General features: G+C 39.7%; 4 protein-coding genes across 16 annotated transcripts; 1 reads left to right on the top strand and 3 right to left on the bottom strand.

Annotated features, from left to right (window-relative positions):
* Positions 1-20,997: 20,997 nt before the first annotated feature.
* LOC133559210 (androgen-dependent TFPI-regulating protein) lies at positions 20,998-23,058 on the bottom strand. The gene is made up of 5 exons (XM_061910753.1): positions 22,464-23,058; positions 22,261-22,386; positions 22,085-22,186; positions 21,896-22,011; positions 20,998-21,541 (listed from the first exon to the last, which is right to left on the bottom strand). Exons 1-5 carry the CDS (start codon positions 22,614-22,616, stop codon positions 21,367-21,369), a joined length of 672 nt encoding a protein of 223 aa, XP_061766737.1. The 5' UTR covers positions 22,617-23,058; the 3' UTR covers positions 20,998-21,366.
* A 143-nt stretch (positions 23,059-23,201) lies between these two features.
* fam83ha (family with sequence similarity 83 member Ha) lies at positions 23,202-56,049 on the bottom strand. The gene is made up of 7 exons (XM_061910752.1): positions 55,931-56,049; positions 38,944-39,077; positions 35,805-36,252; positions 35,559-35,723; positions 28,848-28,972; positions 25,030-28,765; positions 23,202-24,933 (listed from the first exon to the last, which is right to left on the bottom strand). The coding sequence occupies exons 3-7, from the start codon at positions 36,246-36,248 to the stop codon at positions 24,922-24,924; spliced, it is 4,482 nt and encodes a 1,493-aa protein (XP_061766736.1). The 5' UTR covers positions 36,249-36,252; positions 38,944-39,077; positions 55,931-56,049; the 3' UTR covers positions 23,202-24,921.
* A 5,904-nt stretch (positions 56,050-61,953) lies between these two features.
* On the top strand, positions 61,954-83,228 carry mlh1 (mutL homolog 1, colon cancer, nonpolyposis type 2 (E. coli)). 2 transcript variants are annotated; one of them, XM_061910751.1, is made up of 19 exons: positions 61,954-62,389; positions 62,466-62,556; positions 65,634-65,732; positions 65,816-65,889; positions 65,952-66,024; positions 69,837-69,928; positions 71,294-71,336; positions 71,404-71,492; positions 71,550-71,662; positions 71,737-71,830; positions 74,527-74,680; positions 76,651-76,979; positions 80,828-80,988; positions 81,062-81,170; positions 81,258-81,321; positions 81,394-81,558; positions 81,621-81,713; positions 82,596-82,706; positions 82,777-83,228. In XM_061910751.1, exons 1-19 carry the CDS (start codon positions 62,283-62,285, stop codon positions 82,930-82,932), a joined length of 2,217 nt encoding a protein of 738 aa, XP_061766735.1. In that variant the 5' UTR covers positions 61,954-62,282; the 3' UTR covers positions 82,933-83,228. The 2 variants fall into 2 exon arrangements, with proteins under 2 accessions (XP_061766735.1, XP_061766734.1); XM_061910750.1 differs by having other exon boundaries at positions 71,722-71,830.
* On the bottom strand, positions 83,217-128,110 carry lrrfip2 (leucine rich repeat (in FLII) interacting protein 2). 12 transcript variants are annotated; one of them, XM_061910736.1, is made up of 27 exons: positions 127,906-128,110; positions 126,832-126,994; positions 108,690-108,776; positions 99,577-99,633; positions 98,867-98,923; positions 98,726-98,764; positions 96,880-96,951; positions 96,680-96,727; positions 96,534-96,602; positions 96,087-96,176; positions 95,637-95,696; positions 94,957-95,010; positions 94,785-94,841; positions 94,365-94,436; positions 94,089-94,202; positions 93,717-93,758; positions 93,301-93,432; positions 92,884-92,955; positions 92,196-92,366; positions 92,003-92,095; positions 91,639-91,731; positions 89,837-89,938; positions 89,401-89,533; positions 85,348-85,518; positions 85,196-85,275; positions 85,013-85,117; positions 83,217-83,885 (listed from the first exon to the last, which is right to left on the bottom strand). In XM_061910736.1, exons 2-27 carry the CDS (start codon positions 126,919-126,921, stop codon positions 83,775-83,777), a joined length of 2,271 nt encoding a protein of 756 aa, XP_061766720.1. In that variant the 5' UTR covers positions 126,922-126,994; positions 127,906-128,110; the 3' UTR covers positions 83,217-83,774. The 12 variants fall into 12 exon arrangements, with proteins under 12 accessions (XP_061766720.1, XP_061766721.1, XP_061766723.1 ...); XM_061910737.1 differs by lacking the exon at positions 92,884-92,955 and having other exon boundaries at positions 127,906-128,109; XM_061910739.1 differs by lacking the exons at positions 89,837-89,938; positions 91,639-91,731 and having other exon boundaries at positions 127,906-128,107.
* Between the last annotated feature and the right edge of the window lie 1,722 nt (positions 128,111-129,832).

Here is a 129,832-nt window from a genome sequence, read left to right as displayed (position 1 = left end):
AAAACACTTAAGGCTCTCCAGGTACCACTATTATGACCAACATTAAAATACAGCAGCGTAAAAAAAAAAAAAAAAATAATAATAATAATATATATATATATATATATATATATATATATATATATATATATAGATATATATGGATATATATGTATTCTAACCCACATTAAAATACAGTAGCGTAAAAAATAAAATATATACATATATATATACGTTATTTATACATATATATGTATATATATATACATAAATATATATGTGTGTGTATATATATATATATATGTATATATATATATATATACACACACATGTATATGTATTTTATTTTTTACGCTACTGCATTTTAATGTTGGTCATTATAGTGGTACACACACACACATATTATATATATATATATATATATATATATTTATATATTTATATACAGTGGGTCAAAAAACTATTTAGTCAGCCACCGATTGTGCAACTTCTCCCACTTAAAATGATGACAGAGGTCTGTAATTTTCATCATAGGTACACTTCAACTGTGAGAGACAATGTGAAAAAAAAAAACGAAAAAAAAATCCGATAATTCACATTGTAGGATTTTAAACATTTGTAAATTATGGTGGAAAATAAGTATTTGGTCAACCATTCAAAGCTCTCACTGATGGAAGGAGGTTTTGGCTCAAAATCTCACGATACATGGCCCCATTAATTTTTTCCTTAACACGAATCAATCGTCCTGTCCCCTTAGCAGAAAAACAGCCCCAAAGCATGATGTTTCCACCCCCATGCTTCATAGTAGGTATGGTGTTCTTGGATGCAACTCAGTATTCTTCTTCCTCCAAACACGACAAGTTGGGTTTATACCAAAATGGATACATGGATGATACAGCAGAGGATTGGGAGAATGTCATGTGGTCAGATTAAACCAAAATATAACTTTTTGGTATAAACTCAACTCGTTGTGTTTGGAGGAAGAAGAATACTGAGTTGCGTCCTAAGAACACCATAACTACTGTGAAGCATGGGGGTGGAAACATCATGCTTTGGGGCTGTTTTTCTGCTAAGGAGACAGGACGATTGATCCGTGTTAAGGAAAGAATGAATGGGGCCATGTATTGTGAGATTTTGAGCCAAAACCTCCTTACATCAGTGAGAGCTTTGAATGGTTGACCAAATACTTATTTTCCACCATAATTTACAGATAAATTATTTAAAAATCGTACAATGTGAATTCCTGGATTTTTTTTTTAGATTCTGTCTCTCACAGTTGAAATGTACCTATGATGAAAATTACAGACCTCTGTCATCATTTTAAGTGGGACAACTTGCACAATCCGTGGCTGACTAAATACTTTTTTGCCCCACTGTGTATATAGTAGCGTGGTAGGCCTTTTATTTAACAAGTATATGTATACGAAGGTCCTGCAGTCCTGGGTTCAATCCCAGGCTCGGGATCTTTCTGTGTGGAGTTTGCATGCTCAACCCATGAATGTGTGGGTTCCCTCGGGGTACTCCGGCTTCCTCCCACTTCCAAAGACATGCACCTGGGGATAGGTTGATTGGCAACATTAAATTGGCCCTAGTCTGTGAATGTTGTCTGTGTTGGCCCTGTGGCGACTTGTCCAGGGTGTACCCCGCCTTCCGCCCGATTGTAGCTGAGATAGGATCCAGCGCCCCCCGCGAACCCAAAAGGGAATAAGCGGTAGAAAATGGATGGATGTATTATTTTTGCCTCAGTGTTTGTCGATATAGCACTGCTGGACAAAATTTCCCCATTGTGAGATCAATAAGTCTACTCTATCTTATTCTAACATTACACACAGTATGAACAGTAACATTGTGTGAAAGTCTTTAATTAAGTGATTATTTGGTTCACCACTAGATAGAGCCAGGGATTGTCAAATCACAGTTTGAGAATCACTGATGCAGGGGATGAGTTCTTAAACATCCATATTACAATTTGGCACATCGTGGCCTTCGATGGGGAGATATAAGAAGTGGGACAATAAGCCACTTGTCGTAATTGCTTGTATTCCTTTACAAGACTTCTTCCTAGTAGTGAAAAAAAGCGATGTCGAACTAAGGTAAGATTGCTGTTGTACAGCAAGCAGCACGGAAACTATTTGAGTACACAAGGGGCCTAGGTCTTCCTGCAAAAAGCAGTCGCATCCATGTAAACAAACTGCTACGACTAGCACACAACAGCTGACATCTGTGACTGCATATCCATTTAACAAACTAACAACTACTGAATAATCAACAAATTATTTTTTTGTCCTGTTGTCATTGTTGTGATTTTGGACTCTTCCGTTCCTTAGTTTGAGCACTTCCTGTTTATCTGGTCTCCATGGTTTCACATTGGTTCCACCTGCCCTTGTTTCGACACACACCTGTTTTTCATTGATTGCTTTAGTATTTAGTCCTGCCTGCTACCCCAGTTCCTTCTGGTTGGTTTGTTTGCTCCACGCAACATACACGTTGGTATTTCCTTGTTAACTTCTTACCATGAATTGATTAACGTGGACCCCGACTTAAACAAGTTGAAAAACTTATTGGGGTGTTACCATTTAGTGGTCAATTGTACGGAATATGTACTGAACTGTGCAATTTACTAATAAAAGTATCAATCAAATTCTTCTATTGCTAAAGTTTCACCTTAGCTTGCCGTGCGTTCTGCACTTCTGTTTTTGACTCAGCTCTCATTGCTAAGTGTTAGCCTAGCTCTCCGTGCGCTTGGCACGCCTTTTGTCGTTTTGTAGCAGTGTTCTTTTATGTTTTGTATTAAATCAACTCTTACCTGCAACTCCTGCCTGTCTTGGTCCTCTTTCATCCCTGGGGTGACAACACGCATCCACCATGCGTCGCCATCGTGTCAGTCATATGTACTCAGATACATTTGTGTACAAATTAAACAAAAGGGGAGATGTAGAGGTACCTTTCCTGACAAAAAGTTTCATTGACCCTTATTTTGTGGTTTCTTTTTGTTAAAAATAAAATACAAACATTAACAAGATATCCATCCATCCATCCATTTTCTACCGCTTATTCCCTTTCGGGGTCGCGGGGGGCGCTGGCGCCTATCTCAGCTACAATCGTTATGTCAATGTAAAATACTAAATGAGTAAAGTGCATTAAAATATATCAAACATACCTTTAACGAAGTGGTCACATGCAGCAAACTTGTGCATTCTTGGACTCTGCTCCTTTTGACTGTAGTGCGTGCCACTTTACTTGTCGCCTTTCGTAAAATCTCACACTCCATTGTGCTTAAATTGCCACTCAAGGAACTTCAAAGAAATGTTAATCCTTTTTGCAATTTGAACCATTCACACAGCCGAAGACAATGCAAGCATAGGGCATTTTTCTTCACAAAAGGCTAAATGGCAAACAGTCGCTGACTTGACCACCATCAGAGGTGGGTAGAGTAGCCAGAAATTGTACTCAAGAGTACTGTTACTTTAGAGATTTATTACTCAAGTAAAAGTAAGGAGTAGCCACTCAAATATTTACTTGAGTAAAAGTAAAAAGTATGTTGTGAAAAAACTACTCAAGTACTGAGTAACTGATGAGTAACCTGATTACGGCAACAAATGCACAAAAACAAAAATAGCAATGAGCAAATTCAGAGCCAGGAATATCTCTTAAGCAACTAAAACAATATCTATTAAATAGTACATTAAAATAAAAAACGCACATTGAGCCACAATAACTTAACAGCACCATAGGCTCAGTAGGCATTGATTGATTGAAACTTGTATTAGTAGATTGCACAGTACATATTCCGTACAATTGACCACTAAATGGTAACACCCCAATAAGTTTTTCAACGTTTATCAATTACTTAATAAATGACCAAGTCGAGGTGATGTACCTCATGTATACACACAAATATCATATCTATATATATATATATATATATATATCATATCTATATATATATATCATATCTATCTATCTATCTATCTATATATATATATATAAGCCGTTTTGTTGACATGTTAAAGGTGTTTTAATGAATATACATGCATGTTTAACACATTGTCAAGTTCTTCAGGTTTTTTTGCAGCTGTGCCCAAACTTGAAAGGGCCAGTGGGACTCAAAAAGGACACAAAGGGACAACTCAATCTTCTTTCCTTGTGCTTTATTAATATTTGATTTGAAGCAATCATATAAACTGGGTTATCGGCGCAAATTAATGGATGAAATGAATGAATTGTCGAGTAGTCGGTAGTTAAATAGTAGAATAGTTGATTAGTGGTGGGTTGATTAGCTGAATTGTAGAATAGCCGATTAGTGGGATAGTTGGATAGGCGATTAGGGCGTTTAGGTTGATAACCTAAATCAAACAGAAAATAAAAGAACACATTAGTGTTTCATAAACATACATCAAAATAAATGCTTTGCTTTCTTTTTAAATCAATCCAAACACAATTCATTTCCACTGTTGGGGACTAGGTTTAAGAATAAACTTAAACATTTCCAATAATATGAATGAAATTAAATTCAAACAATCCAAAAATAAACTTAAACATCACTGATAACTTTTAAATTTACTTTCAGTCAACTTAAACAATGTGTAAACATCAGTGAAATTATCTCCTTTAAACATTTTCCCCAGTGAAATTATTTTCTTTAAACATTCCCCTCAGTCCAAACAAACATTTATTTCCTTTGGTTTTCTCACCAGTTGCGTCTTCTGAGTCCACACAAGAGCTGTCTTCCTTCCTCTCAGCAGCATGTCAAAAGGGCTGACTGACTGAAGCTCAAACATTTTAAGCATTTGCTCTGAGCAGGTGAACTCAAGCCAATCTGGTGGAAGCAGGTGGAGATGTTCAGCCCTCAGCTCTCACTGTTGCCCCTTCAGGCCTGGAGTGTGCTCTGCAAATCAGTGGTGTTTTTTCTGCTCTGTCTTTTGACTTGACACCTCCCACTTGACCTCTTGGTTTTTTAAACCCAAGGAGGTCACACCATCATCTGTTCAGGCAAGTTTACCTTCAGTTTGCTGATGTTCCTGTTCTTCAACTGGTATTAAAACAATGATCCGTCTGACGTCTCTGTGAGGAATGGTGGCCGGGATTTGACTTGAGCGCTGCTTTCCCTTCTTTGCAGCAGGTTTTGTAGAGGAGACTGTAGCTGGGAAAAGTCCTGATGTGCACATCTCTCACGATGCCCTTGCTGTCAGCGTTTACTTTGGTCACTCTGCCGAGCCGGTATTGTGCCCTTAGGGCGTTCTGGTCAGCCGTCCAGACAACATCTCCAACAGCCACATTTCTCTGGGCAGTGTGCCACTTGGATCTCACAAAGATGTTAGGTCCAGCAAGCTGACTCCACTTCTTCCAGAATCGGTCAATTTCTGTTTGTATGGCCTTCAGTCTCTTGTAAGGGTAGCCTTCAAACTCAAAGCCAGCTGGATCTCCTTTGGGTCCAGCCCGTCCAAGCAGAGGTGAATTTGGACTGATGTATTCCACACAGTCTTCCCGGCTCTGGGTCCTGATGTCAATGGGTCTCTCATTGGCAAGGTTGGAGGCTAAATACAAAAAAGTTTGGAACTCACTCCATGTGAAGACACCTTCACCTCCCAGATTGTGCAGGGCCCGCTTCACAGTGCGCACCGCCGCCTCAGCAGCTCCATTCCTGTGAGGTGAGTCTGCAGGGGGGATTTTCCAGTTCCATTCTGTGCCATTCCTGGAGGCTTCACTCTCAACATTTGACTTTTCCAGCTGGTCAAGGAACAAATAGAGCTTTTTAAGGGCAGGTTTTGCACACAAAGTTTTTCCCAGGATCTGACCACAGCTTTTTTGGGTGCCCTCTCAGTGCTGTGAAGCGCTGGTAGGCCAGTAGGAAGCCTTCAGCTGACTGGTCACTGACAACATCAGTGTGTATGGCTCTGGAAGCCGTGCAGCAGAAGACTATTCCCTAGACTGAGTTTCACTTTCTTTCTCACCTCATCCTTCACTTCATAAGGTCCAAAGAGGTCCACTGTTGTGTACTGAAAGGGATTAGCTGGTGTTATACGCTCAGGTGGAAGGTCACTCATGATTTGCTGGCATCTTTTCGCTCTGGCTTTTCTGCATGCAACACAGTTCACAATCTTTTGAGCCACTTTACGACCTTTTACCACCCATGCTATTTTCCTCATCCGAAGGAGTGTTCCTGCAATCTCTTCATGGTTGGCATTGAAGTGGGGCGGCATAGCTCGGTTGGTAGAGTGGCCGTGCCAGCAACTTGAGGGTTGCAGGTTCGATTCCCGCTTGTGCCATCCTAGTTACTGCCGTTGTGTCCTTGGGCAAGACACTTTACCCACCTGCTCCCAGTGCCACCCACACTGGTTTAAATGTAACTTAGATATTGGGTGTCACTATGTAAAGCGCTTTGAGTCACTTGAGAAAAGCGCTATATAAATATAATTCACACTTCACATTGTGTGCTTCTTGGGCAAGGAGAGTGGATCCCCACGCATCATACGGTATGATTGGCAATGCTGATTTTTCTTCATTAAAAATCTGACATCTTCCTCCACAGAGCAGAAGTCCAGTCTGTTCCTCTCTGCACACAGCAAGTCTATTCAATGTGGTGTCCTGAAAGGTTATGCCTTCTTGGGCTGCAAGAAAAAGATCCCTGAGCACATCTTCACACTCGATGGCAGTGAGTACTGCTTGCTTGCACATTTGTGGTAATGTTTGCTGACATTTTAGCTTACTTGAGGCTGAGCGTTTGATCAGAGCTCGCCACTTCCTGACTGCTCTCCATGCCCAGGCAATGACTCGGATCAGCTTGGTTAGGCTGCTGAATTCCTTTATGTCCAGGATTCTTTGCACAGCAGAACCAGCAGGTGGTCTTTGGACTTGGATCTTGGACTCTTGTTCACAAGAACTGTGGTAATTTCTAACATGAGTAGGTCTTGGAGTTTTTTCTGCAATAGATGGGACATCACTGTAGTTTCTCTTTGCCTGTGCTCTGGTTACCACTGCTGTGAAAGACTTCCTTTGAAGCTTGTCAATGCTCGCTTTGGCATTCGCAGCAACCTCTTTGGCTGACTTTGTCGGCCACTTATCCACAGGGTGTTTTAGAAACTCTGGTCCCTCCTGCCACACAGAATCCTTTTTTAGGTCCTCTGGTGATGCTCCTCTTGTTATGAAATCAGCGATATTCAGGTCGCCTGGAATCCATCTCCAATCTTCACTAGACGTGGACTTCTGGATCTCTCCAATTCTGTTTGCGAAGAATGTCTGATATCCATAGCTCTCTCTTTGGATTGCTCCCAGAACAGTTTGACTGTCCAGCAGATGGAGCCAACATTCAATTTCCATCCGACTGTTTTTAAATATACCTTCTGAGCCGTGTAGCAAAGACAGCACCACAGATTTCAGCTTTCACTGCCTCTCCTTTCTGGTCAATAGGTGTGAGCTTGGCTTTGGACTGTCAGTCTGACTTGAATGCCTTCTTCAGCCTCCCATCTGAGGTACACCACAGCTCCATAGCTTCTGTCACTTCCTTCAGAGAAGGTTATTCCCCAGGGTTTTCCAATCCGATTGGCTGGTGTGAGGCTTCTGTGGAAGGTTATTTGGCTGAGGCGCGTGTATTCCTCAAACAGTGAGATAGCTTCTTCTCTCAACTTTCCAGACAAAGGTTTGTCCCAGGTGTCTCTGGTCAGAGCTTTGCTCCCAGCTGCTTCTTGAAAAGCTTTCCTGACAAGAATGGCACCTTTCTGCTTAGCAGGTGTGACAAGACCTATTGGGTCGTACAGGCTAGCTACCTGGCTAAGCAGTTGTCTTCTTGTCAGTGGATCTGGAGTTTTTCCTCTCACCTCTTCCACCAGGAGATTTTGGCCCATTCTCATCTTCCTTCTTGAGAAATTGATGGAGGTCATGAGGTAGGGTGTCATTTCCAACAAAGTATCCAATACCAAGGGCTTTGTTTTCATCTTCACTCATCTGATTTGGGAGAATGAGGATCCTGTCTGATGAGGATTTAGTCTCTCTTGCTTCAGATTCCCGCCTCCCACTTTGGCCTGATCGGACCAAAGGCTTGAGAAAGAACCCGTCTGACTTTATGATTTCCTTCTGCTGTTCTAGGTCATTATGGGATGTAAACAGATCATCAACATATGCATCCTCTTCCATGATCCTACATTCCTCTTTCAGGTGAGCAAACTTTGGCAGCGAGGTTGGATCTTCAATCCAGGGATATTTCGTGTCCCAATGTGGTTCGTCACTATGTGCATCTGCTTTGACATTAGTGAGGCCTTTCCTTATGATTTCCAGCTCTTTTTCCTCTTTTAGAGTCATTTATTTTCCTCCTGGTTGACAGTTACCGCACCGGCATCCCCCACACTTGGGTTCGCAGGCGGCTCCAATGCTGTCCCATTTCCACCAGTCTAAGAACTCTCTGCCAGATGTCATCTTGGTTTCAGCAATTTCCTGATATTTCACTGCTGTAGTTCTCATTGACCGGGCAAAGTGTGTTTTGGACCTATGCATAGCCACATTAACTTCAAAGAGGTTTGGATGTGCTCCTTCAACAGTCATTCCTAATGGACTTTCCCAAAGGACCAGGTCCCCAATTACCTTTAATCTTTGTGGAGCGAGTCTTCCTTCACGGTGGCTGATGAGAAGCTCAATATGCTTTGGTCTCTTCAGATCCTCTAGGTTGATGTCTGGGAAGAACTTCCTGATTTGGTGAGGTTTGATTTCACTGTGCACTTTGGCAATTTCATCCAAGCCATAGCATACAAGCTCGTGAGCTCTCTCTGTTCCTGTGGGAGTCTTCACTCTCACCTTGAATAAATATCTTCTGGTCTTTACCTTCATGGTCATTCCTCCAACTCCTTGGACAACTAGGGTGACCTTTTCATTTCGCAGGTCGAGTCTTCTGGCAGCTCTGTGGGTTATGTAGTTGGTGTCCGATGCCAGGTCAATGAGAGTTCCAATTTTCTATCCTGCATTGCTAGTTACTTCCAACAGCATCAGAATTACTGGTAACTCATGTGTATTTGCATCCATCACTCCAGGTTGGATCTTTCCAGCACAGTAGGTCTTCACGGCCACATTGGTGAATGCCTTCCTGAACTTTTCAGCGATCTCTGGGGTGAGCTCAGACATCAGCTCTTCTTGCTCCTCGGTGAGCACTTGTCTTCTGACGTTGAGTCTTCCTCCTTTTCCAGGTTCTTTTCTTTTGGGGTTTCCCTTTAGGCAAAGAAAGAAGTGATGGCTTGAGGAATTCCTGCAGTCCCTGTTCCTGCACAGGTAAGTATCCGTACACTCCTCTTCATGACAATTTAGGCACTTTTTGCATGCTCCTAGCTTTTCCACAGCTTTCACTTTGTCGCCAGGCTTCAGTTCTTTGAACCGCTTGCAAAAGAAGAGCTTGTCCTGGTGCCTTTCATCTCCACAGACAACGCATCCGGCTTTTCCTGTGAATCTGGTCAAGGTAAACTTCTTTTCCATGTAAGTAGGTTTTTCCTCAGACCTTTCACTTACACCAAGCTGCTCTAGCCTCTCCAGGATTTCTTCTTGGGTCTTCAGGAATTTGAGGAGGCTGTCGAAGTGATTGTCTGCCGTCAGTTTGCTTCTTGGGTTGACCATTAACGTGAGCCAGTCCCCCTTAATGTTATCCGGCAGCTTACTCTCTATTGACTTGATCACAAGAGGGTTGTTGATGGCGCCGATGTTTCCCAGGACTGTCAGGTCATCCAGGGCCTTTTCCACCTTTTGAATCAAGTCAATCACTTTCCTTGGCTGGTTTGACTTTAAAGCAGGAATCTTCTCCAGTTCTTCAACTATTTCTAAGGAAATTGTGGTTTTATTGCCATACCTGTTTTCAAGCACTCTGAACATGTCTTCTGCAACTTTGTATGTTGACAGGCGTAGTTCTCTGCTTATCCGCTCAACACTGTCCAGGAGCTGAAACTTCTTCACTTCAATGGAGCCGGTCAGTTCTCCGTCTTTGCAGTTTCTCCCGGTCGCTACGCCATTGATGGAAGTTCCTTTTGCATTCATGGAACCTGGGTAGACTGGTGGGTTTGATTCTCAGCACTGGCTGTGGAGTTGGTTGGAGCTGGGGTTCACTTCCTCTTCTTCCTTCCTCTGCACTTTGTGCTGTTAGGAATTCGGCCCTTCTGGCCTCGAGGACATTGCTGAGCGCCCTCAGGTCCTTAACTCTGCCTTCCAGCCTTGGCCTTTGGTCATCTGGGATCCACCTTTCCCACTCAGTCATGCTTGTGATTGCATCTTTGACCAATGATTTTACTCCAATCCACTGCAGCTCATATCCGTCTCTGTTGATTGCAGTCACAGGCATTCCCCGGAGATCTTCACTGGCAGTCCCTGCCTCATTTATTGCAGAGTTGACTTCGTTCTCACCATATCTCGACCAAAGGTTGTGCTGAACTTTTTTCCGGACTTCATCCAGTCTTGCTTCACACATCTGTGATTTTTTGTATGTCTTCTTGCTGCTGAATATCCAGTTTCATTTCTTCATTTTCATCAGACTTCACCTCGATGTCCACCAGTAGGCCGGTCTCGTAGTCCTCGTTTGCTTCACCAACATCCCTCGCCAGATTGGAAAGTTTGCAGAACTCTTCTTGTAGTTCTTTATCAAGCTACTTGCAGCCCTGCTGAGGTAGTTGGCTTGCTTGGTGAAGACACTTTTGGCTACGGTCCTCTTGCTTCAGTTTCTTGACTGTTTTCCCAAGAGCTTCACTTGCCATGGTGCAGTTTTAAGTTGAACCTCCCTTTGCGACAGCAGTTTCTTTGACTCCAGGCCGTTAATCCCCGTCTTCACTGCCACGCAGGTTGGTTATCAACTGTCAAGTTCTTCAGGTTTTTTGCAGCTGTGCCCAAACTTGAAAGGGCCAGTGGGACTCAAAGGACAAAGGGACAACTCAATCTTTCCTTGTGCTTTATTGGTATTTGATTTGAAGCAATCAAATAAACTGGGTTATCGGCGTAAATTAATGGATGAAATGAATGAATTGTCAAATAGTCGGTAGTTAAATAGAATAGTTGATTAGTGGTGGGTTGATTAGCTGAATTGTAGAATAGCCGATTAGTGGGATAGTAGGACAGGCGATTAGGGCGTTTAGGTTTATAACCTAAATCAAACAGAAAATAAAAGAACACATTAGTGTTTCATAAACATACATCAAAATAAATGCTTTGCTTTCTTTTTAAATCAATCCAAACACAATTCATTTCCACTGTTAGGGACTAGGTTTAAGAATAAACTTAAACTTTCCAATAATATGAATTAAATTAAATTCAAACAATCCAAAAATAAACTTAAACATCACTGATTACTTTTAAATTGACTTTCAGTCAACTTAATGTGTAAACATCAGTAAAATTATCTCCTTTAAACATTTTCCCCAGTGAAATTATTTTCTTTAAACATTCCCCTCAGTCCAAACAAACATTTCTTTCCTTTGGTTTTCTCACCAGTTGCGTCTTCTGAGTCCACACAAGAGCTATCTTCCTTCCTCTCAGCAGCATGTCAAAAGGGCTGACTGACTGAAGCTCAAACATTTTAAGCATTTGCTCTGAGCAGGTGAACAGGTGAACTCAATCAAGCCAATCTGGTGGAAGCAGGTGGAGATGTTCAGCCCTCAGCTATCACTGTTGCCCCTTCAGGCCTGGAGTGTGCTCTGCAAATCAGTGGTGTTTTTCTGCTCTGTCTTTTGACTTGACACACATAGATTCCCATTTTTCATGAAGACAAGAATATAAATTGGTGTATTACCTGATTCTGATGACTTGCATTGATTGAAATCAGACGTCCATGTTTTCAAATGGAGGAGAAAAAAAGTTCCTCTTTTCTGTCCAATACCACATGAAAGTCTTTTTTTTTTTTTGGCATTTTATTTGTCCAGCTTCCATATTCGTTTTTATACACTTTACAAGAAATACATTGGCGGCAGGCTTCACGGTGGCAGAGGGGTTAGTGCGTCTGCCTCACAATACGAAGTTCCTGCAGTCCTGGGTTCAAATCCAGGCTCGGGATCTTTCTGTGTGGAGTTTGCATGTTCTCCCCGTGAATGCGTGGGTTCCCTCCGGGTACTCCGGCTTCCTCCCGCCTCCAAAAACATGCACCTGGGGATAGGTTCATTGGTAACACTAAATTGGCCCTAGTGTTTGAATGTGAGTGTGAATGTTGTCTGTCTATTTGTGTTAGCCCTGCGATGAGGTGGCGACTTGTCCAGGGTGTACCCCGCCTTCAGCCCGATTGTAGCTGAGATAGGCGCCAGCGCCCCCCGCGACCCCAAAGGGAATAAGCGGTAGAATATGGATGAAAATGGACATTGGCGGCAAACTCCGTAGCTTGCTCACTTGTTTGCGCTGGCTTTCGGAGACTCTTATTTTGTTAGCGCAGGCGGAATGGAGGGGCACTTTTATTGTGAAGATAGGAACTGTGAGATCAGTCTTTAGGCTTTTGACGGGAAGTACGGTTGAAATAAAAAGTGTCTTTTTTCCTTTACTCTTTTGATTGATTGATTGAAACTTTTATTAGTAGATTGCACAGTACAGTACATATTCCGTACAATTGACCACTAAATGTAACACCCGAATAAGTTTTTCATCTTGTTTAAGTCGGGTCATGTGACTGCCTGGCTCTGTTTGATTGGTCAAACGTCACCAGTGACTGCATGTGATTGGTGAAACGCAGGCATGCGTAGATCCTACTTTGAAGCTCTGTCATAAACCAAAACAAACATTAACAGATCGATAAACAAAAGTAGCGAGTAGCGAGCCGAATGTAGTAAAAAAATGGAACGGAGTAAAAGTAGCGTTTCTTCTCTAGAAATATACTCAAGTAAAAGTAAAAGTATGTTGCATAAAAACTACTCGTAGAAGTACAATTTATCCCAAAAGTTACTCAAGTAAATGTAACAGGGTAAATGTAGCGCGTTACAATCCACCTCTGACCACCATGCATAGTTAATGAGCCGTGACGTCATGTAAATCCAAGCAATGGCCTGTTATACTAAATAAAATTGCTTAGTTTGATCAATAGGCCTACTCACTACATAGATGTAATGTTAAACCGTAAAGCACTCGAGCATATTTGGGCACCTCTCTGTAAAATATACAACTAATGACATTGTTTTGTATTTCGTGTTAATAACCTCTATATACATCTAAAAGTGTCTATATACATACATATTGTTGTGTAACAGTTATTTTATACAAGTGCATTTAAAATTAAAGTAGTATAACTGTAAATAAATTTAGTGGTTATGTGATTTATTGTACCTTACATGCAGAATATACTGTATGTATACTGCACATATACATTTGCTTGCACTTTTAAATGTCACTTTTTAAAAGTTTGTTCGGTTATTTTATTTATTGCAGTGACTTGTGCTATTCAGTTTAAAATCACGCTTAGTTTTGTGAACAAAGCCAAAACCACACACTACGAAGAAAGCACTATAGTGTAGAGAAAAGTACTGCCTTTTATGGTGTATCTATTAAAACACCTGCTCAGAGCAATCCTGAAGTATGTGGCACATAAAATAAATTATATTGCGTCTAGTAATGTATGTTGTAACGATTAAATAAGGTATGGCCTACCCATTTCTATATCCTAGGGGTTCTCAAACTTCAGTACGTGTACAACTAGTAGTACACGGGCTCCATCTAGCAGTGGTTCTCAACCTTTTTTCAGTGATGTACCCCCTGTGAATTTTTGGTAATTCAAGTACCTCCTAATCAGAGCAAAGCATTTTTGGTGAAAAAAAGAGAGGAAGAAGTAAAATACAGCACTATGTCATCAGTTTCTGATACATTAAATTGTATAACAGTGCAAAATATTGCTCATTTGTAGTGGTCTTTCTCAAACTATTTGGAAAAAAAGATATAAAAATAACTAAAAACTTGTTGAAACATAAACAAGTGATTCAATTATAAATAAGGATTTCTACACATAGAAGTAATCATCAATTTAAAGTGCCCTCTTTGGGGATTGTAATAGAGATCCATCTGGATTCATGAACTTAATTCTAAACATTTATTCACAAAAAAAGAAATTTTTCACATCAATATTTATGGAACATGTCCACAAAAAATCTAGCTGTCAACGCTGAATATTGCATTGTTGCATTTCTTTTCAGTTTATGAAGTGACATTCATATTTTGTTGAAGTATTATTCAACAAATATATTTATAAATGTCTTTTGAATTGTTGCTATTTTTCAATAAATATATTTATAAAGGATTTTTGAATTGTTGCTATTTTTAGAATATTTAAAAAAAATCCCATGTACCCCTTGGCATACCTTCAAGTACCCCCAGGTGTACGCGTACCCCCATTTGAGAACCACTGTAGTAGTACACCAAAGAATATATTGATTAAAGTGCAGTGTTTTATGTCCTATTTTCAAACACAAAGTCACTGTTCAAACTGTGTAATGTTAGAGTGGTCAAAAATATTAAATATTCTTGTTCAATAAAACCGCTGCCTTGTTTTTTATGAACACTTAAGCCTACTTACTATATATGTTTCATACTATTTTTTAGATGGCGGTAATTTTAGCTATTCTCCAGTGTGGACGCCTCAAAGATGGCGTTTTTCCTCAATTCCTTAGTGCCATGCCATGTTTTGTTTTTGTTATTGTCAACAGTGCTGTGTGTGTCTGCGTGTTCTTCTCTTCTTTTTTGTGTACAGCACTTTGGGTGTGCCACTTGCCTATGTATGAAACGGGCTATACAAATAACATTTGATTTGACACTACGCTACTGTAATTAAATGTCAGTCTTTATGGTGTTACTTGCAGAGCCAAGTGTTTTCATGGGTGATACTTGGTAAAAAAAAAAAAACGTTTGTGAACCACTGCTTTATCCTATTTCCTCCGCTAAACAGGTAAAAGCACAATGCTCAAATACTTTAATAAAAGCAATGACACGTGACCAGCATCTCCCTCAACCATAGCCGACACACCCAGTCACATGCTCTCCAAACCCCAATTATGTCTTCTGTAAGAAAAGTAGTTAAGACGTGCCTTCTTTTTTACACATAAAAATTGAAAACAATGTACACACTGCATACTCAAAAAGTAAGTAAGTACATTTTATTTATATAGCTCTTCTGTAGAAAAGAGCTCGCAGAGTGCTTTACAAGGTTAAAATACAAACAGTACAATCAAAGTAAGCATATACAGTATATGATGCAACAATGGATTCCCATATACATTTGTATTATTAGAAGGATGGCACATATTTCATAATGAACTGGATAAAGATGCAGATTCATTGTACAATGGCATCATTTCCAAAGTCAATTATAATGGCAGCACCCTCTCCTACAAACCCCGTTTCCATATGAGTTGGGAAATTGTGTTAGATGTAAATACAAACGGAATACAATGATTTGCAAATCCTTTTCAACCCATATTCAGTTGAATGCACTACAAAGACAATATAGTTGATGTTCAAACTCATAAACTTTATTTTTTTTTTGCAAATAATAATTAACTTAGAATTTCATGGCTGCAACACGTGCCAAAGTAGTTGGGAAAGGGCATGTTCACCACTGTGTTACATCAACTTTTCTTTTAACAACACTCAATAAACGTTTGGGAACTGTGGAAACTAATTGTTGAAGCTTTGAAAGAGGAATTCTTTACCATTCTTGCTTGATGTACAGCTTAAGTTGTTCAACAGTCCGGGGTCTCCCCTGTCGTATTTTAGGCTTCATAATGCGCCACACATTTTCGATGGGAGACATGTTTGGACTGCAGGGGGGACAGGATAGTACCCGCACTCTTTAACTATGAAGCCACGCTGTTGTAACACGTGGCTTGGCATTGTTTTGCTGAAATAAGTAGGGGCGTCCATGATAACGTTGCTTGGATGACAACATATGTTGCTCTAAAACCTGTATGGACCATTCAGCACTAATGGTGCCTTCACAGATGTGTAAGTTACCCAGGCCTGGGGCACTAATACACCCCCATACAATCACAGATGCTGGCTTTTGAACTTTGTGCCTCTAACAATCCGGATGGTTATTTTCCTCTTTGTTCCGGAGGACACCACGTCCACAGTTTCCAAATATAATTTGAAATGTAGACTCGTCAGACCACAGAACACTTTTCCACTTTGCATCAGTCCATCTTAAATGAGCTCGGGCCCAGCGAAGCCAGCGGCGTTCCTGGGTATTGTTGATAAATGGCTTTCGCTTTGCATAGTAGAGTTTTAACTTGCACTTACAGATGTAGCGACCAACTATAGTTACTGACAGTGGTTTTATGAAGTGTTCCTGAGCCCATGTGGTGATATCCTTTACGCACTGTTGTCGGTTTTTGACGCAGTACCACCTGAGGGTTCAAAGGTTCGTAATATCATCGCTTACGTGTAGTGATTTCTCCAGATTCTCTGAACCTTTTGAGGATTTTTACGGACCGTAGATGGTAAAATCCCCAAATTCCTTGCAATAGCTCGTTGAGAAATGTTGTTCTAAAACTGTTCGACAATTTGCTTACAAATTGGTGACCTTCGCCCCATCCTTGTTTGTGAATTACTTAGCATTTCATGGAAGCTGCTTTTATACCCAATCATAGCCCGCATCTGTTCCCAATTAGCCTGCACACCTGTGGGATGTTCCAAATAAGTGTTTGATGTGCATTCCTCAACTTAATCAGTATTTATTGCCACCTTTCCCAACTTCTTTGTCATGTGTTGCTGGCATCAAATTCTAAAGTTAATGATTATTTGCAAAAAAAAATGTTTAGTGGCGCAGTGGAAGAGTGGCCATGCGCAACCCGAGTGTCCCTGGTTCAATTCCCACCTAGTACCAACCTCGTCACGTCCGTTGTGTCCTGAGCAAGACACTTCACCCTTGCTCCTGATGGGTGCTGGTTGGCGCCTTGCATGGCAGCTCCCTCCATCAGTGTGTGAATGTGTGTGTGAATGCGTAGTGTGAATGCGTAGTGTCAAAGCGCTTTGAGTACCTTGAAGGTAGAAAAGCGCTATACAAGTACAACCCATCCATCCATCCATCCATCAGTTTTAACATCAAATATGTTTTCTTTGTAGCATATTCAACTGAATAGGGGTTGAAAATGATTTGCAAATCATTGTATTCCGTTTATATTTACATGTAACACAATTTCCCAACTCATATGGAAATGGGGTTTGTATTTGAACGAGGAAATAGACTGTTAACAAAGCCAACACAAAGTGATGCAAAACAAGAGAGTTCCATTGCATCAAACTGAGGCGTGTGGCGAAATATGAGAAACACCCATGGGATAGGTTGCAGATGCACCCTGATGCAATATTGTTTTATTTCCTTCAATAAATCAATTCAAATTCAACATACAATCTTCAGCTTTGAATGAAAAGGACCTGAAATTAGATATACTGTACATAACGTGTGTTTCCCCTCAGATACTATTTCCTTAAAGAATAGTTATTTAAACACTCATTAAAACATTTTTTATGTTAACTGATGTCGATGTTTGTATATTTTATCTCATGTTCTCCTAAATCTCTCTCAACTACTAAAGAAAATATTATATTTGTCGTGAAATTTGTTCAGCCTGGTTACAAATAATTTTTCTAAATTTTTTTTTGAAACTTGTGGCAGCAAAGATATAGTAGTCTATAACGGCAAATATATATTTTTGTCGCCATTTTCATATAGGGAAATTAATTTGTATGTAAAAACTAATAAAAATGATAATTTTCACATAATTCAAAAGGCTTAATAACTAGTTAGCGCTGTCAGATATAAATCTCCATATATAATCCGTTGTCACGTTTTTTTTGTTGTTTGTTTTTTGCAATGACCATATTTTTTCCTTTCTTCCAAACAAACTTCCTGTTTGTTTCGAACAAAACTATCAGTGAGTGCCAAGATTTGGCGATAGGGCAAAGACAAAAAAAAAACTGCTTCTTACTACTCCTTTTGAGCGTATTGATTTGTGCAAGGGTGATCATGTAATGTTTCTCAATGTAACCTATTGCACATGTTTGAAACAAATAAACCGAAAGCATTGTAAGAAATTAAGTATCTACAGTAATTACTTGAAGTGAATACACAATGACGAAGACAACGATAGATAAAAATATTATTTGTAAAATGTTGCCAATGTCTCAGAAGTGATGAATATTTAAAGATCAGGATGGCTACATATTAAATGATCCCAGGCAGAATGTTTACATTAATTAAAAAAACAAAGGGTATTTGTCATTTTCTGATATAAGTTAATTTGATGAATGTGAACGTCAATGCACACTACACATCGACGTTTGCGTTCATGAAACCCTGAAATTATAGTTTGGTTCTTCTGCCTCTTGAATGGAATTGATGGCAACAATTAAGGCAAACAAAAGTGTCCTGAAAACAAGTAACACCCATTTGACGTAGGCAACTGCGTAAAATCCCTTTGGTCACGTGCGGTCGCAGGCTTTGAAAATGCAGTTCATCTTGTTGGGCAGGTTCTTTCTTGTTTGGTACAAGCGTTATAGTCTGAAAAGCAAGGCACTCCTCTGTTGTTACTCGACAATTCAGCACACAGCCAAGGGAAACAGAGATGTTGCATTTTATCGGGGTAAGTACGAATATTTTTTGTACATTTATTAATAAATATAATAATGTAAGCAATAGTCAGTATGGGTTTTGTCCCAATTACTCAACTGCAATAGCAATAATTGATCTGGCAGAAGAAATTTCAACTGCAATGGATACAAAAAAAACAATTCTTAGTAAGTATTTTTGTAGACCTTCAAAAAGTGTTCGATACGCTTCATTATGAAATATTATTGGACAAATTGAATAAATATGGAATGAGTTAGTAAGAGTGGCTGATGAGTGGGTCAAAAGTTACCTGAAGGACAGAAAACAGTTTTTGGAAGTTTACAATTGGAAGTCTGCCTTACATATCAGTTGTGGAGTACCACAAGGATCGGTCCTTGGACCAATGGTTTCCAAACTGTTTAAGTGTATTTTATGTGCGGACGACACAACCCTATTCAATTAAGGACAAAACTTAAAGTATGTGTTAGAAGTGGTTGAAAACACATTTATTTAAAACTAAAATATGGTTTGATGTAAACATAATAATCATTGAATACTAGCAAAACGGAATGTATGATTTTTTTGCAGAAGTGAGAAAAGTGTGGATGGCTCATTAAATGTCGAAGGAGTTGAGATTTAAAGAACAAATGAGATCATGTTTTTGGGTGTTAAGATTGATAATTGAAAATCACATATTAATGATAAAAAAGGCTAAAGTGTCTAAAACTATTTGTATTTTACACAAAGTGAATGATTGTTTAAATCAAAAAGCACAGCATATTCTGTATAATTCACTGATTGTTCCATATCTAACATACTGTATTGAAGTGCGAAGTAGTGTCTGTAAAACATATTTAAGTCTAATATTTCTTCTGCAGAAAAGAGCTGTAAGAATCATTACTGGAAATGCATACAGGGAACCCACAAACCCAATATTCAAACGGTTAAACGTATTGAAATTTCATGAATTGGTAGAGTACAATATCCTAGAAATCATGTACACAGCACATATACACAAATTATTCCAAACAACATTCAAAACAGATTTTTTAAAAGAGAAAGTAGTTTTAATTTAAAAAGAACTGATATCTTTATTACATCGAGATTTAGAACAGGGATAACGCACAGAAGTGTTTCAATTAAAGGTATTAGTTTGTTGAACAATCTTGACAGAGAAATAAAACAATCTAAATCTCCTACTGCATTCAATCAATCAATGTTTATTTATGTAGCTCTAAATCACAAATGTCTCAAAGGACTGTACAAACCACTACAACTACGACATCCTCGGAAGAACCCACATTAAAAACAATTAAAAATCATGATGATGAAAATATATGCCTTGGAGTAAATTATTGCTTCCATGTTTAGTTATTTTATTGGATGTTATGAAAAAAAAAAAAAATATATATATATATATATATATATATGTATATATATATATATATATATATATATATATATAGAGAGAGAGAGAGAGAGCTAGTCATCTGAGTTTAACAACAACTGTTGTAACTGTATGAATAAGGGGCAGGTATACGTTTTACTTCTTACTGCTCTTTTTCGTTCATTGTTTATTTTAGATGTTTTGTTGATTGATTTTTAAATCAATGAAATATAACAAAACAAATAATTAATCATTACATTTTTTTCCACACATACAGACTGTTGTTGGCCTTCTCATCATCATCATGTGTTTCTCCAAAGGACTTAAAGAGGCAAGTAAACTTTCATAATAGAATATTAGGTTTATTATGTCTTCACATGTTCAGTTTGTTATGTTCAGAAATGTTTTAGGTGTTATAAATGGCGTTTTTACCTTGACATGTTTTGACTGACATCTGCGGTCTTCCTTAAAAGTGAGGAAACTTCAAGCAAAATATGTCAAGGTAAAACAAACAAAAACATATCATCGATACCAAAAATGTGTCTGAATATGGCAAGCTGTATAAATAAACCTTAATTGTGTTCAAATTTGACTAAACAGTGTTATGTAAATGGTGGAATTCAGTTTGGTTGACACTATAATCGTACTACAAGAGAATGAAACCAAAGCTGGAGCCATTTGAGGAGGTTTTGAATCTGAATTTTTGTCTTTTAACAGGGAAAAAGACCTCAAAATTCACAGCTTCCTGAATCCTACGCCAACAACAACAAGAGGGTCAGCACTAATCATCACGCTCATGATAAATGCTATAAGAGCCTGTATCACAACAAAGAGAGAATGAAGAATTGCGTTTTTATGCTTCAACAGAAGGACCTGAGTGAGGGAGATCTGCATTTATTGGCCAAGATCCTTTCCGTCGGACTGGTTGATGCAGATCCAGACTACCTCCACCATCTAAAAGGCTACAGGGACTTGAGAGGTGTATGACCTGGACATGAACAAAAGGACTATTGTTTGAGGAGCTATCGACTGAATGGTGAAGACACCAGACTATTCATGGTGCAAACCTCCAAAAATGCTCATCCACAACTTTTCCTGCACTGAGGTTGAGCATGCAAAGCACATCGCATCAGTGGTCATGTGTGAAATGCATTTTGACTGTTATGATGCCACAATTGAAATGCACCACAGCATGGATAAAAAAAGTTGTGTAGCAAAGTAAAGAGCCAACACAGGATGTCGCTGTCACTTGATTTAATAGGATATTAGAGCAGCACACGTCATTGTATAATTATGCATTGATGGCATTTGTATATCTGTGAAAAATGATTTTGTCCTGAGGGAAGTTTATAAAACTAGTTTTTTTATAATGGACACATATTTCATTTGCAAAGAGCTACCACCAAACCCCTTTAACTGTTTTTTTCTCAAATGAGAAGTAATCAAGAGATTTCTTCCTGATGGCTTTTGTCTGTTAGTGCAGATTAAGGGGTACCTTCCACATACGACTGTTGAGTTTGTGTCCAAGAAGGTAGAGAAAGGTCACAGCTGACATGTTAAAGCAGAAGAAGCCAACCAGACCGACACTGCTGAAGTGCCCAAGTAAAGGATACACCCATATCCCGACTGAGAAGTACACCCAGAGAATCCTGCGGAATATGTTCACAATAAAAGACATATCTATCCATCAATTTTCTACCGGTTGTCCCTTCAGATAGACAGACAACATTCACACTCACATATATCACTACATGTTGTAGATCATTTTTACAATATCTTATTTTAAATGTGAGGTATGCCAAAACTGTATTCGCCAGGCTTTATTGATGCAGATTGCATGTAACACACAGAGCCTTTAAGTACCACCGTCACAAGTCTTAAAATAGTTTAAACAAAGTTGAATGGGTCATAGATGTTGGACCCGAGGAACAGAAGTGTGTTGTGTGTAATAAAGCTGTGACAATCAATAACAGTCATTTCTTATCATTTCACTTGCCACTTACCAGAATAGGTAAAGTAAGCCCACTACTCCCAGAGTAACTAGGGCATGTGTTGTTTGTGGGTAGACATGTGGCTCCATCAGAAGTTCTCCAAGTAAAATAGGTAGGACCAAGGTATGCTGAGGGAACAGCGAATATTTTTTGGGGTATTTGCAATTGGGAGAGATGTGTTTAAAAAAATCATATCCAGACCATTGCATGGTTTATCCAAGGTGGGAAGAAGGCGTCGATTGTTGCCGGGTAGACTAACTCTCTGTCAAAGGCAAAGATGGTCCAGAAAAGCAGAACTACAAACTAAACCACAGATGTAATGTAAAGTATATTGATTTGTTGTGTAACAGAAGATATATGTTAAATGTGCGTCTCACCATGCCAACAGGGAAGGCAAAAACAGCAAAAATAACATCTTTAAATCTGTTTAGTGGGGTCTGGGTGTCTTTCCCCCAATGGAGATCATTCACTGCAGCCAGTCCAAAGAAAAACATTTGGAGTAACTGAAAAAATAGCAAACAAAACTAATTTTTTTTCAGTGTCATAATAGCCTTGCTCCCTTTTTATGTATCATACTTACTACATTCAAAAAAGTGAGGTACTTCCAAGGTCCCCCGTACACAAAGATGCCAGGTGGTAACTGCTCTCCATCTTTAGCAGCAAGGCTCTTCACAACAAATGCATACCAGCTAAATGTTGCAATGTGATATACTCTCCTCCGGGTTAAAGTCATTTTATTTGATATCGATACGCAAAATCTTTAAAACAATTTAAGACTACGGACGATAACAACTGCTGCCACTAAAGGATGTCTAAAGAATAAAGTGACTGTGCAACAGCTCAATGCACACACACAAGAGGCCCACTGTTCATTAAGTACAGGAGTGTGTATTTCATAAGCAGTGCTCTGTAGCATGTGACCTGATGGTCTTTTCACTCTCAGTGAGCGTAATCGCTTTCTGAGTTTTGTAAGAAATCATTTAATGTTAAGGTGAAGTAAAATGTTTGGTTATAATTAGAGAAAGTTCAACAAATTACAAATAAAAAAACATGCGGAAAGCCCAACTTGAACATATCCTGTGTTTCCTATTATTCAAAATGTTTGTTTTTGTTTACAAAGCAAGGGAATTTGTTTGTTTCAATGAATGATGGCTAATGTCCCACATTTTCACTTATGAGGTTAAAAACATTTTGGTCGTACTACTTGTTAGTCCACATCAGATCGAAATAAACATTCTTGATAAACAAGATCAAAAGTTAAAACAAATGTTCAGTGAAATGTCAGGAAATGTGCAAGCAAATGACAAAGATAAAAAAATGACATTTTAAGGGATTTTATTTTCATCAAGTAGTTCTAGAGGACAAGTTATCTTCTAAATCTTTCTTAAAAACCATGTTTGATATTGTTAGTTTGCTTCATTTAACATTTCTTTAAAATGCACATTTTCAGAAGAATACAGAGGCACTTTTCTGAGGAAACAAAAGTAAATGTTTGTCTAAATTAGAAAAAAAAACACCCAGCCATTTGCTCCTACACAGTTAGGTTTAAGAATCTTAAAGAAAAGTGTCAAAAATAAAACATGATTTGCACTTGTCCTTTGCCACTTTGTGCTTCAAAGTTTGTAGCTTCAATCTATCGCAGGGTTTTCCCTTTTTATATTAAGAATATTCTATGTATAATTGGCTTAAAATAAGCACATTCAGCATAAAACTAGCCAAATGAACTGAAAATATCAATACTACAGTAGTATTGAACACTTGATGAGACCATGGCTCCTTAAGTCACCACGGTAGGTATTTTTAATGACTAATACTAGTAAATTGGTTAAAAAAGTGCAAAGGTGAACATGAGGCTGTTATTTCATGTGTAGAGGTGTCTCATGTTAAAACAAATAGACATTAGTTTACCACGCTACGGCCTTGAACCAATTAAAAGCATAGATGAGGGACGACTGTACTTCTTTTTGTTGTGGCAGGGATATGACGCAAAATGTGTACTAACAAAACCACATTGTGATAAAAGCACTAAAACCATACAAAAACAGCTGAAATAAGGTGGTATGTGAAAATTCCATAGCACTAAACAACTTGGTGACGGTTGGCTCTTTCCACGCAATACTTTTATCTAATTAATATATTAGTAAATTAATAAACAACATCAAATACATACTTTGAAGTCTATGGTCTGGTGTTGACTAATATACATCATGATTTAGATTTTTTTCTTCTCCATCATCACCTGCCTGTGCCTATTCAGGGCAAACAAAACATTCTTTCATAGAACACCATGGCCACTGCTGAAATATATGATGGAGGGCTTAAGGTGGAACTTTATTACCCTTCCAAAGTGTCACCAATGTGGTAACATTTTGTTGTAAGCTTTGAGGTATGTACAAGAAGTGAGAACTGGTGTTCAAATAAGACCCACTAGATGGCAGAAGATACTTTACAACAAGTTCAGTTTCTGCATTTTACACCAGTGCAAGCTGCACTTTGTACAAGTAAAAAAAATACTTTAATTTGTCAAGACATTTAGCTAATTAGCAATGAGAAACATTACATTAATACAGTTTTAATACCATCTTGTTATTAAAACCAGGATCTCGTGATTATTGATCTTTTGGAATCAAACCCCAATTAGCTGTCATTGTCTGTTATTTTTCAGAGCATACAATCTTCACACTATGGTAATTTGATCAATCATTACATTTGACTTTTCAGCACAAACGGATGTGGACACACCTAATGACCAAATAAAGTCTTAAACACATGTCTTAAATGAGTTATCAGTTGTAACAATTGCACATTACCCAACTGTGTCTGTAAAAACATGTTATCCCATGAAAACATACATATGTGCATTTTACACAGTTGACTGTCAGTCCATGTACTTCACACTGATAAAAAACAATGGTGATTCAAAATAGAAATCCTACCCTAATATGTTTAACTGATCACGTACATGTCTTAGTCAGTGTCCCAGATTTTTACTGTATTTCAGTCTCAAGTCTTTTCTCTCATCTTTCTCGGTTTCCCATTTAAGGAGCCATCTGTGTGGAAGAGAGAGATAACATTTGTAGTTACAGAAAGTAAATAAGACAAACATCTCAATGTCTGAAAAATACAGTAGGAATACTTTTACCCACCTCAAAGCGACTATAAACCTTTCTTTCCTTCCTCAAGCTTTGGAGTTTCTCCAGCAACTTCTCACGCTCATGAGATGACTGGCTACTGCTAAGTGAGCCGATCTCCCTTTGTTTGTCTCTTTTTGCATTTTTGTCAGCTTCATCTTCTTTCTCATCATCAGTGACAGGCAGCTCCTTAGTAGACTCATTCCTGCTTTGGCTATTTACTGAAATTTGCTCGAGCAGCAGCTTTGTATCGTCTCTGAGGTTGCTGCTTGAGAGCACGTTGGCAGTTGACGAGTGGTATCGAGACTGGCTGGACTTTGGCTGCTTGGACGCTACACCTTCATCTGCTGTGTTCTCCGAACATTTAGTTTGGCCTGTCAATTCATTTATTCTTTCGCTGCAGCCAGAATCTAGTGCAGCACTCTTCTTAACAGTATTTGTAGTCTTACCATCCACATTCTTATTCTCACATGGCACAGACAATTTTGACTCTTGGCAGACATTATTCTGACTGCACACATTACTGTCTGCATGAGGTGCTGCTAAATTTAACTTGCATGGTTCAGAACTATCAGAGTTTGGCTTTTTGCTGGACAGAACTGAGGTAGACTGCATTGGGGATTTGTTTATGTTAGTTGAAGTTCCATTATTTAAAGGGTTAACCTTAGAGGAACTACGCGATGCTGGCATGAAACCTTCAGATTTTTCAGTTTGGGAGGACGGAACTGATGTAACTGACTCGGACAAAGACAAACATAAACCTGTTACAGCTGGAGTAGATGATTCTGTTGGGTTAGGCTCGGAAGGAGTATTTTCATGTCTTGGTGTTTCTTGAGACAAGTCTGTTAGGGTGGGTGTAAAAATGTTGGTATCTTTTTGGTCAGATTTGGAATGACTTTGGGAAACAAGTAGATTGGGTCCAAGTGATGGAGTGCTAATGCTATGAGTTAGGATGTCCTCTTTGATGTCTGTTATTGATGATGGAACAACAATGGATGACACCCCAGCCTCATCTGCCACTGGGTTTTGTTCAGAGACATTATCTAATTCAGAAACGCCTTGTGTCAGGTGATGAGGTGAATGAGACCTTGGTTTGTCAGTGTGTGTCTTTGTTGTAGGTTGCAATGAGGAGGGGTTTGGCTTTGAATCAGAAGCATAGTTTTTCTCAGAAACATCAGATTGCGCATGAGCTAAGTCATCTACAGAATGAATTGAAACTGGTAACTCTGACACATTACTGATCTGGTCTGAGTTATTAGGACTGGATGGGGAGTGTTTAGAGTTAGGGCCTTTTGCATCTGGTTGTGTTGCTATGCTAGATTCTGATGACAGCAGAGGAGATGTCACACTGGTTTCCAACTGTGATGAGTCTTGATTTTGGATGTTAGAATTAAGTCTTGTAGATCCAGAAGATGATAATGATTTCCCAAAACTGGGAGCAGATATAGTTAACTCATTAGAGGTAGACTTGAGAACTTGTGTTACATCAGTACTCTGCTTAAGCGATGGAATATTAGCATGTTTGACTTTTGTTACAATGGCTTGTTGACCAGAGCTAAACTCACTTAAGGCAGATTTTTGAAGCTCTGGGTCTTCTGAATCACACTCAAGGACTTGTGTTTCTGCAGAAACAGATAGAGATGCTGCTGTATGGCTGTTCCTAATTTCAACCTTTGAATCAGTTGAAATGCTAGGTTGTTCAGTCTCTGAGCGATGGGTGATAACTAATGAATTACTGACCTGGCTCTTGTGCTTGCTAGTCTCATCACTGCCATCAAAAGGTGTTTCTGTGGATATGATTTTACTTAAACCTTTTGTACTGACATCCCACGCTAAGGAAATTTGGGCTTGAGGCTGTTGGGAAGAGGCATCACCTTTCATTCCGTCATTTTGACCAGTGACCTCTTTTTCAGCAGTAACAATATTAAGATCAATTGGTGTTTTCACCTGAGCCTTCTGAGTGCAATGTTCAGCTTCTCCCACCTTAGCAGCTTTGCGTTTAGCTGCCAGCTCTTTAAAAAACATCAGTCTTTTATCAGGATCACTCATATCTACAGATGATGGATTGGTAACAAAAGTCTGGCGTGGTTGATCAGTTTCGGAAGGCTTCAATCTGGATGTTGAAGGAGAGAGTTTTCCTTGTTCAATGTCTGGCAGTTTTAATTGCTCTTGTACCTCAAGGTTTTCTCTCAAACTCTTTGAATCTTCATTTGAAGAGCTTTTATCTTCTGGTTTATTGCTTCCTTGTTTGGAGGCTTCTGGTACAGAACTATCAAAAGTAGCGGACTTTAAGTAACGACTCCATCCATAGGATTCTCTTGCGCCTGATCTTCTTTGTCCTAAGGCCTGAGAAGTAAAGGGTAGTTTTGTCTGCTCCGTCTCACTTTTGTCACTTTCATCATCTTGTTGCCCTGCTGTGTGCTGCTCTAAAGAGCTAAATATCAAAGAAGATCTTAACCTTGAGCTTCTTGGAGCGGCTGCATTGTATTTTCTTCTAAATGATTCATCCTTTCGAACTGCAGTGTGTGGTTCTTTTTGTTCTGCCTCTTCTGGTTTTTCCCCCTCAGTTGTTGATGATGATTCTGAGGGTGTTGGTGTTGTTTTGGTTTCAGTTGACACAGTTTCTTCACTTTTCACATTCTCTTCCTGCAATTTCTTTGACTGCTCTAGATCTAGTGCAAATGCTTTGGCATAACTTGGCAATTGACTGACTCTTGGTATGGCAGGAATCTTAAACTCTCTGACGTTTGGAATTTTAGAAATTGATAAATCTATGTGTGGTTGTGTTTGCTGTACAGGGTTGAAGGGCTCCTCAAAAGGATCTGGCGCCTGAGGTGGTATCATTGGCAGGCCTTCATCAGGGTTATCAAATGCACTGAGGTAAGAGTTAATTCTCCAATTCCTTAACCCTCGTTTTACCATGGGGTCTTTGCGGTCTGTATTGGCCTCCTGGAAAAACTGCTTGTCATCCATTGCATTTAAAGGGGTGGAAGATGCCGATCCCCTCAACCTTTGATGTGGGGATGAACTCAACGGTAAATCTGCAGGAGGTTGTAATTTCTCTGAGGCCTGCTCGAAGTCCACATTCCTGGTAGATGATAAATAGTTAAGTACATGGTCAAAGTTATCAAATGGCTCCATCTCTTGTGGTAAGCCTGGTTCAGAATGCTGATCTGTTGAATGATATTGTTGGCTGCAGAATTTCTCAGGGCTGCTATAATCGGCTTCTGGACCTAGCCCCACATTTTGCAGCTGAGCCCTATTAAACAGCCTGCCCCTGGCCTCAAAGTCTGTTTTGGGTTGCGCAAGGAATGGGTACCTGCCATGAACACCTTCAGCATAACTGTGACGTTTCAAGACAGGGCTTTCCGTCATGGGAAACTTGGAGTGTCCTTGCTGAGCTGGAAATCGACTGTACACTTCAGCAGGGCCATGTGAAGTCCTATTGGGCTGCATTCGCCAATCTGTTTCGATTTGTTCATCATATGGGGGTTTAGCCCAGTCTTCTGTATGAGTCCCAATGTCAATTGGTAAAAATTTTCTGGGCTCTCTGTATGTGAGTGGAGTTATTTTACTTGGGTATGGTCTCTTTTGCAAGAGACCAACATCTTCCATTGGAGCAGCAACTTCAGTCAACAGTGGTTGTGACTGAGCATAAAGGATTCTGAACTCTTCATCAAAAGTTGACACAAGCTGTCCAAGGAAAAGGTGTGCCATACAACGGTGTAGCTTCTCAAAAGACCACATGAAGCTGGATAAGGACAATGAACAGTTAGTAACTCATACACTGTATAGACTGTGTTCGCACTAAGTGAGGCAGCAATGAATGTCACCTGTAGTTCCCACTGAGTACAGCCCTGCAGTCTGTCAGCAAGAAGCGATCCATCATTTGACCTTTAAAGGATTTCCCTGAGCGGCAGTGATATGTGATGCCAGACACAGTTCTTACTCGAATAAACTGCAAGAAAAGCATTTAATTAGAAAGAGTTCAAGAGATCAACATTAATGCGAGGAAGCTGTATTGCATTACTTGTACTGACTTTGAGGTAGAGCTTGAGAAAAGTACTTATTTTTTAAGTTTACCTGTACGTTACTGGACCGGACTGAAAACACATGATCGTCCAAAATGTGTAGTTAAATTTAAATGAAAACGTGACATGAAAGAAAACCAAGACTGCAGCAGAGAGGTTTAATTACCAGTAAGGATGTTGCAGTGAAAATATGATGTACTTATACCGTAGGGAAGTAACGATCAACGGTATTATTGATAACAACGATAAATATTCTGACAGTTATTATTACTGTTTCAAATTAAAACTTTTGAAAAACTGATTGATATATGATAAAACTAGATTAAACTCACAGACTGACTGGTGCCAGCTTGCTATCTTAAATGCTAACATGAAAACAAGTGGCATTAACGTTTTTCCCCATTAAGAAACGACATACCCCAATATAAACTTGCATAAAAAACATTGCTGTCTGAGCAACTAAGCTATTCAATCTTGTACGTTGAAGCTAAAAAAGTCTGCTGCCGCTAAAAAGCTAAGTACTATCTTTCTATCTGTGTGCTTCAAAGTGTTTTACAGCTTTCTTTATTACTTCTCAAAATTTTTTAGTAGTCTTTTCAAACTTACAAAGCACCCACTCTGTCTCACCGCCTCTCTAAGCTAGCTAGCTGCTAAGCTAATAAAGCTAAACTAGTCCCGGTCCAAAGCAACTTGCTCTAAAGGCGTCTGCTCCTTCACAGTGCTGCTACTCTTCGCCTATAGCGCCGAAGACAAGAAGAACTCAGTAAAAGAAACAACATGAGTATGGTTCCCTGCTCCCTGATAGGTTGGCCCTACTAGAGTGTTCGCCAGTTAGAACAGAGTAATTTCGTAACTTTAGACGCCGCAGTCACGTTTACTAGCATTAGCTGTAGCAAGCTGACTAGCTCAGCTAGTAGCACTTGTCTCTGGCCCCCTGCTTGCGAGTAGAAATGGTGAGAGGTACAACAGATTAGTCTCACTTAACAAGTGGCTATTTTTTTTAGAGAACAGGGACTAACGTTTATTGATAATTGGCCCTCTTTCTGGGGCAAGCTGGGCCTGCCTTCAATGAGGTCATTAGAGACAACATTCTTAACGTCATTGGTCTCAGCGAAACTTGGCTAAAACCAGATGAATTATTTCCGCTTAACGAGGCACATTCTCCTCACTATACGAGTGCACATATTGCCTGTCCCCTTAAAAGGGGTGGAGGGGTCGCACGAATATCCAATGAAAACCTTAATCTTACCCCTAAACTAAGTAATACATAGGGCTGCGAATCTTTGGGTGTCCCACGATTCGGTTCAATATCGATTTTTGGGGTCGTGATTCGATTATAAATCGATTTTTTTCAATTCAACGCGATTCTCGATTCAAAAACGATATTTTTTAGATTCAAAACGATTCTGTATTCATTCAATACATAGGATTTCAGCAGGATCTACCCCAGTCTGCTGACATTCTAGCAGAGTAGTAGATTTAAAAAACAAAAAGCTTTTATAATTGTAAAGGACAATGTTTTATCAACTGATTGCAATAATGTAAATTTGTTCTAACTATTAAACGAACCAAAAATATGACTTATTTTATCTTTGTGAAAACATTGGACACAGTGTGTTGTCAAGCTTATGAGATGCGATGCAAGTGTAAGCCACTGTGACACTATTGTTTTTTCTATAAACGTTTAATGATAATGTCAATGAGGGATTTTTAATCACTGCTATGCCGAAATTATAACTAATATTGATACTGTTGTTGATAATAGTCATTTTTATTTCACTACTTTTGGTTTGTTCTGTGTCGTGTTTGTGTCTCCTCTCAATTGCTCTGTTTACTGCAGTTCTGAGTGTTGCTGGGTCGGGTTTGGTTTTGGAATTGCATTGCATTGTTATGGTATTGCTGTGTCTTGGTTTGTTGGATTAATAAAGAAAAAAAAATAATAAAAAAAAATAAAGAAATAAAAATCTATTTAAAAAAAATGAGAATCGATTCTGAATTGCACAACGTGACAATTGCGATTCGTATTCGAATCTATTTTTTCCCACACCCCTAGTAATAAATGTAAATCATTTGAGTTGCTTTTCAGTGAAGTCTCTCACACCGCTACTTCTCTATCTGGCTGTTATCTATTGCCCCCGTTGTCCCTATTCGGACTTGGTCGGTGAATTTTCAGAGTTGGTCGCTGATTGAGTGACGTACACAGATAATATGATTATACACCAAAACATGTGCACGTTTGAGAGTATATGCAAACCAGATGTACCAAGATTGTGCGTTTCTTAAGTGAGTAAAAAAAGCAGTGCGATCTATTTAGTGTGCCTGAATTTATGCTGATCATCAAAACGCCCAGGGAGGAGATGTAAATGTAATCATTCAGCACACGCAATGTGATCCGTCATAGCTTACTGTATACTGCTCTGTGGGAACTATTTTGCATCTTTATTTAATACGGCTGAAAAGTACATGCAAACTGGCACAGTTAATTGCACGGCTGATATAAAGGAGGCAATCGCACAGCAAAGACAAACTATGGACAGAGAAACTTTTGTCCCACGTGTGTGTGTCAACTGGACTGTCATAAATTTGAAAATATTAGACATATCGTCTACTCAGCAGTATCATTTTAACATTTTATAGCTGCTGGATGATTTGAGGGGTTGACTAAAACATTGATGCGTTTTGGTGTCTGCTGTTTTTTTTTTTATTACGTTCATTTTTTTCATTTAGGAAATATATTATTATAATATGTCTCCTATATTTGAGGAAATACTGTATATTATTGTAATTTATTTCCTATATGAAAAAATCTTTCATTATGCATTTTCTTGCATTCGGATAATTCCACAAAACATGAATGCGCTGCCGTGTTCTGCGCCTCCCTGCAGAGCCTACCATCAGTGTGCTAAAAGTAGTTTCTGTTGTCTGGATTGCGATTCTATTTTGCAGAAAAGGTGGGACAGATTATAGATGCTGTTAGTTCAACAACATCGCACACAGGTTGGAGAGAAAATTAACATGAATGTGGAGCGTTTCCATGGCCACAGCCAGGAGTATATGTAAAAACCTAATTTAAATAAGGCGGTCTGCACCTCTTAGTAGTTCACGTGCAACAAAGCCACTAATAATGCACACAATTTTATAGTTTACACCTCCTGTTTAGCCTGTGGTATTTGGATCTCAGTAGATCAGTCTCAAACTGTATTACACTTATTTGTCTATTAGGGATAGGCGATATGGCCTAAAAAAACTCTACTGCAATATATATTGCAACCTCTTACAGTAACAATGAATATTACAATATATAATTTGGCATATAATTCATAATGGAACAATTCAAAAACAGGTTACAAAGGCTCCTAATTATACTGCTAATGTAGTATTATTTTCTAAAAACCATTATCAATCTAATTCCTTATCTTTTGTTCATAGCTGGTTAATCTCTTAATATTATAATATATAATTTTGCATATAAATCATAATGGAACAATTAAAAAACAGGTTACAAAGGCTCCTAATTAGACTGCTAATATTGTATTATTTTCTAAAAACCATTATCAATCTACTTCCTTATTTTTTGTTCAGAGCTGGTTAATCTCTGTAGTAACATGGTTCAATATACACTTCCGTTGAAGTGTATTAACCACGTACCTTCTGTTATCTCATCTCTGGCGATTAGGGGTGTAACGATTCGTCTTCAGAACTATTTGATTCCATTTGATATTTGTGGTTGCTGATGTGATTTAGGAACAAACTATTTTTTTTTTTACAAACTATACGATCCAAAACGATTCAGTGAGTTAAAATCGATTCAATAACTTTTAAGTAAAAAAATAAATCCACCAGTGTGACTGTGAAATAAATACTGGATATACTGCAGGTGATATTAACTATATTACTGTTGTTTCTTGTAAGGGAATAATGTAAAACCTTTTCTGCTCTATTTTCAATATTCAAGTAATTTTTAATAAAAGTTCATCCCTGTTAATGGTGTTGGTCCCTCGCTTACATATTTCCGAAGCCTTCTCGATCTACAGTATCTCTTGTATTTATTTATTTTTGATTAATGACCTCTCCCTGGCTGTTAGTTGTTGTCGTTTAATGTTGTGTTCCAGAAGTTGGTGCATTGCTGTCACTTTTGTTTGGTGGGTCGCGTATCTTTGTTGCTTAAAGTTAACTTGCGGCTTTATATTATTGGGTTGTGTTGTTTGTATGTGTTGTGGCTTTTGCAATCATGTTATAGCTGAAAGTTTTTGTGTTGTAGTTAATGATATTGTCTTCTGGCGTTTTCACTTATCATGACCTTTCTCAACCACTGTAACTATCCGCCATTTTATTACAGACAGAGAAAAAAACACTGAACGTTTAACTTCTTTATTTTTTAAAGTGTTAAACTTCATATAAAGTATGCTTTTCTTAAATCCAAAGTTTTCCTTTATTCTGTTTTCCTTTATACTAGTATGGATAATATTGATCGATTTTGTTTTAAAACGATCTTGGATCGATACCTATCTTTCAGAAGGCAAACATGCAGAGCACAGATTGATATCCTTAAAATTTAGGAATATAAATCAATCTGTCAATGTATTGTTCAATCGTTACACCCCTACTGGCGATACTACAGATTTGGCAACCGAGCCAACACCAAGCAGTTTTAGACTGATACAATACTTAGAATTTTTAAAATTGTTTAAATATGTAAACTTTTGATCACAATTACAATCAGAACGACCACTGCCATTCAGTACTTTGTACACAAAGGGGTGTCAAACTTATATTTATTGAGTGGCACATCATAATTATAATTACACTCAGAGCGTAGCTTGTAACAATGAAAATGTATGAATATAAAAGTATATTAGCCTTGTTACACAATTTGCGTTGGCAATTGTGTTTGATTATTATGTTTTACTAATAGATTAATGGATAACTTAAAATCGTAAGTCAAAGTGAAAGTATTAATTATTGATAACCAAGAACATGCTTGGAATATCTAATTGCATGATTGAATAATATTAAGATTCACAAGATATGTAATTGCATGCTTTGCATCATTTCAACCATTCTTAAAATATTCTACTAATTAACCTCCAACAAATAACAGGAGTTAGAAACATTCTGGTCACAAATGCTCCTTTTGTGCCATTTTTTTTTACAACTTAACGTGGGTGATACTAGTTTAAAGATTGATTTTGGGCTTGTAGTGGTCGTTCGACAGCGATCGTTTTGCCAAACAATACCACAATGCTAACAAGGGTAAATTCCACTTTAACAACTGTTGGTATTGACATAAGGGTTGCTCTTTAGCATCTCAACAGTTATTTTTTTACTACAATTGACCTTATGTTGGGAGTATACACAAATAGTTGGGGGTTCGGCACGAGCTGCTAGACTAGATCTGATCAATCTAAGTCGAAGACTAGAACTTACCTGTAAGTCTAATTGGATCAGAGGCAAAAACACCTTCTAAGACAAACCGAAAAGTCCAGTTGCGATCAATTAAATGCCCCGAAAATTGTCCGTATCATGCAACCTTAGTATCTACTGTGTCTATGGATAAACAGCATGCAAAAAACTACTTAATTTAGTACACTTGCAATATTTAGTGGCAAATTCTACAGCTGTATTGGAAATATTGATCTTATAGAAAAATAACTTGTTAGCCTCTGAAAAGGGAAACAATGAATGTACAGTAGCGACATGGCATTTTTACAATCTATATTTACATACATCATACCAACATTAATCAATATTTCGTAACTACCTCAATATAGGGACGGCGTGCGCAACCCGAGGGTCCCTGGTTCAAGCTCCACCTAGTACCAACCTCGTCATGTCCGTTGTGTCCTGAGCAAGACACTTCACCCTTGCTCCTGATGGGTGCTGGTTAGCACCTTGTATGGCAGCTCCCTCCATCAGTGTGTGAATGTGTGTGTGAATGGGTAAATGTGGAAGTAGTGTCAAAGCGCTTTGAGTACCTTGAAGGTAGAAAAGCGCTATACAAGTACAATCCATTTAATATAGCCAGCTTACTCACCTCATACATCTATTCCAGTTATTTTTGGTGTTTTTTGCTGTGCTTTTGTAATAGCAGTTTTCCAAACACAATTATACTCAGTGTTTTCTCACAAGCAAGAGAGGCAATTAGGAAATGGTGAAGGTGGCAATTAAACTTCGCTTAAGTAGATCAGATTTTTTTTAAAGAAAATTAAGTTTTAAGCTAGACATTTTTCTTCAATCTTAGATAACATCAATTGCCACAAAGAAGTCCATTATTGTTTCTCTTTAAATTATGTAACTGTAAACCAAAGGGGGATCGTTTAGTAATTTAAAAAGTAAGTACAATTATTATTGGCATTTCTTTTTACAGTCTGGACCTTTGGAATAATAGTAAGGATAAGGACTGATTAAATTTGAACTACAGTGCTGAAGAGAGTTGTGATGACAAAATATTTGCAACAACTGCTACAACAGCATGGCTCAAGACTCGCATTGCAGAAAACATGAAAGACTCACTTGAATACTCTGTAGATCAACTCTGCAGTTGGACACCATGTTCATGAAGTTATCTGCATTCTGCTCGTCTAAAAGAATATAGACGGCCACGTTCCTCATAGCAGCATTTAAAATGTCAGCAAACAAGTCAACATCAGTAAATATGTCCATCACTATAGCAATCATCTGTGGAGATAAAACCCACATATGGCAAGTGTTAAAACACTGAAACTCATGTATGCTGCCCGCAGAAAAGAACAGACTGACCTGCTGAGCATTCTTGATAAGTCGCCGGGCCTGCTCCTTAATACTCGGCATGTCAGGCTCAGGAGGATTAACTAAAGTGGTGACCTCCGTAGGTCCACCAAAAAGATGTAGCTGAGGCCAGCCAAGGTCCAGGCCAGGAGCGTCCAAGTCCGAGTGGATCGGCCAGTATGTGTCAGAGGAGGTTTCGCTTCCAGCCTCTACAAAAGTTTGCTCTTGGTAGTTGCTCTGTTGAGGAACATGGACCCAATTTTGTATGTATTGAATTTCGGGTGTGGACAGGAAGTCCACCACATCTGCTCTTTGGAGAAACTCATAATATCCCTCGAGCTCTTCCTCAACCAGTGCATCGATTGCCAAACGGTACTCTTCTCGATAGTGAGGAGGAAGATAATTAGGATGCAGGGGGTTATCCCCGGCAGAAGAGCATTGAGAGCGACGTGCCATTTTACTGGTTGAGGAGAAGATGGTAAGAGGAAAAAAGAACAATCACTTAACATTTTCAGCACCATTTTTTTAACATCATGATAAATTCTCACAACTATTCATGTCTTGGATTCAAAAAATATTTATGCAGCTTGCCTTTTTTTGTACGTGGGTACAACTGTACACTTAACAAATGTCGCATTAGACGGTAAAATACTCTAACATATAATTAAAATTCAAATGCTTAATTGACTGATTAACAATTTGTTGAAGCACTTTATTCTATTCAAGTTAGCCATTGAGCAGCAGTGGACAGTGTTCATGTTAGACATCACTTTGTGAATGTAGAACATGTAATCACATTAATTCCAGATAGTATGGTAGGGAATATATTACTGCCTATTTGTTGAAATCTTTATTGTATAATTCTACCTTTAAAAATAGCAATATGGTGCTTAATCCAACACTGTCACTCAACAGCATACATGTATTTCTGAACAAGAGAGTTAATTTGCCCTAATTTTTTACAAATACAAGTTAAAAGCTGTTGTAAAACAAAGTAAGAAACACTTTTTAAAATGAACACTCCTCTGGCAATGTAATGTGTATGAAAAATTAATATTATACACTACCTGGTCAAGTAAACACCTGGGTTCAACTAAGCATAGTCAGGTCTAGTTTCCGCAAAATTATGTGTCCAAAGAATGAGGCCACCTGACAACCTGAGTATACCGAATTATTGATTGTTTGGTTCCCTGATGGCACAGGCAAGATGGCAATTCCTAGATTTAAGTGTGAATGTTGTCTATCTGAGTTGGCCCTGCGATGAGGTGGCAACTTGTCCAGGGTGTACACCACCTTCAGCTCGATTGCAGCTGGGATAGGCTACAGTATCCCCCGCAACCCCGAGAGGGACAAGCGGTAGAAAATGGATGGATGGAAATAGCAAAGGAGTGGTTCAATGATCATCAGACATCATTTTCATAGATGGATTAACCACCTCAGAGTCCAGACCTGAATTCCACTAAAAATCTTTAGAACACGCTGGAGAAGACTATAAAAAACAACCAATCAATACAAGATATTGGCAAAATTTTTCCCCAATTCTGGAAACAAATACTGTTGTTACAAACTTGGTAAGAGTGTGACAAAATATGGCGATGACAAACTATCGCAATAGTATACGCTTACGATAGATGATCAATGCGCATTACTTACTAGATGTTACTTGCACAAATCTTTAAGCACTTGTTGCAGGTGTCTCAGTATGCCTTCATTTAGCACCAAAATGAGGCACTAATTTGTACTATCCCCCACACCCCCCAGTCTAGTTACTAACGCTTACGCTGGCACCAGTGCCATTATTAAGAAACCAAGTTTTAGCACCCGTCCCTATCCATTAGTGTGCCATGTCAAGTGTGGACTTACTTTGGCTTTTATAGTGTGGATGGGACAAAAGCTGGATAAGGAATTAGCAGTATGGAAGATGTTTCTTTTTGTTTCACTCCTATATCGTAGGTTATGAAAATAAATATATGTATCGCCATTGTGAGCCATTTATTGTGAGGTACCCTGAGATTCCCAGCCCTAATTGTTAGTGTTCAGATATAACCTCCCTGTTCAGATATAACCTCCCTGCTTGGCACTTCACCAGAATGATTCCCGAACGCGGCTGCTGCTCACTTCTCCCCTTCAAATCCCAGGGAGTGAACATGGGGTGGGTCAAATGCAGAGAGTAATTTCACCCCACCTAGTGTGTGTGTGTGTGACAATCCTTGGTACTTTAATTTTATCTAATGTTGTCGCCAATTCAGATTATCCATTTATTTTCTCCTGCTTGTCCGTTTCGGGGTCGCTGGAGCCTATTCCAGCTGCACTGGGGCAGAAGGCGGGGTAAACCCGACACAAGTCGCCACCTATTACTTAGATTTCAAACATGATTTGAACACAGAGGTTTGTATTATTTCCGCCTCCCACCTCCAAAGACATGCACCTGGGGATAAATTGATTTGCACTGGGGATAAGTTGATTGGCAACACTAAATTGGCCTGTGTGTGAATGTGAGTGTGAATGTTGTCTATCTGTGTTGGCCCTGCGTTGTGGTGGCGACTTGTCCAGGGTGTACTCCGCCTTCCGGCCGATTGTAGCTGAGACAGGCACTAGCGCCCCCCGCGACCCCAAAGGGAATATGGGGTACAAAATGGATGGATTGATGGCTGTTTGTGCCCGTTTTATTTCTATATGCTAGCCTGCAGTACCGTATTCCAACGCTGTTGCCCAAGAACAAATAATCAAAGGAGAGAGAGAGAGAGAGACTTTTGGAACTTTCATAGCAGGTTTCTCCACCCTACTTTGCAACAATTTTAAAGGCAAATGAATGAGGGGAGATAGAATGCCAGCAAAGGACAGTTATGGGCGCGGCTCCTCCCTTTGGCCAAAAACACGAAAGTCTCCATTCGCGAACTGACGAAAATCATTTCAGTGTCTGCTTGAAAGATTAAAAAAAACTAAAAAAAACCTAAAAGCTCGGAATCTAAGAACAGAGTTAATGGTGATCGCACGGCTTCATATTCAGAACTTATGTGTTATGACTAGGTAATAGGTAACATAGCAGACTTTGTTAAAATAGCTTGGGACATATGTTACACTTCGTACAATCAAACACACGCATAACACACACTTAAAACACACTTCTGGCGGTATTATCTAAACTTACCCAGCTCTGTTAACCGTAACGTAACGTTGTCCCTACGGTTCCCGTCGCTTAAAAACTACACGGGCCATTTTGCCTTCTTCGAATGGTTCTCCACCGCCGCGTCTCGAGTCCAGCTGCCTCAATCTGAGTGGGACCTGGCAAGAGAGTTGTGACACATTGTTTCTTTTTCTCCGTAACCCAGCTTAACCAGTTTGCTGTCAGGCTTCAGGCATGTTGACGAAGATGTTTGAGTGCTAGCAGAAAGAAGAAGTCGATGATACTCCGCCTCCACCTACTTCCTCTCTTTTCAGCTTGTCTCGTGCGTCACGAGTCAACCAGTCTGAGCGCGACGCAGCTGGTAGCTTGACAAACATCTGTGGGACACTCATTGGTATCAACTGTATCCTTCCTTTAACACTTCAATTTTAATATAAACTCGACTTTATTGTGAAAAACACATCTTGTAGACACGAAAACCACCAAATAATTAGCAGGTGTAATTAGTTAATTCAACCTCGTGTGTTATCAGCGTCCATACTTGACAACCCTGAGACCTCCGATTTCGGGAGGTGGGGGCGTGGTTAAGAGGGGAGGAGTATATTTACAGCTAGAATTCACCAAGTCAAGTATTTCATATATATATATATATATATATATACCTATATATATATATATATATATATATATATATACACACAGTGGGTCAAAAAAGTATTTAGTCAGCCACCGATTGTGCAAGTTCTCCCACTTAAAATGATGACAGAGGTCCGTAATTTTCATCATAGGTACATTTCAATTGTGAGAGACAGAATGTAAAACAAAAATCCAGGAAATCACATTGTAGGAATTTTAAAGAATTTATTTGTAAATTATGGTGGAAAATAAGTATTTGGTCAACCATTCAAAGCTCTCACTGATGGAAGGAGGTTTTGGCTCAAAATCTCACGATACATGGCCCCATTCATTCTTTCCTTAACACGGATCAATCGTCTTGTCCCCTTAGCAGAAAAACAGCCCCAGAGCATGATGTTTCCACCCCCCATGCTTCACAGTAGGAATGGTGTTCTTGGGATGAAACTCAGTATTCTTCTTCCTCCAAACACGACAAGTTGAGTTTATACCAAAAAGTTCTATTTTGATTTCATCTGACCACATGACATTCTCCCAATCCTCTGGTGTATCATCCATGTATCCATTTTGGTATAAACTCAACTCGTCGTGAGATTTTGAGCCAAAACCTCCTTCCATCAGTGAGAGCTTTGAATGGTTGACCAAATACTTATTTTCCACCATAATTTACAAATAAATTCTTTAAAATTCCTACAATGTGATTTCCTGGATTTTTTTTCACATTCTGTCTCTCACAGTTGAAGTGTACCTATGATGAAAATTACAGACCTCTGTCATCATTTTAAGTGGGAGAACTTGCATAATCGGTGGCTGACTAAATACTTTTTTGCCCCACTGTATATAAGAAATACTTGACTTTCAGTGAATTCTAGCTATATATATCCATCCTTCCTTTTTCTACCGCTCATTCCCTTTGGGGTCGCGGGGGGCGCTGGTGCCTATCTCAGCTACAATCGGGCGGAATGCGGTCTACACCCTGGACAAGTCGCCCCGTCATCACAGGGCCAACACAGATAGACAGACAACTATTCACACTCACATTCACACATTAAGGCCAATTTAGTGTTGCCAATCAACCAATCAACCAATCCCCGGAGGTGGGAGGAAGCCGGAGTACCCGGAGGGAACCCACGCATTCACGAGGAGAACATGCAAACTTCACACAGAAAGATCTCAAGCCGGAAATTGAACCCAGGACTACTCAGGACCTTTGTATTGTGAGGCAGACGCACTAACCCCTCTTCCCCCGTGCTGCCCATCCTAGCATGTAATTAATTAAGTGTACCTGCAATGTTGAGTGGCAATACTGACTGGTCTATTGAAAGTCTGTCCTTATAGAAAATAACAACAGTATCATATCAGGCCAAAGAATGCGGACCGCATGTAAAAAGTAAAAGAAGAAGTGCAGTTGCACATCAACTACTTTGATGATGGTTTTAATCTCCATTTATAACACACTAAATCAGGGGTGTCGAACTCATTTTACATCAGGGGGACATATGGAGAAAAATCTACTCCCAAGTGGGCCGGACTGGTAAAATCACGGCACGATAACTTAAAAATAACGACAACTTCAGATTGTTTTCTTTGTTTAAAAACAGAAAAAGCACATTCTGGATCTTTCTGTGTGGAGTTTGCGTGTTCTCCCCGTGACTGTGTGGGTTCCCTCCAGGTACTCCGGCTTCCTCCCACCTCCAAAGACATGCACTTGGGGATAGGTTGATTGGCAACACTAAATCGGCCCTTGTGTGTGAATGTGAGTGTGATTGTTGTCTGTCTTCCTGTTTTGGCCCTGTGATGCGGTGGAGACTTGTCCCGGATGTACACCGCCTTCTGCCCCAAAGCAGCTGAGATAGGCTCCAGCACCTACCGCGACCCCGATAGGGACAAGTAGTAGAAAATGGATGGATGGATGGCATTCTGAAAATGGAGAAATTATGATGTTGTTGTTGTTTTTTTTACACTTATATGTAATAGTATTCTATCTTTATTTGTCGTTAGTTATACTTTCTGAATGAATGATGTGATAATGTTCATCAGTCAACTCATTGGTGTTCATTTTCAATCTATCAAGATAAAAAAAATACATGTAAATCAAATTACAGGATGTTATTTATGTAGTTTCCTCATTTTCCCAGACTGGTGCACTAACATCATGTGGCTTATTTTTTTTTTTTTTTACATATGTAGCATCACCTACAAAGATACAAAGAATTGCTAATGCGACATTTAATAGACACATATAGAGCAGCAGTTTCTTTCCCTCAAACATTTCTGCTCATTTTTATACTTACTAAACTCATCCCGAATGCCGTATAAAACGTGTTCAGGCCCGCGGGCCGTTTGTTTGACATTCCTGCATTAAATACTATTTAATTCAAAAGGGGACGTATAATACAAAATCAATTTTTCCTACTTATTGGAACCTGTTTTTATGTATTTGGGATCTGCACAAGTCCCGACAATGTGAAATCAAACCATGGCGATATTGCGGAGAATCTTGCCTTCCTTTATACTTCCTTTACACAAGCCTTTTGACATTTGCACAACTTGTGACGTTTTTCTAACTTGAGAAGTTTTTCCAACCGGTGTTAATTTTGTTGATTAATACATTTTCTCTTAGTTATCGTCAACCACCATATTTTCACCTGACGAAAATAAGATGATAACGAATCAAAACAAAATGCACGTTGACTAAGATAATAACAAAATAATTGACATTTTTGTCGACTATTAAAAAAAAGCCATGAAAACAAAAAACAATCCATCCATCCATTTTCTACCGCTTATTCCCCTTTGGGGTCGCGGGGGGCGCTGGCGCCTATCTCAGCTACAATCGGGCGGAAGGCGGGGTACACCCTGGACAAGTCGCCACCTCATCGCAGGGCCAACACAGATAGACAGACAACATTCACACTCACACACTAGGGCCAATTTAGTGTTGCCAATCAACCTATCCCCAGGTGCATGTCTTTGGCAGTGGGAGGAAGCCGGAGTACCCGGAGGGAACCCACGCATTCACGGGGAGAACATGCAAACTCCACACAGAAAGATCCCGAGCCTGGATTTGAACCCAGGACTGCAGGACCTTCGTATTGTGAGGCAGACGCACTAACCCCTCTGCAACCGTGAAGCCCCAAAAAACAATCATATGTAATTATTGTACATTTGTAGATGGGTGGGACAAGTCTGGAATTTATCCAATCATAGCTCTCTCTATGAGTATTTGCTGATACTGGCTCTCCTGCGTTCATAAACAAATTATAATGAAGGCATGCATCATAAATCTGTTTCACAACACACATACAGAACAACTTTGCTTTGTCAGAGAGGTAGCATAAAAAAGTAGAAAAAGTGCCTCATTGACCATTTTATGCATTATACATTATTCCGGACCATAAGGTCATGCTACATTTGTGTTAAACAAATTCTTTGCAGGTAGTCTAAATAAAGGTGCTTTCAAAAATTTTTTGAAGAGGCCTTATCTTTTATACTTTATATTTTAGTAGAGTAAGTTTGCTGTAATTTTAGCTGACTAAAATATGTAATTTTGTTGATTAAAACTAGACAAAAGTAAATCAATTTAGATAGCTAAAATTAGACTAAAACTGAAAAATATTTTCGTCAAAAGATAAAATTAAAAACTGTTGTTAAATTAACACTATACATGGTAGAGGTTTACTCACAGAGCTTAGCGCGAATCCATCATTTTAGCCCGAAATTATTGTCAATAAGTTCCTTCTTTTTCTCTATCCTCTTGTTGTGGGGCCGACTGGCTTGTACATGCAAATGCATTCTGCATGCACTGTTGCCATTTCTAATATAAAGTAGCGTGTAGTTCTAACTTATATCTGTCAGTAGACTCGCTATGGAAGCGCTAAAAAGTACAACATGGCTGACGGGTAGAAGACGCAGTCGAAGTGGAGGTACGTGAATGAGACCGCCCATCGGAGCATCCTTAGACTTACACTTAGACAAACTTTAATGATCCACAAGGGAAATTGTTCAACACAGTAGCTTAGTTACAATGATGGAAAGTGTAAGGAGGGAAAGGACAATGCAGGTATAAATAGACTAGGTATAGCAATGTAAAATATAACATATTTGCGAATATATACAATATATACTTAATATGTGTACAGTATATTATATATACAGATATAATATGTCTATAACATATATACAATATATACCAATTGCTATGTACACTATCACAGTATATTTGGCAGCCCCAGCATAAAAAAGAGAGTAAGTCTGGCAGAAAATAGAATATAGACATTATCCTGAACAGATGGTCAGAAAACGTTTTGAAGATGGTCTGTATGACATAACAAAATGTTGACCAAATAACCACAGCCATTTTGTAAATCACAAGGAAGTGTTTTAAATGTTGAAATATTTTTTAAATTTAAGATCCCTTTAAAAAGGCGCAATAAAAACATATATATTGTTGATGTTTTTGTCAAACATTTGGTTGTAGTATTATACAATATTATAGATTAACTGATTTGTGTGACTAATGCCAACGTTACCTATACAAACAATGACCAATGTCTAGTTGTTGTTGTTTTTTATCTTACAGTGTATACTGTATGTAAATACATCATTTTCAATTCACAGCATTTCTCCATTGCATTTGTTTAATGGTGAGTTTTGATATATATCTAGTGAATTAATGTGAGTGTGAATGTTGTCTATCTGTGTTGGCCCTGCGATGAAGTGGCGACTTGTCCAGCGTGTATCCCGCCTTCCGCCCATGTGCAGCTGTGATAGGATACAGCACCCCGCCACCCCGTAAGGGACAAGTGGTAGAAAATGGATGAATGGATGGTATTAAATATTGTTTAGTGCTGACTGTTATACTACTCCACAGTTTGATGTGACCTGGCTATGACTTATGGGTTTTTACAGTATCATTATGCGGTGTATTTCTCAGAAAAATAATAGCGCCAGGCAACACAGTGGGGCTACTTGTTTTATCAAATCATCACCCTTTTGTGTGCAACTGTGCATGAGTGGAAAAGTTAGCTGACAAAAACAAAGTAAATTCAAACCCAATATTTTCTAATGAGACTGAATAGTAAACTGGAAAGACTATATATATATATATATATATATACATATATATATATATATATATATATATATACACATATATATATATATATATATATATATATATATATATGAATTAATATTTTTTGGCCCTGCGATGAGGTGGCGACTTGTCCAGGGTGTACCCCGCCTTCCGCCCGATTGTAGCTGAGATAGGCGCCAGCGCCCCCCGCGACCCCGAAAGGGAATAAGCGGTAGAAAATGGATGGATGGATGGAATTAATATTTTTTTTTACGATACTTGTGTAAGGTGTTTTTGCACCCTGTGATTATGTTATGAGTAAAGTCAATATCATTATCACAAAGGAGCTGAACATACTAATGCAGCTTCTGCTGTGAAATCCAAAACATTGTTTCTGCTCTAGAAAGTAAATTTCACATAGAGAGAAAGGGGCGGTTGGTTGCCAGGGTAACTTTAGCATGCACGAGTGCACTCCTTTGCACAAAAGCAATTAATCAACAAAGCAATGTTGCATTTTCACAACCTTACAGTGCCGGTATACTCGCAGCCTGTTGTTTCATTCAAAATAACAAGTGACAAAGACTTTAGGGATCATGTTATGTTCTCGTATACATGTGCGCATGCAAAGCAATTGGACCTAAGAAGATACTAGAAACTAAAGCACGTCACATTTACTTAGGTTAAGACTTTTTCAAGAACCACCAAAATACTTTAAGGCAGACTATTGCATATGCGCAAACTATGTTTTTCTGGTTCACGCCATACAACTTAAAAAATATTTTAACATGAACTGACAATGGATTACAATAGAGCCAATTTTGTAAATACTGTACATTTTGTCATAGTAAAGTTGCTGTATAAACAACACAGGAGATTGGCTTCAAGTGGTAGTCTTCTGGCAGCTTTGAGTTTTTCTTTTCTTTTCATGCTAAGTAAAGAGTTTACAACAATCCTTATTGCAGGAATACCATATCAGACTGGCTTTGAGGCATTTTCTCTGAGTAAACAAAAGACAATCTTGGAATCCAAACAAAGACCTGGTCTCTATATTTAGTTTAAACCATAGAAGGAGATAAAGGAACAAACTAAATATTGTGATAGTCTCTGTAAGGTTTAGTTTGCCCCAAACTCAGACCCAAAATAGACTTGTTTTTTGTTTAAAACTTTTATATAACTTGAGTAAAGGAAGTGATGCAAGCTATCTGCTCAAATGCAGATTTGCAGACAAGCTCTCATTGTTCCCTTCAGGCACCACCCAAAGCACATGGAGGAGCTAGGTATAGCGAGAAATATATAGTAACATGAATGTTCCAACTGTTGCGACACAACATACCACAGGACGCCATCCACCATGGCCTTCTTCTAACCCCTGTGGCTCACACAAAAATATTTGGATATTCTTTCTATTGCTTTGTGACTGACAGCTTTGCTTATGAAACATGAAATACTGACGTAGAGTGTTTAATTTTTCATAAAACATTGCTGTGAATGTTTAACTTATACAGAGAGTATCTGGCTTTCAAGGAACTCCAATTGTTAAAGCTGAGTAAAGACATAGTGGCGCTTGGAAAGTAAATGAGTGACATTTGCAAAAAGGTATGCAGAGATATGGTTCATAGTGAGCATAACATGCATGTATGCTACATGGGCACATGTTGTATTGAAGATGTAAAGGGCCTTCACAAAAAAGACCCCTTCGAAATGTGTACTGTAAATACTGTATAATAGGATGTCAATTTCACAACAACTCACGACTCAATTGCAATTCTTAGGGTGACGATTCGATTCAAACCGATTCTCCCGATACATGATTTGGCATAACAAATGATAATAAAAACTTTTTAAAAACAATTTACATGTAACAAAAGCTTCTTTTAGCTGCTGATATATGACTTATTTACCAACAGTGAGCAAGCACGGGCTGGCCTAATTGATGAAAATTATGAATCAATTTAGAATTAGAATAAATAGGAATCGTGATACGGTTGTTTTGGCTCCCTCTGATAGATACTGTACAATACTCTAAATACCTCAAAATAACAGATGAACAATCTTGAAAATGTCACAGGCTGGTGTAATTGAGGTAAAGACCAAAGGACCCGCATGCAGGAACAGGCTTGCATGAAGAACTCTGAAAGTATGTATGAACGAAAAGAAAAAACGTTCCAACGCTAGAACACCATGATCCAAATAAATGAAAGGCTACTTCCAAAAATATAGAGTCACAAGGAGATGGAAATCACGAGTTAACAGACTCACCACCACAAATGATGGCAACCAGGCAACCACACAACCAGCAACATAAATACACAAGGCAACAAGGCACAGCTGTAAAGTTTTTTTTGGGCCAAACAGTACTTCATAAAGGAGCATTATTACAAAAATACTCAAAATAAGTCAAATGCTAGCTTATTAAAAATCAAGATAAGTGCTTTAGTAAATGTAATTTATTCCCATCACTATAGTTTTTTTTTTAAATAGATCCTTAATAAAGAGGAAAAGACAAGAACATTTATTTATTTGTGTAACTTGGAGACGCCATAAAAAAATCCACGTTTGTTTTCTACAATATGCCGTGTTATATTCTATGAAGGTACAAAAGTAAAAATAATTTGTCATATTTTATCCATCCATCCATCCATCATCTTCCGCTTATCCGAGGTCGGGTCGCGGGGGCAACAGCCTAAGCAGGGAAACCCAGACTTCCCTCTCCCCAGCCACTTCGTCTAGCTCTTCCCGGGGGATCCCGAGGCGTTCCCCGGCCAGCCGGGAGACATAGTCTTCCCAACGTGTCCTGGGTCTTCCCCGTGGCCTCCTACCGGTTGGACGTGCCCTAAACACCTCCCTAGGGAGGCGTTCGGGTGGCATCCTGACCAGATGCCCGAACCACCTCATCTGGCTCCTCTCGATGTGAAGGAACAGCGGCTTTACTTTGAGTCCCTCCCGGATGGCAGAGCTTCTCACCCTATCTCTAAGGGAGAGACCCGCCACCCGACGGAGGAAACTCATTTCGGCCGCTTGTACCCGTGATCTTATCCTTTCGGTCATGACCCAAAGCTCATGACCATAGGTGAGGATGGGAATGTAGATCGACCGGTAAATTGAGAGATTTGCGTTCCGGCTCAGCTCCTTCTTCACCACAACGGATCGGTACAACGTCCGCATTACTGAAGACGCCGCACCGATCCGCCTGTCGATCTCACAATCCACTCTTCCCTCACTCGTGAACAAGACTCCTAGGTACTTGAACTCCTCCACTTGGGGCAGGGTCTCCTCCCCAACCCGGAGATGGCATTCCACCCTTTTCCGGGCGAGAACCATGGACTTGGACTTGGAGGTGCTGATTCTCATTCCGGTCGCTTCACACTTGGCTGCCAACCGATCCAGCGAGAGCTGAAGATCCCGGTCAGATGAAGCCATCAGGACCACATCATCTGCAAAAAGCAGAGACCTAATCCTGCGGTTACCAAACCGGAACCCCTCAACGCCTTGACTGCGCCTAGAGATTCTGTCCATAAAAGTTATGAACAGAATCGGTGACAAAGGACAGCCTTGGCGGAGTCCAACCCTCACTGGAAATGTGTTCGACTTACTGCCGGCAATGCGGACCAAGCTCTTGCACTGATCGTACAGGGAACGGACCGCCACAATAAGACAGTCCGATACCCTATACTCTCTGAGCACTCCCCACAGGACTTCCCGAGGGACACGGTCGAATGCCTTCTCCAAGTCCACAAAGCACATGTAGACTGGTTGGGCAAACTCCCATGCACCCTCAAGAACCCTGCCGAGAGTATAGAGCTGGTCTACAGTTCCACGACCAGGACGAAAACCACACTGTTCCTCCTGAATCCGAGGTTCGACTATCCGACGTAGCCTCCTCTCCAGTACACCTGAATAAACCTTACCGGGAAGGCTGAGGAGTGTGATCCCACGATAGTTGGAACACACCCTCCGGTCCCCCTTCTTAAAGAGAGGAACCACCACCCTGGTCTGCCAATCCAGAGGTACCGCCCCCGATGTCCACGCGATGCTGCAAAGTCTTGTCAACCAAGACAGCCCCACAGCATCCAGAGCCTTAAGGAAATCTGGGCAGGTCTCGTCCACCCCTGGGGCCTTGCCACCAAGGAGCTTTTTAACTACCTCAGCGACCTGAGCCCCAGAAATAGGAGAGTCCACCACAGATTCCCCAGGCACTGCTTCCTCATAGGAAGACGTGTCGGTGGGATTGAGGAGGTCTTCGAAGTATTCCTTCCACCGATCCACAACATCCGCAGTTGAGGTCAGCAGAACACCATCCGCACCATACACGGTGTTGATAGTGCACTGCTTCCCCTTCCTGAGGCGGCGGACAGTGGTCCAGAATCGCTTCGAAGCCGTCTGGAAGTCGTTTTCCATGGCTTTCCCGAACTCCTCCAATGTCCGAGTTTTTGCCTCCGCGACCGCTGAAGCTGCACACCGCTTGGCCTGTCGGTACCTGTCCACTGCCTCCGGAGTCATATGAGCCAAAAGGACCCGATAGGACTCCTTCTTCAGCTTGACGGCATCCCTCACTGCTGGTGTCCACCAACGGGTTCTGGGATTACCGCCACGACAGGCACCAACAACCTTGGGCCACAGCTCCGATCTGCCGCCTCGACAATAGAGGTGCGGAACATGGTCCACTCGGACTCAATGTCCAGCACCTCCCTCGAGACATGTTCAAAGTTCTTCCGGAGGTGGGAATTGAAACTTTGTCTGACAGGAGACTCTGCCAGACGTTCCCAACAGACCCTCACAATGCGTTTGGGCCTCCCAGGTCTGTCCGGCATCGTCCCCCACCATCGCAGCCAACTCATCACCAGGTGGTGATCTGTAGAAAGCTCTGCCCCTCTCTTCACCCGAGTGTCCAAAACATGAGGCCGCAAATCCGATGACACAACTACAAAGTCGATCATGGAACTGCGGCCTAGGGTGTCCTGGTGCCAAGTGCACATATGGACACCCTTATGTTTGAACATGGTGTTTGTTATGGACAAACAGTGACGAGCACAAAAGTCCAATAACAAAACACCACTTGGGTTCAGATCCGGGCGGCCATTCTTCCCAATCACGCCTCTCCAGGTTTCACTGTCGTTGCCAACGTGAGCGTTGAAGTCTCCCAGTAGGACAAGGGAATCACCCGGGGGAGCACTTTCCTGTACTCCCTCGAGTGTTCCCAAAAAGGGTGGGTACTCTGAAATGCTGTTTGGTGCATAAGCACAAACAACAGTCAGGACCCGTCCCCCAACCCGAAGGCGGAGGGAGGCTACCCTTCCGTCCACCGGGTTGAACTCCAACGTACAGGCGTTGAGCCGGGGGGAAACAAGAACTGCCACCCCAGCCCGTCGCCTCTCACTGCCGGCAACGCCAGAGTGGAAGAGGGTCCAATCCCTCTCGAGAGAAGTGGTTCCAGAGCCCTTGCTGTGCGTCGAAGTGAGTCCGACTATATCCAGCCGGAATTTCTCGACTTTGCGCACTAGCTCAGGCTCTTTCCCCCCCAGTGACGTGCCGTTCCACGTCCCAAGAGCTAGCTTCTGTAGCCGAGGATCGGACCGCCAAGTGCCCTGCCTTCGGCTGCCACCCAGCTCACATTGCACCCGACCTCTATGGCCCCTGCTATGGGTGGTGAGCCCATTGGAGGGGTGACCCACGTTGCCTCTTCGGGCTGTGCCCGGCCGGGCCCCATGGAAACAGGCCCGGCCACCAGGCGCTCGCCATCGTGCCCCACCTCCGGACCTGGCTCCAGAGGGGGGCCCCGGTGACCCGCGTCTGGGCGAGGGAAATCTGGGTCCACGCTTTTTCTTCTTCATAAAGGTCTTCGAGCTGCTCTTTGTCTGATCCCTCACCTAGAACCTGTTTGCCTTGGGAGACCCTACCAGGGAGCTTTATGCCCCCGGACAACATAGCTCCTAGGATTGATTGATTGATTGATACTTTTATTAGTAGATTGCACAGTACAGTACATATTCCGTACAATTGACCACTAAATGGTAACACCCGCATAAGTTTTTCAACTTGTTTAAGTCGGGGTCCACGTTAATCAATTCATGGTACAAATATATACTATCAACATAATACAGTCATCACACAAGTTAATCATCATAGTATGTACATTGAATTATTTACATTATTTACAATCCGGGGGGTGGGATGAGGAGCTTTGGTTGATATCAGTACTTCAGTCATCAACAATTGCGCCAACAGAGAAATGTGGACATTGAAACAGTGTAGGTCTTATTTAGTAGGATATGTACAGCCAGCAGAGAACATAGTGAGTTCAGATAGCATAAGAACAAGTATATACATTAGAAGTACATTTGAGTTGTTTATAATCCGGGGAGATGGGATGTGAATGGAGGAGGGTATTAGTAAAGTGTTGAAGTTGCCTGGAGGTGTTGTTTTAGAGCGGTTTTGAAGGAATATAGAGATGCACTTACTTTTATACCTGTTGGGAGTGCATTCCACATTGATGTGGCATAGAAAGAGAATGAGTTAAGACCTTTGTTAGATCGAAATCTGGGTTTAACGTGGTTTGTGGAGCTCCCCCTGGTGTTGTGGTTATGGCGGTCATTTACGTTAAGGAAGTAATTTGACATGTACTTTGGTATCAAGGAGGTGTAGCGGATTTTATAGACTAGGCTCAGTGCAAGTTGTTTTACTCTGTCCTCCACCCTGAGCCAGCCCACTTTGGAGAAGTGGGTTGGATTGAGGTGTGATCTGGGGTGGAGTTCCAAAAGTAACCGGATTAGCTTATTCTGGGATGTTTGGAGTCTAGATTTGAGGGTTTTGGAGGTGCTGGGGTACCAGGAGGTGCAAGCGTAATCGAAGAAGGGTTGAATGAGAATTCCCGCTAGAATCCTCAAGGTGCTTTTGTTGACCAGAGAGGAGATTCTGTAGAGGAATCTCGTTCTTTGGTTGACCTTTTTGATCACCTTGGTTGCCATTTTATCACAGGAAAGATTAGCCTCTAGAATGGAACCTAGGTAGGTGATCTCATCCTTCCTGGTGATAACAATGTCACCCACTTTTATAGTGAAGTCACTGACCTTCTTAAGTTTGATATGGGACCCAAATAGGATGGATTCCGTTTTACCTAAGTGTATGGATAGCTTGTTGTCAGCGAGCCTGGTGCAAATATTGAGGAGTTCAGCACTGAGGATTTGTTCCACCTGTGACTTGTCCTTGCCGGATACCAGCAGGACCGAGTCATCCGCAAACAGGAACAATTCACAGTGGCATGCTGATGGCATGTCATTCACGTATATTAGGAACAGTAAAGGTCCTAGTATACTGCCTTGGGGGACTCCACAGCTTACTGAGAGGGGAGGGGACATGGTGCCGTTCACCTCTACCACCTGTTTCCTCCCCTCCAAGTAAGATTGCATCCAGCTTGATGAGGTTTCGTCGAATCCGATCATTGGGACACGCAAACTCCTCTACCACGATAAGGTTGCAGCTCAGAGAGGAGGTCATATTTTATAACTTCTCAAAAAAGCAATACCGTAGAAATTAAACCTGGATGATGGAGGAATTTGTCGTCTTGGAGTACCGTATTTTTCAGACGATAAGCCGCTACTTTTTCTAATGCTTTTGGACCCTGCATTTTTTAAAAGAAGGTGCAGTTAATTTATGGAATTTGTTTCGCTAAGAGCCATAATGTTTTGTGTTTAACAAATAGTTTTCAACACCTACAGAGACATTGAAAATGTGTGTCATTGTTTGCTATGGCGTCATCTTTTGGGTGAGATTGCTTACAGCAGGTGCTATGGTTATGTACTTTTTATTTCGTGCCTTGAATCGGAGGTATATCCCGTTTTGTCTACTATTCTTTCATAGCGTTTCTGCTAAAAAAAAGTCTTCATTCATCACTCCAAGCAACATTTGTAAGTTTTATAATATAACTAAAACAATTCCTACTTACTAAACCGTCCCATGTGTGATGCATGAACAAGTTTTTTTCTGCATATTTGTACTTGATATCATAATGTAATCAAACTAGCGTCGTAAGCATTACCGAATATTCTAACATGTTTAAAAGTGTCTGTGTTAGTATTATTAACTTACAATGACATTCTATTTTTATTGTTTCAGTTTCGTCAATTGACCAAAACGTCACTGTAGAGCTGTTGAGTCTGTTTAGCTGATTAGAGAGCTATAGCTTCAGCAGCTAGTAGGTTCATGACAATGACTTCTTTTTTGTTTGATCAGCCGATTTACCTTCATGTGACAGGTATTGTTTTGAAAAAGATCGAAATGTGTAAATAAACATTACCAAAATATTTTGTACTGGTATACGTCTGAGGCTTATGGTCCAGTGCAGCTAATAAATGTAAAAATATATGTATATGTTTTAATTTGGTGGCTGCAGTTTAAATACTGGTGCCCTCTATAGCCCGGAAAGTACGATATTTTTTGGGCTCTATATCATATTAGAAAAACAACCTAGTTCCTGAAAAGAGGGGATTATGCTCTGTTTCAAAATGTTGGAATTCATGCTTCCCTCAATGAACCGCAGCTCCCCAGTGCTGGCAGTACTCATGCAGCCCTAGTTCATGCCATGACTGCCACCATGCTCCTTCTTTTGCTGGGTGCCTGCTGGCTGTACGACCATTAATTCCCAAGTTTTTGTTTCTAAAGTATAGTCTCTTAATAAGATACTGTACATTGTAATAAAATAATTTTTTTCTGAAATGTGAGCGGTACAGTACATCCACTTTTGTGAGATAAATACAGAGTCTGACTGTTATTCATTTTATTCAACATTCATTCATGTGATTAGACACGAGACCAGGGGACACAGCTGGACACCCGTGCAACACAAATGCTGAATGGAGGCAACAAGAGCGGCATGGCGGAGGCAGGAGGACCATGATAGGACACTGGTGTTACAAGACAGAGTCAGACGCAAAGACGTAACAAACACATACACATCTTAAATACAGAAATAAAAAAATCAAATACTGTCCAAACAAAAAATGCCATGATCCTATATGAGAAATCTTAACATAATATTAATCATTTAATTCAATCTATAATTGGTATTGGTGATTGTTTTGGCAACAACAGCTGTAGCTGTTATTCCAGAGCAGATTAGGTATATTGGATGAATTTGACAAATTTAAAGTACACTGTATGATGGTCCAGTTGAGTCAAAAAACCTTGGAAATGTATTGTAAGTAATTCCTGTCCATGAATTTAATGCAAAGTGGGACTGGTTGATGAAGAAATGCTCGTCAGCTTCCTCTGTTTTTCTTTTGAGGTGCACATGTGCCAAGCACCAAATCCCCAAATTACACTCTCACTCTGCATCAATTCCTTTTTTGGTCAAATGTATTAAACATTAAGAAGTAACATAGTGAGAGGAAAGCTTTGGCCTTGGAAAAAGCATTAAAGCACAATACTATATAAATATTTGAAGACATGCTTGAACAGGGGCTTCACGGTGGCAGAGGGGTTAGTGCGTCTGCCTCACAATACGAAGTTCCTGCAGTCCTGGGTTCAAATCCAGGCTCGGGATCTTTCTGTGTGGAGTTTGCATGTTCTTCCCGTGAATGCGTGGGTTCCCTCCGGGTACTCCGGCTTCCTCCCACTTCCAAAGACATGCACCTGGGGATAGGTTGATTGGCAACACTGAATTGGCCCTAGTGTGTGAATGTGAGTGTGAATGTTGTCTGTCTATCTGTGTTGGCCCTGCGATGAGGTGGCGACTTGTCCAGGGTGTACACTGCCTTCTGCCCGATTGTAGCTGAGATAGGCGCCAGCGCCCCCCGCGACCCCGAAAGGGAATAAGCGGTAGAAAATGGATGGATGGACAGAACTTAATAATAATGATGATTAATTATTATTTTTAATAATAATAATTTTTGCATGAGATAAAGAATTGTCAGAGTTAATTGAGCTGCACTACACAATAAGAATTGAATGATTTCGAATATAGACAAAGCCCATTAGTCAAATGACCCAAAAGTTATACAGTTCTGAGATTAGCCGAAGTTTACGAGACTAAATTGATCCAATAAAACAAATCTGCTCAGTGAAACTCTAAAAAGGATGAACTTCACAAGTTTGTTTTGATTTTTCTTTGTTTTTTTATGATGCTACAACTACATCACTGTTTGGACCAGTGGTTCTCAAACTTTATTTACAAAGTACCGCCTCAGAAAAAAACTTGACTCTCCAAGTACCTACAATAAAATACAATGGCCTAGTAGGCCCAAGTATTCATTAAAACAAGGCAGAGGTTTTATTTAATAATTTGGTCACTGTAACATATACACATAATTTGAACAGTATCACAGTGTTTGAATATAGTAAAATTAAACACTGTGCTTTAATCAAGTCATTTTTTAGCATACCACTAGCTAGAGCCTGGGTACCACCAGTAGTAGACGTACCACAGTTTGGAAACCACTGGTTTAGATAGCTGCCAAAATATTAGGAACACTATGCAAAATGGCAATTTTTTTTTTTTTAACTACTGTATAATGAACACATTAAGCAACGTGTCTGATACAAGTATTTTTGGTGTGACTAGAAATACAACAGGAAGAGTGGCAACAAAAGGAAAAGGAAGAGCAGCAGCTGATAGATTCATTATTAGGCGTAACATTTCATCCTGCAGCAAAGGAAGTCTCAGCATTTGTTGAGGAGTTCATGTATAGCGATGAAGAACCTACACCGTCATGTACAGTCAAGCCCGACATTTTTCATACCCCCAAGTTACTTTTATTTTCGACCAGCAAGTTTACTCTTGATTGAAAATGACACAGACTCAGAAGATTACAAGACAATTTACAAGAAGCATCATTTTGAAAAACATTTTTACTCAGCTTTTCTTTTCTTTTTTTTCACATTTAAACAAAAGCTTTTAAGTCTAAATTTGCCAGGGGTGAAAATAATTTCAGGCTTGATTGTACCTACACAATAGACACCAACGTATTGTACATTAATGTTACTTATTATTATTCGCATCTCACATGTTCACTAAGTAGAATCCAGGAAATACACTAATTTACCAATGATGGACTAGAGCAATTTAATGTAGATAACATCCATTTTTTATTCCTCAAACATGTTCTTTTTATGATAACCCTGGAATGGTACTGTGTGGAATACTCAAAACAAGTACATTTATACAGTACTAAAAATGACTTGTGTTACTCCACCATCACTATATTTGTTGTACTTAAAATTTTTCATCAAGAGTAAAGACATATTCTGTATATGTCCCATAATACTTTCCATGGATAATTGTTTGAAATATAACTTAATCTGTCTTACTGTCATTAGATGTAATGGTGTAGATCAGTCCACAGATGAGTCCAAAGGTTTCTGACGGAAAAAAAAACACCTCTCTCACTTGCAAAGAAAAAAAAGAACATCACAGAAGTGAAACCATACCACACTGTGTGGGCTGGCGTCAGAGTGGAATGTATGTCAACCATGCAAGTATTAGTTACAGTAGCAAGAAGGTGTGGAATTATTCCAACTTCATTTACCTCATACCTGTTTTTTTTTCTAAATTAGTGTTTTGAATTAAATGGTTTAAAATATCATTCTACATTATGCATAATGTAGAAGCACATAGCATTTTCAGTCTGCTCTCAAAAATGTTTACGTTGCATGTGTGATATTTACATTGCCTGTCATCACGTGTCGACCCTTTGAAGGCGCGGCCTTTGTAGAATTTTGTTCAACCATGTTATAGTGATGGTTATAGTTTTGATTAGTTACAATATGGTACATTGCATTATCCAATTTTTCATAACAACATAACCGAAAAGGTTATTCCATTCCATAATTCAGTTCCACATACCAATATACAAAAGGTTTTAAGTGTTGTACGTGCATCCACATGTTTTGATTAAAATGTTTCCATAAGGTTATATTTTTCCTCTTTTGTTGAGAAAAATAGTTGTGCATTATTGGTTAGCACGTTATAGTTTGCTTTGTGCCTAATTTTAACTGTTTGCAAATGCACAAACTCATTGAATTTCCATATTGTTGATTCAATAAATACATTATGTATTATTTATACTGACCTATTTTCCCACACGGTTACTGAATGAAGTGTAATGTTGTAGTTATTTTCCCATATTCCTACACAAGAACTGAAATATGGTAACACTAGTAAGCAATAGAGAAAATGTAGTGAAATTTTGTCCACAACAAATTTTGCGTTATTCATTATTGAAGTATTTATTGCCACCTTGTGTTGTATTCATTTATGTTAGATTTCACAGATATTTTTAAATGTTACCCTGTCAATGTATGCTATGTTTTTTTGTTTTTATATTTCACACTCATACCAAATAGCATTATTTTAGTTTTACGGAGTTGAAAAGATAGTCTGTTTTTTGCAAACCATCTATTTAATTTATTAATTTCCTATGTTATTAATAGTAATAGCATCTGTGTGTTCTCTCCTCAACAAACTGTGGTCATGTCATCTGTAAGTAGTACTAACCGTAAACAGTGACTTTACAGATGGCATTTATATAGACATTGAACCAATTTGGTCCCAATAGGACCCCCTGGGGTACACCGTAAGATATACTTAGCGCTGTAGACAATGTTTGGCTGGCTTCACAAGTGAAACCAAGCGTATAGAAAGAGGAACATTACAACAAAAATTGGGCTTTACACACAAACAGTTTGGACATCAGTTTCCTTCAGCCTTCCATAATAAAATATTTACCAATTTATCCTTTTAAAAATAATGTCACACCAACTCGATCAGGTGTCAAACTCAATTTAAAGGGGCGACGCTGAAGGTTAAGTCGTGGTGAGGCTGGGCCGCAAGACGTATTCATTTCAGATTCACGTTAGAACCAACTTGAATCTATGTTAAGCCTTCAGTCATTATAAATGTAAAATAAATGTAAATCTTTCATATTTTTACAATGTTGAGTTCCCCAAGAGACAATTCTGCTTGCCTGAAGGAAGTTACTCTTAGTGTTGCTCAATGTGTATCTGTTCTGCGGTCAATTTTCTGTTGTACAGTTATTGTAGTTGGTGTCTAGTAGCATTCAAGATTGCCATAATACAAAACACGTTGGCATGTTTTGTAGATCGTAAATAAAAACAGAATACAATAATTTGCAAATCCTTTTCAACTTATATTCAAATGAATACACTGCAAAGACAAGATATGTTCAAACTGCCTTTCCTCTTAACAACACTCAGTAAACGTTTGTGAACTGAAGCGACCAATTTTTTAAGCTTTTCAGGTTGAATTCTTTCCCATTTTTGCTTGATGTACAGCTTAAGTTGTCCAAACAGTCCAGGGTCTCCGTTGTCGTATTTTACGCTTCATAATGCGCCACACATTTTCAATGGGAGAGAGGTCTAGACTACTGGCAGGCCAGTCTAGTACCCACACTCATTTACTATGAAGCCACGCTGTTGTAACACGTGCAGAATGTGGTTTGGCACTGTCTTGCTAAAATAAGCAGGGGCGTCCATGAAAAAGACGTTGCTTGTATGGCAACATATGTTGCTCCAAAACCTGTATCTACCTTTCAGCATTAATGGTTCCTTCACACATGTGTAAGTTACCCACTAATACATCCCCGTACTAATACACCATCACAGATGCTGGCTTTTGAAATTTGCGCCTGTAACAGTCCGGATGGTTCTTTTCCTCTTTGGTCCGGGGGACACGACGTCCACAGTTTCCACAAACAATTTGAAATGTGGACTCGTCAGACAACAGAACACTTTTCTACTTTGCATTAGTCCATCTTAGATGAGCTCTGGCCCGGCAAAGCCGGTGGTGTTTCTGGGTGTTGTTAATAAATGGCTTTCGCTTTGCATACTATAGTTTTAACTTGCACTTACAGGTGTAGCGACGAACTGCAGTTTGAGAAAGTGGTTTTCTGAAGTGTTCCTGAGCCCATGTGGTGATATCCTTTACACACTGATGTCAGTTTTTGATGCAGTGCCGCCTGAGGGATCGAAGGTAAGAAGCATATTAATGTTGGTTTTCGGCCTTGCCACTTATTTGCAGTGATTTCTCCAGATTTTCTGAACCTTTTGATGATGTTACGGACCGTAAATGGTGAAATCCCTAAGTTCCTTGCAATAGTTCGTTGAGAAATGTTGTTCTTACACTGTTAGACAATTTGCTCATGCATTTGTTCACAAAGTGCTGACCCTCACCCCATCCTTGTCTATGAATGACTGGGCATTTCACGGAAGCTGCTTTTATACCCAATCATGGCACCCACATGTTCCCAATTAGCCTTTTCACCTGTGGGATGTTCTAAATAAGTGTTTGATGAACATTTCACATCTTTCTTAGTCTTTTTTGCCACCTGTGCCAGCTTTTTTGAAACATGTTGCAGGCATCAAATTCCAAATAAGCTAGTATTTGCAAAAAAATAACAAAGGTTACCAGTGTAAAAGTTAAGTTACTTGTCTCTGCAGTGTATTCAATTACTAGAGGTTTAAAAGGATTTGCAAATCATTGTATTCTGTTTTTACTTACGATTTACACAACGTGCCAACTTCACTGGTTTTGGGTTTTGTACATATAAGCCACCCAATGTGTCTCGGCCACAATTACCAAAACTATGAAGTTATGTATAGGGCAATCAATATGGGCCTGCTAATGGCACATTTGAGACCCCTGAACTGGATGGAAAAAAGCTTTGCAGGACGTCATAATGGCTGCTTGACATCATAAACAGTCCATAGCAACAGAAATAGTGACTTATTTCCGTTTTACTTGATTTCTTTCTATTGTACTGTTTCCTGTTAGACATCCTGTGGATGTTCCCCACACTCAGTTGATTGCTCCTTCCAGCAGCGTCTCAAAGACAGGTTAAGGATTTACATAATTTCCTTCCAATACACGTTGGATGCAGAGATACAACAATTGACAACTTTCCTGTGTCCAAAGTATGGGAAGTGCATGTTGCATACCGTACGCCATAACTGATGGCCAATGTAAATATTAGTGTACATCTGGAATCAATGGAAAAATCGTAATGTTTGGCATCATGCTGTCGGCACACCTTCTTCAGGGCTACAAAAGTCAACACAGAGCTGAGAGAGCAGAACAAAGGCACAGCATTAAAAACAATTGATACGGTTCAAAATGCCTTCTTTCATACTTACAGTGACCTTTCAGGTTATACAGTGTGTCTGCCTGAGGCTTGTTTATTAGTGGGACTGAAACTAAGGCTCAAAAAGCAGCACAGCAAGTTGCTAAAATAGGCGCCTGCAGATGAATTGGAATGCTCATGATGTTTCCATGAAATAAAGCCACAAGTGTCATTAAAGTTTGTCTAAATCTAAGTCTAAAACAATGCTGGAGCAAGGGTTGACCCTGAATGTATTGGATCATTAAAAGAATGCACTGGAGGTATAAAGTTAATGAGTGCACTTAAACTTTGTATAAGCTAAGTTCATTAAATGCAACAGAACGGCAAAACTGACACTCTTTGTTGAGAGCAATTAGACCTAAAAGCATTAGGGTGACCCATCCACTTCTCTGTCATCATCACACTTATTGTATGGGGTTAATAACGCTGTTGAGCATGTGAGTTAAATTCTGAAACTGCATTTAACAATTTCACCATTTCTTTATTTTCTCCATGCTCTTGAAAGCTGGACCAAAGTTCATGTTGGACAGAAGAAAATCTATAAAGCCCAGCCTGGCCTGATTGCTCAACAGTGTCTCACCCTGGGGGATCATCCTCACAGAGTTGTATACTGATGAAGTCATCCTGCCTGATGACAAAGTTCAACGATTCCTTGGTAGCCATTGAAGCAAGCACATACTAAACACTGTAACCTTAAAATATATGTTTATAACTTTGCTACCTTTTCAAAACATGCTGTATTTCGTACAGTAAATATCTGACTAACCAGTTCTGCTATAGACTGCAAAGTCAAGCTTGGCAGTGTGGCTAAATACTTAAGCAGTGTAGACGCAACAATACACAAATTAAAAACTTGTGTCGTTTGGTGAATAATGTAAAGAACAGAACAATTTGTGTCCTGTCAAACTAAATTAAAACTGAACTAACATCAAACCTGAAGCCAAATTACAGCAATAGGTTAATTTTCTATTGTCTGGCATAACATTATAAAAGAAAACAAGGTTTATTGGCAACAACAACTCAACAAAATGGGGAAAAATGAGCACAAAAAAGCACAATGTCAAGAGAAGAAGCTGATCGTAATAACTAATATTAACACTAAACTTTGTCTTTAAATATGACTAACTTTTGTTATGTGTGTGTGTATATATATATATATATATATATATATATATATACACTGTATATATATAATTATATCTATATATGTATATATATATATATGTATAAATATATAAATACATACATATATATATATATATATATATATATATATATATATATATATATATATACATATATAGGGCCAATTTAGTGTTGCCAATAAACCTGGCCCTACGATGAGGTGGCGACTTGTCCAGGGTGTACGCTGCCTTCCGCCCGAATGAAACTGAGATAAGCTCCAGCAACCCCCGTGCCCCCGAAAGGGAATAAGTGGTAGAAAATGGATGGATGGATGGATATATATATATATATATATATATATATATATATATATATATATATATATATATATATATATATATAGGGCCAATTTAGTGTTGCCAATAAACCTGGCCCTACGATGAGGTGGCGACTTGTCCAGGGTGTACGCCACCTTCCGCCCGAATGAAACTGAGATAAGCTCCAGCAACCCCCGTGCCCCCGAAAGGGACAAGCGGTAGATAATGGATGGATTTATATATATATATATATATATATATATATATATATATATATATATATACATATATACATCAAAGTTCCCCTGCATTTATTGATTTTGATTTTTTAAAAGTGATACTTAATCTCATAGATGTTACTTCATTTACTTATTTCAATACTTTTAATTAGTTGTTTTTGTCCCCCCCAGGGACAAATAACGTTTTCTTAAATTGAATTGAAATGAATTAAATGAATTGATTAACGTGGACCCCGACTTAAACAAGTTGAAAAACTTATTCGGGTGTTACCATTTAGTGGTCAATTGTACGGAATATGTACTGAACTGTGCAATCTACTAATAAAAGTATCAATCAATCAAAAAAAACAACAACATTCCAGCACACCTGTTGGTAGCGCTGTACACATTTTTAACAATCTAGCTAAGCCACAAAACACACGAAGAAGAAAACGAACGTGATGACGTCATGGATAATACGTAGTCATCGCACAATGTTTTGCCCGCGCGCGGTGTTTTCAAAGATCGTTTGTATAGAAATGCATTCGACGCAAATGGAAAACGAAAAACAACGCCCTGGTTATTGCCAAAAGGCATTCAAACGTAACAAAACGTTAATATTAAATATTAACTAAATCCAAAATACCTATTTTCAAACAGACTCAAGTTGTGTGACTGAAAAATATTTTTTCAGGCAAGTGAGAGGTCTTTCTTTTTAAACATGTTCTTCCGGCTGTGTAATAACTTCCGGTTTTCTACATGAACACAGTAATATGTAAACAACAGTTTTTAACATGCATTGACGGAGCCGACTGTACTGTTAGCCATCCCGAAACTGAAGGCGGAGTCTTTTAAAACCCAAACTATGGCCGGAGTTATCCGCAGGCTCGACGAGACGGTTGTTAACCGAATAGCGGCTGGAGAAGTTATTCAACGACCTGCTAACGCCGTCAAAGAAATGATTGAAAACTGGTAACTGCTGCAACAATATAAGTGACGTTACACAACATCTAAATGAGTAACCGTGGTGTTTTGTCTAATGTTGCAGTCTGGATGCAAAATCTACCAACATCCAGGTGACCGTAAAGGACGGCGGACTAAAGCTGCTCCAGATTCAGGACAACGGCACCGGTATCAGGGTAGGCACACACCTGGAGGATGCCTTCATTTATTTTGTGCATTAACTCACATTGGTTGTTAAAAAATATGGTGGGACATTTGCATAATGTCTGAATAGGAGTAGAGAGAAGCAGAGATTAATGAATCTCAATATGTCATCATTCACACCATGTCATGACACTTACATGATTTTGTTTGCTTACATTTTGCTCATTTAAGTTTGTTTACGTCCTGTGTCACAATTTTTTAATAAAAAACAAAAACAAATTTGGTGCAATGCATGGAAATGTAAGGAAAAGGGTGTTATACAAATGAGTTTGAAATAAAAACTAACAGTAGTATACAGCTTGTGTAATGTTAAAGAGAAAAAGGGAAATTAAGATCAAGTATAAAAATATCTACAATAAGAACAGCATTAACTATATATTAAATTACAAACCCTGTTACCATATGAGTTGGGAAATTGTGTTAGATGTAAATATAAATGGAATACAATGATTTGCAAATCATATTCAATTGAATGCATTACAAAGACAAGATATTTGATGTTCAAACTGATAAACTTCATTTTTTTCTTGCAAATAATAATTAACTTAGAATTTCATGGCTGCAAAACGTGCCAAAGTAGTTGTGAAAGGGCATGTTCACCACTGTGTTACATCACCTTTTCTTTTAACAACACTCAATAAACGTTTGGGAACTTAGGAAATTAATTGTTGAAGCTTTGAAAGTGGAATTCTTTCCCATTCTTGTTTTATGTAGAGCTTCAGTCGTTCAACAGTCCGGGGTCTCCGCTGTCGTCTTTTACGCTTCATAATGCACCACACATTTTCAATGGGAGACAGGTCTGGACTGCAGGCGGGCCAGGAAAGTACCCGCACTCTTTTTTTATGAAGCCACGCTGTTGTAACTCGTGTCTTGCTGAAATAAGCAGGGGCGTCCATGATAACGTTGCTTGGATGACAACATATGTTGTTCCAAAACCTGTATGGACCTTTCAGCATTAATGGTGCCTTCACAGATGTGTAAGTTACCCACGCCTTGGGCACTAATACACCCCCATACCATCACAGATGCTGGCTTTTGAACTTTGCGCCTATAACAATCCTAATGGTTATTTTCCTCTTTGTTCTGGACACCACATCCTCTGTTTCCAAATATAATTTGAAATGTGGACTCGTCAGACCACAGAACACCTTTCCACTTTGCATCAGTCCATCTTAGATGAGCTCGGGCCCAGCCAAGCCGGCGGCGTTTCAGGAAATTGTTAATAAATGGGTTTGGCTTTGCATAGTAGAGTTTTAACTTGCACTTACAGATGTAGCGACCAACTCTAGTTACTGACAGTGGTTTTATGAAGTGTTCCTGAGCCCATGTGATGATATCCTTTACACGCTGATGTCGGTTTTTGATGCAGTACCACCTGAGGGATCAAAATTCCGTAATATCCTTGCTTACGTGCAAAGATTTCTCCAGATTCCCTGAACTTTTTGATGATTTTATGGACCATAGATGGTAAAATCCCTAAATTCCTTGCAATAGCTCGTTGAGAAATGTTGTTCTAAAACTTTTCGACAATTTGCTTACAAAGTAATGACTCTCACTCCATCCTTGTTTGTGAATTACTTAGCAGTTCATGGAAGCTGCTTTTATACCCAATCATGGCACCCACCTGTTCCCAATTAGCCTGCACACCTGTGGGATGTTCCATATAAGTGTTTGATGAGCATTCCTCAACCTTATCAGTATTTATTGCCACCTTTCCCAACTTTTTTGTCGCGTGTTGCTGGCATCAAATTCTAAAATTAATGATTATTTGCACACAAAAAAATGTTTATCAGTTTGAACATCAAATATGTTGTCTTTGTAGCATATTCAACTGAATATGGGTTTAAAATGATTTGCAAATCATTTTATTCTGTTTATATTTACATCTAACACAATTTCCCAACTCATATGGAAACGGGGTTTGTAAATACGTTTGAATGCAGTGACGTGCGATGAACTATACACCAGGTGAGGCATAGAGAATTTGGGAGTTTTTTCTTTTCTTCTTTTTTTACTTAAATTCATATGTGCAGCTCTAATCATTGTTAATTTAGGATGCACATTAAGGTAACAGGAAAAAGAAGGGAGTTATTCGCTTCCATAAAAATGTTATCATAATGATATTATGATATGATAAATGGGTTCAAAAAGTATTTGATGAAGTTGTATTGAATACTTTTGGTCCCATTTGCTTTCAACAAATGAATCAAGTATTGTGAGTGTATCTTACCTGTCTGTGTTTTTATCTGAAGCAGCAATAGCTTTCCTCCTTGAAAACTTCCTTTGTATGGTCACATTCATTTTGTGTACAAATCCAGTTTAGAGAAGTATTTAATTTTGGATATAGTATATAATATTCCATGTAGGCAGACACATTAATTTAATTCAAATTCATTAAAAGCATAAAACAATATTTTTGCATCTGACAAAAAACACCCACGGACGCTGGCTTATTCTAATAAAAATGCCATGTTTGTTATAAATACAGTTAAAAAAAAAAAAAAAGAAAAAAAAAAGTCTGGCTTCCGCTGGAGAGACATGTGTCTGCTAGCTTGAGCGCCCCTACTTCTCCCAGTGTGGTGACTGGTGAGTACTGCTGAGGCATTGAACTGCAAGTTCACAATATATTGCCCCCTACTTGGAGGCAGAGGTACTTGCTGCCTCATGGCCTGCCTTTTCCCTGCCTCTTCCCCGTAGCAACAAGCACGCAGGGGTCCTCTCAGAGGTTTCTCATTGTATCCCATTGGGTTTAGTTTTTTTCTTGCCCTGATGTGGGATCTGAGCCGAGGATGTCGTTGTGGTTTGTGCAGCCCTTTGAGACTCTTGTGATTAAGGGTTATATAAATAAACTTTGATTGATTGATTGATGGAACATTATATTATTAAAATCATTAAAGACTTTTATTCCTGTTCCTATCAGGTTTTTTGGTGTTTTCCCTCTTGTCACTCACAATTCCATCTCCCAGAAGAACCATTATTAACCAAAGTGTTTATGTGGAGAACTTATTGCTTCCTAAAAGGTTTTAAGCACAAGTTTTTTGTGATGCAGAAAGAAGATATGACAATAGTTTGTGAGCGATTTACCACAAGCAAGCTGCAGACATTTGAGGACCTCTCTGCCATTGCAACATACGGATTTAGAGGAGAGGTGGGCGCTGACATTGACTGTTCCAAACAAACTTACTTTACACACTTTTTTCTCTACCTAATCACTGTTTTTTATGTTTGCAGGCTCTGGCCAGTATAAGCCATGTTGCCCATGTGACTATAACAACAAAAACCGCTGATGCCAAATGTGCCTACAGGTATGGTCACATGTAGCTTGCATAAGTAAGAAGGATGACATCACATCTTTTTTTCCTTACAGGGCCAGCTATAGTGACGGTAAACTAAAAGGTCCTCCAAAACCCTGTGCTGGAAACCAGGGAACACAAATACTTGTGAGTTTGTAGGTTTTTACTTTTTACACACACTAAAAAAACTTTGTGTTCGATAATAAACTTGTCACTTTATCAGGTGCACAACTAATCAGATCCATTACAAAAGCTGCAACAAGCTTTACAAAGATATTACTTAATTTTGATTGACGCTGTCATAAAAGTATTCATGTAACAATACATGTACAGTATGTGGTTGTAGTTTACATTAGTGTTGTACTGCAATTTGCATCATACAGTTGGTTCATTCACTTAGTTAGATGGGAGGGGACGATTTTTTCAACGCCGGATATGCAATGCAGTTGTACACCATTCCAAAGAAATACAATAACAAGTAAAATCTTGAACATTTGTTTTTACTTCTTTGTGTTCTGTTATTTGACATGTCGCTGAGCTGAAAAAGTCTGGGCAAGGGCTTTTTTGTACTACTGTACTATTTCCAAATCCACACCTACACCCAGTAACCACCATCTTTCATAATAGACTCAAATAATGAAGCTACATCGCTCCCACTTGGGAAACAATATTTCAAAAGAAATACAATGCAACATCGATTCACAATGGTTTTTAACAGTGTTCATAAATAGAAAAGTTTGTATATTAAAGCACATTTCCGCATAACAAACAATGTAAACATGAAGTTGCAGCTTTGACAAAAGTCCATATTTTACTATATGTTTGTACACTTGGAATACAATATAAAGTGCTTTACAGTACTGCATATCAAACAAACATAACAAGAGGGTGATGGATCAACTATCTAGTAACCTAAATAACTACATTATAACACATCCAAAACAACAATAACTAGCTGACCTGTCCTTCTCATATGCAACAAAGATTAACAATACAAATAAAATCAGTTTGAATTTAACTTTTGTAAATCTTCTTGGCGTGCAGCGAAACTGATGGGGGCATGGGAAGGAGACAATGTTGACAACCTAACATTAAGCCTTTTTTTAAAATCAAAATTTCAAGAACTTTTGGTTCCTGGATCTATAGGTTCCTGTAGAAGTGTATGGTTTGTGTTTCTACTCCATTTCACAGTTCAGGGTAGTTTATACAAATCAGGCTGATGATGTATGGAGGAGTGGTTTACCATATTTTTACACTTATACCATGCAAATAAACAGACAGTATTAGGTCATAGTTATTTCACTAAAAAGCAAGTAAATTAAACACAAAGCAATAATATACAAAACCATATGATTAAAAAAATAATGTGTGCCAAATTGTTCAGAAAATGTCAGGCTTTTGTCCTCAGTGTCCATCAGTCAGAAAGTAAATGATGAGTTCATGGGGATCAGGCGGTTCCTTTTGGTCCATCCATCCATTTTCTACCGCTTATTCCCTTTTGGGGTCGCGAGGGGCGCTGGCGCCTATCTCAGCTACAATCAGACGGAAGGCGGCGTACACCCTGGACAAGTCGCCAACTTATCGCTGGGCCAACACAGATAGACAGACAACATTCACATTCACACACTAGGGCCAATTTAGTGTTGCCAATCAACCTATCCCCAGGTGCATGTCTTTGGAGGTGGGAGGAAGCCGGAGTACCCGGAGGGAACCCACGCATTCACGGGGAGAACATGCAAACTCCATATCAGCTGTAAATAACAATGTATAAATAATAAGTGTCAGGGTTTATCTCACGCAGACAACACAAACAAGTCACTTTACCTTGTTAGCATTGGCATTCTGTTCGCTCGGGTTGAGGCTAATACCGACACAAATGGAGTGTCACTGACTAATTTTACAACCTGTAATAAAGTAAATACTTAATATTAGATTTTATTTACCTTTGTTCCACTTCTTTACTGCTTCCTTAATTTCACATTTATCCAAAACAGTCGGAGCAGTAAGGACCTGAGGTCGTTGCTTCCAGTCCGGCTTCAAACACTTCCGTTAATACTTTTAAAAGAGTTCGTCCACATCTCGTAGTTTTGTGTATCGAAATTAAGTTTGTAAGAAATAAAACACAACAATAAACTGCATAATATTGAATAGTAGTTTTTGGTGGAAACACAGGGGGGACTTTATTTACCCTGGTAAAATGGAAAAGTTCCTTAAAAAGTTTCTGCGGTGTAAACAGGCCTGTTGCTGTAGATCAGGGCTATTCAACTGCATAAAGAAGAGGGCCGCAGTTTCAAGAGCCTAAGGGTTCAGAGGCCGGACATCGAAATGTGGATGTTTTCTCAGAAAGTGCCTCCGCAGGTTATATTTCTTTGAGACTGCGTTTACTTAGTTGCAAAGTAAACACATCAACTTTCACAGTGACATTATTCTGCCCTTGCTATTCATTTCCAATATCTGCAGCTAGTTAGAAGAAACCGAAGCTCGAGAAGTTTTGTTGAGGACTGATGTACCTTCCTTTGCATTTTTTTCCTTCCTTAGTTTTATTTGTTTACACTTCTTCCTTCATTTAAGTTTGTAAGACTGAAAATATAAACTTAAAATAAACATAAAAGTAAAATATCCATAGTGTATTTCACATAAATCAAAGAGAATGTTTAGTGTTAGTGACAATCATTGGTACTTTAACTTTTTAATATATTCACACAATAAACTACAAATGTTTACATATACAGAAATTACACAACACCAACACACCAAAACTTGCAAAAACAGTATGTGGTTTATCACAGTTAGGTGTAGCGTTGTCGCCCTCTACTGGTCAAATTTAGCGCTACATATATCAAACAAGGTTTGATCGGCAAAGTTACTCAGACAAAACTACACGACCACGAATACAAAAGACATCACGAAGTCAGCAATTTCAGAACAAAACAAACAAAATATATGTTTGCACAATATCAACTTACAAATGTTTGACCAAGTTTTGTGATGAACTTTGAAGCTTACACGCTGGGATTTCTACCATTGTTGCAGCTTGTCTGGATCAATTCGTCCGTTGCTTAAAAGGGCCGCCAGAAAAACAATGACACGAGTCACGGCAGAACATTTATACTTTGTCATTGTTTTTGTAATTTATTTAGATTTTTTTTTCAGGGTGGGAATGTGAGTCTGAAAGATGTCAGTTTATCTGTGTTGGCCCTGTCATGAGGTGGCGACTTGTCCAGGGTGTACCCCGCCTTCCGCCCAAATGCAGCTGCGGTAGGCTCCAGCACCCCCCGCGACCCCGAAACGGACTCGCGGTGGAAAAATTGATGGATGGATGAATGAGTCGTTGTCTTTGACTCACCCCACTGCTGCTTCATTTTGACACATTCCTCGCTGTTTCCCCATACGGTGGGGGTACTGCGTACATACTCAACCTTAATTTTAATGGTTTAGGTCAAGCCTATTTTGGCGATGTTCGGCGCGTTGAATAAAAAGCTTTGGTGGGCTAGATGTGGCCCTCGGGCGCCAGTTTTATATGCCTGCTGTAGATGCTTGCTGAACAGTAAGCAAGCACATTGTTTGTTTTAATCTCCTATTGAGCAAAACTAAACCTGTTATAAAAAGGCTAAAAAACACTTATAAAGCACACCAAGTAGCACTGAGCACAGTAGTTAACGACAGCACTGTGAGATGACAATTAGCACTGGAGATCCATAAGCCTGTGCTGCGAGGCAATACAATGGGTGGCTATAACATTCGTCCACTGAGACAAAGATCGTACATATAAGCATATCATTTTATTTGCTTTGTAGTTTTTGAATCAAAAAATAGGCACAATGAGGGGTTTGTAAATCCAGGTTTCACTGCACTTCTGAACAATGTCAATCAATACAGTTCATGTTTTCAGTCTAATTAGATTGTGTAGCCGACATCGCTGTGTGTGTATACTGATAGTTTGTCCTTTCTGTGTACAGGTGGAGGATCTCTTCTATAATGTGTCCACCAGAAGGAAAGCTTTAAAAAGTCCCAGTGATGAGCACTCCAGGATTGTAGAGGTGGTTAGCAGGTGCTGTCATAAGAACTATTCTTCTTATCTTAACTTCCAAAAAACGCAGGCGTGACAAAGATTGTTATCTGGTTGGTTAGTACGCATGGTTACACAAAATAATGTAGCTCTGCTTTCCATGAAACCTTAAGGTTAATACATGTTTGTAGAAACAACACATTCTTGCAAATTGACTAAAAGTACGAACATAGGAATTGGATGAGCCACCGTTAAAATAAGGTGGCAGGCCATGTCACTGATGGGCAACAGGATGTTAGACGGATGTCTACTAGGGTTTCTGCCCACTAGCAGGATTTATTTCAATGTAGTACAAGAATTAGAGGATTCTGGGAAAGAAGGCCAAAATATGGGGGTTTCCCGGAGAAAACGGGAGTGTTGACTGGTTTGCATTTTTGCGGTGTATACTTAGCGCTCGGGTGTGTCTTTGTAATTATTTTGATCGCTCTTCCTAACTGCTGTTAATGGACTACAGTCAGGCCAGTCTAATACCCACACTCTTTTATTATGAAGCCACATTGCTGTAACGCTAGAGCGCAATTTTGAGTTTTGGGGTTTATTTTTTCATTAGATCGCAATTTTTGCCACTCCTGATGTGTGTGCCAAGTTTGGTGAGTTTTGAAGCATTTTAAGGGGGTCAAATTAAAGTTCAAAGAGGCAAAAAAATTGCATTGTTTGCGAAAATTTTGCTTTGAGTGGGTTTTTGCAAAATTTTTGTTGATTTTTACCCTAGAAGGTAAAATTATGAAATCTAGGTCTAAGTCAGCCCTACATAGAGGTTTTTGTTTCGTGTCTCTACAACATTGCTAACGGAAGTTACAAGCAGTCCGTTCACGGACGTAAACAATACAAATAAACTTAGTGACTACAATGATACCTGTTACTAAGTTATGGTAATTATTTGTTGTGTTACTAAGCGATGGCCCACATAAACTTGTAATTTTTCAATAGTAAATGTACTTTCACTTAATACATTCAACTATTTGTAGGGAACCCTTTGGGTTAGCGGAGGTCTGCTGTGTCTTCTTAATTACTTTAATGCAGCGATTCTCAAACAGTGGTATGTGCACAAATAGTAGTACACGGGCTTCATCTAATGGTAGGCCAAATAATCACATGATTAAAGTACAGTGTTTTATTTTTCTATGTATAAAACACAGTGTTACGTTTCAAAATGTATGTAATGTTACAGTGGCCAAATATATTAAATGCACTTGTTAAATAAAACCTACGCCTTGTTTTTAATGAATACTTTGGCCTACTTCCCTACTGTATTTCAATGTTGGTCATTATGGTGGTACTTGGTGAAAAAGTTTGAGAATCGCTGCTTTAATGTATTCAACCTTTGGTATGTCTCGTTTTTTTCAGGTACGCCATACACAATTCAGGAAAGAGCTTTTCTGTCAAAAAGGTGAGATCAACCGACTCAAGAATAGAAACATTTTTAACCTTATCATTCTCTTGCTGTCATCCTCCAGCAAGGAGAGACAGTCGCAGACGTGAGGACTTTACCCAATGCGTCTGTGGTGGATAATATTCGAGGAGTTTTTGGCAATGCAGTCAGCAGGTATCATCATGTCTGCACTTTTATCACAATTTCTGCTAACGTCTTGAGTGTTCTCAGGGAGCTGATTGAAGTTTCCTGCGAGGACCAGAAGCTAGCTTACAAGATGAAGGGCTACATCTCCAATGCAAACTACTCTGTCAAGAAATGCATCATGGTCCTCTTCATCAATCGTACGTAGCAAACAAACGTTTGTTACTCAATAGAATCATCAAATAATGACTAATTGCAGCTTGCCATTCTTCAGACCGTCTGGTGGAGTCGAGCACTCTGAAGAAGGCGGTGGAAACGGTTTATGCTGCATACCTGCCCAAGAATACACACCCCTTTCTTTATCTAAGGTGACAATATTACTGTAAATGTTTTTTTTTGCGAGTGAAAACATCATGATGACACTTGGATTCATAGCCGAGATAACGTGAACCTTCCATCCATCCATCATCTTCCGCTTATCCGAGGTCGGGTCACGGGGGCAACAGCCTAAGCAGGGAAGCCCAGACTTCCCTCTCCCCAGCCACTTCGTCTAGCTCTTCCCGGGGGATCCCGAGGCGTTCCCAGGCCAGCCGGGAAACATAGTCTTCCCAACGTATCCTGGGTCTTCACGGTGGCCTCCTACCGATTGGACGTTCCCTAAACACCTCCCTAGGGAGGCGTTCGGGTGGCATCCTGACCAGATGCCCGAGCCACCTCATGTGGCTCCTCTCGATGTGGAGGAGCAGCGGCTTTACTTTGAGTTCCTCCCAGATGGCAGAGCTTCTCACCCTATCTCTAAGGGAGAGCCCCGCCACGTGGCGCAGGAAACTCATTTCGGCCGCTTGTACCCGTGATCTTATCCTTTGGGTCAAGACCCAAAGCTCATGACCATAGGTGAGGATGGGAACGTAGATCGACCGGTAAATTGAGAGCTTTGCCTTCCGGCTCAGCTCGTGAACCTGTATGTGTTAAATGACTACATTTCAACTGGGAATGACTCAAGAACGTGGCAATATACAAAGAGTCTGATCTAATAATATCCAAATACCAAGCTGATGCAAACTAAATAATTGTGTGTACAATTATTAGGTGTGTTTGTGTGATCGACTAAAACTGTGTACAATTGACAACTAGTGCAGACCGCTCGTTTGCATGTACTATGGAGACACTCCACATTCATGACATCATAAGCTCAGTCTAACCTGTACTGTTTTTTTATGTAGAATAACTATACAAGTGGGATGTACTGTAAAAGTTTGAACAGAACCTATTTTTAGCATGCAGAAGGTGTGTGAGTTGTGGCAGCAAAACTCGATACTCCTTCACTGAGCCTCAATTTTGAGGGTGTGCTGTACTGTATGTGGTTTTGAGAAATGTTAAGTACTTCTTTGCTTTAAGTTGTGCCTATCATTTGCAATCCTTATGTAAGACAAGATCACTTATTTTTATTTTTTATGCATTCTAAGTCTGAATTAAACGCTAGCAAATGTCAGCTAACACTGGCAGTAATGGGAGTCCCTCTATTAAGCCTATAAAGCGCTCTAAAATCATTCAAAAGTCTCCATCAAGGTTTTATATACACAATGTAAGGATATATGTAATGTAATAACAGGCATATTATAAATACATTGTATTTTTTTTTGTATTTTGCTCATTTTAAGCATCACAACATTCGCTTTTCCCTTCAACAACAGCAACACTACTATTAACTGCAGACTTCAAGAGAGCCAACAAAGACTAGTTTGGGACTAATTATGATCCAGAAACTTTTATATTTTAGCTTGTATATAAGCAGGATGATCTACACGTTTTAAAAGCTGTGTGCTAAACAAAGCCAGCTTTGGTGAGACAATTATAAGCTTTATGCATTAGTATTATTTAGTGCGAATTAAGAAATACAAGCTACGAATATAAGGAAACATTCACTTAGTGTACAATGTCTGCTCTCACTGGGATGCTGACTGATGGAAAGTTTATATCTTAGGGGTTAGTACGTCTGCCTCACAATACTAAGGTCCTGCAGTCCTGGGTTCAATCCCAGGCTCGGGATCTTTCTGTGTGGAGTTTGTATGTCCTCCCCGTTAATGCGTGGGTTCCCTCCGGGTACTCCGGCTTCCTCCCACTTCCAAAGACATGCACCTGGGGAGAGGTTGATTGGCAACACTAAATTGGCCCTAGTGTGAGAATGTGAGTGTGAATGTTGTCTGTCCATCTGTGTTGGCTTTGCGATGAGGTGGCGACTTGTCCAGGGAGTGTGCTGCCTCCCGCCCAATTGTAGCTGAGATAGGCGCCAGCGCCCCCCGCGACCCAAAAAAAAGGGAATAAGCGTAAGGGATTGGATGGATGAAGGGTTAAAAAAAAGTTGCAGTAAATGAGCGTCTTTTCATGTCTTTCTCGGGATCTCGGGTCTAAGTTGGATGTCAAAGTTAACCAACTTCTCGGTTTATGGCCACATTCTTCTTCTATACAAGTGAGAGGCATGAACTTGAATCTATAATTAATACCACCAATTTAGAGGTGATGCAGCAGCTCATCAGCTTAATATGTCAATAGCCGCATAAGCTGGTAATTGCTCTGATCTCTTCTTTGTTAAAAGTAGTTCCTTTGCATTAGCGCTCATAATAACAATATCGCTAACACTTGGTTAATATTCAGGTCATGAGATGTAAATGGAGTGGTGTTGACAGATTTTGGTTATTTTTAGGGGGCTTTATGGGCTTATTTGTTAGGCACCTCGAACTTGTTGTATATTAAGAACTAGAATGCATAAAAAAATAAAAAATCATACATAGGCACTGTGAATGATAGGCTAAATTCCAAAAAAGTGCAGCTCCCTTGGAAGAAAAACACTTATGAATTTGACATGCATAGTCGTAGACGGCCACAATCTATCTAACCTCATTCGGTTGTTTAATTCATCGCAACAATCAGCTTCCAATAATACGTTCCTCAGTGGTAATTTTTACCTAATAACTTAATTCAATCCAAGTTCAATGAAATGCTAGAGTATATGTTATGAATATCCTTACAGTTATTGTTTTGTTTTGTTTCTTGATCCACACAGTTTAGAGATTGCCCCTGAGAATGTAGATGTGAACGTGCATCCAACAAAGCATGAGGTGCACTTTCTGCACGAGGATGGCGTCATCGAGAGCGTTCAGAAACACGTCGAAGACAAACTGCTGGGCTCCAACTCCTCGCGTACATATTTCACTCAGGTACAGCTTGAAGTGTCTCAATATTGCGGCATCTTAGGAACAATAATTCAACTACGGTATATTATTTATATGATGAATATATACAGTAAGTGCTATAATTAACATGATTATGAAAATGATATAATTCACATGATTTCTATACAAAGTGTATAATCCACCTTTTATTTTATACATAATTCACATCATCCATCCTTTTTTCCACTGCTTATCTGTGTGGGTCGCAGGGGCTGCAGTCTAAGCAGAGAAAGCCCAGACTTCCCTGTGCCCAGGCAACTGTTGTTCCACAGGGGGGACATTCCCAGTCCAGCTGGTGTCCTAGGTTTGCCCCGGGGCCTCCTCCCGGCTAGACATGTCCGAAACACCTCACCAGGGAGGCGTCCAGGAGGCATCCATAGTGTAGTAGATGTCTGAGCCACCTCAGCTGGTTCCTCTCAATGTGAAGTGGCTCTACTCTGAGCTATACCCAGATGACTGAGCTCCTCACCCTATGTCTGAGTGTGATCCCAGACACCCTCAGACATCCTGCTGCCTGTATTTGCAACCTTGTCCTTTCGGTCATTACCCAAAGCTCAGTGACTGAATTGCCGACGCTGCACCGATCCATTTGTCAATCCCGCGTTCCATTATTCCCTCACTCTTGAAAAGGACCTCGATATTTGAACTCCTCCTATTGAGGCAGAACTTTCATCCCGAAATAGGGGGGGCAGTCCACCGTTTTGCGACTGAGAACCATGGCCTCAGATTTTGGGGTGCTGATCCTCAGCCGTGCAGCTTCACACTCGGCTGCATACCGCCCCAGTGAACGCTGAAGGTCCCAGCCTGATGAACCCAACAGGACCACATAATCTGCAAAAAGCAGCGATGTGATCATTTGGCCACCAAACTGGAAACCCTCCAGATCCTGACTGCACCTATAGAAATAATGAACAGGACCGGTGAAAAAGGGAAGCCCTGGTGGAGTCCACCGTCCACTGTGAACATGTCTGACTTACTACCGGCAATGCGAACCATACTCCTGCTCCGATTTTACAGGACACTGCGAAGGAAAACAATCAAATTCCTTTTCCAAATCCACAAAACACATTTTGACTTGCTGAGCCAAACTGCTATGCCCCCTTCAGAACTTCAGCAAAGGTATAAATCTAGTCCTGTATTCCACGACCAGGATGGAAAACACATTGTTTCTCCTGAATCTGAAGCCCGACTAACAATCGACTCTCCTCTCCAGCACCCTGGAGCAGACTTTTCCAGAATGGCTGAAAAGTGTGATCCCTCTATTATTGGAACTCACCTTTTGGTCCCCCTTCTTGAAAAGGTGGACCACCACTCCAGTGTGCCAATCCAGAGGTACTGCCCCAGACTTCCACGCTATGTTAAAGAGACGTGTCAGCCACGACAGTCCCACAACATCCAGAGCCTTGAGGTGTTTGGGGCGAATCTCGAACTCTGCTGGGGCCTTGTCACTGGGCAGTTTTTTGATTACCGTACCTCACCAACCTCGACTCCAGTGATGGACATGTCCGCGTTTGTGGCCTCTGACTCTGCCTCCTCCACGGAGGGTTTACCTGTAGGATTGAGGAGATCCTCAAAGTATTTCTTCTTCAACTTGACGGCCGCCTTTACTTGTGGTGTCCACCATCGGGTTCGGAGGTTGCGGGCACGACCGGAACCAACCGCCTTGGGACCACAGCTTCGATCAGCAGCAATGGAGGTAGGGAACACGGCCCATTCTGACTCAATGTCCTCCACCTCCCTTGGAATGCAGTAGAAGCTCTGCCGGAGGTGTGAGTTGAAGATCTGGCGGACAGGAGCCTCTGCCAAACGTTCCCAGCGTACCCTCACTAAATGTTTGGGCTAGCCAGATCTGTTTGGCATTATATTAATGTTAATAACTATAAAGAAAAATAATAATAATTTGCATAGTGATTATATAAATTGTGTAATTTACATTTTATTACATGTTGTTGCAGACGTTGCTTCCCGGGCTGTCTGTGTGTAGTGGAGGTGAGGTCAAATCGTCCAGCGCCACGTCCGAGTCCACAGAGCGAGTCTACGCCCATCAGATGGTGAGGACGGACTGTCGAGCTCAGAAGCTGGACGCCTTTCTCCTGCCAAAAGAGAAGCAGCTTCCCGAGCCTGAACCTGGCGGTCCAAGCGACGTGGAGCCCAATGCCATGGCGGGCAAGTCTGATGGCGTAGAGATGGATGATGTTGACATGCTGGAGGCTCTGGACCAGATGGAGGCTGAGCTGCCGAAGAAGGACAAAGACAGCAGCACCAAAGTCCATGATGTCCAGAGGTACATTTTATAGATATCAGATATATCTATATCGTATATATATATGTGTGTGCGTACGTACAGTTTTTTTTTACTTTACATGAAAACAGATTTAAGTGATATATTGTATGAATGGATATACTGTGTATAGTCTATTATATACTGCAAGTATTCACAGCCTTTGTTCAATACTTTTTTGATGCACCTGTCTTTGTGAATACGATGCCACAAGCTTGCCACACCTATCTTTCAGCAGTTTTGCCCATTCCTCTTTGTAGCACTTCTCAAGGTCCATCAGGTATGATGGGAAGCGTTGATGCTAAGCCATTTTCAGATCTCTCCAGAGATGTTCAATTGCATTCAAAACCTGGGCTCTGGCTGGGCCTTTTAGTGACATTTACAGAGTTGTCCTGAAGTCATTCCTTTGATATCTTGGCTGTCTGCTTCTGCTCGAATACTTATGTACATGTGATTTCTTAGTTTTTAATTTTTTATACATTTACAAAATTGTGTCAAAAAATGTTTTCACATTGTCATTATAAGGTAAAGTGTGTAGAATTTTAAGGACAAAAATTAATTAATTCCATTTTGAAATAAAACTGTAACATAACAATTTGTGGAAAAGTGAAGCACTGTGAATACTTTCCCAATGAACTTTTGGGCCTTATTTACTAAGATCCAAATACCACGCACTAAACAGCGTGTGCACACTATAAATTTGTGTTTACTATTAGTTGGCCTGTTGCTTGTAAGACTGTGTGCACAATTAATAACGGGTGCAGACTGCCTTATTTAGATGGGGATTTTGCGTGTACTACACGACTTTCACCATGGAGATAGTCATTTACAGCACATTCTTGATATTGTGTCTATCTACCTGGGGCGTTTTGCTATGTTTTAAGCACAGCTAAAATGTACCACTTTTTATGGACATTTTAAAGGAAGTCCGTAATGTGCTAAATAATTATAATTTGATTTTCTCAGCCGGTATATTGAGCGTTCTGATGATCAGCATATATTCAGCATTTTAATGAAGACAGACACTCTAAATGGATTCCGCTTCTTGTTTTACTCAAGAGATGCAGTTCTCTGTGCACAAGTTTAGTAGATCAGCTATATGTCACACAGGGGCGGTTCTAGGCATGCTTATATGAGGGGGCAGTCAGAAATGTGAAGGGGGCATCATGTGTACACATCATGCTCCAGCACTTTTTTTTCTGTGCTTATAGTAACGATGCTTTCTTCATTGAAATGGGTCTTTGGCTATGTGTCCAACCCCAACATGGAGTAGTGGATTGCACTTTGTCAGGCCTCTACCTTCAGACCTGTCCAACTTGGGTGTCCCACCTGAAGACTAAGCTCCTGCTGGTATAGCTCTTACGGTCACTGAGGCACGCAAACCCCCTGACCACAATAAGGTGGCAATCCCTCAGGGGGGGGAAACATTAACAGCGCTGCCATATTTCCGACAGGGGAAACAGAAGCAGGCGTCTCGCAACACAGAATACTCTAGCCATGGTCGTGTGCGATACCAGGCAGGATTGAATGATCTTAATGTTGTACCAAATGCACGCTTTGGGTAGCCACCCAGTATTGGCTGGGATGGTGCGTTGCCATTTAAGTCACTGGGTAGCTGAGCAGGCTGCTTTGGGGGAGCGCTTGTTGGGGGGACGGAGGGAGCTGGTGCTGGAGAAACAGTGCTTGCTGGTGCTAAAGGTGCAGTATTTGCTAGCTGCTGTCCCTGATGCAGTAGCATCATTGCTACAACTACATACAGACTTTTTAAATGCTCTGAGCTGCTGGAAGCTGGAGCAGAAAATAAGTGAGCTTGAACAACAACAGAAAAAAAACGCTGTGATTACATGAAGAAAAACAACAACAGTACAGGACTACAGCCTGGGGCGGGGCTTTATGTAGGGGTCTGTCAGACACAGGTCACTTGTCTTCAGTTTGTCACATGCAGTGGACGTGGGCACTCATCTGGGCACAAAATTCATTCACTCCAATGTATGTGTGTTGTCCACTTGCTTGTAAATTGATGAAAACGGCTGTGTTTTTGTTTTTAGGTGTCTTGGTCATATCAAATGAAACTTATAATTAGTTAATTACAAAATGTAGATTGAAACATTAAAGGTTGATTATGTAGAATTACAAGAAAAACAACAGAAAAAGAATTCCATCAGTCGATTGCCAGAACGTTGCTAAGTAAAACGGGCCGTTGCTAGGGACTCCGCTCTGAACAGAGGACAGCAGAGGAGGACTGCTAAGCAGGATATATACCTTATGTTTCATTTTTACTGTCATTAACAGCATCATAAATGACTTGTAGCTCGTTACAGGGACAGTGGAGGCTCTCTGCCTTCCAAACCACTGCTGCTCAGAGCCTCCGCTGTCACTGCTCTCGTCAAGTTGTAAAAAAAAAAAAAAAAAAGCAACTACGTAGCACCGAAAGTCCGTGACGATAAACGTGTTTATGACAGATAAGACTACACAAATACACCCATCCTAACAAGTATATGATAAATGTAGACAACTTTTCCTTTTCTTTTACTTTCATACTTCAACAGTGATTGGATGTTTACTGAGGGCTGAGGGGTGTGTGCGGGTGTGTGTCTGCTGCACAGCCTGTGGAATGGTGAATACACGCACAGCGGAGGGAGGGATGAGAGGGAAGCCGACACTACTATATCGTGTGTGTCCCTTTTTCGGCAGATTTTTCCGCTAGTGCAGATAATTTTGTCAACTTGTAATGTAGTAATTTTGTGAGTTTATTAAAATTTGCTTTCTCAAATTTTGATTTGAGGGGCAAGACATTTATTTAAGGGGGCTCTGCCCCCTCCTGCTCCTGCGTAGAGCCAGCCATGATGTCACATGTTTAATACAAGCAATTACATTACATACAATGTAATGTAAAACTTGCATTATGAGAAGATTATTTTTTATCATATTGTTAAAAAAAATAAATAAAAAGGCCTCATTTTGGCCACCAATGATTTAGAATTTTTAATTAATATAAAACTATGGATACAAATATGTATTTTTTTTAAATACTTAAAAAAACATAAATTGCTGTAATTTGGCCTCCATACATAATAGTTTTTAGTACTTTACATACAATTAATATGTATCCATTATCCATACAATATTTTAGATTTTTTTTTTATTTGACCAACATATATAATTCATTCGGGCATATTTCATCCATCCATCCATCCATTTCCTACCGCTTATTCCCTTTCGGGGTCGCGGGGGGCGCTGGCGCCTATCTCAGCTACAATCGGGCGGAAGGCAGGGTACACCCTGGACAAGTCGCCACCTCATCGCAGGGCCAACACAGATAGACAGACAACATTCACACTCACATTCACAAACTAGGGCCAATTTTAGTGTTGCCAATCAACCTATCCCCAGGTGCATGTCTTTGGAAGTGGGAGGAAGCCGGAGTACCCGGAGGGAACCCACGCATTCACGGGGAGAACATGCAAACTCCACACAGAAAGATCCCGAGCCTGGATTTGAACCCAGGACTGCAGGACCTTCGTATTGTGAGGCAGACGCACTAACCCCTCTGCCACCGTGAAGCCCTAGCATAGTAAAAAAATAAACAATATATATTTTTATTGCCTTCAGTATAAAATCAGTATAATACATTGAGTATTTTACATGTAATCTAAAATTTTTAAAATAGTTCATTTTACTTATTTTCATATAGATATTTTTTTATTATTATTTATTTATTTATTTTTATTTTCATTTTTATTTTGTATGAAGCAACTACCTAATTCTAGCGGTTTACTTCTGCCTCCTTGTGGACGAAATTCTTAATGCATGAACTGAAGGGGTGAAAATGCATGTTTATCACCTGCTAGGAAACGTTCCAGGGAGGAGGAGCAGGCGATGGAGGAGGAGGAGCAGGTGGTAGAAGTTGGAGAGGAGGAGCTGACGGCTGCATCCACACCTAAGAGACGAGTCATTAAACTGGGCAGCATTAAAGATCTGAGAGGAGAGATCAGCCAGAACACACACAAAGGTGACAGGTCTGTCATTCATCAAAAGACCTTTTGGTCTTCAGTCAGCACTCATCTTCTTGCGTGTGCCTCCAGGTCTTCAGGAGATGTTGCAAAATCACTCCTTTGTGGGCTGCATCAACCCTCAGTGGACTCTCATCCAGCATCACACCAAACTCTACCTGCTGGACACCACACGACTCAGGTCAGACACACACTAGAAGAAAAGACGCAGTAGAAGAAAAGAGACGCTGGTGTGGACACACTTTGCTTACGCTTTCTTGTTCTGCAGCCAGGAACTCTTCTACCAAATCCTCATCTACGACTTTGGCAACTTTGGTGTCCTGAGACTATCAGTAAGTCACGTTTGAGCTAAGTAGAACTTTTTCATCTGGGTTTTTTTATAATGCATTATTTTTGGATTCTAGAGCCCAGCTCCTGTTTATGACTTGGCCATGTTGGCTCTGGACTTGGAGGAAAGTGGCTGGACTGAAGAGGACGGCCCCAAAGAAGGCTTGGCTCAGTATATTGTGGAGTTCCTGAAGAAGAAAGCAGAGATGCTGGAGGACTACTTCTCCATGGAGATAGATCAAGTCAGGCTTGATTAGATTTCTTCTCATTTGGTCTTATAGTAAATTAAGTTTGCACGTTCCAGGAGGGAAATCTTCGAGGACTACCTTTGCTGCTTGACAAGTACACTCCGGTCATGGAGGGCCTGCCCATGTTTATCCTCCGCCTGGCAACAGAGGTGCGAATCATCTGGTTAAGACCGCTCCTTGATCCAAACATCATTACCGTATTATTCGGACTATAAGTCGCAGTTTTTTTCATAGTTTGGCCGGGGGTGCGACATATACTCCGGAGCGACTTCAGTGTGAAATTATTAACACAGTACCGTAAAATATCAAATAATATTATTTAGCTCATTCGCGGACGAGACGAAGAAAATGTCAGCAATCGTCACACACACGTCAACCAATAAGAATTCGGCAGGGGAGGGTCATGGCAGAAGTGCATTGTGGGTCATGGAATGCTAACTGCTATATGCTATTGCCGTAGCTATTAAAATGGATCATTTCAATGTTGGCGGTAACTTATAAAAACTGAGAAGGGGTGAACAAAAATTGGACCAAAAAGGAAATCATGTACTGCAGATTACAAGCTGGACGTATTGAAATATGCAGCAGAAAACAAGACGAAGCGGCGCATACCTTTGGAGTTAGCAGAGTTGTTTAGAAGCGACATCGAGGAAGAAGAGTTCATCGAATTTATCGATTAGGAGTGACAGATTGTTTGGTAAACATATAACATATTTTATATGTTAGTTATTCGAATGACTCTTACCATAATCAGACACGTTAACATACCAGGCACGTTCTCAGTTGGTTATTTACGTGTCATATAACGTACACTTATTCAGCCTGTTGTTCACTATTCTTTATTTTAAATTGCCTTTCAATGTCTATTTTTGGTGTTTGATTTTATCAAATAAATTTCCCCCAAAAATGCGACTTATACTCCAGTGCGACGTATGTTTTTTTCCTTCTTTATTATGCATTTTCGGCTGGCACGACGTATATTACGGAGCGATTTATAATCGGAAAAATACGGTACTTTTCTTACGTCGCAGGTGAACTGGGACAACGAAAAAGAATGCTTCCGAGACTTCAGCAAAGAGTGCAGCAAGTTCTATTCCATCAGGAAGCAATACATCCTGGAGGCGGAGCCTGGAGAGGAGCAGGTGGGAGCAGACCAAGCTTACTATTGTAAAAAAAAAAATTCAAAAACATGCCTCGGTTTTTTTACGTCAGGACCCGGAGCTGAATTCATGGCGATGGAAAGTTGAGCATGTGGTGTGTAAGGCACTACGTACTCTCATCAGTCCTCCCAAGAGCTACAGCGAGGACGGCACAGTGCTGCAGATCGCCAACTTACCCGACCTTTATAAAGTGTTTGAAAGGTGTTAAAAACTTGAAATGAAATACCTCATTTATTGATGCTTTTGGGTCAAGTGTTTTTTCAGTGTGGTAAAGAATGAAGAGCCGCAAGTTTAAAGTGCGTCAGCTTTGACCACATCATTACCATTCCCCCCCCAAACAGACTGGATGGAATGTATGCACTCACTCCTGGTGTGCCATGCCAAGAATAGGGTGGAAAAATCAAGGACTGACCAAAGTCTCCACAGGAGGGGACTGAAAAAAAATGTAATTTCAATCAATGTACGCCACTGCTTTGAAATAAAGAGGCACGGTTTTGTAAATTACACATTTATTTTCAAGAATCTTTTAAATATTTGAAAAAACAAAAGGTCAGGAAAACTGCAGCAGTTTGTTGTATATACGTATGTTCCATCTGCGCCTCTCTGGTGTACGGTTAAAAGCGTAGATGATGGAGCAGAGTGACTGCTAGTGTGAAAAAGGCACTTTGACTGTGAGGGAAGCTGGAGGGTGCAGAGCCAGTGCAGCCGTGACAGTCTTTTAAAAGCATCCTGATACTCATTCATGCAATTACCTAAAGAAAACCAACAGCCAAAGCTGCCTGCCACAATCCACTAAATTCTTGCAAAACAACAAAAAGAAAGTAGAAACGTCCTCACATGTGTTTCTCAACGACATATTTACTTTAAGAGTCTCTGCAACTGCCGGGCCAGAACAAACCCGACACGTCTGGCGGCTCTGCTCTCGTTTTGTTGTCCATGCCTGGAGTTGTCAAGTGTTGTTGGCGAGCTACACATGAAGTGTTGGAGCTGGAGCTACATGGCAGTCTTCGGTGAGATTTTAAGGGCTTCTGTGGTGATGCTGGCTTGTCCTCACTGTTGGGAGAGGAAAGCGTTCCTGTTGGCCTTCATCTTTTCCAGACGCTTTACTAGGTGGTTGTTGGTCATCTCCATCTCTTCTATCTTGTCCAGAGATGTGCGCAGCTGCCAGGCAACAACACAAGTGTCATGTTAGTGCGCACACACACACGACATGCTCATGACTGACACTACAGTAGCAATAAAGTCATGTTGTGTAGTCACATCGCAATACAGTAAAAATACTGCAATTGAATTATTTGAATTTTCTGGCTGTATGCTTGTCATGTGCATGAATGTACTGTCTAGTGCGGGGGTCTGTAGTACCGCCCTGGTGGCTACCTGGAGCTTTTTCAAGAATGTATGAGAAAGAAAAAGACGGGGGAAAAATCTATTTTTGTTTTAATAGGGTTTCTGTAGGAGGACAAACATGACACAAACCTCGCTAATTGTTAGAAATCCCACTGTTTATATTAAACATGATTCTCTGATGAGTGTTTGGCGCGCACCGTTTTGTTCTACTAATTTTGGCAGTCCTTGAACTTACCGTAGCTTGGACACACATGTACACCTTTGGCTTTTCTAAGCCAGTCATTTACAGGAGTTCTCACCCTCTGAGAAGCCTTCGTTTTACTAATGTTTTCAAATGTTGTAAAAATGGGTAGGATAAATAAGACATTTCAACATTTCTGTCAATGAAGATTTGTTTCAGCCTGCAAAACAGTCATTTTGATAGTAGGGTAATATAGACACATCACGTGTTGACTTCATTATATCACTGATAGAAGGCTTTACATTTTTTGCGGCGCCAGACATTTTTATTTTTGGCCCAATACAGCTCCTTTAACATTTTGGGTTGCCGACCCCTGGCCTAGTGAGTGAGCCATGTTGTTTTTCTTCTTGAGTACATACAATATGGCCAGGGAATCAATGTTTTATTATTTATTAATATTAATCAGTGTGACTGCTTTAAAACATAAACCAGAACATAACTGAACAAAAAAACAATCGCAGAGAACCTTGACCTCTAATCTAAAAAATATTTTTCAAGAATTGTGTAGCCGCGTTTTACTGCATGGAGCTATTACATATGAAAGTGATTTGAGTTAAGTGTCAGAACGTCTGCATTCCAACTAGTTGGGTGTCTTCCTGCAGGTGTTAATAGCCGCTGCCGCTCGACAGGTTTCACATGTTGATGGTTGAACCTTTGGACATCCCTAAATTCACAGGATGAAGTCAAACGGAGTACATACCTCCCTCTGGAGTTTGCGCTTTTCTGCTTTGAGCTCATCTTCTATTTTCTCAGCGTTGTCAGCTGATGTCTTGTATCTGGACACTTGGCCTTCAAGTCTGTTTATCTGTCAGGCCAGCAGATAAGTGATGATTGGTTATTTAAGTTTCCTTTTTTGAGAATCAGCAATCAAGTCGTTACTTACATTTTGTTCCATCGTCGCCATTTCCTGTTCTGCCTTGGATAGCTTGAATTTATATTCGCTAATCTGTCTATTAGTGTCTCCTGAAGACGGAAACAGTTTTTGACATGTATGAAAAATATGCATTTAAATTCCTAATAGAAAAGTCAACTTACTCTGCATCTCAATGAAGTGCAGGTCTGTACCGTTCTCCATTTTCTCCCCGTCTGTGAACATGCTGTCCACCTTTGAGTGTTTCTGCCTCTCCTCCTCCAGCTGATTCTTCAACTTCCTGATCTGAGACAACAGCTCATCTTTCTCCTCCGCTAACTTCCGTAGCCTTACATCTAGATAGAAGAAATACACAGATATGAGTAATCTGGTAGGAGCTAAGCTAAAGCCCTTTTTGGCACAGCACCATAAAGGTAAACAGTTAAACTACAAAATAGTGCTGGCTCTGTTGTCAAGGGAATCAGAGCAGATGTCGCAGGTGTGAAGTCGCAATAATGAATCATTCAGTACACGACATGCAAGCTAGCAAAAAAAACAAAGGTTTTGCACAAGTGACCATCTCTTTTTGCGTTAGATAAAAACACAATATAAGCATATTAGTATACATCCATAGTTGCCATTTTTTCAGGTCATGTTTGGGCTCATAATGTGTGTGCGCCCCAGAACTTGTCTGCTTTTAAATGAAACTGGTATTACTGTGGATGGTATATGGAAGCACAGCCCTCAAATTCATGCAACACGTTGTTGACACAGGCAGGACAACCACAAATATTTCACTGCACTGGTCTTTTACGTAACTCGCACCAAGTGGTTGTAAACACTTTTTTTTTACACACAGCTGTTTTTTTTGTTGTACTGTCCAGCCTTGTATACTTGTCAGCACTTAAAGGGGAGATGCTCTTTTTTTGGAATTGTGCCTATCATTCACAATTCCTATGTAAGACAAGAACCCATTTTTATTTTTTTATGCTTTCTCATTCATGAATGAATGCGAACAAAAGTCAGCTTACAATGGAGAAAATGGGAATCGCTCTATTCTGCCTAAAAAGTGCTTAAAAAACATCCAAACCCTTCCATCAATGATTTATTTATATGCTGTATGTATACATGTAATGTAGTAACAGACACATTATTAATAACATGTAACATTTGCATATTTTGCTCATTTTAGGCAACTCCTAAAGGGACAAGCGGTAGTAAAAGGATGGATGGAGGCATACAGTAGTGCATTAATTTCACAAACTCATTACAACATTTGCTTTTACCTTCAACTGAATCACTGACTCACTGCAGACTTCATGAGAACCAACAAACATAATTCAACATCACTTACTGAACAATGTCTGCTGTCACTAGGGATGGTGACTGTTAGGATGTTGTTATATTCCCGTTAAGATGACAAATGACTCATGATCCTCGCAAAGAAAAAAAGGGGGTGGAACCGAGCGTCTACAGGTCTTTTCCACTATTTCCGGGTCTAAATTGGCCGCCAAAGTTGACCAACTTTTCAGTTTGAGTCCACATTTTTTACTATCAAGGTGACAGACAGATTTATAATCTAGAATAAACTTTCATGAGCTCCGAGGCGACAGAGCAGCTCACCCGCTGATTATGTCATTACAGCAACATAAGGAAGCTGCCTCTCTGATCAATGCGTTGCAAAATGTAGGTCCTTAATGTTGCGCTTATAATAACAATATTGCTATTACTAGGTTAATATTCAGGTCACCAAATGTAAATGCAATATTGTTGAGGCTTTTTGGATGGTTATTTATTGGGTTTTATGGTTGGAGTAGATGCAATGACATCTTGGCTCCATTGTAAACAGACTTATATACGTTTATTTAAGAGTTAGAATGCTTAAAAAAACAAACGTGTTCCTGTCCCTCATAAGGATTGTGAATTATATGCTACATTTCCTAAAAACGGCAGTTCCTATTTAAAGTATAAGGCGATGATAAATCTGTCAGACCATTGACTGACCAGCTGCATCGCAGCCTTGAGTATTTATTATTACGGCGGTCCTTGGTATACAACGTTTAGTAGATACACACTCCCACAAATTAACTAAAAACTTTACTTTGGTCTGTAAGCACTACATTCACTTGCAAACTATTAACACCATTAATAGAGGAAGAATTAATAAATAAATGTTAAGTAAAATATAAAATTTACCGTAGCACAAGAATACAGTGTGGCCTACAGCTACAAAGAGAAGGAATAACATCACTTATTACAAACCCCATTTCCATAAGAGTTGGGAAATTGTGTTAGATATAATTATAAACGGAATACAAGGATTTGCAGATAATTTTCAACCCATATTAAGTTGAATATGCTACAAAGACAACGTATTTGATTTTCAAACTAATAAACATTTTTTTTTGCAAATAATCATTAACTTTAGAATTTGATGCCAGCAACACGTGACAAAGAAGTTGGAAAAGGTGGCAATAAATACTGATAAAGTTGAGAAATAATCATCAAACACTTATTTGGAACATCACACAGGAGAGCAGACTGGGTATAAAAGCAGCTTCCATGAAATGCTAAGTAATTCACAAATAAGGATGGGGCAAGGGTCACCAATTTGTAAGCAAACAGTTTTTGAAAAACATTTCTCAACGAGCTATTGCAAGGAATTTAGGCATTTTACCATCTACGGTCTGTAAAATCATCAAAAGGTTCAGAGAATCTGGAGGAATCACTGCACGTAAGCGATGATATTACAGACCCTTGATCCCTCAGGTGGTACTGCATCAAAAACCGCCATTAGTGTGTAAAGGATATCACCACATGGGCTCAGGAACATTTCATAAAACCACTGTCAGTAACTACAGTTGGTTGATACGTCTATAAGTGCAAGTTAAAACTCTGCAATGCAAAGCAAAACTCATTTGTCAACAACACCAAGGAACGCCGCTGGTTTCGCTGGGCCCGAGCTCATCTAAGATGGACCGATGCAAAGTGGAAAAGTGTTCTGTGGTCTGACAAGTCCACATTTAAAATTATATTTGGAAACTGTGGACGTGGTGTCCTCCGGAACAAAGAGGAAAATAAACATCCGAATTGTTATAGGTGCAAAGTTCAAAAGCCAGCAACTGTGATGGCATGGAGGTGTATAAGTGCCCAAGGTATGGGTAACTTACACATCTGTGAAGGAACCATTAATGCTGAATGGTCCATACAGGTTTTGGAGCAACATATGTTGTCATCCAAGCAACGTTATCATGGACGTCCCTGCTTATTTTAGCAAGACAATGGCAAGCCACGTGTTACAACAGCCTGGTTTCGTAGTAAAAGAGTGCGGATACTTTCCTGGCCCGCCTGCAGTCCAGACCTGTCTCCCATCAAAAATGTGTGGCGCATTATGAAGCGCAAAATACGACAGCGGAGACCCCGGAATGTTGAACGACTAAAGTTCTACATAAAACAAGAATGAAAAAGAATTCCACTTTCAAAGCTTCAACAATTAGTTTCCTCAGTTCCCAAACATTTATTGAGTGTTGTTAAAAGAAAAGTTGATGTAACACAGTGATGAACATGCCCTTACCCAACTACTTTGGCACGTGTTGCAGCCATGAAATTCTAAGTTACCGGTAATTATTATTTGCAGAAAAAAATAAATTTTATTAATTTGAACATCAAATACCTTGTCTTTGTAGTGCATTCAATTGAATATGGGTTGAAAAGGATTTGCAAATCATTGTATTCCATTTATATTTACATCCAACACAATTTCCCAACTCTTATGGAAACGGGGTTTGTAGTTCACTTTTTACACGTCATTATATCTTCCATGGATCTCTTCTGGAGCAGCGCACAAAACAAAAAGTGGAGTTAGACATTATAAAACCCACAGTGGAGAAATCGACATTGAATAAAGATGGTATCTTGAACATTCTCCTATGAAATACACATTGATAACTAATCAGCCTTATGGTCTTACGGCATGGTTTTTACTTCCTCCACCTTTTATTATTTCATTGAATATTTATTATACCGCATTTTATATGTACAATGGGAGTGACTTAAGTGTTCATTGAGATATAAAGTTTGACTTGCACTAAATCCTAACTTGCGTAACAGTCTAGGAAGATAATTTGTTCTACCTCATAAGTCAATTGGATTTGTCCGTCATGGCGAGCTCTGGGCATCAATAATTGAATTCAACAGTGACAAGGCTGTGTCATTAAAAGAACATTAATGGGACTCACCGAGCGGACCCTCTCCTGCAGACTCCAGCACCTGAGCAGCCTCCTGTGAGACCACAGTGATCCCTGAGGACAAAGGGTCATGGTTGATATCTCCGTTTGGTGTGCCGTCTGGGATGATGACCAGCCCATGTTTCTGTCAGGAATTAAGGAGCGTGAGGACAATTGTCTCTTTTATTTTGTAGCCCCATAAAGACTATTCTGTGCCCATCTAAACTCAGTCTCTTTGTAATTATATAGCAATGACAGAGAAAACAATTACATGTTTTTTAAATATTCCACCATTAAAGACTGAAGCTATTAAAACAGCTCTAGTGGTGATTTATAGCAATACCTCTAACACATAACACCTAGGAATTTTTAATCACATAAAATATCATTATGACCAGCAACTTATGTTACTGTGCTGCATTTTTCACCAGGTTGTAGGACGACCTACCTCTACTGGCTTGGCCTTCCCCTTGAGGTCAGCAAGCTCATCTCTGAGCTCGTCTCTTTCATTCCTAATGCAATCAAAGTACTCTTTCTGCCTCTCTAGGGCCTGGCCGCACAGACGAGAGAAGACAAGAATGGACAAGAGGCAGAAAAGTTGGGAGAGTGGACAGACATGCAACAGCACGTGCTGTAGTGCATCATGCACAAACATGCACTGTGCATGCCAAGCCAACAGTGAGAATGTAGACAGGAAAAATACAGAAGATTACAGATGCATTCACAGTAGAGGAAAATACTGGGGAAAGTTATAGAGACAGCAAAAAAAAGGGAAGTATGACCAAAGTCTGTAAGGAGGGAAACACCAAACTTTCATGGCCTGTCAAACTGATTCAAGTGTTCACATCATGCCAGATTATAGTGACCTCTCATTTGCACTAGCAAAACATTGTGTTAGTTTACATAAGACAACTACTATTATTCAGCGGTGTGTCAACAGCAATAACACAGAACACAAAGGTTTTCACTGTCAGCTGTAAAAGTCATCTAAAAACCTTGTTATAGTGACATGCACCAAGTGCTACATAACATGTGAGTGTGGTTGGGTCCAGATGTTTGCTAGTCTATGACAAAACGGTCCATTACACAGAGAGCATGAAAGACAAAAGACCAGTGTGGTTTCTAGGGCTGCACGATTTTGAGAAAAAACCTAATTGCGACTTCTCTCTCCAAAATTACAATTTCTATATTTCATACACATAAATGCATAAAACTGCGAAAACAATGAGTGAAGGACGACATGTCCCTTTTAGACTGTCAAAATACAGATTGCCAAAAGAAAGGTGCCACACAGAACAATATGCAATAATGTACTTAATATTTAAATAATTGGTTTTATGCAGACAGAGATTTTGTCTACATCCTGGTCTTAAACAAAAGAAATAATCAATAACAACTATACAGTGTTTATAATGTCATGTAATCATAATATATAATAATAATGTAAGAAACCATTTACAAGGATATACACTTGTATTTATCATTACTGTGGAATTATTACCAAGGAACTGTAACTGGAAGGTAAATAACTGTTATCCTTAATATAACAACAACAAAAATATTTATTTCTGTAAGCAAAAATGTAATTTAAATATTGAAAATTTTATGAACATTTTAAAATTGCATTTTTTCCCCAGTTAAAAAAAGGAGGTTGGCCGTTCTTTTTTTTGTTTGTTGCCATCACGTAATCAACGAATTCTTGCTCGTTTGTTCGTGTTGATGGTCTCATATTGCCCACCTGTTTTGAAGCTGATATATTCCCACCATTGCAATCAGGTTTTTTTCCTCCCAATTTTGTTTTACTTTGCGTTCCGAACCTCCCACTGGTGAATCCCGAGGCTTTATGTTTGTACTTCCTACGTGTGCAGTCACGCTAAGTCCATCTCGCCCAACTGAGACACATCTTTTGAATGACTGAAAAGAAGGCTCACTGTGTTCAGTTGATTCTACTGTTAAATAAACATGCTCAGGGTGCTGAGAGCTATGCACAGAGTAGGACCTCTTTATCCGTTTGAAGCGAGAGACGAAAAAACTTGAGGCTCAGATATTCTTAATGGCAAACATGTCTGTCACTCAAATGCCAGTGACAACAGAGAACACCCCTCCCCCACCACCAAACACAAAACCCTCTGTCTCATTGTAATTGAAAACCTCGATGTCCATTAAACGTGCAGCCCTAGTTTCAAATAGCTGATTATGAACTATCTTTTGTCTTTCAGTCTGTCGTAGGATCTATATGGGGCCTCCTACCCCAATTTTTTTGTCCTTCCAGTTAATCGTTTCCTGCAGGTCAAACACCTCTCTGGTGAGAGAATCTAACTTAGTCTGCACTTGCTGGCTCTCCTGGAGGTGTGATGAACAGTAACAGAATGGCAAGAACAAAATAGGAAGGAAACATATCAATGGAAGAGACAGAATAGGCAAAAATGCACATACAGGAAAGTATGACAGGGTGAAAATGTGCTTTTTTTGTGATAACAGACTCAACTAAATATACATGACTGAGGGTGGCCAGTGTCCATCAAGCTATATCAAGTTCCTGCACAGAGCCACCAGCACCTTAACATGGTGCTGACAAAAAGTGCAGGCTGGAAAACAGCAATGGTTGACATACCTCGATAAGTTCATCTCGCTGACGAATTCCCTCTTTTAGTTCTTCTTGCTTATGCTGCAGGACAGTACATGAGTGCTTTTGCCGTTCTAATTCCTGAAATAAACAAGAGAATGTGTCATGACCCAAAACACAAATAATAGTTCCCAGCAGGTGATCTATAATAATAATGAACATGTAATTGCTGGAAGTTCACCTTTGACTTCTCTTCCAGCTCCCGTTTCATCTCCGACATTTGCTCCTCCATCTCTTCTATGACATCTTTTAATGTGTCCACTTGATAGATGAGGTTGCCTTTGTCGTTGTCCAGCTGTGCATTTGATACCATCGCTTTCTTATATTTCTCCTCCACTTCTACAAGGGACTCCTGACATAAATTGGAGTATGTTAATAACATAATGATTTAAAAAAAAAAAATGTATAAAATGGGGTAAAAAAAAAAAAGTAATGGCAGCACAGAGACAAGTGTTTCCAAATAAGATATGGCAAATGGATTTTCCAATCCTGCCTATTCTTAAAGCCATTTGTTTTATCGCTGCAATGCAACACATAAAACAGAGTGACTGGTAAGTGAACGATGACAAAAAGTAATCTTGTTCAAACATGTCAGCTACATCAAAATGTACCAACACCAAGCCTTGAGTCAATTAAAGCTTGGTTGTGTTTTATTTTCTGACCAGACAATAACTTACGGTAGATTAAAAAAACAAAGAAGTGTGGGAAGCTCATGCAAAACAAATGTCATTCCAATTCAGAAAAGGAGCACGCAAATGGCTGTAGTGTTAGGAAATACGAGGGATATGAGGGGAGACGCAGAGGGTTAGTGACGTCATATTGCTCCCAGAGGACAAGAGAAGGCATGCTGTGAACTCAAGCCCCTCTACCTTCATCTCTTTTAGCCCTTGCATGTATCGCCCTTCTACATCCTGAATCTGGTCCTTTAGTTCATAGATATCCTGTGGAGCAGATGGAGGGAATGGTTGAACTGGGGCATCATAAAGGGTAGGGATGATCAAGGTGAGATAAAGAACCCATGCTGCCATCTCAAAGACCTCTGGAATGCACAAGGACCAGCACACCCAAATATGAGGAGCAGCTATAAGGGGCACATGTCATATCCCAGCCTCCCGTGCATACAAAAAGGAAACCGGTAAAGTAAAGGCTAAGATCAGCGGAGGGAGCAAAAAAATAGGCAATGTTTAGGCGAGATTGAAGGGCCGCAAGAGATACAATCACAATTAAAGTATGAAGTCCATTGTGAAACTATTTGACTGCTTAAAGTTAGTATTTGTTTGACTTACCCTAAGTTCATTTAGACTGGTGTCTGGATCATAGACACTGCCAGTGTCTGTGCTTCCCCGTCGTGATGAGGTGCCACCCAATGATGCCAGGGTGGCTGGTGATAGGCCTGGGGTGGCACATCGGGAAGATGGCTGCAAGCAAAACATTTTGACGACCAGTCAAAAAAAATCTAAAAAGACGCATTTAAATCGGCACCTGACAGCATACTACAGTCAAGACATTGTGTGTCTGGCACAGACACTGTCGCTTGCTAGCTGTGACGTGGTGTGATAAACCTGATAAACCTGCTGTTGAGATTCCAGAAGGTGTGCACATACACAACATCGATGTGTTGTTTTTTAATTTTGTTTACAAAGCTCAATTACGTTGCCAAGTGTTGCTAAAGGAAAAATACTAGAAATAATAGTAAACTTACCCGACTGTAATCTGGATACTGTTTGTCACATTTTTCGTCCAGCTGAAAGAAGGTAGAAACATTAATAAATGACTGAGAAGCTCAGTATTTTTGAAAAGCGAGAGAATTTATGATCATGCTCTGAGCAAACGTTTGCCTTTCTGAAAAGTGGGGGTACTTAGTTGAAGTCAGTCAGGATAAGTGTTCAAATATTCTACACAAGTTGTAACAATTCAAGAGAAAGCTTGAATAAACAATAAACAAAAGAAGCACTTCAACCACAGTCACTGGCATCGATAAAATGTGAGATTAATCTTGAACCAACTGTTAATTTCAAACCATGCATCATTTATTAAAAATCGCTCTGTGTTGGGAACTGAATAGGCCACTTACAGCATCCAGATCTGGAATGCTCAAATCATCCAGATCAGACACAACACTGCCCCTTCTGTTGGAACGGCTGAAATAATCAGCTGCTGATTCACTAATGTTGGAGAAGTCAGACGACTACTTTCAACATACACAGGGGGAAAGATTAAGATAGACACAAAGTGAAAATACAAAACGGAGCAAAACAAGAAAATGTGGTATTGAGACCAAAACAATGGAAGCAAAAGTTGACGTTGCATTTGTTGACAAGTGAAGAATATGGCTGTCTCTAAAGCTCACCGCACTGTCCCTGCGGCCTCTGCTGAAGCGTTCCTGGGACACACTGCTTACAGTGTCATCATCTGAAGAAGACTGACGTGGGCACGCACACAAAAGCACAAACCAAAACAAATATGAACAGTCTCAGTAATGTTGGGTGAAAGGACAAGGCGTTCACTACATACATACTACTTATTCAGACTGTAATCCATAGTTATTTTTATATTAAAATTACATTTTAATCTTCTCCATGCAGTAAGTAATTCCATTTGATCAGATCAAATAAGACCTGAGTCAATCTTAATTCAAACACATCAAGGCTAATGATGACATTCCTACAAGTCAGCTATATCCAAAAGTTTAGGTAGCCCTGCAGCAGGGAGACTTTTGTGTGTGATGTTAGTGAACATCATGCGAGTGGAGGCTGATTAGAGTGCTCACCACAGGGCTGCTGCGAGTGGAGCTGGCTCCAGAGGAGTACCAGCTATATTCAGAGGGCTGTGGGGAAAGGGGGTCAAGGGTGGCGGATGTGGCAGAGGACGGTATTAAGATGAATGCAGAAATTAACTCAAAAGGCGTAATGTGGTGATTTGTTCACATTCAGAAGACTTACAGCTCTTGAACCAAGGCTTGAGCCGTAAAGAGTGGTGTCGTCATAAATAGAGGCCTGAAGCACATATGGGAGACAATGCAGGGCTCAGCAAAATATGAGAAGGAGCATAGCTATGCTGCTAGCTGCTGGTTAGAGAGGGGCATGCAATACGCAGAGATACTGTAGTCCATGATTTAATGTAGTTACTTCTATTCAGATGTTAAGTAATGTGAGCTATCTAAAACAAATCGAGCTAATGCTGTTAACTTCATCATGACTTCAATCATCCCCCCACTACTCTACATTATTAGTAGGGGGCTGGCTAATCTTTGCAGCAGAAAAAAGTATGGGTCTAGAATTTGTGCCATATGGCAGGTACTAAAGTGTCTGTTTCGCAAACATACTTTTTCCCGCACTTTTTTAAATCTAAAACTATGTACAATATTCAAATACTGTACAAAAGAAATGGTTACAAAGAGCCAGCATTTTATTTGCTTCTTTGGCCTGATCAAACACACCCAGTCGGACTAAGGCATAAATCTGTGGCCTCTGCTAAGAGCTTAGATTGTCCAGAACCTAAAAATAAACAGAGTCACTCTGCCTGGACATCCTAGCACATGTGTTTGGCCAAAAGCGAGGGGAAGGGCTGCTTCTGGAATTTTCTAAATGCATGCAGTAAGATAGTGTCCACAGAAACTGACCATGCTATAGCTACGCGGCAGCCCTGTGCCAATGATGGAGGAGGAGGAGGAAGTGGTGGCCTGTCAAAACAGTAGGGAGAGGAACAGTGAAATGTTGGTTCAGAAAACAAGAGCTGTAACGGGAGAGTTGCTTAATACCCAAACAGGATGAATGTTTTGCTGAACTTACAAAATCAATCAACAAGGCCCTCAACCAAAGGCTGTGCTTAGCAAAATGCCTTATGCTGTTGAAGCGCAGCGTTTACTAGTATTTAAATGCACCTTAAATTATCTATTTCTTTCATACAGTGACACAACAGGTCAACATTAGGCCAAAAACAAATTGTTTTGGCTTTTTTTCAAAGACAATCACTTGTGATTTTATTTATTAGACAGACCCTTAGTTTCATATTAAGGTTTTAATGTGTCATTATGTGGCAGAAATGTCACTGAGTTGGAGAGGAGACAGACCCTTGGCTGATAGGAGGAGATGGACGGAGGAGGCGGAAGTGTGGTCTTCATTAGGCTGCTGTAATTTCTTTTATCGTGGTACAGTCCAGTCTGGAGGGGCAGCAACATGGTTTGACCCCAAGTAATAGGCAACACAAACAAACAATCATGTATCACAATGCCATTTCGGATTCATATTGATATACTATAACGTTTAAACATCACCAACAGCTAAATTTTCTACATAATATACAATGCAGCATGATTAAAAAACAGAAACAAATGCATCCTAGTGACATACATACATGTGGATTATAATGGTTGTGAACAGCTTGGACAATTGTGATGTTATCAGGCATCAAATGGTCAATCAAGTCAATGATCAAATCACCACACGCCAATGAGTATTTGCCCCACCACTTCCATGCTATGAGTTCATAACAGATACAGTAAAATTGGACTACTAACCAGCAGATCTTTCCTGGAGGAGTTTGATGAAGACTTTTTATGGCCATGTAGATCATTGTATACAGAACTCTGTTTCACCCAATGAATTACGGGTTAATCAAAAAAGTATGTGGGAGCAATTAAGGAGGTCAACACTAAGTACATACAGTAGAACGCGAGCTCTTGAGAGTGGAGCTATTGGTCACACCATCAGACTGAAGAGAGGAGAGGGGTAAGACATCAAGTAGTTGGTGAAAACACTTTTTGAGCCCAAACAAATGTCTCACTGACTAAGCAATTACAACAAAACAAAACTGTAATTCTTGTAAGATATAATTACACGGACAAAGACACACACAAAACGCACCAAGATGTCTTTTCTACGGGAAGTGGATCGACTCCTGTTTGAGCCCAAGTCACGGATGGATGATGATGTTGACTTAAAATGCAGTACATAACACACATTAGCATACAGTGCCCTCCATAATTATTGGCACCCCTGGTTGAGATGTGTTAAAAGCCTTAAAATAAATTCAGTGTTTATTGCAGAAGAATACTGTCACACTGAAAATTGTAGGAAAATGTAGCCTTCAACTCAAATGAATTGTAAGAAAATAAAAAAATCCCTGACTAAAAAATAATTATTTTTCATTAAATCACCTGTTCCACAATTATTGGCACCCTTAACAATTCCCAGGAAATAAATATAATTGAAGCATTTCTGTCATTTCTACAGTAGTTTACAAAGTTTACCAGAGTACGTAGGAACATTTAATTAGTAATTCATCACTTCCTGTTTCCCTGGGGTATAAATATGACGTGACACCGAGGCCATTTCTCTTATCCACTCTTAAACATGGGAAAGACAAAGGAACACAGCATACAAGTGAGGCAGATGTGCGTCGACCTTCACAGGTCAGGCAGAGGCTACAAGAAGATTGCCACTCAACTGCAGCTGCCCATATCCACTGTGAGAGGAATAATTAAGAAGTTCAAAACAACTGGAACAGTGGTAAATAAGCCTGGACGAGGACCCAAGTTTATTTTGCCACCACGCACAGTGAGGAGGATGGTAAGCGAAATCAAAAGATCTCCAAAGCTCACTGTTACAGAATTACAACAAATGGTAGCATCCTGGGGTCACAAAGTCTCCAAATCAACCATCAGGCGCTGTCTACACGCCAACAAGCTGTTTGGGAGGCATGCACGGAGAAAACCTTTCCTCACTCACAATCATAAACGCAAGCGTCTGGAGTTCGCCAAACGGTATTGGGGCTTCAACTGGGACCGTGTGCTTTGGTCAGATGAGACCAAGATTGAGCTTTTTGGCAACAAACACTCTAAGTGGGTCTGGCGTACCACGAAAGATGCGCATGCTGAAAAGCACCTCATACCCACTGTGAAGTATGGGGGTGGGTCAGTGATGCTGTGGGGCTGTTTCACTTCCAAAGGCCCTGGGAACCTTGTTAGGGTGCATGGCATCATGAATGCTTTGAAATACCAGGACATTTTAAATCAAAATCTGTTGCCCTCTGCCCGAAAGCTGAAGCTGGGTCGTCACTGGGTCTTTCAGCAAGACAATGACCCTAAACATATGGCCAAATCTACACAGAAATGGTTCACCAGACACAAAATCAAGCTCCTCCCATGGCCATCTCAGTCCCCTGACCTCAACCCCATTGAGAACCTGTGGGGTGAGCTGAAAAGGAGAGTACAGAGGAGAGGACCCAGGTCTCTGGATGATTTAGAGAGATTCTGCAAAGAGGAATGGCTGAAAATCCCTCTTTCTGTCTTTGCCCATCTTGTGAAACATTATAGGAGAAGATTAGGTGCTGTTTTGTTGGCAAAAGGGGGTTGTACAAAATATTAACACCAGGGGTGCTAATAATTGTGACACACATTATTTGATGTCAAATAATTATTTCTTTATGTGGGATTTTTTCCCCACTGAATAAATGCACTTGTATTGAAGGTTGGATTTTTCTCTTTTTTTCCATTAAGGTCCCATATTATTTAGAAAAAAAATAAAATAATTGGAAGCTAAAAAACACATCTCAACCAGGGGTGCCAATAATTATGGAGGGCACTGTATATTCCCAATAATACAAAAAATAAATAACTATCTAGCACACTCTTTCCTATGAAAAATAATTATTTTGTAACTAGGGAGACAGTCTCCTATTATTGATAGCAGGGGGGTAACATGTACGCACCCTGTAGCTGCGGACAGACATTACATCATCATCCTGGCCCTGTTGATGTTGAAACACTGAGTCACAACAGCAAAGCAGAAAAAGAGAGGAAAGGAAATGCAGGAAGTAAAAGGAAAACAAAGAAACCGAACATATACACACCCGATGACGGCTGCTTGATCTACTACTATTAGAGGCTCTAGCTTTTTCTGTTTCAGCCTGAAGTAAAGAAGAACAACAGTTGATAAGGATTAGACAGGAAACCAGGCCCAAAGTACAGGAGGAAAAAAGGCCACACAGTTGCTATGCAAAGCCCAAACAATGCAAAATCATCCAGTTTGTGAACAAACTTATATTATTCGTTGCGACAATAAACAATGCCATTTACACAGTACGGTATATATATATATATATATATATATATATATATATATATATATATATATATATATATATATACACAAACACACACACTATACTATATTTAGTTGTATATAACTATTAGTACTACAAGTGGAATTCTTAACTATCAGTTATTCAACACAGATTAAATACCATGCACAGAGGGTTTGTCAACACGCAACGCAAATAAAAAATAATAGGTAAATGTAAGCTGAAATATAGCAACTTGCTCGATGTCCAAATTAAGTTGCATGCATGCACCAAAAATTAAGTCAAACAGAGTACTGTAAAATTATAATCAGTTTCCGCGGAGTCCGCAAATCAAATACACCTAATTCTACAGTGAGGGTTATTATTGTCAGTAACTGTCGTATAGTGTGCACTAAGGGTCAGGACTTTGTCTCGAGTGAACACCACACAACAGGCTATGTTAGTAGAGTGAGAGTTTTGCAACACTCTCACTTGCCTACCATCCACTGGTGGATTTGACCCCATTTTTTGCTGCTGCTGGATGAGCGGTAAGAAAGCTGGACAGAGGGAAGGAAATGCCAGGAAAAACATACAATCATATGACACCCAAAACTGCTGAAATGTCATAACTGGCCACTGACTACTTCCAGAATCGAAATGTTTGTATTCCTGTGGACATGCAGCATGATTTTTTTCTTGAGATTATTTTGTTCATGAATGGAAAATGTATTTTGAGCTTCAAAGACAATGTGTCCTTTGCATTAAGCAAAGGATGTGAATAAGAAAGTAAGAAAAGTAATTGCCAGGTGACCGCTCTAGCGTAATTTTTGAATAAAACACAGCAAAAACTGCTCCTAGGAAGAAAATACAGATAAAACTGCTTGTAACTTCCTGTAGGAATGCCGTAAAGACATGAAACAAAACCCTCTATGTAGGTCTCACTTAGACCTACATTTTAATAATTGCCCCCACCAAAAAATTTAGATGAAGGTTTGAGTTCAACCTCCTGAGTACAGTGGGGCAAAAAAGTATTTAGTCAGCCACCGGTTGTGCAAGTTCTCCCACCTAAAATGATGACAGAGGTCTGTAATTTTCATCAAAGGTACACTTTAACTGTGAGAGACAGAATGTGAAAAAAAATCCAGGAATTCACATTGTAGGAATTTTAAATAATTTATTTGTAAATTATGGTGGAAAATAAGTATTTGGTCAATAACAAAAATTCAACTCAATACTTTGTAATATAACCTTTGTTGGCAATAACAGAGGTCAAACGATTACTATAGGTCTTTACCAGGTTTGCACACACAGTAGCTGGTATTTTGGCCCATTCCTCTATGCAGATCTTCTCGAGAGCAGTGATGGTTTGGGGCTGTCGCCGAGCAACACGGACTTTCAACTCCCTCCAAAGATTTTTTATGGGGTTAAGGTCTGGAGACTGACTAGGCCACTCCAGTACTTTCAAATGTTTCTTACGGACCCACTCCTTTTTTGCCCGGGCGGTGTGTTTAGGATCATTGTCATGCTGGAAGACCCAGCCACGTTTCATCTTCAAAGCTCTCACTGATGGAAGGAGGTTTTGGCTCAAAATCTGACGATACATGTCCCAATTCATTCTTTCCTAACACGGATCAGTCGTCCTGTCCCCTTAGCAGAAAAACAGCCCCAAAGCATGATGTTTCCACCCCCATGCTTCACAGGTGTGGTGTTCTTGCGATGCAACTCAGTATTCTTCTTCCTCCAAACACGAGTTGAGTTTATACCAAAAAGTTCTATTTTGGTTTCATCTGACCACATGACATTCTCCCAATCCTCTGCTGTATCACCTATGTGCTCGCTAGCAAACTTCAGACGGGCCTGGACAAGAACTGGCTTAAGCAGGGGGAAACGTCTGCCACTGCAGGATGTGATTCCCTGTCTGCGTAGTGTGTTACTGATGGTAACCTTTGTTACTTTGGTCCCAGCTCTCTGGAGGTCATTCACCAGGTTACCCCGTGTGGTTCTGGGGTTTTTGGTCACCGTTCTCATGATCATTTTGACCCCACGGGACAAGATCTTGCGTAGAGCCCCAGATCGAGGGAGATTATCAGTGGTCTTGTATGTCTTCCATTTTCTGATAATTCCTCCCACAGTTGATTTTTTCACACCAAACTGCTTGCCTATTGTAGATTCACTCTTCCCAGTCAGGTGCAGGTCTACAATTCTTTTCCTGGTGTCCTTCGACAGCTCTTTGGCCTTGGCCAAAGTGGAGTTTTGAGTCTGACTGTTTGAGGCTGTGGACAAGGTGTCTTTTATACAGATAACGAGTTCAAACAGGTTCCATTAATACAGGTAACGAGTGGAGGACAGAAGAGCTTCTGTTAGAAGAAGTTACAGGTCTGTGAGAGCCAGAGATCTTCCTTGTTTGAAGTGACCAAATACTTATTTTCCACCATAATTTACAAATAAATTCTTTAAAATTCCTACAATGTGAATTTCTGGATTTTTTAAAAATTAAACAATGGATGTTCGCTAACTTTTTGCAACTCAACGCCAAGAAAATGGAAATGCAGATTATCGGTCCTGCTGGACACCGACACTTATTTAATAATACCACTTTAACATTTGACAACCAAACAATTAAACAAGGCGACTCGGTAAAGGATCTGGGTTTTATCTTCGACCCAACTCTCTCGTTTGAGTCACACATTAAGAGTGTTACTAAAAAAGCCTTCTTTCAGCCCGGTAATATCGCTAAAATTCGCTCCATTTTGTCCACTAGCGACGCTGAGATCATTATCCATGCGTTTGTTACGTCTCGTCTCGATTACTGTAACGTATTATTTTCGGGTCTCCCTATGTCTAGCATTAAAAGATTACAGTTGGTACAAAATTCGGCTGCTAGACTTTGGACAAGAACAAGAAAGTTTGATCATATTACGCCTATACTGGCTCACCTGCACTGGTTTCCTGTGCACTTAAGATGTGACTTTAAGGTTTTACTACTTACGTAGAAAATACTACACGGTCGAGCTCCAGCCTATCTTGGGGATAGTATTGTACCATATGTCCCGGCAAGAAATCTGCGTTCAGAGGACTTTGGCTTACTAGTGATTCCCAGAGCCAAAAAAAAAGTCTGCGGGCTACAGAGCGTTTTCTATTCGGGCTCCAGTACTCTGGTATGCCCTCGCCATAACAGCTCGAGATGCTACCTCAGTAGAAGCATTTAAGTCTCATCTTAAAACTCATTTGTATACTCCAGCCTTTAAATAGACCCCTTTTTTAGACCAGTTGATCTTTCGTTTCTATTCTTTTTCTCCTCTGCCCCTCTCTCCCACGGGTCCGGTGGCCATGGATGAAGTACTGGCTGTCCAGAGTCGGGACCCAAGATGGACCACTCGCCTGTGCATCGGATGGGGACATCTCTGCGCTGCTGATCGGCCTCCGCTTGGGATGGTTTCCTGCTGGCTCCACTAAGGACGGGACTCTTGTTACTATGTTGGATCCACTATGGACTGGACTTTCACAATATCATGTTAGACCCGCTCGACATCCATTACTTTTGATCTCCCCTGGTGGGGGGGACCGACGTCCCACTGGGGAGAGTTTTTCCTTGCCATTATGTGGGCTCTGTACCGAGGATGTCGTTGTGGTTTGTGCAGCCCTTTGAGAAACTTGTGATTTAGGGCTATATAAATAAACATTGATTGATTGATTGATTGAAGGGGAAAATAATGGAATATGAAAACCTCACACCGCTAGCCCGCCACTTCCTTTTTACATGAGCTTCTTTTTGCTCTAATAATAACACAGATGACCTACTACTCTATGCTGTGTCACTGCTGTGATTCCAAACAGCAAGATGGAAAAAAGCTGCAATAAACTCAACATGAACAGGCTGTGTTAAAGCAGGTAACATTGATAAAAGTCTTATAAGGCCGGAGTTTGTCATTCATTACTTTGAATTTGCATGATTTCCTGTAAGGAACATGTCAATGTAACTTTAAACATACTTCGTTAACAAGCGTCCAGGAAATGATGGTGACAGAATCAAAGGTTCATATTACAGTCATTATGAAGTGCATCTTACAAACGCCGTTTCCATATGAGTTGGGGAAATTGTGTTAGATGTAAATATAAATGGAATACAATGATTTGCAAATCCTTTTCAACCCATATTCAATTGAATGCACTACAAAGACAAGATATTTGATGTTCAAACTCATAAACTTTATATTTTTTTTTTGCGAAGAAAAAAGAACTTTGAATTTCATGGCTGCAACACGTTCCAAACTAGATGGGAGAGGGAATGTTCACCAATGCGTTACTTCACCTTTTCTTTTAACAACACTCAAATGTTTGGGAACTGAGGAAACAAATTGTTGGAGCTTTGAAAGTGGAATTCTTTCTGTAGAGCTTCAGGGGTCTCCGCTGTCGTATTTTATGTTTCATAATGCGCCACACATTTTCAATGGGAGACAGGTCTGGACTGCAGGCGGGCCAGGAAAGTACCTGCATTCTTTTTTTACAAACCCACGCTGTTGTAACACGTGCTGAATGTGGCTTGGCATTGTCTTGCTGAAATAAGTAGGGGTGTCCATGAAAAAGACGCCGCTTAAATGGCAGCATATGTTGTTCCAAAACCTGTATGTACCTTTCAGCATTAATGCTGCCTTCAGAGATGACCATGCCTTGGGCACTAATGCATGCCCATACCATCACAAATGCTGGCTTTTGAACTTTGCGTCGATAACAGTCTGGATGGTTCGCTTCCCCTCTGGTCCGGATGACACGATGTCGAATATTTCCAAAAACAATTTGAAATGTGGACTCGTCAGACCACAAAACACTTTTCCACTTTGCATCAGTCCATCTTAGATGATCTCAGGCCCAGAGAAGCCGGCGGCGTTTCTGGATGTTGTTGATAAATGGCGTTCGCTTTTCATAGTAGAGCTTTAACTTGCACTTACAGATGTAGCGACAAACTGGATTTAGTGACAGTGGTTTTCTGAAGTGTTCCTGAGCCTATGTGGTGAAATCCTTTAGAGATTGATGTCAGTTTTTGATACAGTGCCGTCTGAGGAATCGAAGGTCACGGTCATTCAATGTTGGTTTCCGGCCATGCCGCTTACGTGGAGTGATTTCTCCAGATTCTCTGAACCTTTTGATGATATTATGGACCGTAGATGTTGAAATCCCTAAATTTCTTGCAATTGCACAATGAGAAACGTTGTTCTTAAACTGTTTGAATATTTGCTCACGCAGTTGTGGACAAACGGGTGTACCTCGCCCCATCCTTTCTTGTGAAAGACTGAGCATTTTTTGGGAAGCTGTTTTTATACCCAATCATGGCACCCACCTATTCCCAAATAGCCTGCACTCCTGTGGGATGTTCCAAATAAATGTTTGATGAGCATTTCTCATCTTTATCAGTATTTATTGCCACTTTTCTCAACTTCTTTGTCACGTGTTGCTGCCATCAAATTCTAAAGTTAATGATTATTTGCAAAAAAAAAAAAGTTTATCAGTTTGAACATCAAATGTGTTGTCTTTGTAGCATATTCAACTGAATATGGGTGGAAAATGATTTGCAAATCATTGTATTCCATTTATATTTACATCCAACACAATTTCCTAACTCATATGGAAACGGGGTTTGTACATAAAGGAGCTTTGGTTGGCTTACTTTTAGGTTAAATGCATCTTGGTCAGTAAGGATGGTAATCAACAAGAACTGGTTCCCAGTGTATCAATTCTTTGGAATCGCTTGCAAATTTTTCAAACAATTCCCTTTCCGTTTCTTGTGGGCGGGAATGACGTCATTAGGCAACATGCATAGTGACAACAGACAGCAACAAGGTGTCTGGGCAGAAGAAGCGCTCCAATGTTTGCTAATTTTTAAAAGAAAAGATTGCTACTGCGCTACTGGTAATTAATGCAAGGTTGCTATTTCATCAACAGGATGACATACAAGAAATATGCTGAAACATTTGAACACACAGCATGCAATAACTATAAATGAATGTTGCATTTTTGAACCGCTCCGATATCATCTCAGCAGCAAACGCCAGCACGTCATCTGGCATAAATACAACAGGTTCTGACTAACACCACCTATAATGTCAGCACTACTACCTGTAAAATTGAAATTAATGCCTTCTCATTTAGATGTGCATGACCACAGACAGACTCTGACTGGTTTCGAAGCAGGCAGTACAAGCTGCAGTTCACATCTGCCTATGGCTTTGAGTTTCACCGCGGCAGGGAAGAGTACAATGACTCCAGGAATGATGAATGTCACCGTGCATTGACAAAGTTTGTGGTAAAAAGCTTGCACCTATTTACCACTGTGCTCCTGACTTTCGGTAGATGCATGTTTTCCTCCCAGCAGATTTTCCCTCAATCATGACATTTACATTATACGGGTGGAACTCCAAAAATTTTAATATTGACTTAAAGTCCATTTATGTCAGCAATTTAACTTCAAATGTCAAACTAACATGTTTTATCAACTCATTACATGCAAATACTGGAATTATACTTAATACCAGTATATTTCAGAAAGTTGTATATAATTGCAAAAATACCGCCAGAGCCAGTATTCTTTGATGTAGGGCTAGGCGATATGGCCTTTTATTAATAACTCAACATTTTTAGGCCATGTAACGATACACGATATAAATCTCGATATTTTGTCTAAGCCTTGAATTAACACTTAATGCATATAACCACACCAGTATGATGATTCTGTGTGTCAACATTAAAACATTCATGTTCATACTGCATTAATATATGCTAATATTAAGCTTTCATGCAGAGAGGGAAATCACAACTAAGTCAATTTACCAAAACTGTATTTATTAAACAGTTATTATGCAGTGGCACAAACATTCATGTCATTTCAAAACAGAAAGTGCAGGACTGTCAGAGATAATTTAAAACAAGCCATTGTCATTAAAATGACATTGCGAAACAACACTAAATTAAAGTGCACTTTTTTGTACAGCACACCACTACAATGTTTTAAAACAAATAAAGTGCACTTTTGTGCATGATGTCGCAAAATATATTTTAATAACTGTCAAAGAAAAATTTGCTGCATAATAGGAAATCAAATAGTGTACGTCCTTCGCTATGTGGTAGGTTCCTGCGGACGTTATCTCCTGTTGTTGACTATTTTTAACCATTCTTACAATTTCCACTCAGACAATAATATTGGGGGCGTGCTTTAAAGACACTGTCTTTAGCGTTCTCAACAAACTGTCGTCACATCCGCTTTTCCTCTATACAAACAGCGTGTTGGCCCAGTCACATAATATATGCGGTTTTTACAGACACACTTAAGTGAATGCAAGGCATATACAGTGGGGCAAGAAAGTATTTAGTCAGCCACCGATTGTGCAAGTTCTCCCACTTAAAATGATGACAGGTCTGTAATTTTCAGAATGTGAAAAAAAAAATCCAGGAATTCACATTGTAGGAATTTTAAATAATTTATTTGTAAATTATGGTGGAAAATAAGTATTTGGTCAATAACAAAAATTCAACTCAATACTTTGTAATATAACCTTTGTTGGCAATAACAGAGATCAAACGATTAATATAGGTCTTTACCAGGTTGCACACACAGTAGCTGGTATTTTGGCCCATTCCTCTATGCAGATCTTCTTGAGAGCAATGATGTTTTGGGGCTGTCGCCGAGCAACATGGACTTTCAACTCTCTCCACAGATTTTCTATGGGGTTGAGGTCTGGAGACTGGCTCGGCCACTTCAGGACTTTCAAATGCTTCTTACGGAGCCACTCCTTCGTTGCCCGGGCGGTGTGTTTAGGATCATTGTCATGCTGGAAGACCCAGCCACGTTTCATCTTCAAAGCTCTCACTGATGGAAGGAGGATTTGGCTCAAAATCTCACGATACATGGCCCCATTCATTCTTTCCTTAACACGGATCAGTCGTCCTGTCCCCTTAGCAGAAAAACAGCCCCAAAGCATGATGTTTCCACCCCCATGCTTCACAGGTGTGGTGTTCTTGGGATGCAACTCAGAATTCTTCTTCCTCCAAACACGACAAGTTGAGTTTATACCAAAAAGTTCTATTTTGGTTTCATCTGACCACATGACATTCTCCCAATCCTCTGCTGTATCACCCAAGTGCTCTCTGGCAAATTTCAGACGGGCCTGGACATTGACATGGCTTAAGAAGGAAGACATGTCTGGCTCTGCAGAATTTGATTCCCTGTCTGCGTAGTGTGTTACTGATGGTAACCTTTGTTACTTTGATCCCAGCTCTCTGCAGGTCATTCACCAGGTTCCCCCGTGTGGTTCTGGGATTTTTGCTCACCGTTCCCATGATCATTTTGACCCTACGGGATGAGATCTTGTATGGAACCCCAGATCGAGGGAGATTATCAGCGGTCTTGTATGTCTTCCATTTTCTGATAATTGCTCCCACAGTTGTTTTTTTCACACTAAGCTGCTTTCCTATTGCAGATTCACTCTTCCCAGTCTGGTGCAGGTCTATAATTCTTTTCCTGGTGTCCTTTGACAGCTCTTTGGTCTTGGCCATAGTGGAGTTTGGAGTCTGACTGTTTGAGGCTGTGGACAGGTGTCTTTTGTACAAATAACAAATTCAAACAGGTTCCATTAATACAGGTAACGAGTGGAGGACAGAAGAGCTTCTTAAAGAAGAAGTTACAGGTCTGTGAGAGCCAGAGATCTTCCTTGTATGAAGTGACCAAATACTTATTTTCCACCATAATTTACAAATAAATTCTTTAAAATTCCCACAATGTGAATTCCTCGATTTTTTTTTCACATTCTGTCTCTCACAGTTGAAGTGTACCTATGATAAAAATTACAGACCTTTGTCATCATTTTAAGTGAGAGAACTTGCACAATCGGTGGCTGACTAAATACTTTTTTGCCCCATTGTACTTAATCAACAGCCATATAGGTCACACTGAGGGTGGCCGTATAAACAACTTTAACACTTTTACAAATATGCGCCACACTGTGAAGCCACACAAACAAGAACGACAAACACATTTTGGGAGAAAATCCACATTGTAACACAACAGAACAAATACCCAGAACCACTTACAGCACTAACGCTTCCGGGACGCTACAATATACACCCCCGCTACCACCAAATCCTGCCCACCTCAACCCCACACCCCGTCCTTAACCAACCCCACAATTTGCATGTAACTCCCATCTTTTTTTGAATTTATGGACTTCAATGCCTTGAAGGTGATAGTTCTACGATTTGCTCTTAATAGATTAAAAAATATGTTAAAAAAAACCAACATTGTTCTGACATGATACATTTCATTTTCTTTTCACCTTGCTAATCTTACATCTTCATCAAAATGCATCGAATCATATCACATCGAATTGTAATGTTTTAAAAAGTACTGTTAGTGAATCGTATCATAACTCATGTATCGAGATTCATATCAGATCACCATTTAAGGTAGAGAAGCAAACTCCTAGTATATACCGTATACCGCCAATTGAACTAAAAATACTGTGGTATATGTTTTGGTCAATTTCATGAGCCCTATATGAAGCATCCCCTTTAGTAAGTGATGTCCAAAATGTTATGATGTGTAGAATGATAAAAGCCTATTTACCTCTTTTTGCTGCCGTTCAAGTTCCCTCATCCGAATATCCCTGGCCTCTGCCCGAGCTGCTCTTTTTGCTGCAAGCCTGGCCTCTGCCTGTGGGACACAATATGAACACATTTGTAAGTCACTGTAAGAATTGAGATAACTAAGAAATATTCGCAGGCATATTATTGTGTTCAGGTAACAAAAACAAAAGCAGTTCTATGTAGAGCTAAAGTCATGCCAAAACTAACGATAGCCCAAATAATAGATTAATTATTTGACAATATTATTTACATTATAAGACATATTAGTACACAAAATGAAATCATTGGGTGACTTCAAATAGCAGAGAAAAAAAAAAAAAAAAATTAACTACGTATACCCACTGTGATGTTCATGTCTATTGTACTTAACAGTCAGAAAAAGGATAAGAACCCCGCAAAAATATTACAGTTACATTATTATTAGCGCGGTGCTGTCTGGCAAAAAAAAAATATTTGTTGTGCGTACGTGTTGGCACACACGGGTCCATATGAGAGTGTCTATGCTCAACTTTCTTAAAATCTGGCCGCAAAAAAACTTGATATACAATCCCCGTTTCCAAATGAGTTGGGAAATTGTGTTAGATGTAAATATAAACAGAATACAATGATTTGCAAATCATTTTCAACCCATATTCAGTTGAATATGCTACAAAGACAACATACTTGATGATCAAACTGATAAACTTTTTTTTTTGCAAATAATCATTAACTTTAGAATTTGATGCCAGCAACATGTGTCAAAGAAGTTGGGAAAGGTGGCAATAAATACTGATAAAGTTAAGGAATAATAATCAAACACTTATTTGGAACATCCCACAGGTGTGCAGGCTCATTGGAAACAGGTGGGTGCCATGATTGGGTATAAAAACAGCCTCCCAAAAAATGCTTAGTCTTTCACAAGAAAGGATGGGGCGAGGTACACCCGTTTGTCCACAACTGCGTGAGCAAATAGTCAGTTAAAGAACAACGTTTCTCAAAGTGCAATTGCAAGAAATTTAGAGATTTTAACATCTACGGCCCATAATATCATCAAAAGGTTCAGAGAATCTGGAGAAATCACTCCACGTAAGCAGCATGGCCGGAAACCAACATTGAATGACCGTGACCTTCTGTCCCTCAGACGGCACTGTATCAAAAACCGACATCAATCTCTAAAGGATATCACCTAATGGGCTCAGGAACACTCCAGAAAACCACTGTCACTAAATACAGTTTGCCGCTACATCTGTAACTGCAAGTTAAAGCTCTACCATGCAAAGCAAAAGCCATATATCAACAACATTCAGAAACGCGGCCGGCTTCTCTGGGCCCGAGATCATCTAAGATGGACTGATGCAAAATTGAAAAGTGTTTTGTTGTCTGACGAGTCCACATTTCAAATTGTTTTTGGAAATATTCGATATCGTGTCATCCGGACTAAAGGGGAAGCGAATCATCCAGACTATTATCGACGGAAAGTTCAAAAGCCAGCATCTGTAATGGTATGGGGGTGCATTAGTGCCCAACGCATGGGTAACTTACACATCTGTGAAGGCACCATTAATGCTGAAAAGTACATACAGGTTTTAGAACAACTTATGCTGCCATGTAAGCACCGTCTTTTTCATGGACGCCCCTGCTTATTTCAGCAAGACAATGCCAAGCCACATTCAGCGCGTGTTACAACAGCGTGGCTTCATAAAAAAAGAGTGCAGGTACTTTACTGGCCCGCCTGCAGTCCAGACCTGTCTTCCATCGAAAATGTGTGGCGCATTATGAATCGTAAAATACGACAGCAGAGACCCCGGACTGTTGAACGACTGAAGTTCTATATAAAACAAGAATGGGAAAGAATTCCACTTTCAAAGCTTCAACAATTAGTTTCCTCAGTTCCCAAACATTTATTGGGTTTTGTTAAAAGAAAAGGTGATCCAACACAGTGGTGAACATGCCCTTTCCCAACTACTTTGGCACGTGTTGCAGCCATGAAATTCCAAGTTAATAATTATTATTTGCAAAAAAAAAAAAAGTTTATGAGTTTGAACATCAAATATCTTGTCTTTGTAGTGCATTCAATTGAATATGGGTTGAAAAGGATTTGCAAATCATTGTATTCCGTTTATATTTACATCCAACACAATTTCCCAACTCATAAGGAAACAGGCTTTGTAAAAACAAATCACTATTATGAACAAAATTAGGTAACAGTGGAATTACAACAAGCAAGCAGTTTGTAGAAATGTCTGCTCCCACATTTTGCTGAAAAAATCCAGCGGCCTGCCGAGCCACGCAACACAGCTAGCTAGCTGCTGTAAAGGAAGATGGAGGTGGTCTAACTGTTGATGGGCTCATATCGCTCATCCTATTTGAAGCTGAAATATTCCCACAACAGCACCTTTGGCTATTTATGTTACTTTACTGTAATTAAGTGCGAATATTTGGGCACCTTACGGTTCTATTAAGATTCAGTAGCCACGAATCGATTAAAAATCTCTTATTGATGGGTCTTTAATTAATGTACAATGACGCAGTTTTACATTTTTCATTTGACTAAATAAGGGTTTATCCCTTGGAACTTAAAAAAAAACAATTGATTTTGAATAAGAAACAGTTAAATTAATTTCCATGTTTATTAAATTAATGCACATGTAAGCTAAACTGGACCTTAAGTGCCCGAAAGTAAATGAGCTGGATCTCTCGGTGAGGTGGCTAACTGCAGTCAGCAAAATTTTAGAACAGTCTGCATTACTTTATTTACAATAAATAAATCGATTATTGACTTTTACTAATCGATTCTATTATCGTTCATGTCCGAATTAAGATGCATCTAATAGTCGATTATTTCCCTCGATATCTAACTGCAATATATTGTGATTCTGCAACGCTTGCTCGGCCCTTTTGCTCAAGAAGTCCAGTGAAAGTTGATCCTAAGATTGCCTATAAATATTTGAATGGTTTATAGAAGGCTGGGAAACATGTGGTTGGATAGATCTAAAGGCATCACCTCGACCCACTGTGGTTGGAGACAGAAATGCTGAATGATGGCCCCCACGAATACCATCCCCACTGTCAAATAAGGATGTGAAAATATTCAGATTTGGGCTTTAGGGCTGTTTCTCTGCTCAGGGTACATTAGAGGGACTGAGGAGCAAAAATCTTGGTGATCATCCAGACCACTGAAGATGGGGCGTGGACAGGTCTTGTAGCATAAAAATGACCCAAAACAAAATGCCCAAGGCAACAAAGGAGTGGTTAAAAAAGATGCAGTGTAAAATCCTGGAATGGCCAGTCATTGGACATTAACATTAGAGGTGAGAATCTTTGGGCACCTCATGATTTGATTACGATCCAGTAGCTACAATTCAATTGAAAATCAATTACTGATTCATCGTTACTTTATGTATATTGATGCAGTTATTTTCGGTTGAATAAATAGGCGTTTATCACTTGCTACTTAGAAAAGTAGTGCATTTGTAATAAGAGCCAATGGAATTAGTTTTAATATTTATCAAATGAATCAAAATGTGTGCAAAACTGGAACACAAGTGCCCTAAAAAAGGAGCTTGTCTGATCTCTAGGTGAGGTGGTTCGCTGGAGTCAGCCAACATTAAGAACGGTCGGCATTACTTTATTTACAATAAATCAATCAATTATTGATGTTTACTAACACGATTTTATAATCTCCCATGTCCTAATTGCGATGCATCTAAAAATAGATTAGTTCCTCCACCTCTAATTAATACCAATAAAACATGCAAGCAGTTGAAACTCAGCGGTGCCAAGCAACAGCCACAGAAAGCATTTCTATGAACAGGAGAGGACTTAAATCCCTCCTGAGAGGTACATAACCTCTGCGACTAACTATAAGAAAAGTCTGACCGCTCTTGCTGTGTCAACAAGAGTTTCCCCACCAAGTTACAGCAGGGATGCCCAAACTTTTTAGCTCCAAGGGCCACGGTGAAAATGTACCACTGCAGCGTGGCCAAACACAGTTTATTTTAAACAAACAGCAAGTACCATAACACCATAAATATAAGTATGGAAGTATTATTGTGGCAAAATATTTTGCAAATGTGTCTCAAATAGGGCTGGGCGATATTGGCTTTTATCAATATCTCGGTATTTTTATGCCATATCGCATTATACAATATATATCTCAATATTTTGCCTTAGCCTTGAATGAACACCTGATGCATATAATCACAGCAGTATGATGATTCTATGTATCTACATTAAAACATTCTTCTTCATACTGCATTAATATATGCTCATTTTAAACTTTCATGTAGTGGCTGGGGAGAGGGAAGTCTGGGTTTCCCTGCTTAGGCTGTTGCCCCCGCGACCCGACCTCGGATAAGCGGAAGATGATGGATGGATGGATGTAGAGAGGGAAATCACAACTAAGTCAATTTACCAAAACTGTATTTATTAAATACTCTTCATTCTCTCGCGGGTGACTTTTTAAAATGAAAGAACAAATTAGTAGTGATGCTACCTTTTATAGCAACACTTCTGCTGCATACTTTGCATATAGCTGTTGTTTGCTGAATATCTTCCCGCTTGAAGCCAAACCACCGCCAGAGGATGGACCCCTGCTGTTTTTTTGGGCATTAATTGTTCTTCCTCCATTTGTGATCAGTTTCGTACCTTTTCTCTCTTGTAATGTCGCTCCGCTTGCACGACCTGCCTCAGCTAACGTTAGCCATGCTGCTACCTCTCTGCTCGGTGAGACGTATGACGCTACACGCGCGACAGTATGTGACGTATGTAAGATGGTGGGCTTGTTTTACGTCTCTGTGAGAAGGACAGACGAGAAGGAGTGAGAAACGGCTGTAGTGTATTACCCGCAGCTAAAAACAACTGCGTGAGAACGTATACCGTATTTTTCGGATTATAAATCGCTCGGGAGTATACGTCACACCGACCAAAAATGCATAATAAAGAAAGAAAAAAAACATATATACGTCGCACTGGAGTATATGTCGCATTTTTGGGGGAAATTTATTTGATAAAATCCAACACCAAGAATAGACATTTGAAAGGCAATTTAAAATAAATAAAGAATAGTGAACAACAGGCTGAATAAGTGTACGTTATATGACGCATAAATAACCAACTGAGAACGTGCCTTGTATGATAACGTAACATATTATGGTAAGAGTCATTCAAATAACTATAACATGCTATACGTTTACCAATCTGTCATTCCTAATCGATAAATCCATTGAAATCTTCTTCCTTGATGTCGCTTTTAAACAACTCTGGACTCTTGTCGTTTTCTGCTGCATATTTCACTACGCCCAGCTTGTAATCTGCAGTACATGATTTCCTCTTAGGTTCAATTTTTGTCCAGCTCTTCTCAATTTTTTTATAAATTACCGCCAACGATGAAATGATCTATTTTAATAGCTATGGCAGTAGCATATAGCAGAGTGTGTGACGATTGCTGACAATCTTCCGCGAATGAGATAAATAATATTATTTAATATTTTACGGTAATGTGCTAAAAATTTCACACATAAGTCGCTCCGAAGTATATGTCGCACCCCCGGCCAAACTATGAAAAAAACTGCGACTTAGTCCGAAAAATACAGTACTCAAATATTACGATATAGTCATTTTCTATATCGCACAGAGGCAAACCCGCGATATATCGTTTATATCGATATATCGCCCAGCCCTACTCTCAAACTGTGTGTGTGTAACCCAATTCATGTGTGTGTATTGGTGTGTGTGTCTATCAATCTGTGTGTGTGTAATTAGATCTACGTGTGTGTGTTGTAAGTTGTCTGTCCGTATTATGATTTGTCCGTGTGTAAAATAATCGATTTTTAGATGCAACACAATATGGACATGGACGTTATAAAATCGATGATTAAACATCAATAATCGATACATTTATTTTAATTAATGTAATGCAGACAGTTCTAGCGAAACGAGATCCAACCAGCTCCTTTATTTTAGGGCGCTTATTTTCCAGTTTTGCACACATGTCCAATAATTTAATAAATGTGGAAATTAATTTAACTGTTTCTGATAACAAATGCACTGTTTTTGAAAGTCGCAAGTAATAAACGCTTATTTAATAAAATGAAAATACATTTAAAACTGCATGAATAAACATACATTAAGGAAGATTCAATCATCAATTTTTAATCACTCCTGAATTGTAATCAAATCACGAGGTGCTCAAAAATGTACACCTCGAGCACACACAATTTTTTTTTACACACGCTAATACGGACATAGATATTTTTTTGCACACAAACAAATCCTAATACGGACAGACAACTTAAAGCACAAATAATCTGATTACAAACAGATTGGAATACACATTTGCAAATAATTTCACGACTATAATACTTCCATATACAGTATGAAGTAGTGGAGATTGTTCCGTTTGATAAATGGTAACTCGTTAGCTTTGAGGACATACCATCATTGATTATGTGAGCTTTAATACCTTCAGTATGACTATGTTTTACATTTTGGAAGCCACCTTTTAGAGCAGGTGTGCCCACACTTTTTCTGCAGGCGAGCTACTTTTCAATTGACCAACTCGAGGGGATATACCTCATTTATATATATCATTTATATTTATTTATTTATGAAAGAGACATTTTTGTAAACAAGTTAAATGTGTTTAATGATAATACAAACATGTGTAACACATATAGATGTTTTTCTTTCACAAAGACAAGAATATAAGTTGGTGTATTACCTGATTCTGATGACTTGCATTGATTGGAATCAGACAGTAATGATGATAACGACCACATTTTCAAATGGAGGAGAAAAAAAGTTGTCCTTTCTGTACAATACCACATGAAAGTGGTTGGTTTTTGGCATTTAATTCATCCACCTTCCATACACTTTACAAGAAAAACATTGGCGGCAAATTCCGTAGCTTGCTTGATTGACATTCACGGCACCCGAGGGTCTTGTGAGATGATGCTGGCTGCTGCCAGTTCATTATTATGAAAAAATGACGGAGAGGAAGGCGAGAAACACTTTTTATTTCAACAGACTTTCGCGCCGTCCCTTCCGTCAAAACTCTAAAGGCCGACTGCACATTTCCTATCTTCACAATAAAAGCCCTGCTTCATGCTGCCTGCGCTAACAAAATAAGAGTCTCAGAAAGCTGGCGTGCACAAGTGATGTGCACGCCAGCTTTCTGAGGGATCGCTTGTGCACGCCAGTTTTCCGAGACTCTGTATTTAGTTAGCGCAGGCAGAATGAAGCAGGGCTTTTATTGTGAAGATAGGAAATGTGCAGTCGGCCTTTAGAGTTTTGACGGAAGGTACGGCGCGAGAGTCTGTTGAAATAAAAAGTGTTTCTCGCCTTCCTCTCGGTCATATTTTCATAATAATGATCTTGCAGCAGCCAGCGTCATCTCACAAGACCCTCCGGTACCGTGAATGTCATTTAAGTGACGTCTTGGTGAAGACTGATGATCACTCATTTTTAGGTCTATTTTTTTTAAAAGCCTGGCTGGAGATCGACTGACACACCCCCCGCGGTCGACTGGTAGCTCGCGATCGACGTAATGGGCACCCCTGTTTTAGAGGATCAAGCAAGGCGACTCAGACCCACTTTGAGCAACCCTGAAGTAGAGGGTGCAGTCAGAGCTATCATGTTTGGTTTGGTTAAAACAAAATTTGTTGCATTCTCTGCTAGCACAGTTTGTTTTGTCAAGTATGAATGTGATTGTGAGAGCATGATCATTCAAACCCTGGTGTGCCCCCTAACAAGTGAACTATGATGTGATACAGTACAAACCAATATTAAAAACAATAAAATCTTAGCCATTAAAACATATAAAATACTAAGCCTAAAACACTGTCAGTGAAGTAACACAAAATATTCAAAATAGTGGGTTTTCTCACAGTGTGTATTTATTTTAGTTTTAAAAAAATTTGGTCTGTGTGTGTAAGTTCCCTGCTTTTTTAACACATTGAAGAAATTGCGATAATAATGATAACTGTGATCAATTTAGTCACAATAACCGTGATATGAAATTCTCATATTGTTACATCCCTAAATGGTAATGCGTTCCAGAATTGTTATCCATTGGAAATAATTTAAATCCAAATACGTTCTCTTTGCCAGAATGATACTTTTTGTTGATGTAGACTTCCTCTATATCATGGCGAGATCGATCACTTGAAAGCCAACATTTGCAATTATTTCGTTTTGGAATTCCACAGTAGTTCTCAGTCTTTTTGTCAAATTACTGACACTCAAAACTTTATTTGGTCCCATGGTTTGTCGTTTAGCAGTCACACTTAATCGATTTCGATTAGAAAAAAAGCATTGATTATTATTTTCTTCCTTTGACTTGTTTAAAGGTGCCATATGTATGTAGTAATGTGGCCAGAAAATTATCCTTGCCCACTGTCCATGACTGAGGTTGTCACATACGCAGCCAAATCTGGATCCTACTCCAAGGAATTTCAAATGGCAATCGACAGGTCTTACGCTGTAGGTTTCTCGTGTTTATGCATCTTGCAAGATGGTTTACTAAGTAATTATGCCACATTTTACTAATGTCGATTAGCCAAATATCTTTGTAAAGTCACGCTGCAATATTTTAATCGGGACAGATTGTCGGTTTTACTCTGCTAAAATGTCTAGTTTGACCAAATGGACCACCATTAAAATAATTATCTAGAATAATATACAAACCCCGTTTTCATATGAGTTGGGAAATTGTGTTAGATGTAAATATAAACGGAATACAAGGATTTGCAAATCCTTTTCAACCCATATTCAATTGGATGCACTACAAAGACAAGATATTTGATGTTCAAACTCATAAACTTTATTTTTTTTTGCAAATAATCATTCATTTACAATTTCATGGCTGCAACACGTGCCAAAGTAGTTGGGAAAGAGCATGTTCACCACTGTGTTGGATCACCTTTTCTTTTAACAACACCCAATAAATGTTTGGGAACTGAGGAAACTATTTGAAGCTTTGAAAGTGGAATTCTTTCCCATTATTGTTTTATGTAGAACTTCAGTTTTTCAACAGTCCGGGGTCTCCGCTGTCGTAATTTACGATTCATAATGCGCCACACATTTTCGATGGGAGACAGGTCTGGACTGCAGACGGACCAGGAAAGTACCCACACTCTTTTTTTAGAAAGTTACACTGTTGTAACACGTGCTGAATGTGGCTTGGCATTGTCTTGCTGAAATAAGCAGGGTCGTCCATGAAAAAGACGGCGCATAGATGGCAGCATGTGTTGTTCCAAAACCTGTATGTACCTTTCAGCATTAATGGTGCCTTCGCAGATCTGTAAGTTACCCATGCGTTGGGCACTAATGCACCCCCATACCATCACAGATGCTGGCTTTTGAACTTTGCGTCAATAACAGTCTGGATGGTTCGCTTCCCCTTTGGTCCGGATGACACGATATTGAATATTTCCCAAAACAATTTGAAATGTGGACTCGTCAGACCACAGAACACTTTTCCACTTTGCATCAGTCCATCTTAGACGATCTCGGGCCCAGAGAAGCCGGCGGCGTTTCTGGATGTTGTTGATAAATGGCTTTCGCTTCGCATAGTAGAGCTTTAACTTGCACTTACAGATGTAGCGACGAACTGTATTTAGTGACAGTGGTTTTCTGAAGTGTTCCTAAGCCCATGTGGTGATATCCTTTAGAGATTGATGTCGGTTTTTGATACAGTGCCGTCTGAGTGATCGAAAGTCACGGTCATTCAATGTTGGTTATCGGCCATGCCGCTTACGTGGTGTGATTTCTCCGGATTCTCTGAACCTTGTGATGATATTATGGACCGTAGATGTTGAAATCCCTAAATTTCTTGCAATTGCACTTTGAGAAACGTTGTTCTTAAACTGTTTGAATATTTGCTCACGCAGTTGTGGACAAAGGGGTGTACCTCGCCCTATCCTTTCTTGTGAAACACTGAGCATTTTTTGGGAAGCTGGCACCCACCTATTCCCAATTAGCCTGCACACCTGTGGGATGTTCCAAACAAGCGTTTGACGAGTATTCCTTAACTCTATCAGTATTTATTGCCACCTTTCCCAACTTCTTTGTCGCCTGCTGCTGGCATCAAATTCTAAAGTTAGGGATTATTTGCAAAAAAAAAACAAATGTTTATCAGTTTGAACATCTTTGTAGCATATTCAATTGAATATGGGGTGAAAATGATTTCCAAATCTAACACAATTTCCCAACTCATATGGAATCGGGGTTTGTATATTATAAATGGCATAGGCCTACTTTGATGGCAAGCCAAGGCCAACAGTAAAATTACCGCCACATTTCGTTCAGCATAACTCCATGTTGCATCCAACCTTACGCACTCCATTCTCTCCCATTTACACACATCAAAAGAGCATCATAGACAAATACAAATTGACGGACTTGACATTGAAAGGGTAGAAGAAACTATATTTTTGGATGTAATAATAGATGATACAATTAACTGGAAATCTCATGTAAAAATATGCAACATAAAGTGGCAAGAAATATTGCAATAATGAACAAAGCAAAATATATTTTGGATCAAAAGTCACTCAATATTCTCTACTGTTCGCTAGTGTTACCATGTTACAAAAAAGATCAGTTAGACTGACACATATTGTTGTATATAGAGAACATAAACACACTGTATTTATTAAATCAAAAATATTGAAATTCAACGATTCGGTAAAATTGCAAACAGCTAAAATTATGTACAAAGCAAACTATAACCTGCTACTCAAGAATGTACAACAATTCTTCTCAACTAAAGAGGAGAAATATAACCTTAGAGGAAAAATTAACTTAAAACATGTGTATGTGCGTACAACATTTAAGACCTTTAGCATATCAGTATGAGGAATTAAACTATGGAGTGGACTAAGTAAAGAAGGTAAACATGTTGTTCAAATTAATAGTGCTTACAACTGGATATTCTTCATCGTAGTATGTTAATCATGACTGACTTAACCATGTATTGCAATAACTGTAGTATTAATCATTCAATGATGTAATTGTGTTACAATAAGAAGACAGTAAATGAACATATGTATTTGTAAACGCTCTAAAGTGGTAAAGGAGTAGGATTAAATAAGCTTATCTTCTTCCTAGGGCTGGGCGATAGCTGGTAGCTACACTTGTGCCCCACACTTTACAAATTAAAGGCCTACTAAAATTATATTTTCTTATTTAAACTGGAATAGCAGGTCCATTCTATGTGTCATACTTGATCATTTCGCGATATTGCCATATTTTTGCTGAAAGGATTTAGTAGAGAACATCTACGATAAAGTTCGCAACTTTTGGTCGCTAATAAAAAAGCCCTGCCTTTAACGGAAGTATGTGCGCGTGACGTCACGAGTTGCAGGGCTCCCCACATATTCACATTGTTTATAATGGGAGCCACCAGCAGTAAGAGCAAATCGGACCGATAAAGCGACAATTTCCCCATTAATTTGAGCGAGGATGAAAGATCCGTGAAAAAGCATATTGACAGTGAAGGACTAGAGAAAATAAATAAATAAAAATACATTTTAAAAAAAGCGACAGCTCTGGGCGGCGGCAGTGTGAGCGTTTCAGATGTATAATTAGACACATTTACTCGGATAATTCTGGAAGATCCCTTATCTGCATATTGTTTTAATAGTGTTTTAGAGAGATTGTAAAGATTGTAAAGACACCTCGAGGTCAGGTGGCTGCGGTGAACACGCAGTGTCTCAGAGAGAAGCCGAGGAGCCAAGCTCACAGCTGCCTTTTTTGACAGCTGCTGCAGGACGACGAATAATCCAATGATGTCTCCGGTAAGATATATATCACAATTTTCCCATCCAAAAACATGCTGGTTGACGTAGAGAAAACATGTTCGCTTGACCGCTCTGCTTCACAACAAAGAAAGAAACACCGGCTGTGTCTCGGTGCTAAAGACAGCTGCAATCCACCGCTTTCCACCAACAGCATTGTTCTTTATAGTCTCCATTATTAAATGAACAAATTGAAAAAGATTCAGCAACACAGATGTCCTAAAGACGGTGTAATTACGTGATGAACAGAGACGAATTTTAGCCGTGTTTGGTGCTGCGCTAATATTTCCGTGACGTCACGCGCACGCGTCATCATTCCGCGACGTTTTCAACAAGAAACTCGCGGGAAATTTAAAATTGCACTTTAGTAAACTAAAAAGGCCGTATTGGCATGTGTTGCAATGTTAATATTTCATCATTGATTTATAAACTATCAGACTGCGTGGTCGGTAGTATTGGGTTTCAGTAGGCTGTTAAAGTTGTCTATTCGACATCTTCCCGCTTGAAGCCAACCACCCGCCAGACGATAGACCCCTGCTGTTTTTCTTGGGAATTAATTTTTCCTTCATTCGCACCTTCTTTTTCGTGCATTACCACTCGCATGCCTTCGCTAGCATCACAGCTAACGTTACCCAGTCTGCTACCTCTCTGCTCCGTGAGGGCGTATGCGTATGTGACGTATGACATGACAGTATGTGACGTGTGTAAGTTAGTGCGCTTGCTGTCTGTGAGAAGGAGACACAGGAAGGAGTGGGAAAAGCCTGTAGTGTAATGCCCTCAGCTAAAAGCAACTGCGTGAGAATGTATACTTGAATATCACAATATCGTCATTTTATATATCGTAGAGAGACAAACCCGCGATACATCGCGTAAATCGATATATCGATATATCGCCCAGCCCTACTTCTTCCTACTCCTTTTCGGATATGATGTAAATAGAAATGATATTAACATATGTGTGATGTATTATACTGTGTGTTCATGTTCAAAATAAACTAAACTCAATCAATCAATCAATCAATATCTCTCAGTGCACAGTGCGATTCTATGAGCCAACCAACGTTACGCATAAATCATATAGCCTCCTACCATGTCAATACACAAAGTAGAAAATCATTACATATGATGCATTATATTGTGCCAAGCAAATACCACCCATTATGTGCCTGATGCACATACAGTACCAGAAACTGCAATTAGCCGTGCTAATGTTGGAACCCACCTTCCTCAGCATATCTGCATATCGAGAACGAAATAGGCACTGACACTACCCATATCCACCAAAGTTTTATTTGTCGAAAATATACGTTTCCCTGTCAGTTGGATGACACATCGACATACAGGCAAACAGGCATATATTTTTCCCGTTAGCCTATATGTCAATGTGTCATTGAGTTGGAAAGCACGCTAAGCATTCGTTGCACTAACTTACTAACTTTGTTAGACAATATAATAAACTGTATTGGCCAATAGAGTTTAAATACAAAATGTCCATTTCCATTTACTACAAGTAATAAGTAATAAGTAAAACACAGTTTCTGGTTTTACTTATCACTCAGCTTCTAAATCTTATAACTGATCCTCTGTATGTTCAGGCTAAAAAACATAAGGTTGTGGATCTCAATTTGCCGGAAAAATCTTGCCCCTGGCTCACATGAAGTCTGCCATCATTATTAGTAATTGTTGTTGAAGGAAATAGCGAATGTGATGATGCGGCACCGTATGCTTAAAATGACCAAAATATGTAAATATTAAATGTGTTACTGCATTACATACATACTTACAGTGTGTATATACAAACTCCGTTTCCATATGAGTTGGGAAATTGTGTTAGATGTAAATATAAACGGAATACAATGATTTGCAAATCATTTTCAACGTATATTCAGTTGAATATGCTACAAAGACAACATATTTGATGTTCAAACTGATAAACATTTGTTTTTGCAAATAATCATTAACTTTAGAATTTGATGCCAGCAACACGTGACAAAGAAGTTGGAAAGGTGGCAATAAATACTGATTAAGTTGAGGAATGCTCATCAAACACTTATGGAACATCCCACAGGTGTGCAGGCTAATTGTGAACAGGTGGGTGCCATGATTGGGTATAAAATAAGCTTCCATGAAATGCTAAGTAATTCACAAACAAGGATGGGGTGAGGGTCACCACTTTGTAAGCAAATTGTCGAACAGTTTTAGAACAACATTTCTCAATGAGCTATTGCAAAGAAATTAGGGATTTTACCACATACGGTCCATAAAATTATCAAAAAGTTCAGAGAATCTGGAGAAATCACTGCACATAAGCGATGATATTACAGACTTTTGATCCCTCAGGCGGTACTGCATCAAAAACTGACATCAGTGTGTAAAGGATATCACCACATGGGCTCAGGAACACTTCATAAAACCACTGTCAGTAACTACAGTTGGTCGCTACATCTGTATGTGCAAGTTAAAATTCTACTATGGAAAGCCAAACCCGTTTATCAACAATATTCTGTAACGCCGCCGGCTTGGCTGGGCCCGAGCTCATCTAAGATGGACTGATGCAAAGTGGAAAGGTGTTCTGTGGTCCGACGAATTCACATTTCAAATTATATTTGGAAACAGAAGACGTGGTGTCCTCCATAACAAAGAGGAAAATAACCATTCGGATTGTTATAGGCGCAAAGTTCAAAAGCCAGCGTCTGGGTAGGGTATGGGGGTGCATTAGTGCCCAAGGTATGGGTAACTTACACATCTGTGAAGGCACCATTAATGCTGAAAGGTCTATACAGGTTTTGGAGCAACATATGTTGTCATCCAAGCAACGTTATCATGGCACCCCTGCTTATTTCAGCAAGACAAGTGTTACAGCAGCATGGCTTCGTAAAAAAAGAGTGCGGGTACTTTCCTGGACCGGCTGCAGTCCAGACGTGTCTCCCATCGAAAATGTGCGGCACATTATGAAGCGTAAAATACGACAGCAGAGACCCCGGACTGTTGAACGACTGAAGCTCTACATAAAACAAGAATGGGAAAGAATTCCACTTTCAAAGCTTCAACAATTAGTTTCCTCAGTTCCCAAACGTTTATTGATTGTTGTTAAAAGAGAAAGTGATGTAACACAGTGGTGAACATGCCCTTTCCCAACTACTTTGGCACATGTTGCAGCCATGAAATTTTAAGTTAATTATTATTTGCAAAAAAATAAAATAAAGTTTATGAGTTTGAACATCAAATATCTTGTCTTTGTAGTGCATTCAATCAAACATGGGTTGAAAAGGATTTGTAAATGATTGTATTCCGTTTATATTTACATCCAACACAATTTCCCAACTCATATGGAAACGGGGTTTGTACAACTTGATGGAAGTTATTAGATGTATTTTTTGAGCGCTTTATAGTGCGGAATAGAGTAAATCCCGTTACCTCTATTTTTAGCTGACTTTTGCTAATGACAAAAATGTTTGTGCTTGTCTCACATAAGGCTTGGGAATGATAGACAAAAAGTGCAGTTCCTCTTTATGGCTTCTGGGCCTGTGTCAAGTAACCCAGGAAGTATTTGGTGAAGGTTCTGCCGAGTGCTTCAGGTATTGCTTTAACATCAAGTGAAGTACTTGACTCAAAAGGATGCTGCGACGTCTCAAAGTCCTGCTGTAATATCTAATTTGCAAGTGATTGTGACATGTTGGAGATTAATGAAACCATTATTGTTTTTTGTTGATATTATTTCTCTGTTAAAATAAAGGTGTCCTAAAAATGTGAACTGTTCAAGTAATTTTAAGAGGGTAACTGACATATGATCAAATAATTATTTCTCCTGCCGGTAGGTCTGGAAGCATTCTTAAACACAAGTCAGATGCTGCTGTGAAATGAGCCTTAGTAGACTAGAGGACCGATAGGCAACACGTTGAACACTGACCTCCTGAACTACCTGCAGAGTTGTTTTAATCACCATTTTGTTGCAAAGAGATTCAAATTTAGAACCTGGCTTGGTGGCTTAAATGACTCATGCTTCTATGATTGGCCTTCATGACTATAACGAAAGCAAATGGAGCCTTAGGCTTAGTGCCCAAGAATGGGGGCCTGGAAAGCTATCAGACAGCCGTATCGTTCTTAAAACAGATCATATAAGCCTAATAATCATTTGGAAAAGTGCAAAATCAGTGATCAATTGTACTTGTACAACACAATCATACAAAACAATAATTGAATCTTCCCATTACACAGTTGTTCCATGTTCGTAGATACAGTATTCTGGCGAAAATAAAGAATTGCAGCCCTGCAGTGGAACAAAATGAAGTAATCCACAGGCAAGTTGTTACAAGCCAAGTATCTTTACTCAGACAAAAACATTGTCAAGCGTTTCAACCTATATGGCACAAACCAGCTGTTTCAGCAGAACTTGAATATCCACATAGTAGCAGATGCTTAAAGGGCCCCATTTTATGACACATCTATGACCACTAAACCGTCTTGAAATAATTTTCTTGCACAATTAACTTTCTAAATAAAATCACTGTTTTCTGAAAAATAATAGAAATGTTGCTTTTGTCATTCAAAATGATGTTGAATTTTGATCCAGGTATGCAATTACTATGACAAGCTAAGAGACCAATTATATTATTAAACTATATGAATATCCACATATTTTACGTAATAAACTACAAGGCAATCAAAGAAGTACCATGCAGTTCTACACCTGCCTCCTAAAATTGTTAAGTAGCCTCTTCTGCACTTAAAAAGTTATTCACTATATAAATAACAATGTTTCATTAACTATATTTTGGTGTTTTATGAAGCTTCTGCACTTTTGTTGGTGCTGTTGTGGTTACAAATTATGTAGATCGTCATCAAATGTCTAATTAAACTGCGTAGTTCAAACATTCTAAAATAAAATGTCAATTGTGTTAATAAGTGACCGGAATGAACCTGCTGTAAGGACTTTAATATTTAACTCAGTTATTCTTTCAGTTATAGATCAATGTCCAAATATCAAAATACTGATAAAGACTTTGACACATTTTATGTATTTGAGATAAGACTAATAAATCATCTACATGTGCATGGAGAGGAAATAGGCATTGCTGTGAACTGTGTGCAAACATTGTTTTATTCTGCGAACAGAGTAAAAAGAACAATACACACCTAAATCTAGGGTTGGGTATCGTTTGAATTCGAACGATTCTGATTCCTGACAATTCTCGATTCCGATTCTTTCTTAAAAAAAAAAAAAAAAAAAAAAAAAAAAAAGGCAGGGTCAAAAATAAGTTTAGGATATTTTAAATGAGCTAGCTAACCTACAGTCTTTCTGAATGAAATAGTCTGACATTCTCCATCAATTTTAATTATATTAACTTTTTATAAACTTTACTATAAATTCCTCACAGGGCTGTTTTCAACTAGAATATAAATATCAAATCTATGAACTTTAATATAAATATTATTAATTATGAATACATTTTCACAGGGGTACACTTTCATCAACAGAGCTTTATTTTGGAAAACCTCATGAAAACACATTTACACATAAGTGTATGATGCTGCAGGAAACCTCATGAAAACACATTTACACACACAAGTGTATGATGCTGCAGGTACTTAAACATGTTACCGTGCTCCCACTGATGGGCTAACCTGGTGCAGAAAAGCAAATAAACAATAAGAAACAACTTGCAAAACCCAGTCCAGATTAGCAGCAGGTACAGTATAAAATCAGAGACAGTTCTTGTTTACGAAAATGACCATATCCGCTTTCTCAGGCAGGATGCGTGAGCGTTTTGGAGAGATAGTGTCTCCTGTCGAAGACGGGACACGCATTTATTTGTACTCCATGAACTCGGAGGTGCTTCATCATGTTTGACGTGCACCCTCCTAATCACGAAACAGTCCTGTTGCACATGTTACATTTCGCCGATATTTCTTTTTTTTTAGTAAAATAAAGCCACACTTTCGACCGTCAACGCCCGCTATCCATGTTTGACTGACTCGCTCGGCTACATAGGCTCGGCTATGCTAACACTTCCGGCGGTGGGCGCTTCTTTGTTGGTGTTCAGCGGCTTCTTCTTCTGGGTCGGCGGACTTATTATTTTTTTCCGGTCGGCGGACTGGGTATCGAAACTAGGAATCGAAATTTAAACTTTTGAATGATTCCGGGAGAATCGGAAAGTTAGTCCCGGTTCCAATTGATACTCGATACCCAATCCTACCTAAATCTGGTCTTTCAATCTCAATTTAAACCAGGTAAATGTCTATATACATCTAAATATGGTCTTTCAATCTCAATTCAAACAAGGTAAATGTCTATATACATATAAATCTGGTCTTTCAATCTCAATTTAAACCAGGTAAACTTACCTCTCGGGCAATGCTGCTCAATGCCTCATCCTCTGCAGAGAACCTGTCTTTTAGTGGGGCACGCTTCCTACCAGTGCCTTGTGTGCCCATGTTGCCCGACCAACTGCAGCTCCTCCAGCAAGGTGCAGAGCTTTGATGTTAAATAGGACTGTAGGTTAAAAACCTAGAGAGAAAGGAGGACAATTCTTAATTAAAAATGTATTCAACCAAGAGGACTGCGAGCAAACGCAAGATAACTGCACTCCTTATTAATATAGCCCAGACCAGCTTTCCTTATCTCCAACTTGCATTCCTGCAAAAATGCATCACTCTTGTATGCAACAACATGGGCTTAGGATAACCGTTGTGGATGACATGAAGCAGCTGGAAATGTGACATGTAACCATTGCAAGCTTACAATTTGAACCAACCAATGAAACAGCGGCAACAACGGCAAACTCGTTTGACTGTTTTGACTACAACATGATTGACATGTATTAGAAAGTTGTCAGATCATATTTACGTAAGGAAGAGCACAAAAGTAAGAAAGACGTCTAAATAAAGACAAGGTTCCTTTTGCGTCAGACCCTGGGATAGCCTTTGATGGTTTGAAGCAGTTGAAAACAGGCTATACTTGTTTCAGCAGTCACAAACACGATAGTCACAAGCCATGCCATCGTTGTTATACTGGCGATTTCAAATAGCTATACGTCGGTTTTACACTACCATCAAAGAGAAAGCATACAGCCTTTTTAAAACACATCTGTTAGAAATGGTTTATGTTGAGAGAAGCTGTGTAAATGCTCTGCTAAAGTAGGACACCGCGCTAATGCTAATGGAAAAGGTTACGCTAGCCAGCTGGTGAGCTAGCAATACTTGCTAACTAGCGTTTGTGTTCCAATTACTGTGACAAACAAAATGTTTACGTATCGGACGTTCAACCAACTTCTACTTAAATGTGAGTGTTTTATAACCACCTAATACAAACTGTAGTAATACAAGGGATTGTTTTGATTTGGCCGGGGTTAGCTCGGCTAGCAGACTTCCAAGAGACAAGACAGGGCAACAGTTCTGCCACTTGGGAAGTTAAGTTACCTCTTCAATGCCTTGAATTATCCCGCGACACAGCCAATGTTTTCCTCTTTCCCTTTTCAATATTAAGGGTCAGCCATTAGTCCGGTCTTCGGAATTTGGAAGTGTTTTTTTTGGTCCACAGTGACAGCTGTCATCAGTCCGCCTTTCCGCCGCTGCCCTCCTTTACCCAGCCCCACTCGCTGGTTAGCCCCCAAAGTTCCCGGATGTTGAGAAACGAGGGCGTGATGGCGCTAGCAGACGTAGCATAGAAAAAAAAACATACCGAATTGTGTGTTTTAAAGACGTAGCGAGGGCCAGTTCCTACACGAATTTTCAAACATTAACAAGCTATTCCAGCAACATCAACCCAGGAGGTCATGTATTTTTTATTTTTGCGATAATCTTTGTTATTAAAGATTTGTTGTTGCTCGGTTTTGAACGTAACGACATTTAAATGGTTGAAGTTCATCACGTGTTCTTCTATGCATATTTTTTTATTTCACTATATTTCAATTGTTTTCCTTTAAAAAATAAAAATAATATAAAAAAAACTTTGCGAGCTCCTTGACTAAATTGTACAGTCTATTTACAACCACCAGGGGGCAGCCGAGGATCATTTCTGTTCTGTAGGTGTGGGCTTCAGCAGGGGTCGCCAAACTTTTTTGCACCACGGACCAGTTTATTGTAGACATTTTTTTCAGGGACCGGCTTTGAACTTGTGCCAGATAAATACAGCAAAAATAAGTGCATGAAATATACAACTCAGTATACCGCTGAATTAGTGGGAGCCCTAGGTTTGTTTCTTCGCAATGAACTGCAGATGGAAATCAGCCTTTGGCTACAATCTGTCTGGGGCGACATGGTGTAGTGAGTAGAGCGGCCGTGCCAGAAACCTGAGGGTTGCAGGTTCGCTCCCCGCCTATTGACATCCGAATCGCTGCCGTTGTGTCCTTGGGCAGGACACTTCACCCTTCCCCCCGGTGCCGCTCACACTGGTGAATGAATGATAGAGGGCGGTTGGAGGGGCCGCAGGCGCAAACTGGCAGCCACGCTTCCGTCAGTCTACCCCAGGGCAGCTGTGGCTACAGACGTAGCTTACCACCACCAGGTGTGAATGACTGATGGGTTCCCACTCCTCTGTGAGCGCTTTGAGTATCTAATAATAGAAAAGTGCGATATAAATCTAATCCATTATTATTATTACATCTATATTTTATATGTTTATTAATGCTACAATCGGGCGGAAGGCGGCGTACACCCTGGACAAGTCGCCACCTCATCGCAGGGCCAACACAGATAGACAGACAACATTCACACTCACATTCACACACTAGGGCCAATTTAGTGTTGCCCAATCAACCTATCCCCGGGTGCATGTCTTTGGAAGTGGGAGGAAGCCGGAGTACCCGGATGGAACCCAAGCAGGATGGACATGCAAACTCCACACAGAAAGATCCCGGGATTTAACCCAGGACTACTCAGGACCTTCATATTGTGAGGCAGACGCACTTATCCCTCTGCCACTGTGGACGTTCATTAATGTCTGTGACGAGATGGCGACTTGTCTAGGGTGTACAACGCCTTCCGCCTGAATGAAGGTGAGCGAGGCTCCAGCACCCCAAGCGACACCAAAAGGGACAAGCGGTAGGAAATGGATGGATGGATGTTCATTAATGTGCATTATATCGTGTCACAAAGCTATAACAAATATAACAAATGGCAACTTATTATAAGGAGTTTTATTGTACATCTATAAACAAGCTTATTGGTGTGTCTAATATGACAGGAGAAAGTTAAGTCGGAGAAAATGCAGTCGTTCATAAATTATTGGGGACCAATGGACTACAGCATATATACCCGTACTGTGCATTTTGGTGTCATCTAAAAACATGTCAATACAAGGATAGTACTGCCGACACTTTGAATTTACTTGAAAGATCCTCAAATT

The sequence above is a fragment of the Nerophis ophidion genome, linkage group LG09, assembly GCF_033978795.1.
Source record: "Nerophis ophidion isolate RoL-2023_Sa linkage group LG09, RoL_Noph_v1.0, whole genome shotgun sequence".
NCBI classification, from domain to species: domain Eukaryota; kingdom Metazoa; phylum Chordata; class Actinopteri; order Syngnathiformes; family Syngnathidae; genus Nerophis; species Nerophis ophidion.
The sequence above is the reverse complement of the archived record's forward strand: the minus strand, read 5'-3'. Positions and strand labels throughout refer to the sequence as shown.

Coding starts and splice junctions, on each gene's coding strand:
- LOC133559210 (XM_061910753.1), bottom strand. CDS start 22,616: ATGACTTTAACCCGGAGGAGAGTATATCACATTGCAACATTTAGCTGG. Junction 22,387..22,463: donor ACCTCACTTTTTTGAATGTA/GTAAGTATGATA, acceptor CTATTTTTTCAG/TTACTCCAAATGTTTTTCTT. Junction 22,012..22,084: donor CTTGGATAAACCATGCAATG/GTCTGGATATGA, acceptor CTGTTCCCTCAG/CATACCTTGGTCCTACCTAT.
- fam83ha (XM_061910752.1), bottom strand. CDS start 36,248: ATGGCACGTCGCTCTCAATGCTCTTCTGCCGGGGATAACCCCCTGCAT. Junction 35,724..35,804: donor TTATCAAGAATGCTCAGCAG/GTCAGTCTGTTC, acceptor TTATCTCCACAG/ATGATTGCTATAGTGATGGA. Junction 28,766..28,847: donor GTACTCAGTGGGAACTACAG/GTGACATTCATT, acceptor GTCCTTATCCAG/CTTCATGTGGTCTTTTGAGA.
- mlh1 (XM_061910750.1), top strand. CDS start 62,283: ATGGCCGGAGTTATCCGCAGGCTCGACGAGACGGTTGTTAACCGAATA. Junction 71,337..71,403: donor AGAGCTTTTCTGTCAAAAAG/GTGAGATCAACC, acceptor GTCATCCTCCAG/CAAGGAGAGACAGTCGCAGA. Junction 81,171..81,257: donor CTGGACACCACACGACTCAG/GTCAGACACACA, acceptor CTTGTTCTGCAG/CCAGGAACTCTTCTACCAAA.
- lrrfip2 (XM_061910736.1), bottom strand. CDS start 126,921: ATGGGCACACAAGGCACTGGTAGGAAGCGTGCCCCACTAAAAGACAGG. Junction 96,177..96,533: donor CCTCCAGGAAAGATCTGCTG/GTTAGTAGTCCA, acceptor CTGCCCCTCCAG/ACTGGACTGTACCACGATAA. Junction 94,203..94,364: donor GAGGCCGCAGGGACAGTGCG/GTGAGCTTTAGA, acceptor TGTTGAAAGTAG/TCGTCTGACTTCTCCAACAT.